Source organism: Schistocerca americana, chromosome X, assembly GCF_021461395.2.
Source record: "Schistocerca americana isolate TAMUIC-IGC-003095 chromosome X, iqSchAmer2.1, whole genome shotgun sequence".
In the NCBI taxonomy this organism is placed as follows: domain Eukaryota; kingdom Metazoa; phylum Arthropoda; class Insecta; order Orthoptera; family Acrididae; genus Schistocerca; species Schistocerca americana.
In genome coordinates, this window is record NC_060130.1 from 900803822 (window position 1) to 900925717 (window position 121896).

At 39.4% G+C, this 121896-nt stretch overlaps 1 protein-coding gene across 3 annotated transcripts; it reads right to left on the reverse strand.

Annotated features, from left to right (window-relative positions):
* Positions 1–9909: 9909 nt before the first annotated feature.
* LOC124555190 (phosphatidylinositol 5-phosphate 4-kinase type-2 alpha) lies at positions 9910–117325 on the reverse strand. Of its 3 annotated transcripts, none has more exons than XM_047129033.1 (9): positions 116852–117325; positions 116583–116680; positions 85602–85712; positions 73414–73552; positions 62447–62577; positions 40114–40282; positions 15137–15437; positions 14785–14997; positions 9910–9942 (listed from the first exon to the last, which is right to left on the reverse strand). In XM_047129033.1, the coding sequence occupies exons 1-8, from the start codon at positions 116984–116986 to the stop codon at positions 14810–14812; spliced, it is 1272 nt and encodes a 423-aa protein (XP_046984989.1). In that variant the 5' UTR covers positions 116987–117325; the 3' UTR covers positions 9910–9942; positions 14785–14809. The 3 variants fall into 3 exon arrangements, with proteins under 3 accessions (XP_046984989.1, XP_046984988.1, XP_046984990.1); XM_047129032.1 differs by having other exon boundaries at positions 9910–9945; XM_047129034.1 differs by lacking the exon at positions 116583–116680 and having other exon boundaries at positions 9910–9945; positions 116852–116968.
* Between the last annotated feature and the right edge of the window lie 4571 nt (positions 117326–121896).

Genomic DNA, 121896 nt, shown 5'->3' on the forward strand with positions numbered 1-121896 from the left:
TTTCTGGCTGAGTACCTTTACTAAGAAGCAACGTGTGTTCAGAGTATGAAACATAGGATATTCCCTTAGGAGAACTAGCAAGCCCCATCTTAGGAAGAACTGGCTTGAGCTTTCAGGACAGATCAGATACAGCAAATGAGCAGAGTAGTTCTTTTTAGTGTACAGCAGGAGAGAAGCAAGAAAGAAGAAGAAGTCACCATCCTGCGTTGCATAGCTACGAGACCGCAGCCCGCAACAGTAAACGAGAGGAGACATCTTCCCTAGCAGTTATGACAATCGAGATCGGGGCCACTGCCGATACTTGATCGGTGGCACGAGTGTGCTGACTGCACTGAATTCCAATGTTATACTTGCATCAGACAACTCCACAGTGCTGCCGCCTGATCGAAAAATGCAGTGAGTGAATCACAACATAGTATGGAAACAAGGTCTACAACTTTAAGAAAGGATGAAAAAGCATCTAACATGTATCTGGAAGGCACTGAAGTCGCCGCTGAGCAGCCTTCTCTGAGACATTTAAGTTATTTCCAAGACCTTTTGATGGAAATAAAGATGGTTATGAGAAATTGTAGACAATTGTGACACAGCATTTGAACTAATGCCAAGCCATAGTCATAGCACGGTATTAAATTCTGTTAAAACAAGGATTGTGGGTGTCGCCCAAAGTAACCTACTTGTATGCAATTTGACAGTAACTTGAGCAGAGGCGAAGATAATTTTACTGGAGTGCTATGTGTCAAAACAGACTTTGAATTGCCCTGTGTGTTATTCTCTAGCAGGCAGAACAGGGCCAAAAGTATACCTGAATGGGTGAGTCTATTTGTCACATTGCAGGACCAATTTCAAGAAGCCGTCCACGGAGTGATGACGGAATCAGGAAGTCTAGCTCTAATTGGAAAGCTGGTGCGAGCAGTGCTCATATAAGTAATTGAAAATGAGAGGATTAAAACAATGGTGAGAGCAAGAGGAGAGGATTTAACATTAACCCAAGCACTGGATCTAGCATTAACAGTAGAAGCCTCTTGTAAAGAAATATTCGGTGAATCCAGTCGCCCAAGAGATAACTGTTTTAGACTAAGAGAGTAGGCCATCATGCAAGGAACTGCACTATGGAGAGAGATGTCAGGAAAATAGACTCCATGCCAAGTTGTAGTGGAGCAGAAAAACAGACACCTGATTGCCCAGCACCACTGAGAAGGATAGAGGGAACACTATGCATCCATCATCACAGGGAAATTGGAAGCACATGACAAACACTGTGTCGTCGGAGCATTGAAGAATATTCCAACAAATTAATTAAACTTACAGGGATCACTAAATAATCAACAGAGACGAGTGAAGCTGCAATGTTAATGCTGAGAATAGACGGTGACGCGTGTGTGGAACACAAGTTTCATAGAGTGGAGGACAAGTTAGATGTCCTGTATGAAAGAATCTTAGGTAGAAACCGCTGCAAGTTTAAAATTAATCATAGATTATGCAACAAAGACAATATGGGTCCAGGCCAGACCAGTATGGTTACAGACGGAACAGGAGTCGAACTGCCAAATCTGTGGACTGGGAGAGACCCACAAAGAGAGGAGTAATGTCCCATGGAATGGACATGGACATGGAATGGACATTAAGCGGACGAGAAATATGGGTTGTGAGACCAAAAATATCAGTACAAATCCAGGTAAGACCAGACAGAGTTGAGAGAGAAGGAGACATTCAGAACGAGGAACAAAAACAAATAAGAAGTGATTTGGCACTGCGTCTAATGGAAGCTAAGAACAAAGGTGAGCAGCAGACAGAAGGGAGAGAGATCCTGTGTGATGCTATATGAATAGGTCCATGAGAAGAAAAGATTTTTACGGACTACAGTGCAGAACACAGATCTGACTGAAGGAATAGTGGGGAAGCAGCAGTTGCATTGGTGACCATCCAGAGAGGCATAGCACGAGTATTTTGAAAACCAAGGAGAAGAAAGTTATACTGGGATGTTCTGAGGTGAAGATAGACACAGTACTGGTCATAGGAGAAGGTGGAGAAGGTGAGGAATGCCGCATATGTTGTATAGTTTCAGTGAACCAAGAGACAAGGTCATGAATTAGCAGATTACAGGAAGTGGTTCGAGTGTATCAAAAAAAGATTAGCAAGGCGACTGGCAAGCAGTGATTAATGAAGAGGAGAAATGAGCCATTCTGAAGCAACTTTATGATTTGCCAATAGATGAGCACCAAGGAATCAGCTGCACGTATGACAGTATTAAAAGGTATAGATCATTGAGACGTATGAAGAAAGACATAGAAGAGTACATTCAAAGTTGCGAGAATTATCAGAACAACAAGATTGCTCAGAATAAGGTGAAGGTGCTCTTAGTGCTGACTGAAATACCTAACCATGTATTTGCTCATTGTGATATCGACATAGTTTGACTGCTTCAGATAACAGAGAAAGGTAACAGGTACATCCTAATATTTTCAGGATGCCCTCACAAAATCCATTATACCAAAGCCTATTCCACAACGGGATGTTGACACAATGGCGCAAGTCTTAGTACAGAGAATAATTTACAATTATCGAGTACCATAAGTATTACTGAGCGACCGAAGAGCAAACTTCCTTAGTGACATCCTAAAGAGCGTTCGTCATTTACTGAAGATTGACAGATTAAATCTTGTGCATACTATCTGCAAATTAATAGAGCACTTGAAACACTGCATCAAATGCTAACAAAATGTCTACACCATTATGTGGGAATGAAACAGCAAAACTGGGATGAGTGGGTGCAGTTTGTCACTTTTGTATAAGATATCACACTGCATTCATTATCTGGGTTCACTCCATTCGAGTTAGGTATTATTAATTGACTAAAGTGTGAGAAGAGGGTGGTCAAGGACACTAACAATTCCATGGAGAGGACCTTTTCATGATGTAAAGACTCATGAACCAAATGTAGTACATCAATTAATGAATAACAGGTTCAAAACAGTACATGAAAACAGATTAAAGGAGTTTATTTAAATTTAGATGTGAGGTTGTGGTAAAATCGAGTTCATTTGGTCTGACATACAAAGGAGAAAAAGATCAGCTAAAGACTATTTTAGAACTGATTAGAGAGGGTCTTACACATGGGGATCAGTCCTCAGAGAGAGGTCGACTGCATGTCACTTTGGCTCTATTAGCTTAACACTGCAGCAGCAGCAGCAGCAAGAAAGGACGAGAGGACCAAAATGGAATATGTTAGTTAGAAGTTCAGACATCTCAGATGCAGCATCTAGTGCAGGAAGTGGAAAAAAGAGAAGTATTACAACCATGTGCGTGCGAATTGTGATTCAGCTCCTCAGAAAGTCTTGCAAGAAGAGCATTCCCCCTAAGTGAAATTGTTCCTAGCTCCAATATTTCATCACAGGATAGCAGATGAAGTATGGAGAAGATGTAATTGCTTATTTCATGTATTTGTGTTACAGACATTAATTACTTCTGTGGGAAAATCTATATATGTATGTTTATACATTACAAGACAAGAGAAAACCATGTATTTCTGTACATACATGTACACACCTATGTAACTTTCATAAGAAAGAAGCGTACAATTAAACGTCCAAGATTTGAGAGCAAATCTTCCTCCAGTAGTGGAGATGTAATGACCAAATCACGAAGGGTTGCCAGGAAAAAGTAAAATAATCTAACAGGAGAATGGTCCAATAAGACATGTCGAAACCTACCCTGAAATTTTTTACACAGGAAGAAGACAACGAAAGAAATGCATTGCCAAAACTTTAGCTGCTAAGAGGCACTGCAAGCATTTTGTAAAAAATGGTGAAGCTACACATTTTTTCCACACAAAGAACAGCTTATAACAGCAGTTTCTACAGCCCTGCCTGCCTAACACGCCTCGGTGAATCACTCACGCAGTGCCACATAGCAGAATTACCCAGAGTTCATAGAGACCGATTTTAAGAACCTAAAACCTGGTTTACTATGGAGCAAATGGAAGCAAACATGTGTGAATGATCATTTGCAGAAAATTCACTACCATTCCCTTGTATCTGGGTGGAATCATTTAAGAGGGAAAGGAAGAGAACACGAGGTAGCAAACATTGCTAATGAGCACTGTTTTATTACTTTTTAGCTTTTGGAGCTAATATTTGGCATACAGGGTACAACTCTATCTTATTAGAGCCACAACATGAAACTTCTCTTTTCATTGAGGATTGTGTTGCATGGCGGGCGCACTGTTCTTGACAGAGTATGGAAAATGGCAGAGGGAAGGAAGAATTTAAATGTCTCAATTTGTATGGAAGCTTGACATGCGTGGAGATCATGTACTCACACGGAATTTCATCTCCATCTCTCCTTAGCACTGGTCCAAAATTTTGCTTGTATGTCGGCTACCATTTTTCCCAGGTGACACAGCTAGCATTTCCACTACGCGTGTAGGGTCTAAAGGTCATATTCTTTTTTTCCCCCCTAAAATAACAATGGCCTAGTGGCAAAATCGGCACTTCGCGATCCAAAGTGCACGGAATCATATCCCGTTCAGACCACACATTTTTCACTACGATTTTTAACCAAGCATTCATTTCTCACAGTTGTTGGAGTGACCACGAAAGGCATGTGGTTCGGATTCCACGATAAACTGCAGGTCTCCATTTTCCAATTAGGTAATGGGGCAAGTTTAGGGACACGTAAGCAGCTGCAGTGGCACCCAGTTGAAAGACCTGCAAGAGGCCTACCAAGTACAACAGATAGAATTCTCTTCTGCTCGTGCTTGTTTGCTCCGGTGAAAACCTGGCTTAAACTATATAAACATTTTTTTTAATAACTTCATAATGACAGTTCACTTCTTGCACATGCAATTCTGATAAAAGTGACTAGCAGAGAAAATAAAATCATGGCAGTGTTTGATGTACTGGCATTATCGTATACGAATGTGTCATTGCATTCATTGACTGGACAACTGACATTCTCTTTTTTTCACACCGAAATGATAAAGTGTGGGTGTGCACACAGTTCTTTCACAAAACCTGAGTGATCAGCATTATATACAGCAGTTGCGGGGATAACAGCAAGTTTCGTCCTTACGTCAGCTGTGAATTTCTCTATAGCATTGTCTATCACCGGCAGCTGCTCTACACGTTTACGTGATGTAAACTTGGTAATTTTGCAACTTCCTATTCTGTATGATTTCTTGAACCTGCGTAGCCCAGTCGACAAAGCCTGGAAATAAGCAATGTTCATGTCAGATGCCATTCGGTGGGCCCAGTCACATAGATCTCCATCGGTAACCATGCATAGCCTCTCACGAGCAGTTCTAAACCTTTAAACAGTTTTTCATACAGGTGGTTTTGGGTTTCCGTTTGGCACATATTTCTTACTTCATGTATTTCTTCTTCCACTTGTACAGTTCACGCTCTGATTTTACGAAATGAAAATGCCTTTGCACACTACATAACTTCAAGTGTTTTTTCCCCTCCTTCATTTAATCAATATTTCACTGTCTTTTCTTTGTCATTGAAAGCTGTTGCAGTACGTGTTTTCCTTAGGCTTGGAAGGTATAATTCGTCAGAACTGATACTGGCACAACTGACGTAGTTCTAACTACAATTCATGGAATTGTCACAGTTAAGCTTCTAAGTAGGTATGTTATGACACATGTTGAGTTATGTCAACATTACAGAGAGAACTAACTACCACCATACGTGAGCATTGCGAAAGAGCAGTAACCGGGAAATTTCATTATGTAAGTAAATGTTTTGATGGGTAAGAACAGTGTACTTTTGGACATATTTAAAATGGAAGCAGCCAATGTTCCTAGTCCCACTTTTGAAAACAAAGCACTTTTGTAGCAATGTTCACTATACTAGACATCTCCAATGTTTCAAGTCAGGTTCAGGAGAGTGAATACAAGCTGCACCATTCAAGTTAATTATACAATAACTATGGTTTGTACCATTGGAAGCATATTTTCAGTAACAAGGAAATAACTAGACATAAATCTGTGGACCTCTAAAATAGGAGAGAAATTATCAACATTGTAAATGTACCTTATTGGAAGCAATGGTTAAAAATTATAATACTGTGTGGTTCTGACAAAAAACAGTGCAAAAATTACACAAATAATGAAATAAAAGGTTCATACATAAGATCCAAGAAGGGACTGTATGAAATTGATTACTTTCTTCCACATGAACCTTTCCCATGACAACCATTAAAAATAAAAACATGATGTATTTATGAAACAATTCATGGCTGTTGTCTCCCATATACTAGATTTGCCAGACTTAGCACCTTGTTGTTCAATGAGAAGTTGGTTTAATCACAATTCGAATTCTAGCAAAATATATTGATACAATATAAAACTTGACAAAGGATGAATTCTTCAGAAGCTATGCCATTTTGCCACATCCTTGTATCAGAATTGTGTAAGAACTTATTAAAGAGCAAGTGCCTGTATTATGTTTCCAAACTTCAGTTTCATTTCTACAATTTCACTTGAGATCCACATGATCAAACTTGGTACAAGACATTTAGTATATCAACAGTTGCATACAAGGATTATGCACCTATCCATTCTGTCTTCACAGAATGGACATGAACTTTGTGAAAACAGAATTTTTACAAGCATAACATTAGTACAAAAAATTAATTAACAAGAAAAAATAAAATTGCTTAAATGATTATAAATATGGGGTAAAGAAATAAATATCTTTGAATTCATTATAGCATTGCTTCTAAAGACACAGAAATATAATTCTTCCTAAGACATTAGAGTTCCTTTCTTTAATGATAGTGTAAAGGAAATACTTGAAATCAGAGTGGTGAAAAATTCTTCCACTATTAATTTATTGAACAGTGTTCTCAGTCTGTTGTTCATTAAGTACTTTCCATTGAAGACATACTAAAATTTCTCCAACTGTTCACATTTCGTTGGCAAATAACATACAAAATACTATTACAGTGATTGACAAAAAATCAGTATACAAACTTTGTAAAACAAATAACTAACAACAAATGTCAATATTTATTAAACGACAAACAGGTTTGAATTATGTAATTACAGATAATTACAAAACACAGAGGCAATGACCTCACGAGGATCACAAAAAGCATCTGTAATTACACAATGCGTTACACAAATTATGTACCATGAGACAGAAGTAGTTGTGACATTGGCATTTACAATTTTCTGTGTTCAATATCAACATACTGCATGTCTACATGTGTTGCAGACTTACATGGAAACAAATTCAGTGAGCCTACTATCTGTGAAATGTCATTACTGCTGAGTCAAATTGTTTGAATTTTGGTCACCAAGTTTCTCGATTTCTTAACTATTTGAAAAAAACTAAAGAAAAAGACAAAATATTGACAATATACTCAAACTTTAGGAATTATGGATTCTTCTTCAAAATTCCCAACATTCCATCAACTTCTGTTAAACAAAAGAAATATGGACATCGATCTATATACTTGAAAAGTACAAGCTCTGCATAAAAATAAAAGAAACCATAAAAATAAAAAAATTGCACTGTGGGTCTTGATTGTCATAAGTAACTCACAAAGTAATATAAGTCACATGCTTTTTCACTTATAGAACTTATAAAATGTGTAATAAGAAATATTTAGACTAGACAACAAAAAACAAAGTACACTTTGTCAATTTTCCACTTTGTAAAAGGCTCCTCCTTGAACCTTCTTACTTGTGCTCCAACCGTCTCCTTGCATCCTACCTCCTTCCCCTCCCTCCCCCCTACCTCAGTTCCATTTCCCTCTGATATTACCCCTTGATCCTCTCTTCTCGATGGCTTCCCCCACCCCTCTCTCTCTCCCTCTCTCTCCCCACACACACACACACACACACACACACACACACACACACACACACACAAAATGCCAGTGCTGGAACCCAGAAGAACAGCATCATCAATTTAAATGACAACAAATATGAATCACATTCCATTTCTTTCTGAAAATACTCTCGTTCATTTTTTAACTTTCTTGCTGTGCTGATATTACAGAAGGTCTAACCAATATGTTATAAAGAAGCAGGAAAAGTACATCTTATTTTTGAGGAAGGTGGACCTGTCATTGTTATCAGCAGCAGAAAATGTAGCTACAGCAACCCCCTTCAAACATCTAATGTAAAATTGTAGGATACTCAAGTCAGTCAGGAGTTTGTAACATGATTTTGCCAAATAAAGAAAGGCACTAGCAAATTATGAATTTGCTTTGAAAAAATTCTACGAGAATGTCACTGAAATACATAGAAAGAACTTTTTCATTGTGTACCTGTGTGATTTTAATTGTTGAATGACATCAGCTTTCTGTCTGGGCCATCTAAGATGAAATGAAGCAACAGGCACTAGTTCTGGGCTCTACACTGTAGTCTCTTATCTGATCAATTACTTATCTCACATCAAAGAACTAAAAACTGAGAGCATGTCTCCCATTTATTTTTTTAGGGTTTTGAAATTCTTCTGTATAAGAAGGAAGATTAGAGTAGAAGGTCCCATCAACAATGATGTCCTTAGAGACTGAGCACATGCTTGGACTGCGGAACAATGAGGAAGGAAATAAGACATGGTCCTCTTCATACGAATAAAGACTTTAGGAAAGGACAAAAAATGTAAATCTGGAGGCCCATCAGGAATTTGAACTGCCCTCCTCCTCAATCCAAGTCCAGTGGCTAAACCATTGTCCCTCCTCATTCAATCCAATAAAAGAGCGATCCTTACTTGCCACACTACAACTCTCACTTTTTTCAGTCTGCTGGAATGCACAAACACTTGCAAGAAACTTTAAATTCCTTTACTGTCCCATGTATCATTACTGGTGTAAATTCCAAAATGGACATAACTAAAAATATTGCAACATTAAATAACAATATGAAAACCATAACATTTAGTGAAAATACCTTGATCCACTCTTCAAAATAAATAAATTATTTTCCCATGTATAGAGGGGGAGGGGGTGGGGAGGAGGTAGTAGCACAAGTTAAATTACTTCCACTCAAAATCTCCATCAGAAACAAGTATAAAACACAATATCACTTGGCTACTATAGTTATAAACGAGCTATCACCAGTTCTAACAGGACTTTCAACTTTTATGGCATGCAGGAACCATCCTGCCAACTTTTACACTTCTATGCTTCCTTCACATAGAATGTTTCCATTTAACAGAATACAAGTTACTAAAAGGATGGATAACAAATAGAATACTGAGTTCAGTCCACTAACACACATTTAAAATTCAAATGAAATCTGGGAAAATCATCACAAAATTATTTCTTGAACACTTGGAATTTCACACCTTCCTCCTCTGTTAAGAATACAAGAAATAATGAAAGAAAACAATTATGCTTCACACATCACTGTGATTTGAACATGAAGATGATGATGATAGTATGATGATGATGATGATGATTAAATGGATACATATTACAGTGTATATCAAGATGCAGAAAAATATGGCCCTTTAATGTAGAAACTTTGTCCTGTTTGTGCATGATGTGATATGCAAAGATGTTAAAATCTGTTCACTGTCCATTAGCTACTGCATAAAAATGTGACATATTGTGCCAAGATTATAAATGTTATTCTAAAAGCATCACGGATGTCAAATAACAGCTTTTTAAAAATAAAAAGCTTAGTTATAAAACTGTCACTAAAAACAAAACAAAAACAAACATAATGCATTTTCACTTGAAAATATTTCTGGTACTTTAAAGACAGCCAAATTCAAGAGCAAAGACAATCTCCTCAGCTGTCAATCTATCTTCACTAATCTTTGGAAGTGCGTGCAGCACACAAGTCACTGGAAACACTATTAGCTAAGATATATGAAACTGTTCTTGCGTGATAGCTTCTAATGCACATCATAAGGCGATGTTTCAGATCTGTTGAACTATTTTTTTTTTTTCTTAATTTTCTTTTTGAAGGCTCCCACAGGAAAACTGCTGAAAGCATAAAAATTGCAATTAGTGCTGTATTAAACTACCATTTCATTCTCATAGAGAAAGATCAGAACACAATGACATAATCATTAGACACTTACAGTAAATTTAAATACACAAGAGGTAAAACACATTTCTTATACTGCTGCAAAAGTTACAATGCTCTTAATTTAATTGAACTCTGTAAAAATCAATATTTTATCTCAACCAGAAGAAAAGTCTAGCAATGACAGCAATGCTGTAAAATGTCGTATTTTTGAGAAAAATGAAATAATATGTATACCATTTTATTGCCTGACTTGCTGCACAAGTCGGTGGCTCAGTGGTAAAATGTCATGGGATTTTTATCTGTCACTTATCACTTCTTTCTCCACTGGCAATTTTTGTTAATGCGAAAAATGCTGGGTTGTACACTAGTTTAGAATCCATGTTAAACTTAGGTCCTCCTGTAACTGGTTGGTTAAGTCAATTCAGAGGTCAGGGGAAGCAATGACCCAACAGCTCTAATAGGTCCATGCTTAGTAAAGCACTGTGGTGTGCAAATCAACCTTCAGGTTTATGTCAGCTTTACTTTTCTTTTCTTTTTTATCCTGATCGATACTCCTCTCCAGAAATACAGAACAGGTGGAAATACTGATGCCCTGTGGTCCCGTGTGTGTGTGTGTGTGTGTGTGTGTGTGTGCGTGTGTGTGTGTGTGTGTGTGTGTGTGTGTGTGTGTGTGCGTGTGTGTGCGGGGGGGGGGGGGGGGGGGGAGGACGTACGTGCACTATACTCCAAGTATTTCTGAACATACTGTCATTATGTCTGGCACACAATTCTCTTGGGTGGGGTAGCAAATAACGAAGGTAACAGAAAGGACAGACAAAATTGTTTATATGAAAATACGCTGACATGCAGCCTGGCATTGCTTTCAGAAAACAATAAACAAAGTTTGCATGTTAGTTATAACCAACCCAACACAACAGGGTATTTCAAAGAGGTAACTTTCTCACTTCAAATCAGCTTTTCACTCACTGAAGACAACTGTCACCTCTCTTCTCCTATACAGGTGAACCAAAATTCATGCACTTAGATGAAACATCACAGTACCTTACATACAAACAGCACAAATACACCTATAAGAAAATTTCATCCTGCACACATTTTCGGTAGGAAATGGAGGCCAAAGAATGGCAGTTTGGCAACACTACACTTACACATATGACAACTCTCTTCATTCAATACTGTGTAGCTGTGCAGCTCAGTTAGTACAGTGAACAGAGTTTTGCATTAGAGGACTCAAGGTTTGGATTTTGGGACTATGTCCAATTTTTATAAATTTTTTGTTTTCTAATTTTGATCTGCCCAATAATGCTGTAATATACATTGTTTCTCAAGCAATATATATCCTACAACTAGTTTTTCTAACAGCAAACGCAACAATTGTTGCTCAGAAATTTTCATGAGGGATAATAGTCATTCTGAAATAAATTACTAGTCATAAGACAGTAATAACTACAAAACGTATCAATGTGGAGAAGTTAAACATACATACTACATTCTGTAAGAACAGCCTGTTGTAATACTTTAAATACGCTATCAGCGATAGCACATCTCTCGCAAAATGTATTTAGTCTTCAGAGTAGAGGCTCAAAGCAACATTCTTGTGATTCACTCGATCATGCTTCTCAGAACTCTTCACAACACAGTTGCATCCACAGTTACAAGATCAACATGGAAGTGTGCTACCACTTCCTGGGAGCGGCCCCTCATGAATACCGCTACATATTTCTTCTGAAGCGTGCAGGTGCACCACTGTATTTGAAATACAAGCTCTGTTGAACATGAAGTGGAATGTATTCTACTGCTTTGAGCAAATTGTTTGTGAGAAATGCACGATATCTTCACTCAGTGCTCAGGAAACATGTAGGGATATAAGATACTATCTCCCAATATTCAGGCCCATATGTTGATGCTAAAACAGACCTATTATTGATGGCTGCTGGTGTCATGGGGATTGTAGGGTTTGATCATACAGAAGATACCATGTTGTGTAAATGCAGATTCATCAGACCATATTACAATTGGTATGAAGTTACTGTTGCCTTCCTGCAGTTGTTAGAGCTATTCACAAAACTGTGAACTTCAGGATACCGGTTTTGCATTAAGAAAAAATTATGGGGCAGGGGGGAGGGGGAGGGGGGAAGCCCTGCAACACATCAACAACCATGTACTCTAAGACATGCAGTTGCCTTGCTGCTTCATACATACACTACTGGCCATTAAAATTGCTACACCAAGAAGAAATGCAGATGATAAACGGGTATTCATTGGACAAATATATTATACTAGAACTGACATGTGATTACATTTTCACGCAATTTGGGTGCATAGATCCTGAGAAATCAGTACCCAGAACAACCACCTCTGGCCATAATAACGGCCTTGATATGCCTGGGCATTGAGTCAAACAGAGCTTGGATGGCGTGTACAGGTACAGCTGCCTATGCAGCTGCAACATGATACCACAGTTCATCGAGAGTAGTAACTGGCGTATTGTGACAATCCAGCTGCTCAGCCACCATTGACCAGACGTTTTCAATTGGTGGGAGATCTGGAGAATGTGCTGGCCAGGGCAGCAGTCGAACATTTTCTGCATCCAGAAAGGCCTGTAAAGGACCTGCAACATGCAGTCGTGCATTATCCTGCTGAAATGTAGGGTTTTGCAGGAATCGAATGAAGGGTAGAGCCACGGGTCGTAACATATCTGAAATGTAATGTCCACTGTGCCGTCAATGCGAACAAGAGGTGACCAAGACGTGTAACCAATGGCAGCTCATACCATCACGCCGGTGATATGCCAGTATGATGATGACGAATACACACTTCCAAAGTGCGTTCACCGCGATGTCGCCAAACACGGATGCGACCATCATGATGCTGTAAACAGAACCTGGATTCATCCGAAAAAACGACATTTTGCCATTCGTGCACCCAGGTTCATCGTTGAGTATACCATCGCAGGCGCTCCTGTCTGTGATGCAGCGTCAAGGGTAACTGCAGCCATGGTCTCCGAGCTGATAGTCCATGCTGCTGCAAACATCGTCGAACTGTTCGCGCAGATGGCTGTTGTCTCACAAACGTCCCATCTGCTGACTCAGGGATTGAGACATGGCTGCACGATCCGTTACAGGCATGCGGATAAGATGCCTGTCATCTCTACTGCTAGTGATACGAGGCTGTTTGGATCCATCACGGTATTTTGTATTACTCTCCTGAACCCACTGATCCTATATTCTGCTAACAGTCACTGGATCTTGGCCAACGCGAGCAGCGATGTCGCGATATGATAAACCGCAATTGCGATAGGCTACAATCCAATCTTCAACAAAGTCAGAAAAGTGATGGTATGCATTTCTCCTCCTTACACAAGGCATCACAACAACGTTTCACCAGGCAACGCCTGTCAACTGCTGTTAGTGTATGAGAAATCGGTTGGAAACTTTCCTCATGTCAGTACGTTGTAGGTGTCGCCACAAGTGCCAACCTTGTGTGAATGCTCTGAAAAGCTAATCATTTGCATATCACAGCATCTTCTTCCTGTCGGTTAAATTTTGCGTCTGTAGCATGTCATCTTCATGGTGCAGCAATTTTAATGGCCAGTAGTGTAGTTTGTTGAGGCTTTCGGTGTATAGCTTCTGTAACAGATTCTTCATCAGACAGACATAGACAACCTCTATTTAACGATGGTGGAAGGAGTGAACCTGTCTCTCAACAGCGAATCTACTGACAATGAAACAAATTTTTGGCTGGATGACACTGATCAGGATACTTAGCAGCATTTTCACAGGCAGTAACCCCAGCCTTGTTATCAGATGCGCCGGGGGTCAAAAGAATGTTGATGGATTTGACATCTATGCATGCTATACTATCACCCATGTTGTTTTACAAAAAATGGCTGATGTTCTCAGCCATGTCAACAAGTGGTCAGCTGTATGTGAGAGTCACAGCTTGTGGAAACACTGCTTTTGTTCAACATTATTAAACCCATCAATGTCATTCATGAAAGGATTGATTCTAATTGTTTATTTACACTGGGAAAACAGCACAAGATTTTTCCAAATATCCACTGATGTAGCCAATAATAATAATAATAATAATAATAATAATAGAATGGAAGAAATAATTTTCACTTGTTGATGATGATGATGATGATATGATTATTATGAACTGAGTTTCATCATTTCCTGTGAAGCAGGTTGCTAGCCCCAATAGAGATGTTATGAAACAAAGAAATTTAATGGACATGAAAGTGGTGAGCATGACAGTTGGTACTACTACTTTGCGAGAATGGGTATGACTGAAGCAAAAGAAAGCACTGCTGAAAATGGACCAGAAAGTATAGGGGAGTGTAGTGCACGTAAGAAAACAGAGTAAACATTTAAAGGCAAAACATGTCTTTAAAAGTGGAATAATAAAAATGATTGTACATCATTCGTCTCTGTCACAGACCTGAGCTGCCACAAGCTGCCCAATTCTCATTCCATACATGCCTCTCTTCAGCCTTTGATAGGAGGGTTCTCAACATTGCTGCTTTGCCTATGTAAGAATAACAAACTGCCAGTAATGGCAGTTAGTAGTGTCATCCTTAAAGATGGTGGCACAGAAAGCTCAAGCCTTTCATTCAAACTCATGCAATCTGAATGCCAATGGTATTTTACTTATTTTTCTGGCTGAAGTCCAGTAGCACTTTAAAAAAAAAAGTTGCCTGGAAGAGGACCAAAGGAATTCTAAACATGTTAAAAACAGAAGTGACAAAGAAAACTTCACTGAAATCAGTTGTGAAAACCATGAAAACTTACCGATGAAGGCTTGGTTTCTTGGCATTTACTCAATAGCTTTGCTCATGAAATCAATAAACCTCTTCCCATATTGCTCTGGATCACATGTTGATATGCCATCAACATTTGCTCCATATTTCACAGTTTTTGCAGCCTTAGCTGCCTGTTTCCTGACACCATAATGTGTTAACACATCAATCAGAGCCAGGAAATAAATTTCTTTAATGGGAGCACCTGTGAAGTAGAAATAAAGTTGCACATCATGAGCTCAATTAAAATGTAGGGTTTCACAAGCAGAGAAGTCTTAAACCCATATACAAATGACAAGAGAACTATTAAAAAGAGTACATACAAGGTAGGGAAGAACAGTTACCTTCTGAACTTGGTATGGCATATATATCCAACTCTGGTACAATTCCACCTTCATACTGAATACTTGACTCTCGCATAAGTGCCGCATGAGGCGAATCAGGCGGAGATGATAAAGGTCCCCATGCTCTGTCTACAGCACCTTTCTCCACCGCTGATCCACTTTCGGAATCTTCATCCTCTTCCATGCCATTATTTTCTTCTTCTTCCAGATCTGTTCGTTCTCGATTTTCTTGTTCAGCCCTTGCACAGTCATGGATCCCAAGGAGTAGCGAATAGTCCATCAGATGCAGTTTTGTGAGAAACTGGAATCAGTAATAGGTATTTTACTTCCAAGTTAACAACATATCATCACAGCCAATAATTGTTTTTTACGAACTTTTGCACGGTCACTCCATATCACTAATTTCATACACTTAAAATGTAAGAGAAATGCTGAAACATTCATTTGCATAAGTAAAGCCTAAGAAAACTTTCTCACATTCGTAACTGCCAATTTTTCAATGACAATGAAGAACGTTTTTACTTGTTTGTTTTTATATGACTTTTTTGTTTGAAAGGCACGATAATATTTGTCAAAGAGTCACTCTTCTTTTATTTAAACCGGTAAATTGTAAAACAATACGTTAAAGGATCTGGAGACAAATTCATATGTACTAAGACTTTAATTAGTCATTCTTATACAAATTTACAACAACCGTTGTCGCTTTTTCTAAATACATCATAATATTTAGAGTATATGTTAATATTTTATGTTTATATGTTATGTGGTAGAACAATATATCACTGTAACTATTATGAGTAAATGCATGGTATCGCCAGCTGTAAAATGTCGCTTTCTACATAAGTTAGACCTCAACTGTTGTGTTTATGTATGTATATGAAGTGACTTGCTTTTGTTATCATGTGCTGATGTATCATCCGGAAGAGTTACATTTTTAATTATTTTAGATTCAAAAATGCAATAAAGAATTCCTTTCTCCTTTTTCTAAGTTTCACCCCACTCTGCAGACGCATTTGCTGCTTTGGCACACAGTTTGTACTGGCCTTGTATGTTACAATTTCAACTTCCTACTACACCTGTTAATGTATAAAGGGCAGTCAAATGAAAACAAGACAGATGGGAAAAATATGAGTAAACTGTTTATTATTATTTCAAAAGTAAACACCATAACAGTTAACATATTTATCCCACTGTGAGACAAGAAGGTCACTGTCTTCATGGATAAATGTTTGCTATCCCGGAGAGTGCCCCTTCATCTGAGGCAAACTGACAGTGTTTAATGTCTTTCTTCAGGAAAGTCAAGTGCCCATCAAGTGACAGTTGATGTCTACCACTGACAGTGAGTACAGTGACTTACAACATGGTGTTAGTTTCGACAATGACTATTAAATTGTGAGAGATCACTCTTGGAACTGTTATGTCTGTTGTTTAATAATCTGATAATATGGCAATACTTTGGCACCTGTAAATACAAAATTTTTTAGGCTGTCATTTGTAAAAATATTTTTTATATGTCAGTAAGCCAAATATGAACTTGCTGTATCTTTGTTCTGTTTTTAGTAGGCTGCAGCTGAAAGCAGCGTGGAAGGCCAAAACCGTCCAACTGTGAAAGTTTTAATAAAGTGAATGAGCAACAGCCGAGGAGGAAACATTAAAGGTGCCTTTCAACAAATATAAGGCTGTGGTCCTCCACATCAAGAGTATGATTTTTATTTAGTAATAATCCTCATGAATAGAATTAGGACAAGTTTCTCACCATGAAACTCTCATGGCTAGTTTCAGTTAGTCAAATTGAATTTTTTTTGAGAAAAAAGGTATTAGTAAAGCAACTGATTACAAACAATTCTGAATGAAAAAGGAAGCTGTGAGACATGTATTTACACACCATGAAGATATCAAAGACTTAAGTAGGTCAGGAATATATGGCTGTTATAATATTTTGTTACAAATGTAATCTTCAGGTATAAGACTGACTAATTCAGCAAAAATGGCAGTTTGCAAAGAAGACTGAGTAATACAAGATGGAGATACGAATGTATATGTTCATATCTGCAATCAATATAATTAACACACCACCTTTGTAGAGGTTAACTAACTTTTCAGGTCACTAAAATTTTAGTGTTTTTCTCATCAAAAAGGTAATCAATATCTACAAAGCAAATCTCAATGTTGGCTTAATGATTATTCATCTGGCATAGTGGCTTATAGGTGTATTACTTTTGGGATTCTGAAAAACACACACTGAATATAGAAAAGGTGAAAACCTAAAGAAGTACTCTACAGCAGAGTGCATTGGTCCCTTACTCAGCTTCCATTTATCATAAATCTCTTGCCCAGCAAAAAGTCCCAAGCAACTGGAAAAATGCAGGTGACAATTATATATAATGAGTATAAAATAAAACACCCGCAACATTGCAGACCACTAACAGTTACAACTGTTTGCTGCAGAATTCTTGAACGTATTCTAAGTCTGAATACAATAAATTTCCTTTACATCGAAAAGCTTCTGCCCACAAGCAGCAAAGATTTAGGAAGCATCGTTTGTGTGGGAGTCAGCTTGCACAATGCAGACTGTTAATGACAGTCCAAGCATACGGATTACGTTCCCAGATATGCAAGTGGCTCAAAGAGTTTTTAGGTAATAGAACCCAGTATGTTGCTCTAAATGTAGAAGAATGTAAGTTAATGCAGATGAGTAGGAAAAACCAACCAACAATGCTCAAATATAGCATTAGCAGTGTGCTGCTCGACACGGTCAAATCGATTAAATATATGGGCATAACATTGCAAGGTAGTCTGAAATGGAATGAGCACATAACGACTGCAGTAGGGATGGTGAATGGCCAACTTTGGTTTATTTGTAGTTCCACTACCATCTGTCTGCATCCATAGCCACGTGGTCAATGTAACAGACCCTTATGCGTGGGAGCTGGGTTTGATTTGTGGTACTGTCACGGATTTTTCCATGGAGGGAGGACTGACCTGGGGAGCATTCAGCCTTGTGATGCCAATTACACGATTAAGAGCTAGCAGTTTCAAGGTCAAAACACTGACAATGGCAGGGACTGCGATGTGCTGACCTCACGCCCCTCCGTACCGCATCTGATGATGAATGACTGAGGATGACATGGTGTTCAGTTGACTATCGCGCAGTCTTCAGAGCCTGATCATGTAGTTTCCTTTCGTTTGCCACTACTATTTTATGGACAAATTTGTGGGAATGTGGTGGTGAAATACCGCAGCAACCACTGGCTGCCAGTGAATGCAGGGTGTTGGCATGCCCATTACAGTAACAGAGTTGTTGATTTATTGTGAGACAGGTCACGCATCTCTTGATAAAACTTGCCAGTGGAGGATTAAGGCACGGTTATTGTAGTACAAGCAAAGGGGTTTCTCCACTGACGGGTTTTAGTGGTACGGATGAAAAAGTGACTAGGAGCAGCACACTGGTACAACAGGGTGTCCTGGTATCCTGTGTGAACAGTTTTCATTTTAGAAGCAGATATTTTTGTAGTACTACCAAGATGTGGCGGGTGCACCAGATAAGGGACAACACGGGCAGCGTGGAACAGCTAGCCACAGTCACAAGCTCGGACCTCCATCACTACCACTGCCTGGTGTTAGTATAGTGCAGATGTGTGAGTAAAAATGAAGTATTTCATTTGATAGCCGAGTCTCTCTGGACCACAATGTGCCTGCAGCCCCACGTCAAGCCTCCATTGTATGCCATCCTGCACCATAGCCACTCCACCACCCCCAGGGTCTGTTACATCCGGAAGAATTTTAGGGAAGGGTAACTGATATAAAAGAATCCACGTACACAACACTAATGCGACACCTTCTCACGTACTGCTTGAGTGCCTCGGATTCCCACCACGTTGGATTAAAGGAAGATGTCGAAGTCATTCGGTATGTTCAATCAACATGCAAGTATCATGGAGATGCTTCATGAACTCAAATAGGAATCCCTAAAGGGAAGATGACATACTGTTTGCAAAACACTACTGAGAAAATTTAGAGAATTGGCATTGGAAGCTGACTCCAGAACATTTCTACTGCTGTCAATGTACATTTTGCGTAAGGAAAATGAAGTTAAGATAAGATAAGAAAAAATATGGGTCGTACTGAGGCATATAGACAGCTATTTTCCCCTCACTCTATTTGCGAGTGGAACAAAAAGGCATTGACTAGTAGTGGTAGAAGGTACCCTCTGTCATGGTGGACTGGAAAGTACAAGGTCTGTTCAAAGAATTCCGGAACTTGGTCCACAAAATTTTTCTATGCTTACTTTTTACTCATTTAGGGTGTATATGAGGACAAGGAAAAAAAGTTTCCCTATTTTTCCTGGAATTCCCGGTTAAAAATAAAAAATACACTTTCTCTCGGATGAAAACACACTTTTTCCGTGTTACGTGACAGCATAAATCCCCTTATCAATCCTTTGAATGGTTATGCTTTTATACACGGGCGTAAAATTTCCCAGCTCTTTAGAAAACGAAACTCAGGGAAAAAGACACGTTTTGGAAATATCTTTGACATGCAGCAACATGTAAGCTGCATATTTTTGTATCACGAAAATATACATTGGAATTCCACCAAACACCGCATGTTACTTTCCGAATCATTGAAATCGAGATTGCGATGTGCTTTTGTAAGTCAGTCATAGCTCATGTCACGTGATCTCGCCAACCGATATTCAGAGTATAGGACACGTTATGTAGCCAGCTAACAGCAACATCACTGAAATAGCATGAACACACAAATAGGGAATGTTAATACTTTAAATTAATATACATAGTATTGCTACAAGGAAAGCAGAAGCTTTCACATATATTACTGGTCTCTAAGGTTAATAAGCTGCAAGGGAAGCTAAGCTTTCGCATGTAATGTTGACCTTTTTGCACGTGCTACATTTTAAGATATACCACACAAATGTGCCAGAAAAATTTTTAATAATGACATAAATGACTGATCTTCATGGTTCAAAATTCTTCTAAATGGCTCATCATCAAAGAGTTGATTTTTAAATGAGAGTCAAAATGCTCTGTGATTTAATAAATTCATGGTACAGTCTTAGACATAAAAACTGACCGCTGGCTGGCCACCACAGAGACTAAGTCCGAGTCGTTCACTTAAGGTGGCCAATAAAACTGACCGCCCCTGACAACTCTAAGTCCAGCCATCGGCACAATCTGGCAACACTGTAAGATGTGGAAGTGTTAGGAGGAAGTGTTGTCTACTTCCGAATTGGCATGGATGGAGTGAGCCCATGGTCTCGCGGTAATCGTCGTGCATTCTAAACTTAGAGTCGCATGTTCGCGTCCTACTGTGGTTTTTTTTTTTTTCTGCCACATTTCCGTCTAAAGTTATGAGTCTGATTGAACATCGAAGACAATTCGCTTAACATTCTACCCACCCACAATAACAAGTATTCCAGAAACAATTCCGCAGAACAGCTCCTGGCTGTGTCGTGATCAGAACAGCTTATGCTCGAGCGTTTCCTCGTGCTGCAGTGGCTACTGGCCACCGGTCAGACGCCACCCGCCGCCTGAAATCCGGCGCCGCCCATGTGAAGGCGGCGCCACGCTGTCAGTGTATGTATCAATGCCATTTTCGAATTTGAAGTTCTAGTTATCATCTTGCAGTTAAGCATTGGATTTTGCATACTTGAAAATCGTGAACTACAGTTAAGCATTGTAAAATTTGTCGCAAGTGGTAAAAGGTGTAACGTCTGCAACACAACATTTACTTTGGTATAACAGAGGGGTGAATGTATAGGAGGCAACTAGAAAGATTTGAACTGTGCGTGGAGCGAGTGCTTTTGGGAAAAATACGCCAGAAAAAGTTATTCTTGTTTCAACAAAGATCGTTCTGGCATGAACGATTTTCCACATTAAGGAAGTCTCGAATACTGATATATGTGACGGATTACCATTTTACCATCATGCGACATTTGCATTCAACAAGTTCAGAAGTCTGGTGTAGGAGCAGTGCATGCTCTAATTCGAAACAACAGAAATCAACGGAGTGACTATTATTGAACGTCATCAGGTCGCTCATTGAGCATTCCTATGCAGTACTGTTACTGGTGACGTGTTATGATGCCGTTATCGTTAACTTCCTAAGAAGAAATGAAAGGCTGGGCCAAACTAAAAGACGTAGACTAGAGTAAAGAGTAGTGTGAACATAATATTTTACATCTGATAGCCCCAAAAGTGAGTTTTGGGCTAGAATTCTGCCCCAAGGGGTGTGTGCAACAAAGCTGGAATTTGTTGTCAACAACTGTGACACCTTTCGGTCACAGTGTAAGAAAATCGAGCAACAAAACTACATCACCTATGCTACTGCATGATAACGCACTCTCTTGATCTGAGAAACAAAACTACGCAGGAGATTGATAGGAAAGTCGTCTCTCAGGCACTTGAATTGATGGGGAAGTCCTCTCTCAAGCACTTGTCCCTCTCATCATATATTCGTAAAATTTTACCTTTCCTGCTCTTGATCGATCAACTGTTAAGGGCAATTCATTTCTAGATGAAAATACTCTTAAAACTACACTGGCTTAATGACATCGTTGGAACCAGTGGGGTTCTACAGGCGTAGAATTTGCAAACAACTTTAGCATAGTCAGATTGTTGTAGATATCGTGAAAGAAAATTCAGCTGCTGATTAATTTCTCTTTGATGATTAATGTTGCAATTAGCAAACTAATAGAAAATGCAATTAAAATATTCACTGCACTAATACAAATTAAATTCAGCTTAATACAGAAACATCACGACAGCAATCTATCTTAATAAAGCATTGTGTGTCTGTAAGACAATTGAGCCTATTTTAACACGAATTAGTAGAATATTACCGACTTTTGACTTCGAAAAGATCTGTATTTACTTCATTTCCTGTATCATTCGCAAGTATTATGAAAATGTGGCATTTCATAGATAAAATTATGTATTCACAACAACCAAAAATATTTCGGCAGAAAACAAAAGTGGCATTATGAAATTGGCAGTACCGTAAGGTTTTCGCTCTGACACTAAGGGCTACTAAAAGTACCAAGACGTATTTTGCTCGAGCGCTGTCTTATGATTCCCTTATTGAGTTTGTATCTGCCTGCTTGTAGATCTACGACAAAAGAATAAAAAATCTGGCTTTCAGCGAGTCTAGAAAGGCGAACGAAAGCAGCTTGCACCTGGTAGCCAAGCATGTTACCTGAGAAATGGTATTTTCCTAAAGTGGGAAGACATCCTTTTGTGGTTGAATTGTTGGCAAATATCAGTCAGACGTGTGCTGTTGCTCTAAGTGTTTCGGTGTGTTGAATTTGTACCAATGATTTTTCTACAGGTTTTTTCTGTCCCAAATAGAGAGTTGAAGTCTCCCTTTGGTATTTTCACGTCATCTAGGTGAATTTTGCTCATAGTATTTTTGAGTGTGTTCATAAGTCGATTGTTGATGGGTGTGATTTCTTTGACAGAACTGATGATAGATCTGTGTTCGAGAAATGCCATGCCGAAGATTGGTACGCCTTTCGCTACCTTTTGTTGCATTTTGCTCTCGAAGATGCAATGGTTTCCGTATTGCAAGGTTTCATTGTCAGTTAGTCCTGGTTCTTGAAGAGCAATGATGCGAATTTTTTTGTCGGTCGATTTACTATGCGAAATGATTTAGTTTTTGTATTTGCATCAATGTATCGATGTTTTGTTACAAAAAAAAAGTTCTTATGTGTGTGAAATCTTATGAGACTTAACTGCTAAGGTCATCAGTCCCTAAGCTTTCACACTACTTAACCCAAATTATCCTAAGGACACACACACACACACACACACACACACACACACACACACACACACGAGGGAGGACTCGAACCTCCGCCAGGACCAGCCGAACAGTCCATGACTGCTGCGCCTCGTACCGCTCGGCTAATCTCGCGCGGGGTGTAGCTTTTAAATGCATATTTTCTGCTTGTAGGGAAATTTACAAGAGATGTTCAATATTCTCTGCCGTGATAACCTGGCCTCCCCAGAATCCGAAATTCCAACTGCCGCCTGTCAACAGTTTGCACAGTTCATGTTTGCTCGTGTTTCATTGGTTTGGCCTGGGTGATACCAGGACCAGACTGGACCAGAGGGTGTTGAAGCCTTTGGAAGTAAATATTTTCAGCCGAGCTCAAGGAGCTAACAGACGGTGACCAGAGTAGCGGTGGTTTTCACTCAGACGTGAGTGGAATTTGAGTTCAATGGATTGAGTAGTCGTTGAGGATTGTGTTAGTATTTGGTTCACCCCAAGTATTTGATTTCCTCAGTACCATCCCTATGGGGGAGGGTTTCCCCTATTGGCCCCACGGGATTTTAATTATTATTATTATTATTGTCATTATGTCATCAGCAAATCCGATATGGTGCGTCTTCCCACCAGTGAAATAGATGTGCATAGTTCGATTCGGTATTTCCATCACATAAATATGGCTTATAATTACGTTACATTGCTGCTAGTAGACATATTTCTCACTTTTTCTTAGGCAGTTGCTACCTGTTACTCCATCATAGGAATTTATGTGCGCAACATTGTTGCAATACAGACGTTTGATTTATCCGATTTCTGTAATTTCATTTTGATACCAGATCGTTCTAATCGGAGTAGGCCAGTCACGCTTAATGTGGATATCCGAATACGGCTCTCATCATTTGATAGACTGGGTAAACCACATTCTTAATCAGACGGTTAAATCTAGATCAATTATTTATGACAGGGCCTGAATTCTTAAACACTGTGGAAAAGAATAATACAATGTGCTTATTACTAATATGTTATTTAAATATAAATATATGGACGAACGAGATAACAGTTTATTTACAGGAGCAGAGCCCCATCCATCATAGCAGAGCAGTGCGAGATTGGTTTCAGGGCCAAGAGAGGATAAAGCTGTTGTCGTTTGTTCCACGATCACCGAACATCAACCAGACACAGAATATGTGGGCAGAGGTAGCAAGGTCATTGCCATGTGGACCTACAAATGCAAGCGACCTTTGGACGAATATAGAAAACGTATGGTGGGAAGTAAACCATCACGCTACAGTGTCGACGACTTAATGAAATCAATGCCCCTACGCCTTCGAGAAATGTTACGTAATGATCGTGGTGTGTTGGTTACTAAAAGTATACTCGTCCACAAAACCCATGTGGACAATTATCTGATAGTCGGTCAAGCTTTGCTTTGTCGCAGCACTTTAGATACAAGTCTATTTACTTTCAGTCTCCTCCTTACAATTCTTGCAATGCAAGGTAATTGAAAAATCTCATCCACTCGACGCCAACTGAGGAATTGACTGGTGCATGTGTTGTTCAACACACAGTAATTGTCACCCTCACTGGAATCAATGACTGTCTGGCTCTGTGTGTGTGTGTGTGTGTGTGTGTGTGTGTGTGTTTTCGTGTTCACGCACAATCTGAATCAATACTATTAACATTAGAGAGACAACCACCAATAAATATTGCATCAAATATGACTGTAAAGTATTTTAATGTGATGGGAAGTTACAAACTGAATTTTTACCCAACCCACGACCTGCATATTACGTCATGTTAAGTAAGATGTATTAACTCCATAGTATCGTTAGCAGAGACAGTGCGCTCTTGTTGTCGAGGCTCGCGACAAGTGCAGCGATTAGCAGTGCCCAATGCCGCCACGATTTGTTTATGTTGGCTGAGCGTGGACACTGCAGCAGACGCTTCGCCATAAACAGAAAGAAATCACCTTGGCTCTGACTGCAGTGAGCGGAAATCACTGCCTGCGTGTTCTTATAGTAACCAACGTGAGACTCTACTCACAGGTGCCATGGAGCAATTGCAACGGGTATCATGTCATTAGTCATCAGAATATTAACCAGTGATGAAATGTCCGCTCTATTTGAATCCCAAGAAAATAGGAACCTTCTCACAAAGGAATGTGAGGTGATATCAAAATTTATGCAACATACAAAAATTAACTGCAGGGCTTTCATGTATGCAGTAGTAGCACACAAGGAAATATTATGTCTTGGAAGCGTGTATTTCATTTCTTCTTCTCATATCAACGCTCTTGTTTTAGTATGAAGTGAGAAAAAAAACACGAAAACTAAAGTTCCTGAGAAGCATATCAGTCATTTCCTCTTCTCATATCATAACTTTTATTTTAGTATGAAGTAAAAAAACAAACAGTTTAAGGTTGTGAAGCATAATATAACACCAGATTCTTATCGTAGGCGCTATCGGAAACGCAAAACGCAGGGAGCTGTCCATTCTTTTGTCCAACAGTCTGTCTCCTTTCATGCATCACTCGCGCTAGGAGATTCTTATTTAAGGACTTGTGGGCATCAAGTTCTTCAGCAGAACAAGCCTTAAGTTATTGTGTTAATTACAGTATGGAAAAAATGCAACAAAGACAATTTCCCCTAAAGCAGTGGGGATATTTGCAAATGTCTGTATTCAGCAATGACTGCCATCTGCCACAACACTTCACAGAATCCATGCGGCAGGCAACACAAATGTGCGTGCACTTCAGACTTCATTTAGTAAAACATCAGGAGATGGATGGAAACATCATATTAACGTTGCTTTCCAAGTCGTATTGAATCCAGAATGAGGTGTTATTAAGGTAGTTGAGTGTTCTAGCAATTACACTTTTATAATTCCCATACGATTGTTCCGATAGCCAAAAGAACCCGTTAGTGTGAAACTATTGGGAACTGCATTAATATCAAACTGCAAGAACTTGAGACAATACGTGGACACTTCCTTTCGCTGGGTGACCTATGCCGGCCGGTGTGGCTGAGCGGTTCTGGGCGCTTCAGTCTGGAACCGTGCGACCACTACGGTTGTAGGTTTGAATCCTGCCTTGGGCATGGATGTGTGTGATGTCCTTAGGTTAGTTAGGTTTAAGTAGTTTTAAGTTCTAGGGGACTGATGACCTCAGAAGTTAAGTCCCATAGTGCTCAGAGCCATTTGGGTGACCTATTACTGTTATTTAGGATTCTCTCCGTCCTAGGCGTAATGAAAATGGAACTTCAGAGGCGCTTTCCGCTATTCTTGACAAACATCAGCAACTTGTAATCACTGCGAATTACAACTGCGTGATGATATGGCTCAGGTTGTCAGTAGTTGTGGTGGTGTTATGCTGTCAAATTGTTTACTGTAACGTTAATGGTGGCACACATAATTTTGCGCTGACTACCTACTTAAGTAAAGATAGTGTTGTGGCATCATCGGTTATCTTTATTTGGCCTCAGCTTGAGTAATCCGATTTAACGAACATAGTACTACATTTGCGGGCTGCTAATTATACAGTATGACTACAGAGATAATCATGCTCGTATTACATTAATTCTGCAATGAATTGCTTCACAAATATTACCCTCAGCTATGCAGCTGGAATGACTCGTTACACAGGTACTCTATGTTGCACTTGGTTAAGGGATCAGTTCGTAAATACTTGTATACTTCATAAATGGTTCAAATGGCTCTGAGCACTATGGGACTTAACTTCTGAGGTCATCAGTCCACTATAACTTAGAACTACTTAAACCTAACTAACCTAATGACATCAGACACATCCATGCCCGAGACAGGATTCGAACCTGCAACCGTAGCGGTCGCGCGGTTCCAGACTGTAGCGCCTAGAACCTCTCGGCCACCCCATCCGGCATATTTGTATACTGACCATTCGTTATTTTGACTAAATATGAACTACAATCTGATTCGCATATATATGACATGGGTTAGCGCCGGCACAAAGCAATGACTAAGGGTTGGATGCCGTTGAAGTCCCGTTACACTGATGGCAAGACAAATGTTCACAAATCACCTCTATTGCCTCAAAAAACAATTGCATCTTAAATATCGAAGAACCGACGTCCACACTGTCACAGCGCATTGAAATACAGCTGAGACGGCAGATGAATATTTGTGACTGACTGGACTTCGAACCTGGACCTCCTGCTTACTAGACGGACATGCTGATCACTGCATTATTATTTTTTTTAAAAAGTTTGAGAAGACTTTCAGCACCAGGTAGGCGGAGGCAAAGAGGTCAGGGGTCGAAGATCTGAGGCCTGGCCTCAATGCCTCCCCCATACCTGTCACTGAGCAGCTGCATTATTCCCATGTATTCCATGTTTGCACTCATATATACCTTTAAATTGTGGAACAAAACTGAAGTAGTAATTAAGGTAAAATAAATTACAGATTGCCGCCTCCACCTGCGTGCGTTCATTGTAGAACATAACTTTAACAGTGAAAAGGGTGACGGAAAAATACATAACAAACATTCATTCAGAAATATATTCACAATTTAAGTTATATTGCACTGGATGCGTATGAGGTCTGTAAGGAAGCCATATATTTTTCCACAAATGAAAAAAATTTCGGAGCCGGAGGGGTTTTGCCAAATTAGAACAGTTCTGATTTTAGAACCAACGTAAAAAAATATTCCAGGAATAAAAAAAAAGTGAAAGAATAGTATTCGGCTTCTAATAAAAAAAACTGTCCACCTCTTCGTAGCCCACATAAAGCAATAGATAAAAAAATTTGAAACCATTCCTTATATTTGTTATGCTTCTTCAGCGTAAAATGTTCTTGTGCAATATAAAACATGTACTCTTATAAGTTCTGTTTGTTACGACATAAAACACAAACTGTCATAAAACACAAACTGTCCCAGAAGCCACGAATAACTGTTATTCTTTGCAGATGGGTAACATTTCCAGTTGGGTTGTAAAGCTTCAGTTATCGGTATATGACTTTCTGTGGTTCTGTTGTTAGTGCTAATTTCTTCCTAGTCCAGTTCCAAATTCTAATTCTATTTTCACATAAGAAGATGTGCGCTACAGTTTCTACAAACCGACATTTGTCGCAGTATGGAGTTGGTCTCAATTTGATTTTCCATAATCGTTCCGCTGAGAGTATGGTTTCGTTTACAACGTCGCACCATACGTCACTGACTCTAGTTAGTAGAATTTTATTGTTGTTATTTTTCCAGATGTTCCTCCAGTTTTTTGTAGGTTAATTTACTGGAATTGGTTTGTGAAGATGATGTGAGGTAATATAATCATAGACGGTTCTAGTGTTGGTTTGTGCTGGTGGAAGTCTTATACAGCTCCAATCACCATAGTGCTTTCGGACGTAATCTAGGCTGGCATGCTACATTAACAGGAGCGTTCCTATCCCCAGGACCTAACGAGAGGAACAGAAGTTTTGTGATGCCTGTCTTAGTGGCATGTATTAGTTTAAAGGCACGTCTTTAATTTCAAGTCCTCCGTTTTGCCTCTGCAAAGTCGCCGTGTGGAGGGATACTTTGAAGATATTTTGTTTCCACACATACCAAGAGGCTACAGCTAATATTTGATGTGCAGTGACCTGCAGTATCGGTAAGACTGCTGCGACATGATATATTTTGCTAAGTATGTACGTATTTATAAAGTGAACTTCCTGCAGTCGGTCTAACAATCGCATGTCATGGTCCTTCAACAAGATTCCGATGACATTAAGTTTCCACTCCCAATTGTTCGTGGCCATGCGCTTGGGATTCGCCCTTAACCTCAAGCCGAGTTGGAGTCTCTCTTCAGTTACATCTAACCAGTGCGCACCTGTTGCATTATTGTAAGAACCGAGATGAAGGTTCATTTGGCTACAAGAATGCGTATGTTCCTCCAGGTGACACATTATCCAAACCTAACATTTCCCGGCAGGTGGATCATTAGATGTGGGCACTTTTCTTGGCCTTCAAGGTCCTCGGACCTTATCTCTTTGGATTTTTGCCTGCAGGGATGGTTAAAGGCGAAGTCTACAAATAAAAAGTAAACCCAAGAGCCGATTTGATCGTTTGGGTTATGAATAGTGCAGCCCTCATAAAAGAACACAAAGACGACCTCAGTAAGGCTACACGTGGTGTTATCAAGAGAAGTCAAATGTGCATTGAAGTTGGTTGGTGAATTTTTGAAAATCAACTTTGAATGTCCTCATTTGCCTTTGCTTTGAGTTTGTTAGCGTTACGTACTATCAGCTGTATCTCTGTACTCAATAAAAAGTGGACGCATTTATGTGGAATTTCTTTCGTCTGTACTACCACCTGCTAAAATATGTACTATTCCTCCTGAAACACCCTGTATATGGATATATGTGTGGTGTCTGTTCTTTCGGACATGTCAAAGAAAATGCTTCATGGCATTCTCCAACGACCTTCGATCTCGTTGCAGGGGCTGATAGAGATTTCAGAGCTGCTTGGCTGTCTGAATAAAAGTAGATGCTACGATTTTTGTAGGTTCTTCTCTAATTTTCCTCCGTGCACACGCTGACAGAAAAAAAACGTGTAATACTGTGGCCATCTTCCCTAAAGAGATTCTAGGCAGTACACCAGACCTGGTACTTTAATCTGTTTTTGACCTGTCAGTAAACCACTATATTATGTCTCCTGCACGGTGTTGTGGTTCGTTTTTCCACTGTTCCCTGCTTCCAACTGTTACATGACAAAGTATACTGAAACAGCTAGAAGTTATTGTGTGGTTAGTCGGCATTTCCCCAGCCATCGCCTTACTGGTTTGGGATTCCGTATATTCTAACTATATCCAGTTATTTCCAATTTTTAGCCTTTATGTCCCTGCCGCTGTATTTACTTCATTTCCTGTATCATTCACAAGTATTACGAAAATGTGGCAGTTCATAGATAAAATTATGTATTCACAACAACAAAAATATGTCGGCAGAAAACAAAAACGTGGCATTATGAATTTAGCAGTACCTCAAGGGTTACTAAAAGCAGCAAGACGAATTTTGCTAGAGCGTTGTCTTACAATTCCCTCAATGAATTAGTATCTGCCTGCTTGTAGCTCTGCTACAAAACAATTAAAAATCTAGCTTCCGGCGAGGCTCGAAAGGCGAACACAGGCAGCATGCACCTGACAGACAAGCATGTTACCTACGAGCTAGCGAATAGGCGCGGTGTTTTCCATTTCCTTACTGACTCGGTAAGCGCTATGGCAGATAAACCGCAACATAAGAGGCGACAGTAGTTGTATTTCCCATTTGTAACGACTTTCGTGGACTCAAAAGGACTAACTGATATCCTTATGTCACATCTCAAGCGAAAATCACTCAGTATTAAATTGAAATGACACGATAATATCAAGTGAATTTAGCAGGATAGTTCTGTGCCCTCAAGGAAGTAACTCGTCGGTCACAGAGTTGCCAAACATATTCTGCGCTGTGGCCAAGTTTCAGTTATACCGTTAGAAAGGATACCAGCTGATGCGTTCTGTGAGTGACCTCGGAAGTGACTGTAGCTTTGTTTCAAAGTTGCGGATGGCAAGGGCCGCAAGATCCTCATTATATGTCAATGAGTCTTATTCGCATTTCTGTAACTAGGTTTAGGGGCTAGAGTGCAATTACTTGTAATACATCGATGCACTGAATGCAAACAAAATGTCATAAATTAATAACTGTGGCAATTATTTGTGTTTTACGGACTTAATTGGACCAAAACCTTGAAAGCGTATTCACCAGATGCGATTCACAGTTTTGGAATTTCTGTAGTGGTTGAGTTGGCAATGTATATTTGCTGTGCAATATTGTTATTGAGATCACTGTAATTAGCACATCCACCAGAAGACAGGCATGGCCTGGCTTATTGTTGTCAGCTTTCCTGATGGATAGTCTGCCTTTGTTCGAAACGTGAAGACTTAGGGTGAATTCGAGCATTCCATATGACGAAAACTTGATGTTTCTATTCTTCCAGCTCTAACACTCAAATAACAGTTACAATAAGCGGCAGAAAAGCGCCTGTGAATCAACAGTTATTAATGCAATCATAATTAGTGGACAAATTCCATCTGTCATCTGATAAGTGTGAAAAACTACTTTTTTCATCTTCACAGCACCACAGTATGAACTCAAGTGTTTCATAGGATACCTATACTTAATTTCGTTGTGATCGTTTTCAATGACAGTACGGGAGGAGCAAAACCATCTGACCTGAAACATACTTTTCCAGCGAGATTTGAATCTTTGGCTGCAGTTGCAGTAGCACGTCCAGTGAGGTATCAAGAATGTTATCAATCGCTCATTGCTCATTTCCGAAAGAACAGACACTACGAATCGAAATAGACAGCCCTGTTAATCAATTAAAGATTGAAGGACAGATGTCCAGGCGGTCATGTGAATTAAAATAGAACAACGGCGTCAGATGAAAATTTGTGCCTGACCAGGTTCGAACCCGGATTCGTAGTGTCTTTTCTTTCGGACATTCCCGAAAGAACAGACACCACACATATATCCATATACAGGGAGTTATATGGCATTTTTTCTGCAATTTGTCTATACCACCACCTCCTACAATATTTACTATTCCTACTCAAACATCAAACCCACATGGGTCTCGACGGGTCATCGAAAATTTTCAGTGCTAAACGCACAGCATCGACCGAGCCCTAGCGAGAAAACAGTGTGGCCGCGAGCGAGTGGAATAATAGCGGAATAGCGCCTCTGAAGTTCCATTGGCATTACGTCTAGGACGGAGAGAATCCTACATAACAGTAATAGGTCACCCAGCGAATAGAAGAGTCCACGTATTGTCTCAGTTTTTGCAGTTTGATATTAATGCAGTTCCCAATAGTTTCACACTAACGGGTTCTTTTGGCTATCGGAACAATCGTATGGGAATTATAAAAGTGTAATTGCTAGAACACTCAACTACCTTAATAACACCTCATTCTGGATTCAATACGACTTGGAAAGCGACGTTAATATGATGTTTCCATCCATCTCCTGATGTTTTACTAAATGAAGTCTGAAGTGCACGCACAGTTGTGTTGCCTCCCGCATGGATTCTGTGAAGTGTTGTGGCAGATGGCAGTCATTGCTGAATACAGACATTTGCAAATATCCCCACTGCTTTAGGGGAAATCGTCTTTGTTGCATTTTTTCCATACTGTAATTAGCACAATAACTTAAGGCTTGTTCTGCTGAAGAACTTGATGCCCACAAGTCCTTAAATAAGAATCTCCTAGCGCGAGTGATGCATGAAAGGAGACAGACTGTTGGACAAAAGAATGGACAGCTCCCTGCGTTTTGCGTTTCCGATAGCGCCCACGATAAGAATCTGGTGTTATATTATGCTTCACAACCTTAAACTGTTTGTTTTTTTTACTTCATACTAAAATAAAAGTTATGATATGAGAAGAGGAAATGACTGATATGCTTCTCAGGAACTTTAGTTTTCGTGTTTTTTTTCTCACTTCATACTAAAACAAGAGCGTTGATATGAGAAGAGGAAATGAAATACACGCTTCCAAGACATAATATTTCCTTGTGTGTTACTACTGCATACATGAAAGCCCTGCAGTTAATTTTTGTATGTTGCATAAATTTTGATATCACCTCACATTCCTTTGTGAGAAGGTTCCTATTTTCTTGGGATTCAAATAGAGCGGACATTTCATCACTGGTTAATATTCTGATGACTAATGACATGATACCCGTTGCAATTGCTCCATGGCACCTGTGAGTAGAGTCTCACGTTGGTTACTATAAGAACACGCAGGCAGTGATTTCCGCTCACTGCAGTCAGAGCCAAGGTGATTTCTTTCTGTTTATGGCGAAGCGTCTGCTGCAGTGTCCACGCTCAGCCAACATAAACAAATCGTGGCGGCATTGGGCACTGCTAATCGCTGCACTTGTCGCGAGCCTCGACAACAAGAGCGCACTGTCTCTGCTAACGATACTATGGAGTTAATACATCTTACTTAACATGACGTAATATGCAGGTCGTGGGTTGGGTAAAAATTCAGTTTGTAACTTCCCATCACATTAAAATACTTTACAGTCATATTTGATGCAATATTTATTGTTGGTTGTCTCTCTAATGTTAATAGTATTGATTCAGATTGTGCGTGAACACGAAAACACACACACACACACACACACACACACACACACACACACACACACACACACACAGACAGACAGTCATTGATTCCAGTGAGGGTGACAATTACTGTGTGTTGAACAACACATGCACCAGTCAATTCCTCAGTTGGCGTCGAGTGGATGAGATTTTTCAATTACCTTGCATTGCGAGAATTGTAAGGAGGAGACTGAAAGTAAATAGACTTGTATCTAAAGTGCTGCGACAAAGCAAAGCTTGACCGACTATCAGATAATTGTCCACATGGGTTTTGTGGACGAGTATACTTTTAGTAACCAACCCACCACGATCATTACGTAACATTTCTCGAAGGCGTAGGGGCATTGATTTCATTAAGTCGTCGACACTGTAGCGTGATGGTTTACTTCCCACCATACGTTTTCTATATTCGTCCAAAGGTCGCTTGCATTTGTAGGTCCACATGCCAATGACCTTGCTACCTCTGCCCACATATTCTATGTCTGGTTGATGTTCGGTGATCGTGGAACAAACGACAACAGCTTTATCCTCTCTTGGGCCTGAAACCAATCTCGCACTGCTCTGCTATGATGGATGGGGCTCTGCTCCTGTAAATAAACTGTTATCTCGTTCGTCCATATATTTATATTTAAATAACATATTAGTAATAAGCACATTGTATTATTCTTTTCCACAGTGTTTAAGAATTCAGGCCCTGTCATAAATAAGTGATCTAGATTCAACCGTCTGATTAAGAATGTGGTTTACCCAGTCTATCAAATGATGAGAGCCGTATTCGGATATCCACATTAAGCGTGACTGGCCTACTCCGATTAGAACGATCTGGTATCAAAATGAAATTACAGAAATCAGATAAATCAAACGTCTGTATTGCAACAATGTTGCGCACATAAATTCCTATGATGGAGTAACAGGTAGCAACTGCCTAAGAAAAAGTGAGAAATATGTCTACTAGCAGCAATGTAACGTAATTATAAGCCATATTTATGTGATGGAAATACCGAATCGAACTATGCACATCTATTTCACTGGTGGGAAGACGCACCATATCGGATTTGCTGATGACATAATGACAATAATAATAATAATAATTAAAATCCCGTGGGGCCAATAGGGGAAACCCTCCCCCATAGGGATGGTACTGAGGAAATCAAATACTTGGGGTGAACCAAATACTAACACAATCCTCAACGACTACTCAATCCATTGAACTCAAATTCCACGCACGTCTGAGTGAAAACCACCGCTACTCTGGTCACCGTCTGTTAGCTCCTTGAGCTCGGCTGAAAATATTTACTTCCAAAGGCTTCAACACCCTCTGGTCCAGTCTGTTCCTGGTATCACCCAGGCCAAACCAATGAAACACAAGCAAACATGAACTGTGCAAACTGTCGACAGGCGGCAGTTGGAATTTCGGATTCTGGGGAGGCCAGGTTATCACGGCAGAGAATATTGAACATCACTTGTAAATTTCCCTACAAGCAGAAAATATGCATTTAAAAGCTACACCCCGCGCGAGATTAGCCGAGCGGTATGAGGCGCAGCAGTCATGGACTGTTCGGCTGGTCCTGGCGGAGGTTCGAGTCCTCCCTCGGGCGTGTGTGTCTGTGTCTGTGTGTGTGTGTGTGTGTGTGTGTGTGTGTGTGTGTGTGTGTGAGTGTGGGTGTGCGCGTGTGTGTTTGTCCTTAGGATAATTTAGGTTAAGTAGTGTGAAAGCTTAGGGACTGATGACCTTAGCAGTTAAGTCTCATAAGATTTCACACACATAAGGACTTTTTTTTTGTAACAAAACATCGATACATTGATGCAAATACAAAAACTAAATCATTTCGCATAGTAAATCGACCGACAAAAAAATTCGCATCATTGCTCTTCAAGAACCAGGACTAACTGACAATGAAACCTTGCAATACGGAAACCATTGCATCTTCGAGAGCAAAATGCAACAAAAGGTAGCGAAAGGCGTACCAATCTTCGGCATGGCATTTCTCGAACACAGATCTATCATCAGTTCTGTCAAAGAAATCACACCCATCAACAATCGACTTATGAACACACTCAAAAATACTATGAGCAAAATTCACCAAGATGACGTGAAAATACCAAAGGGAGACTTCAACTCTCTATTTGGGACAGAAAAAACCTGTAGAAAAATCATTGGTACAAATTCAACACACCGAAACACTTAGAGCAACAGCACACGCCTGACTGATATTTGCCAACAATTCAACCACAAAAGGATGTCTTCCCACTTTAGGAAAATACCATTTCTCAGGTAACATGCTTGGCTACCAGGTGCAAGCTGCTTTCGTTCGCCTTTCTAGACTCGCTGAAAGCCAGATTTTTTATTCTTTTGTCGTAGATCTACAAGCAGGCAGATACAAACTCAATAAGGGAATCGTAAGACAGCGCTCGAGCAAAATACGTCTTGGTACTTTCAGTAGCCCTTAGTGTCAGAGTGAAAACCTTACGGTACTGCCAATTTCATAATGCCACTTTTGTTTTGTGCCGAAATATTTTTGGTTGTTGTGAATACATAATTTTATCTATGAAATGCCACATTTTCATAATACTTGCGAATGATACAGGAAATGAAGTAAATACAGATCTTTTCGAAGTCAAAAGTCGGTAATATTCTACTAATTCATGTTAAAATAGGCTCAATTGTCTTACAGACACATAATGCTTTATTAAGATAGATTGCCGCCGTGATGTTTCTGTAGTAAGCTGAATTTAATTTGTATTAGTACAGTGAATGTTTTAATTGCATTTTCCATTAGTTTACTAATCGCAACATTAATCATCAAAGAGAAATTAATCAGCAGCTGAATTTTCTTTCACGATATCTGCAACAATCTGACTATGCTTAAGTTGTTTGCAAATTCTACGCCTGTAGAAACCCACTGGTTCCAACGATGTCATTAAATCAGGGTAGTTTTAAGAGTATTTTTGTCTAGAAATGAATTGCCCTTAACCTTTGATCAATCAAGAGCAGGAAAGGTAAAATTTTACGAATATATGACGAGAGGGACAAGTGCTTGAGGGAGGACTTCCCCATCAGTTCAAGTGCCTGAGAAACGACTTTCCTATCAATCTCCTGGATAGTTTTGTTTCTCAAATCAACAGAGTGCGTTATCATGCAGTAGCATAGGTGATGTAGTTTTGTTGCTCGATTTTCTTACACTGTGACCGAAAGGTGTCACAGTTGTTGACAACAAATTCCAGCTTTGTTGCACACACCCCTTGGGGCAGAATTCGTAGCCCAAAACTCACTTTTGGGGCTATCAGATGTAAAATATTATGTTCACACTACTCTTTACTCTAGTCTACGTCTTTTGGTGGGGCCCAGCCTTTCATTTCTTCTTAGGAAGTTAACAATAATGGCATCATAACACGTCACCAGTAACAGTACTGCATAGGAATGCTCAATGAGCGACCTGATGACGTTCAATAATAGTCACTCCGTTGATTTCTGTTGTTTCGAATTGGAGCATGCACTACTCCTAAATCAGACTTCTGACCTTGTTGAATGCAAATGTCGCATGATGGTAAAATGGTAATCCGTCACATATATCAGTATTCGAGACTTCCTTAATGTGGAAAATTGTTCATGCCAGAACGATCTTTGTTGAAACAAGAATAACTTTTTCTGGCGTATTTTTCCCAAAAGCACTCGCTCCACGCACAGTTCAAATCTTTCTAGTTGCCTCCTATACATTCACCCCTCTGTTATACCAAAGTAAACGTTGTGTTGCAGATGTTACACCTTTTTCCACTTGCGACAAATTTTACAATGCTTAACTGTAGTTCACGATTTTCAAGTATGCAAAATCCAATGCTTAACTGCAAGATGATAACTAGAACTTCAAATTCGAAAATGGCATTGATACATACACTGACAGCGTGGCGCCGCCTTCACATGGGCGGCGCCGGATTTCAGGCGGCGGGTGGCGTCTGGCCGGTGGCCGGTAGCCGCTGCAGCGCGAGGAAACGCTCGAGCATAAGCTGTTCTGATCGCGACACAGCCAGGAGCTGTTCTGCGGAATTGTTTCTGGAATACTTGTTATTGCGAGTGGGTAGAATGTTAAGCGAATTGTCTTCGATGTTCAACCAGACTCATAACTTTAGACGGAAATGTGGGAGAAAAAAAAACCACAGTTGGACGCGAACATGCGACTCTAAGTTTAGAATGCACGACGATTACCGCGAGACCATGGGCTCACTCCATCCATGCCAACTCGGAAGTAGACAACACTTCCTCCTAACACTTCCGCATCTTACAGTGTTGCCAGATTGTGCCGATGGCTGGACTTAAGAGTTGTCAGGGGCGGTCAGTTTTATTGGCCACCTTAAGTGAACGACTCGGACTTAGTCTCTGTGGCGGCCGGCCAGTGGTCAGTTTTTATGTCTAAGACTGTACATTCTCGCACATAGTTCAACCTGTTATTACTGTCAGTTGTTCATTTCCATTCTGGTAGTCTGAATCTATGGATTTTGCTAGTAATTATAACAACGCTGCTCATTTGCAAACCCAATCAAGCACATAATCAGACAGCGATTGGTATTCATCCGTTCGGCTTTACTCCGCTCAGCTCGTATAGCCCCGTCCCCTTTTGTCTGCAGAAAGTTTATTTCTAGATGCGATGAGGATTTTCCTGACAGAGACATCATGTACACTATGCACACATTCAAATATCAACTTATGATTAATTCAGAAATTAACTTAAAATGTGTTCAAAACCCAACAGGGAAGCGTTTCAAAATCATATGAATAATCAATAGACAAACGTGCGCTGGGCACTAGGCGCTTTGTGAAACAAGTCTTTTTCCTCAAGAATATGAATTTGGCGCCCCCTTTTCCTGGTAGCATCTAGCTGCTTGCTGTGACTGCTCGCACAGGCAACAGCCACATTTCTGTAGCCAGAAGTGGCAGAATCTACTTCTCAAACGCGACTCAACTGAGCACGCGCATGAGCCTGCTCGTAAATGCTAAAACAAATCTAAAGTAAATAGTTGTGACTTCACGCTCCTCGGAGGCAATTTGTTGTTGTGATGCATTGCATAGTTTCCCTAAAGCCTTTGACAGCTTTTGCTGTTGGCACACGCTTGCATGAGCACTGTGTGTCATTTTTGTATATGGCACATTTCTCTTGCAATTTAAGTCTTTTCATTCTTTTTCTCTCGTTTATGTTTTACCGTTTAAGTATTATTCTGCATTAGCGGTAATCAGTCATATCCTTTGTTAGGATATCAGTTCTTACCAGTCAAAATAAAAAAAAAATTAACTGAAAACTAAAACAATGAATAATTCCTGGAATTCTAAAAAATTCCTGGGTTTTTCCAGGTTTTCTCACGGATGAAAAAATTCCCAGGTTATTCCTGGTTGTCCTGGGTTGTATACACCCTATTATTGTGCACGGTCTCCTTCAAAGTATTCTCCTCCACAATCAATACACTGCTCCCAACACAGTTTACACTTCTTGAAGCAGTCTTGGTACATCTCTTGCTGGATAGTGTGAAGCGCTGTCTGGGAATTTTCTTTTATCTCGTCTATTGTTACAAATCTTTGTCCTTTCAATGGGGTTTTCAACTTCAGTAATAAGAAAAGATTTCACAGGTGCCAGGTCTGCAGAGTGAGGAGGATGAGGCAGAACCGTGATTTCGTGTTTTGTGCCACAGTCACACACCAATAGGGATGAGTGTGCAGGTATGCTATTACGATGCACAAGAGCCATAAATTGTCTCACCACATTTCAGGCCATTTCCTTCTCACAATTATTTGCAGGCATTGCAACATGTCCCAATAGTACCATCGATTAACAGTTTGTCCCTGGGGCATGAATTCATGATGAACTAATCCTTAAATGTCAAAGCAAACTATCAGCATGGCTTTGACATTTGACCTGACTGATGAGCTTTTTTTGGTCTTGGAGAACCTTCCTTGACCCACTGTGAAGACTGAAAGGGAGGAATGTGTGGGTGCATTATCGTGATGCAAGAGCCACGAATTGTCTCGCCACATTTCACATTTACTAGCAGGCATTGCAGCATGTCCCACACTGCTATCGATTAACAGCTTGTCCCTGTGGCACGAATTCATGACAAACTAATCCTTCAAAGTCACAGAAAACTATCAGCATGGCTTTGACATTTGAGCTAACCCGATGACCTTTTCTTGGTCTTGGAGAACCTTTCCTGAGCCATAGTGAAGATTGAACCTTGGTCTCAGTATCATAACTGTAGACCCACATCTCATCACCAGTTATGATTCTCTTAAGGAACATCTAGTTGTCATCTGCACGGGAAGCTCTTCACAGATTGTGAGGCGAATGTCTTTCTTATCTCGACTATGAGCCGTGGGACGAACCTGGCGTCAACATGATGCATTCCAAGATGCTGTCTCAGGATTTCATGATATGATCCAACAGAGATGTTACATTCTGCTCCTCTAACTCTGCCATCTTGAAATTCACAAATTGTGCAACACAACATTCTATTCAATACAGTACTGAACAATAACTAAAAGACATACAACGATGAAACTTACGGCAGGCACACATTAAATACAGGTGTGTGCAGTGATGCCACCCACATTTTGCTCCAACACAGAATTGGTGTAAAATTACGAATGTTCGGGAATTTTCTGAAAAGACTTCTTATGTACAATACATATGTAGTTGTAGTGGGAGAGGGGATGTAGATGTAGATCTAGTAGTAAGATTAAAATGGAGAAAAAAAGGGAAGACAAAATGCATTTTCCGCACTACAACACAAGATGCAAAATACTATTGCCAATCTGACAACTGTTACATTCCAGTGCTGAAATTAGCAGAGTGAGCAATACGTACTGCAGGCTCCTTTCATGGGTATTGCTTTTCAATATTAAGGCACTGAAACCTAAAAGATAAGCAGATTCCCCAATGAATCTGTTAATTTCAGCCTCAAAATTAAACATCGGGGAAAAAATCTCTCATAATTTTAGTAGTAAATGCAAGAACCAAATGTTCTGATAAATACATGGTAAAGTAGTAATGTCAAAGAAAAGTACCTCAACATCTGCAGTTAGTGTTTCCAGCAATTTCTCTTTCGCATCATCACCAATGTAAATTTTCATCCCTTCTTTGACAAAATCATTATCTTTAAGTGTCGGCAAATCCTTTTCCCTTTCTTTGTCAGAGGCTTCTCGATCCACTGTGGAACCTTTCAAATCAAATTTCCTGGAAAAACAGGCACATATAACAGAAATCTATTTAAATTCACAAATCATCATCTGTGAGTATGTGATAACCATGACAACAACTACATTTACATTTTATGAAAGAATACATTAATTAGAAATATAAGATGACTGTCCACTCCATCCTATCTTTTTCAGTTTTTTTTTTTTTTTTTTTTTTTTTTTTTTTGTATGAAAGAAGCAATTATTGTAGTAGGGAATGTAGGCAAAATCTGTTAAATAAGTCAGTTTTTACAATCATAATACGGGCACACATATTTATTTAAAGCAAAGATTCAAAGATGAGGGTATGAAACATGAAAAGGGTAACTAGAGTGGGAGGGCAGTGGGGGCTTGGGAGATGGAAGAGGGGCGAGGGAAGGCTGTAGATGGTTGGGAAGTGGAGAAGTGGGAGGGAAGGAGGGAGGGAGGAAGGGAGGGAGGGGAGGGGAGGGCTTTACAGGACAGGAAGGTGAAGGAGGGAGGACCGTATAGGGTTGGGAAGAGAAAGAGGGAGGGAGTTATGTACAAGGTAGGGCGGGGGCAGACGGATTGAAGAATAAGTAGGAGAGAGGGGGAGCAGGAGGAAGGGGAAAGTGGGAGGGAGGGGGGAGTACGAGGCTGGGGAAAGTGGGAGGGAGGGGGGAGTACGAGGCTGGGGGAAGTGGGAGGGAGGGGGAGGGGGAGTGCGAGGCTGGGGGAAGTGGGAGGGAGGGGGAGGGGGAGTGCGAGGCTGGGGGAAGTGGGAGGGAGGGGGAGGGGGGAGTGCGAGGCTGGGGGAAGTGGGAGGGAGGGGGGAGTGCGAGGCTGGGGGAAGTGGGAGGGACGGGGGAGTGCGAGGTTGGGGGAAGTGGGAGGGAGGGGGGAGTGCGAGATTGGGGGAAGTGGGAGGGAGGGGGGAGTGTGAGGTTGGGGAAGTGGGAGGGAGGGGGCGAGTACAAGGCTGGGGGAAGTGGAAGGGAGGGGGCGAGTACGAGGCAGGGGGAAGAGGGAGAGAGTGGGCGAGTACGAGACTGGGGGAAGTGGGAGGGAGTGTGCGAGTACGAGGCTGGGGGAAGTGGGAGGGAGTGTGCGAGTACGAGGCTGGGGGAAGTGGGAGGGAGTGGGCGAGTACGAGGCTGGGGGAAGTGGGAGGGATGGGGCGAGTACAAGGCTGGGGGAAGTGGGAGGGTAGGGGAAGTAGGACAGCGGGGAAGTGGAAGGGAAGGGAAAGGAGGATGGGGAGTAAGTGGCACGGAGGGCCAAGTGGGACGGGAGGGCAAGTGGGACGACAAATAAGAGGGAGAGAGAGGGAAGTAGGGGAGAAGGGAAACTGAGAGGGAGGTGGAAGTGGGAGAGAAGAAATGGGAAGTAGGAGGGAGGAGTAAGTAGGAGGGAGGAGGAAGAGGGGAGTGGGAGAGAGGGGAAGCACGACGGAGGGGGGGGGGGTGACAGAGGCAGGGAGAAGTATAATTTTGTTACTTAACTAATATTTACATCCATGGTGTGCACTAAATTTCTCTGGTGGCAGTAAATATTAGTCCTCAAGCTCATATTGGTGAGCAGGCATTTGATTTTCAAATAACTCCTTCCATCTCTGGTAGGGTTTGTTAGTGTGAAAAAAATTGAGTTGCACTGCAGCTCGGAGTTGATGTACACTGGTATGATCCCCTCCAACTGGCTGGGCAAGTAAATTGGAAGAAGGAAGGCAGTTGCGTACCTTTTCCAACAGTCATGTCTAGTAAAGCACTGTGGTGTTCAAAACACCTTCAGATTGATGACAGCTTTGCCTTATTTTAACAGACACTAAGAGATACTCAAGATAAAAATTGTTTGTGTCTAGCTTTATTTAACTGAATCCACCCCCCCCCCCCCCCTCTCTCTCTCTCTCTCTCTCTCTCTCTCTCTCTCTCTCTCTGTCTCTGTCTCTGTCTCTGTCTCTGTCTCTATTTATCAACTAAAATTATTTTCACATGTTGTTTGGTAGTGATATGTTACAAATCCCTAACATATTAAAAGAGTGTACCACACTTAGATTCAGATCCAGGCTCTTGCCTTTCACGGGCAGTACTGTTAACAACTGAGCTATCAAGATATGACACTCAACATGTCTCACAACTTCAACCTGTGTATCAGAAACTTTACAGAGACCCTGCCATATTCTTCACTGGATTGGCAGTCCTGGAAAAAAGTTCATGTTGACAAATGTGTTACCCACACAACTGTCCATGAAAGAAGAGATGGACCCAGATCTGAGTCCCAGTTTAACAATGAGTTACAATCTAAAAGGAAATACAATAACATCATACATTCTACTGCAAAGTTAAAGATTCGTACTACAAACATCTATTATAGCTAGTTAATTACATGTTTCATTGATCAACCTCACAGTGACAATTATGATGTGCAATGTGTCATGTGCATACGAAATGCACACACGAATCACGGATCCTTAAAAAAAATTTTTTTGTCACCTACTCTATTCCCTTAAATGGCACAAAATGCATATATTATATCTATATATCTATTTATTCCTATTCAAAAATTCATCTATGGTATAGAAGGAGTTGTCAAGGAGATAAGATTTCAATTTATTTTTGAAACTATTACTGCTGTCTGTCAGAAATTTTATTTCATCTAGTAATTTATCGAAAAGTTTCACAGCAGCATATTTTACCCCTTTCTGTGCCAAAGATAGGTTAAGTAGAGGATAGCGTAAGTCTGTTTTTCTTTTGGTATTATAATCATGAATGTCACGCTGGTCCATGTTGTTGAGAGCAAATTTCATTACTGAGTAAATGTACTTTGAGGCTGCTGTAAGAATTCCTAACCTTTTAAACATATGCCTACAAGATATGCAACTATGAGCCCCACACATTACTCTAACCACTTTCTTTTGAGCAGTGAACAGTTTTTGTCTATACAAAACATCTCATGGAGCACACATGTATGGGAAAAGGATCTGTATTAATATTAACTGAGTGATTGGAGTAAAGCAAGAGTTATGATTGCCAGGTCCCACAGCTGTTGACAAGGAAGACAATGAAAACCAGGATGACAGAATGTCATGATCTTTCAAATTTATAAGTAGTCACTCCAGAATTTTTTTATGGAGTCATAGTGTGTGATGAAATCTGGATATTTTATTTCAATTTTGAGAGAGAAAACGATCTGATGAATTGCAGGCTTTCTTTCAGGATCTCTGCACTGAAAGAAGCACCAACATGTTGAATAATAGGTGGGGAAAGAGGGGCTGCAGGGGGGGGGGGGGGGATTTTCATATACTTTCTTGAACATGAAACAAATGTTACCAAGATACAATGCTGTTAATTGTTGGTCAAGCTGCAGTGTACCTTTTGACCACATGAAGCACCGATGACCTTAGAAATTGGTCAACTGGTATGGTCAGTTGTATCATAACAACAAGCAGCCCTGGTGTAATAATTTACCCCAAACCTTTGCAAAATTGTATTGGTATCATTGAAACAAAAATAGGTGATTGGTGGAGTGCAATGAATCAAATGGATCACACTTTAAGACACATCGCCAAAGAACTATTGTTTTCACATAAAAAATTACTTCTGTAGTGATTTACAGTTGCCTAGCTATACTGTCCAGTGGGATACATTTTGATTGGCCATGGTATTTTTGATTATTTTCTTCATAGGCAGACTGTTAACTGGCTACAGATCTAAGATTAAATCTAAATGCTCTCCCACATGCTCAATATCCTTTGTCATCATTTATGAATTAAAACTGTTGTATACAGATACATCACGAGTTGTAACACCGTCACAGTGGCTTTGTTACAACAAATGTATACACAATATTTACATTCACTGAAATGAGACCAGATAACTTGGGACACAATTGTGTGAACTTACAGTTTGGACAGTATATGGTAGAAAGCGACACAGAGAAGGAACACTGCATTTCCAAAATTAACCCAAAATCTAACATTTCTCTATCAGTTGTGGACATGTTTTCAATTAGGACCGTTACTATGCCAGTCAGTTAGTGCCCAGTAGTCAAAAATGTATAAATCTATGTTAGTTCTGAGTCTGTAACTGGGCATCAATGAGTGAATATCCTTTGTTCAGTATTTTCAGGTTTGGTGCCACGTAGTTGAAATGGGCACATCTTATGTCCAGTACTTTCTCATTACAGTACATCATGTATTATACAAACATCTATGTTAACCATCACAACTTGTGAACTTTGTAAAACTTCTATTAGTCAGTGTAGCTTACTGAGCTGTGCTCTGTGTTACAATATTGATGTTCATATATACAGAGTGAGATATCTTGGCGGTGATGGTGATGGTGATGGTGGTGGTGTAGGGAGGGAGGGGGGGAGGGGGGGGGGATGGATGCCCCAGGTGCAAAATTGCAAGGACTTGCATATAGTCCATATAATAACTGATCTTCTATTTTCACTGCTTTTTTAACAATTATTAATCGACATGTTCAGTCACCGGAGTGGGGGTCGCTCCATCCTCAAAAAGGCAGGTCATGAGATCTCCGATTTGTTGGAGTGGCCCACTTTTACTTTGAGTGCATGCGCAAAACAAGTACTCTTGTTTGCTTCATGACTCCATTATTACGTTTCAGTTAGGAAATAAAGGTTCTCCCTAGTAGCCTACACCAGGACTGAAAGACATAAAAAAAAGCCTCTGGATATAATGCACATGTAAATAATATTTCTATTTTATAGAATGGTGCATAAGAAAGTTTAGTTAGTAATAAATTCATTTTTTAATTGTTTGCAATAAGAGCGCTGCTGTTCCCAGAGTACAGGTGGACAAGAAGTTCTTTGTTACTAACAGAATCACCAAGGTTTGATGCTCTGTAGAGGCAGTACCACTTTACACAAACAGATGGTGCTGACTGTATGAACTTTATGCTAGTCTGTATTACTCGATTAATCATAGTGATCACATTCCCACATTTGCAGGTGGCAAGTGATGTTGTGGTGGTCCATTCTTCTACGTAGACCATTTTCATAAATTTAACACACCTATACTTAGTAAGTTAATGAAAAATCTGTCATTCAGTACTTTTTTTACATATTCTTATGTTCTCACCTGATGACACTGAAAAATTATTAATGTTATCTCTAAATTTTAGTTACAGAGAGAAAAATATAGTCTTGTAAAAGTTTAATTTGCTTCAATTTAATACATTTGCACAGTGCTTATTTAAATTAATTTTTATCTTTGGACACTGCTCTGTGGTTATCTATTTTTTTCCCCCCCCCTAGGTGTGTCATTAAAATGGGCCCAAAACATGCACACATTCATTCTCAGATTTAAGGCCTCCATGTCACTGGAATGTCTAACACTAAAATTGCTTAAAAGTTGTGTGTTGATCCAAAAACTGTTAGAGTTTGGGTTAATGGAGCTGATGGCATTGTTTGTGACAGTAAGGGAGTTGGACACCAACAAAACTCACAGCAAGCACTAAAAATAACTCAGACCTATGGTAAAGGTTAAAACTGTCATCTGTCCTCTGGCAGCTACCAAAGTCTGCATTTCTCTTATGACTATGAGCAAAGACAGAAGACCATCAGTAGTATAAATGTAAAAGACTGTTCATAGATAATCCTGGGGAAAACATGCTTATGTCCAATGAAAAAGATCCTATGCTGCCAGAAAAAAATGTTGTTGATCATCAGGCACTTTGTAAAAGAATAATGTCTGATGTTTCCTGTGATGCCAACCCTGAAGGAATAAGGAAAAGTATACACATTCTGTTTACAGAAGAGAGTACAGTAGAGCTTTATCCATAGACCAATACACAAAATTCCTGAATCCATACAAACGAACCACAGAAAATTTATCCAGTTCATAGACAAAAGCAAGGCTTGGAGACACCGGTTGCCGACGGCATCTGTGGCTATGGAAAAACTGAACTGTGCGTGGTTGATGCAGAAAGGACCACCAATGCTGATTATTACTAGGGAGCACAAGCAGTCCAGAATGATATTTTCACAAATCTAGACAATTCCGTTCTTATGTATGATGGAGTGACAATTCACACAACCAAACAAACAATGACACTTATGGAAAGAACATTCCCTACTGTTTGCAAAGAGCTGCCTGGAACAGGTCAGACCTAAACCTACAGAACACCTGTGCACGAGACTACAGGATATAGTCTTCAAAGAACCTTGTTCACACAACAGAAACCAGCTTATTTCAAGTGTTCATGAGGAATGGAACTTGGTCACCCCCTGAGGAGACAGCAGAGCTCATGGAGAGTTTTGGCAGATGAACTGAAGAATGATCCCGTAATCAGTGGTGCCATACAAAATACTGGAAAAGTGAACAAATCACTGCACAAATCATTCACTCAAGTGCAGCAAGGTGTTTTTTTGAAGAAAAAAAATATGAAAAGAAAAGAAAGAAAGAAAGAAAGAAAGAGAGAGAGAGAGAGAGAGAGAGAGGAGAAGAGAAGAAACCTGTAAAACTGTGTAATAAAAATATTCTTAAAAAGCTTCAGGGAGAAACTGTCCATACATCCTGCAGTTTTAGTGAGTTTCCCACAAGAAGCAGTAGATATTGAGATTGGTCTTCACCATTACGTACCCGAGAAGGATATCTGAGTAACCCCAAGCAAGTGTTTTCTTCATAATTATTTTAGTTTTTGCAAACAATGGAATGTATTTTTTGTATTTGACCACTTAAATGTCTGTTAAGACACTTTTTTGTATTTAATGTAGCCTATAAAACTTCATAATCTAAATAAATAGGCTGGGGCAGCATGAATATCCCACTCAGTATTTCTCGTAACAGTGGTTTCTGGCTAGCTACAGCACATTCTGTCCCTTTTGTCATTCCCTTTCTAACTGGTACAGATGTACCACCACCTACTGCAGCCCTGGTTCCCTTCTAGCCTTCAGTAGTGCCACTATGACGACTAAAAATTTTCAACACTAGTTACCAACTAGTTGTGTTTATTCATTGGTTGTTTACATGCATTTTTTTCAACAGATAATACTGGCAGATCATTTTTTAAGGATTCATTTTATATGAAGTTAGAAAATGGCAATTGAGTTTTAAGGACAGGGTTGTCGTATTCTCCTGTGAAATATGCTATATATTGCTTTTCTTGCGTGGTTTAAAAAAATAAAGGGAGCAGTTCTTTTGTAGAGCCACGTGGTTTTAAAACATGGAAAAAGCTAACCCCAGGGTATTAGATCTTGAAAAAAGTTGTCACTGTGTTGAAACATTTGAAAACTAGAGAGCACTTAAAATGAGACTACAAAAAATATGTCACTTACAACTGGAAGGCTGTATTAACAAGAATTCTTACTGTATTTGGCCAGATAATCTTTACCCTTGCGTGGACACCCACAAGATCTTTGTGGAAGTAATAACTGGATTTTTCCTCAAAACTTTCAAGCAACTTGAATTTGAGCCAACTGTGAATCATCTTCACAAATTTCAGCAGGCCGACAGCTATGGTGTGTCTCATCTTTCTCCATGGAGTCAAAGCGAATTCATCAAACTACTTTGAGATCAAGGCAGAATAGAGATGTTAAAGAAAATTTCTAAAGCTACATATTTCTCTATCATATTTGATAGTACACCAGATATATCGCATACCAAAAAAATTTTTCCAGTAATTCGTTATGTACACACTTTGACTTAAAACCCAGCTGGTAACTGCCTGCCACGAAGTCTAAGTCTGCACTGATCACAACATGGAACAAATAACATGACAACAGTGATAATTCTCTATATCCACCTATCTGCACAATCTGGCACACAGTAGGCTGTGGCAGTTCCAGAAGGAAGTCTTGTTTTCTGCTTGAGTTATTATACTACATCTACACCCATGGTCTAGCAGTACACAACATGTTGCCTGAATGCGTCTTGCAATTGAACCGGCCTGTTGCCTAAATTTTTATAGTGCCTTTCGTCTGAATACAGAAATCCTAACCGTTATGGTGGTACAGTTTGTTTTTCACTTTCTGACACACCAGTAATAACTCTTCCATACAATAACATTTTTGTGACAAATTTCTTGGCAGATTGTCTGCCTTTGAACGCTGCATGCGTTAGACCTCTCCAGGACCCATTTGCTGGCTCTAGCAGTGGTTGCTGCAGTGGAGCTGCCCTCCTTCACCTTGTGTAGAAAGCATCAGCTACCACTTGAAAAGTATAAAATGGTTTATTGCTGTTGAGTGACACTCCACAAAAAGTCTATGATTTTCGTTTCACACTTGATAGCAACAGAGGCAGATGAACTATTTTTACATGATGAGTACTGTATTATAGTAATATGCAAGACGTGAGTATGGCTCAAAATTAATTTTATAGTTTTTGATCCAATTAGAATACCTCACTATGTTGTTTAATGTTATTACTAATGCTTTATATCTCGTTTCTTTTTCTTTTAGAAGCGATTCATCAATCAATTTTTTTGCATGTGTGGAACCACTGAGCTAACGTCTCATCCATTTTATTACTTATGTGAAGTACAGCGCTCCTGGAGAGAAGAAAATTAAATTTTCTGTCTCTGTGTCTCATCTTACATGAGGATTATATCTGGAGGATTATATCATCAAACTGAAATGAATTTAATGGAACAATTCAGAAGTAAGCACACTATCACAGGGTTGCCAAATATTTGCAACAATGTTACCAAGCCTTAGGTGTGTCTAGGACAGCTATGTAGCAAAATGCTTGTCGTGCTCATCTTATATGGCTCTCAGAGGGAAAGTGTAAGTGCATTTGGTATGTATGCAGTATTCTCTCCTGATGCTTTTGAATGTCATCTATCACGCTATCTGTATTTAAGGAATTCAATAATATTTAATCTAGAATTCCTCATTTTTTGAAGCTTTCCAGCATGGAAAGGTGATATTAATGCCAGTGTTATATAATTTCAATGCAGGGATAGCAAAGCTAATGATACCAGTCTCCGCTTGAGCATCATAAGGCATGTGAAATATTTAGGTATATGATTTTCCATCACTATTACAATTCCCCCAAAATATAAATGGCTAAAACTCTTACTTTGACAGTTTGGAACAAAAACTTATTTCAGTGGAATAAAAAATAATTGGAAATCAATCTTCCCTCACACACCATCAAACAGTAAGATATGAAACACTTTGCGCCTCAAAATCAAATGTGTCTATGTGCAGTCTTGCGCCAAATACATACAGAATTTCATGACTACCACAAAAATGCAGAAGTATGTTGGTGGTGAAGGAAAGCAAGAAGAAACACAGTTAACTAATTGTTTGATACCACACATTAATCAATTCATTTGAGGATTCAAAAGAGGAGAAACTGAAAATTATGTTCATCAATACAGAAACTAAACTGTAAATATTGGAAATGTGCAATTCTGCACCTTCATATTTTTTTCACATTGAGAACTATACACGTAATGCAAATACGTATCCTGTTCATTGCTTTCATAATGTCCCCTTCTTGTTTTGTCCCTCAATGATGAAAAAATCCATATCATGCCACTGATGGTTCCTTCGAATATTTCCAGTGACTTTTTGACTTGTTTGTGTGTTGTTGCTTGTTACTCGTAAAGCAGATCACTATACTTGCTCCCACGAGGGATCTGATCAAGGCTGACAGAAATCTTACAAATTGTATAATTTATTCATTGGCATGGCTCATTCGAACAGCAATGTTATCAAACACAGTCTTCTATTTAGTTGTAACACTATAACCAGCAGCTGAGCCAGCAGTAAACGTTGGTCATGATCACAAATTCGTAGCTATCTGCAGCAGTAGCGGAGCCCATACAACATATTCGATTGTTGCATAATATACTATAACATAACGGTGTGTCGCCATGGTGTTAAATCAACAGAAATTGTTGCGGAGTTCTGCATGTGTCATTGGCCTCTTGTTGTCATCTTTAATTACTGGGCTTTTCCTATTGCCCTAGAAATGAAATGAGATGCTAAGGTAAATGTGCGCATCCTGTGTGGCAAAACAACCTACATTCCGTTCTTCCAAATTCAATGGCATTGTGAACCGGGACCAAATAGCAGTAGGAAAGCCCTTGCAAGTGAATAAATAATAATAATAATAATAATAATAATAATAATAATAATAATAATTATTATTATTATTATTATTATTATTATAATATTTCTTTACTTTCTCAGACGTTAAGTCTGGTTAAAAATGGGACGTGACGCGGACCTTGATCAAGCGTCACTTCCTTTTAACTGTACGGTATATGTTATATTGCATTTGGGAACTTTCGGGTAATTGAACACGTATCAATAATTACGGATTTCTGTAATTGTATATATAAGTTTGGATGTAGCTGTATTGTATTGATGTAATGGTGGATATTGTGTGGTATGACTCCTGTAGTTGATAGTATGATTGGTATGATGTCAACTTTATTCTGATGCCACATGTCCTTGACTTCCTCAGCCAGTTGGATGTATTTTTCAATTTTTTCTCCTGTTTTCTTTTGTATATTTGTTGTATTGGGTATGGATATTTCGATTAGTTGTGTTAATTTCTTCTTTTTATTGGTGAGTATGATGTCAGGTTTGTTATGTGGTGTTGTTTTATCTGTTATAATGGTTCTGTTCCAGTATAATTTGTATTCATCATTCACCAGTACATTTTGTGGTGCATACTTGTATGTGGGAACATGTTGTTTTATTAGTTCATGTTGTATGGCAAGTTGTTGATGTATTATTTTTGCTACATTGTCATGTCTTCTGGGGTATTCTGTATTTGCTAGTATTGTACATCCGCTTGTTATGTGATCTACTGTTTCTATTTGTTGTTTGCAAAGTCTGCATTTATCTGTTGTGGTATTGGGATCTTTAATAATATGCTTGCTGTAATATCTGGTGTTTATTGTTTGATCCTGTATTGCAATCATGAATCCTTCCGTCTCACTGTATATATTGCCTTTTCTTAGCCATGTGTTGGATGTGTCTTGATCGATGTGTGGCTGTGTTAGATGATACGGGTGCTTGCCATGTAGTGTTTTCTTTTTCCAATTTACTTTCTTCGTATCTGCTGATGTTACATGATCTAAAGGGTTGTAAAGGTGGTTATGAAATTGCAGTGGTGTAGCCGATGTATTTATATGAGTGATTGCTTTGTGTATTTTGCTAGTTTCTGCTCGTTCTAGAAAGAATTTTCTTAAATTGTCTACCCGTCCATAATGTAGGTTTTTTATGTCGATGAATCCCCTTCCTCCTTCCTTTCTGCTTAATGTGAATCTTTCTGTTGCTGAATGTATGTGATGTATTCTATATTTGTGGCATTGTGAACATGTAAGTGTATTGAGTGCTTCTAGGTCTGTGTTACTCCATTTCACTACTCCAAATGAGTAGGTCAATATTGGTATAGCATAAGTATTTATAGCTTTTGTCTTGTTTCTTGCTGTCAATTCTGTTTTCAGTATTTTTGTTAGCCTTTGTCTATATTTTTCTTTTAGTTCTTCTTTAATATTTGTATTATCTATTCCTATTTTTTGTCTGTATCCTAGATATTTATAGGCTTCTGTTTTTTCCATCGCTTCTATGGAGTCACTGTGGTTATTCAATATGTAATCTTCTTGTTTAGTGTGTTTTCCCTTGACTATGCAATTTTTCTTACATTTGTCTGTTCCAAAAGCCATATTTATATCATTGCTGAATACTTCTGTTATCTTTAGTAATTGGTTGAGTTGTTGATTGGTTGCTGCCAGTAGTTTTAGATCATCCATATATAGCAAATGTGTGATTTTGTGTAGGTATGTTCCAGTAATATTATATCCATAATTTGTATTATTTAGCATGTTGGATAGTGGGTTCAGAGTAAGACAGAACCAGAAAGGACTTAATGAGTCTCCTTGGTATATTCCACGCTTAATCTGTATTGGCTGTGATGTGATGTTATCTGAATTTGTTTGAATATTAAGTGTAGTTTTCCAGTTTTTCATTACTATGTTTAGAAACTGTATCAATTTAGGATCTACTTTGTATATTTCCAATATCTGTAGTAACCATGAGTGGGGTACACTATCAAAGGCTTTTTGGTAATCAATGTATGCGTAGTGTAGCGACCTTTGTTTAGTTTTAGCTTGATATGTCACCTCTGCATCTATTATCAGTTGCTCTTTACATCCTCGTGCTCCTTTGCAGCAGCCTTTTTGTTCTTCATTTATAATTTTGTTCTGTGTTGTATGTGTCATTAATTTCTGTTTAATGACTGAAGTTAATATTTTGTAGATTGTTGGTAGGCATGTTATGGGGCGATATTTAGCTGGGTTTGCTGTGTCTGCTTGATCTTTAGGTTTCAGATAGGTTATTCCATGTGCAAGTGTATCAGGGAATGTGTATGGGTCTGCAATGTAACTGTTAAATAATTTACTTAGATGTGAATGTGTTGAGGTGAACTTCTTTAGCCAGTAATTTGCTATTTTATCATTTCCAGGGGATTTCCAATTGTGTGTAGAATTAATTGCTCGGGTGACTTCATGTTGCAAAATTATCACTTCAGGCATTTGTGGTATCATCTTGTATGTGTCTGTTTCTGCTTGAATCCACCGTGCATGCCTGTTATGTTGTACCGGGTTTGACCATATGTTGCTCCAGAAGTGTTCCATGTCTGTTATGTTTGGTGGACTGTCTGTTTTAATGTGTGTGTTATCTATTGTTTGGTAAAATCTCTTTTGGTTTGTGTTGAATGTTTGGTTTTGTTTCCTTCTATTTTCACTTTTTTTGTATCTTCTAAGTCGTTTGGCCAATGCTTGTAATTTCTGCTTCTTTTCATCTAATTGCTCTATTGCTTCTTGTTGTGAGATTTTACCTAACCTTTTTCGTTTCTTGTCTGATATTTCATTTCTTATAAATTGTGTTAGCTGTCCGATGTCTTTTCTCAGTTTTTCTATTCTGATCTGTAGCCTGTGTTGCCATGCTGGTTTTGTGGGTTTCTTCTGTGTATTGGTTTGTTCTGATCTCTGCCTAGTGTGTATATTTAGTGTAGTGAGTGCTCCTATATAAACCAGTAGTTGTAACTCTTCCATAGTTGTATTTTCATTTATTTTGTTGTGTATGATTGTGTTGATAGTTTTTATTGTTGTTTCGACTTGTGGGTTATTTGGCGGTCTATGCAAGAATGGTCTGATGTCTGTATTTGTGTCTTTGTATTCTATATATGTCAGCAGAAATTTCTCTTCTATATCTAACACGTGTGTCTCTTCGTGTTCTATTTGTGCTTGTTCTGGTGGCTGTCTTAAGATTTCGTTTTCCTCTGATTGTTTAATTGATGCGTGTTGGTCTTTGTTTGTTTGCTCTGGGATGTTCGAGTCCATTACTGTATTTTCTTCTTCTTCTGATTGCACATTATTTTGTTCCAGTATTTCTTGTACTTGTTGTTTGATGTTTTCTAATTCTGACTGGGGTATCCTGTTATTTTTTATTATTACACGGATCTGATCAGCTAGTTGTTGTTCTGTTAAAAATTTTAATTCCGGGTATCTGGTAATAAATGTTGTGTATACTTGTGATCTGTATCCAGTTGTGTTGGTTCCTAGGTTCGTTGCTTGGTAATAACAGAACATGAGGTGTCGATTAACTTCATCTGACCATCTCATCCTCTGTCTTTGTTTTCCTTCTAGGGTGGTTGCAGGAAGCATATCCTGCAAAACACCTCTATTTGGATTTAAATCATTTTCCAGTTGGCTAGCAGTGTTGTTACCATTGTGGGCGGGCATAGGGTTCAAGCGTCGTCCCCGACCATGACGGCGCTTGTCCGAGGCTTCTTTAGTTCTGTCCTGAACCAAGTAATCACACTAAAAGGGGGGTTAGCCCTATTAGTGGTTTGTTCTTTTCGTCGCCTTTTACGACTGGCAGAACATACCGGAGGCCTATTCTTTTCCCGGGCCTCCACAAATTCGTAGCTATCTGCAGCAGTAGCGGAGCCCATACAACATATTCGATTGTTGCATAATATACTATAACATAACGGTGTGTCGCCATGGTGTTAAATCAACAGAAATTGTTGCGGAGTTCTGCATGTGTCATTATTATTATTATTATTATTATTATTATTGTTGTTGTTGTTGTTGTTGTTGTTGTAATAGTAATACTAACAAACTAATAATGAATGAAATTTACTGCATCACAGAAGAAGGTTGTTGATTAAAAATAAAAATAAATAAAAATAGGTTGATCATTCTGTTGAAGCAATGCAAAGTTTTCTCAGCATTTTGTTACTGAATACTGTTCTGGCTATTTGCTGAGTGAAAAGGAAAAACTGAGATGATGCACATTGGTAGTCCAATGAGATCTGAATTAGCAGCTAACCCTTGTCTCAGATCATGGTAAGAGCATGGCACCCTGGAGCAAACATGACATCGCTTCATTTAACTCTCTTCCAATGCTCTGGCGGTAGGTAACACAGCCAGTTCACAACATGAAACACAAACCAACTGAAATATAAGTGTGAAATTACCCTCCTAGGGCCAAAAAATCAAATTTACAACCTTGATGTCATACAAACGTGATGACTGTTCAGATTACATTTTTAGTATGAAAAGAGAATATTATGAGAATTTAGCAGGATCACTCAGCACCAATCCCGAAAGTGAGTGAACAATTATGAGGTGCCAAACATCGTCAGCAATATTGACAAGTATCAAATGCACTAGCAATACGAAGAACTTCACGGACAACCCACAATGTCCTCACTGCTATATACAGCCTGCTCCAGCCAGCCCTCAGTACAGCAATGGTACCAGATACAGATCTAAGAAAAGGCTTCACACTGACAGCAAATTACACCCTTGAAAAATACAAATGAGTTGCACAGCTTGTTTTAACAAAACTTAAACTTGTGTAAAATGACCTTGCCCAAACTGTCAAGAAACTGTAATATACTACGCACTGCTAGCCTCAAACAGACTATCAACATCGATACTCTGTAAATCTCTTAAGTGCCTGGCAGAGGGTTCGCCAAACCACCTTCACAATTCTTTATTATTACAATCTCGAATAGCACGCGGAAAGGATGAACACCTATATCTTTCCATACGAGCTCTAATTTCCGTTCTTTTATTTTATTTTTATTTTATGATGGTGATCGTTTCTCCCTATGTAGGTCAGCATCAACAAAATATTTTCACATTAGGATGAGAAAGCTGGTGATTGGAATTTCATGAGAAGATTCCTCCACAGCAAAAAATGCCTTCGTTTTAATGATGTCCATCCCAAATCCTGTATCATTTCAGTGACACTCTCTCCCCTATTTCGCAATAATACAAAATGTGCTACCCTTCGTTGAACTTTTTCAATTTACTCTGTCAATCCTATCTGGTAAGGATCCCACACTGTGTCTGGTCTTGTGTCACACACAACTGTAATATGAAGAATACCACCAAACTGTTGAGATATTATGAATAATAGACTTAATGCATTGATGTCACAGAGAAATAAACCTAGTTGTGAATTTACAGGAAGAAACTGAATATCTGACTACTGAAGCAGAAACAAAATAGAAAAAATAGGCAGCAAATTTGCAGTTGTGCACTTTCATGCATTTTTCACCTCAATATCTACCACAGGTAATGCATACTAACAAGCTCATTTATTGCTTCCGTGATTTACTCCATCTTGTTCAATACTGAATTGATGAACAAAATACAGATTCTTGTCATTGACAGTTGCTTTGAATCTGTTCAGAGACTTTCTCTTGCTTTGTTGATGATGTAAGTTGGTTTTCACGAAGCAGATAACTATGACTACTCCTGAAAGATTCCCAGGAGACAACTAGCATGGAGGGTTAAGATTCGTCAGTTACTTCAAACATTTAAAAGCTCTATTATATTGTAGTGAAAGGATGTGATAAGATACAGCTTTTGCAACAAAATTGTAACTTACTTCAAAAGCAACTACAGTTTTCCAGTGAGTACTTTACAACCTTGTGGACAAGGCATTGCTGCAGTAAACATTCTTTCACTGCCACAAGCATAGCAGAGGTAAATACCTCACAACATGAAACGTGAGAATAGTGGTAACTCATGCACGAAACAACCTTTTTTGGAATCAAGAAATACTACTTTATTAACCCAATCTGGTTTCTTAAGTGGAAATTATTCAGAATATCTCATTGACATGACAAGAAAAAGTCAAGTGAATTTAGCAGGATCAATCGGCCCCACACCCACAAATCTGTTATGACAACAGAGTTGCCAAAACAATGCCTATGACGTTACAAAAGTCTTGACTACGTTACTGGCGAGAAGTATGCATTTCTGTAGTGGGAATCATGCATGATCGGATCTGGACATCTGATGTAGCACACTGTCTCTTGCTAGATTGGGTGAACAGGATAGTTAGTATGCATTAGATGTATAGAGCTCAAAGTGAAAAACATATAAAGGCGCAGAATTGCACATTGTCAAAATTTACAACGTAGTTTCTTTGTTAATGAACATAATTCTTAGTTTCTTCTCTTGTGAATCCTTAAATGCATTGATTACTGTGTGGCATCAAAAAAATTAGTTCACTGTGTTTCTTCTTGCTTCCATTCCCACAAAAATACCTCTACATTCTCATGATAGTCATGAAATTATATTTGTATGTGGCACACAAGAATATACAGACACAGTCAATACTGAGGTGCAAAAGTGTTTGATATCTTATCGTTTCATGACATGGGGGAGGTGGGGGGGGGGGGAGAGACGGTTGATTTTCAATTACTTTTTATTCTACTGAAATAAGTTTTTGTTCCAAACTGTCAAAGTAACTGTTTTATTCATTTCTATTTTGGGGAAATTTTATCGTAATGGACAATTATATACTTAAATATTTCACATACTGTATGCTGCCTAAGCGGAACTAATATCACTAGCTTTGCTATCCCTGTGCCGAAATTATATAACACTGGCATTAACAGCCCCCTTCCATACCAGAAAACTTCAAAAAATGAGGAATTCTAGATTAAATCTAATTCAATGCCTTAAATATAGATAGCCTGAAAGGTGACGTTAAAAAGCATCGGGAGATAATGCTGCATAAATACCAAACACATTCGCGTCTTCCCTCCGTGGGTCCATATAAAATGAGCACAGCAAGCATTTTGCCGCATAGTTGCCTCTACCACAGCTAAGAATTGGCAACATCACAGCAAATATTTGGCAACCCTGAGATAGTGCATTTACTTCTGCATGTGGTCCTGAATTATCCTCTAAAATCACTTGGCATTCCCTTTCCACTTTGATCACTTACACTACATAATCGTCATGTGAAACGAGACACAGAGACAGAAAATACAATTTTTGGACTCCAGAAATGCTGCACTTCAAATAAGTAACAACTATTCTTACCTTTAACGTAGCACTATGAGGCTCAGCAACCAATACTGGACAAGAGAGTTCATCTCCTATCACCGTCTCATTAATTCAGTGGTTCCGCACACGTCTAGTGATGTAAGTGCAGTGCGAGTTGTCAGTTCTAATCGCGGTGCAGACCAGTGCATTCCAGGCTGTTATTTCCATTTTATTTAATGTAGCTGCAAATTGTTAAAAGAAATTCTTTAACAAACTCTGAAGAAAACCTTTACACATTAAGCCATCTCACAAGGTACAGTCAGTAAGCTGTGTTAATGGTCATAGATGTCTGCTTTGTGAATAAAACTTTTTCACTATACAAACATCTCTGAAGAACTTCAACTCAACTGTCAATGACACAAATTAGAGTTCAGAATGTCAGGGGAAGAGTTATGAAGTGAATATAGTTCCTCTGTGCTAAATCCATGTAACAGTAATGAGGCACCCCTGCAGATGTTTGCTAACACTGGCATTGGTGACTCCCTTCCACTTGGTAGCTTAAAAAATGAGCAATTTTGTTGCTTTAAACCTAATTCAATACCTTAAATATCACTTTTGAACAGTGTTAAGTTCTCCATGAATCCATACATGGGCCTCAAAATGTGAATGTGCCTACATTGCTATAGAGCCTGCACTGCAATGTATTCACATTGTTTATCGCATACATTCACTAAAAGAAATCAAAATACCAAGTTAAACCCATTAGACCACAGTTACTCACTGTGGCTTCACAAAAACATACAAATTCCTGACAAAAAGTTGTATGAAGAATCACTTCTAAAAGGAAAAGAAATGAGATGTAAAGCACTAATAATAACTTTAAACAACACAGTGAGGTATTCTGACTGGCTCGCAGAGTGTAACATTAATTTTGGACCATAATCATGTCTTGCATATTAGTATAATACAATACTCACCATATAAAAATGGGTCTTCTGGCTACACTGTTACTGAGCGTGAAACACAAATCACACACATTTTTAGTTGAGCATCACTCAACAATAGTAAAACATCTTACACTCTCCAAAGTGATAAGCAACTGACACCTTCTACACAGAGCGAAGGAGCGCAACTCTGACACAGCAGCTGCTGCTGGGTGCCAGCAAGTTCGTGCTGGATAGGTCTTATGCATGCAGCATACAAAGCCAGAGAGTCTGCCAAGAAATTTGTCACAAAAATGTTATCAAACTGAACTGTTACTACTGGTATGCCAAAGAGAAAAACATTGTAGCTGTGCTACCATTACACTCACAGTCTCAGCATTCATACAAAAGGCACTATAAAAATTTAGGCATAGAGTGGTTTTGACAGCAAGAGGCTGCATTCAGGTGACACATTGGTTGCTGCTATACCATGGGCACAGATATAGCACAATAACTTGAACAGAAGAAAAGACTTCCTGCAGGAACTGCCACAACCTACTGTGTTGCCAGATTGTGCAGATACCTGGACTTAAAGATTATCAGCGTGGCCATGTTATTTGCCCCATGTCACGATCTGCGTGGACTTAAAGACTACAAAGGTCAGCCATCAGCCAGGCTTTATGTGAAGTCAAAGAGCATATAGAGTGAAGGTTCAGAAGTCACAGTAGAGTAATTCTTTATTTACTTCATTCTATTATTTGGAAAATCAGCTAATGAAATTGCAGAACAAATTTCTCACACGTTGCAAGGAGATGGTCAAAAACTAAAGTACTGCTATGGACATGGAGATGAGAAATGCTGCAACCACAGCTTGAAACACTGATGGCATTCAGAGATGTATTTTGGATATAAACCCCAAAGGACTGTTTGTGCCATGTAACAATCACTCACATTCAATCTTGATGGAGTACGTGCAGCTACTGTTAGAAAAAAAAATGGAGAGTTATTTGGCACTGTGCAGAATATGTTCACAATTTTCTCAGGCTCGACACATATGTGGAATGTTCTTAAACAAAATGTTCCAATTAATATGAAGTGATCCTCTAAACATGATGGAGTTCAAAGCAAGAATCTGTATATGTGCTCAATGAGCAAGGGGTGGATCAGACAAAGCCCAGAAACCAAAGGATACGCAGGCAATTTGTTGGTTTGCATCGGGACCTATCCTTCCTTTGTATTCCTTTATTTTTTGAGCCCAGTGCTTACTGAAGTGACTGATGTTCAGATATACCTATAACAAAGAGGACTTTTACTTCATCAATGTGTTCAAAAACTGAAAGCACTGAATCCATTTTGTGAGGAAAAAATGTGATTCTCTAGTCAAAATGCAGCTAAAGAGGCATGACATACACAATATATTTGGTATTTCAACAGGAAGAAGAATCTGAAGGCGAAAAAAAGTGTCTGGTGAGAAAAGGATCAACACTGTTTGAAATTTCATTCAGGAAACTCAACAGGAGCAGCTTGAGGCAGTATAAAAGCTAACATCATAATCAAAAAACATCAAACTTAAAAAACATATATTACAAATGAATACACCTCATGAGCTATTTGCTTTCCTTCAAATTCAAATGCTTTTTAATGCAGAAAAACATGAATTCAGCGTTCAAAACTTTCAGCATTTCTGTGAAAAATATTCTGAACTGAGTGCTCCAGCTATGATTGTTCAAGTAAACCACCAAGTAGACACATACAAAGAAGTTCACACGGAAGACAACATTTTTTGTATGGATAACTCCAGAATCATCAAGCTGGATAGTTGAGTGGAAGATGCAAGAGAGTTTATTTAACATTACTGTGACAATAAGAATTTTTTGAACAATCACTGTGTCAAGTGCTACTCCGAAAGAAGTTTTTCCAAATTAAAGCTAATTAAGCCCCATCGGAGATTGATTATGAGCCAAGGTAGGTTAAGTAACGTAGCAACTTTATCAATTGAAAGAAAAATATATGTAAATTTTAAGCATGTGATTAAACGATTTGCAAGAATAAAATCCAAAGATTTTAAATAAATGCAATTTCCATACTGAAATGTCTAATATGTATTGTTTTCTGTTCACTATTTCGTTATACTTGTACTGTTACCTGCAAACTGTTACAGTTTCGAACTAAACATTAATTACTTTAGAGAAGTAATATCACTTTACAATTATAATTGCACATGAAAGAAATAAATAGTTTTAAAACTTGAATTTGTAACAGCTCATGAGGGAGCGCAATATTTAAACTGTTCCAGGTGCTCAAAGCACACGGTACACCACTGTATGTACAAGAAAGCTGAATTTAATGTTAATAAAAATGAAGAGAATGAAAAGCAACTTCACATCCAGAAATTGTAGGATGGTTATTGAAGAAATTTCACGAAGGTCAGTAACACTTCAACGCCTTCATTCACAGTTTTGTTTTGTGAATTATTTATCTGTCACCTCCTTTATCACCGTATTTCATATCATTCTCATGAATCTTACTGTATTAAACGACACAGTAGTATGGTCACTCAACTCTCATTTGATTTGAGTGGACTTCAAATCTGTGGAAGACCAATGCAATTTAGGTTTCACACTGTCTTCTTATATCATTTAAGGTAAATTTTTGGGTAGATCGGTTGAAAGGGCCTTTACCAACTTACTGCCTTTTCAATCACCAATTTTAAGCTTGTAATCTATCTCTAATGAAATTGTCATCAACTGGACATTAACCTTTAAATCTCAATCTACATCCCTTACTTCTTGTCACACATCATTTTCATCATTTTTTATTGATCTGATCACCTGCCCTTGCCCCCCCCCACCCCCCCCCCCACCCCCCCACCCCACCCCAAACTCTCTCTGGCACTTTGAATCACAACCTTCCATTTAAGAAAGACTATATTCTACACACTGACCACATCAAGACTGAGGTAACTGTAACAGTAGACAAAATTTTTGCCAGAAAATTATGCACATAACCAAATAAATCTCAAATGTGTCACTAAGAAAGTAAATATCAGCTGTGGAAGAATAGACTGTAAATTCACCTTCTAGTACTTCTGAAAAACAGCAAACCAATGGAGAACCTAAAATTAAAAAAAAAAAATATTCTTAAAACTTCTAATAGTTTACTACACTATATTTGTGTCAGGGTTTTACATCCTGCACACCCTCCAGTCACAATTACCATAGAGCTGTAGAAGAGTACCCTTTTAGTATGTTGGTATGCAAAAACACCCATTCAAAGAAATGCAGTGTAGTGCAACTGAAAAACTGACTAGCATTGCAAAGTGGCTATTTTTATCTTCCTGTAATTGGAGACCTGGATGAAGTAGCTCTTAATGTGAATTACACTCATATTTAGTCGAAGCCAGTCCTCTTCAGACACAATTTCTATTTACTTATAGACCAATTCTCACTGCAAGCTGATACACTGTGAACCAGAGGAAGTTTATTAGCAGTCCAACTTGACAGATAGGATTCAATTTGTAGCTGTAGTTATGTTATTTTGGGATGCCATCTCTGGTAGTATACACAAACCACAACATAGTTCTGCCTGGTTTCACAAATGCTATGAGATATTTCAAGTATGTCTTAGTTCACAATTTTTTTTTAATTATTCAAATAAGAACTACATGTCTGTTATGGTTTCAGAAATATTTGGATGTCATGAAATGGAACAATAAATTAAACAGTGGCATGTACAGCTTTTCTACACACAATACATTAAGATAAAGGGCATGTAATTTGGCCTTCCTTTCTATCAACCGATAAAAAATTGAGAAAAGACCCCTTTTCATCACTTATAAAAATTTAATCTACTGTAACCAGTTCACAATATCTTAATTAAAATTTGTGAACTACTTGGTAGCATACTGGTAGGTACTGCTCTCACAATGTTTAAAATTAACATTCCCAGTATTAATTTATAATGGTTTGCATTATAAGTTTAAAGCATTTGAGATTCTACCTGTGTATTTGGAGATGGTTGCTAAACACGTTTCTCATGACAACAAGGTAATGCTCCACTCCATCAACTGTCAGTCTGTACATTCCCAAATACTGAGGTAACAGAGTTTTCCCGTGTCGTTCCACAATGTACTGAAAAAAGAAATCAAAATCATTTTATGGTAGATATAATCATAGTTTTCACCAGAAGCTGCACCTGGTAAAATACACTGACAATTTATGAAATTTTGTCTTCCCTTACCCTGAAGTGTGATTTATTTCTACCTCAAATAATTTAAGTGAGAGAAGTCTATTTATTCTTTATCTTTTGCTCTCTTTTCTTCTGGGACTTTACATCCTAAAACATAGAAATGTAAACAATTCCCATCATGGTGCAAGGGCAAATGAAAAAGAAAATGAATGTATACGAAACTTACATAAAACAGCCAGAGACAATGTCACTCTGTGTTCCTGCAGTAGATGTAACTCCATCTGACATGTATATGGAGCACTCAAATGAAAATCAGACAGATGGAAAAAATTAAGTAAACTGTTTATTATTCCAAAGTAATCACTGTAACTGTTAAATATATGCATCCCAACATGAGACAAAATGATTAATGCCCTCATGAAAGAATGTTTGCAGTTGCCTACAGAACCATGATTGTACCTGGTGGGCACCTCTTCATCCAAATCAAAACAACAGCCACAAATGTCTTTCTTCAGAGTTCCAAAAATGCAGGAATTCCATGGGGAGAGATCAGGATTTTATGAAAGATGTGTAAGGGCTTCCCAGTGAAACTTCTGCAGCTCACTCTAAACAACCTTGGCAACACTTGGGTGGGCCCACATGATGCCAAAGTTATTTCCCCTACAGAACAAAAGTGTGCACACACAGTGACTTATAATGTGACATTAGTTTCAAGGATGATTATTACTGCACATAGTAAATTCTGCTTTTAATTTTGTTCCTTGCATGTTATGTGACTGCTCTCAGAACTGTTACATGCACTGTTTAGTAATCGGACAATACTGCAAGATGACACCTGTAAGAACAAAAATTTTTATGCTGTAATTAGTACAATATTTTTTGTGTGTCAGTAACCAAAATATAAACTTGCCTTTTTTTTAATTTTTGTAAACTGCACTTGAAAAATTCCTGAAAGGGCAAAATTGGCCAATTTAATAACCTGTCCACGTGTTGCCAAGGTTGTTTTGAGCAGGCTGCAGAAGTTTCACTAGGAAGCCCTTACACATTCTCCATGCAGTCCTGATCTCTTATCACGCAATTTCCATATTTTTCAAGCCATGGAGAAAGACATTTGTAGCTGTCGATTTACTTTGGAAGAAGGGCTCTCCTCCATACAATTGTGGTTCCATAGACAACCGCAAATATTTTACCACAAAGGCATTTACCATCTTGTCTCTCGGTGGGATAAATGTATTAATAGTTATTGTAATTACTTTTGAGATGATAAGCAGTTTACTCACTTCTTTCCATCTCCCTCACTTTTATTTGAGCACCCCTCACAAGAACACTCAGAGTAAGAATTACACAAACTTACATTTGGAGTGCTATTAGGGTACTTCAAAGAGAACCAATATGATGTATCAGTCTCTTCAGTTGAGAACCATGATAACAGATGGTATAACGGCACAATCGTTATCATGATGGACAACAGCACATTAAAAAAATATAGGCTAATTCCTAAGATGTGGTTCTGTCATGTGTGGTACTGGACTTGCACAATGTGCCTATACCAAATCCCACTGATATCTTTAGTGAAACCCTATTTGCAAACACACATTTAGGAATATTATCACCACACTCTATACGTCAAAATGCACAGCTCAAAAAAACATTTTGAAGTTTCATGCCTAAGCAACATTTTCTCAGAGTATATTTGTTTTATTAAAGTAGAAATTTCTTGGTGTGTGTGTGTGTGTGTGTGTGTGTGTGTGTGTGTGTGTGTGTGTGTGTGTTTGTGTGTTTTCAACTGGGTAACTGGAATACTGTGCCATCATCAAATTCTTTATGATGTTCCAATATACTGATGGAAGATAGGGCCAGCAACTTGGGTATTAAATATTTTTATTGCGATAATAGTCATTTCTACGTGGTGACTAGTTTCAGACCATCATGTCTATTTTCAAACCACAGTCATAGACTTACGTGTAACCATACAGTATACCAATGCACATGTGAGCAACCAAATGTTAATTACTTGCCACTAGAAATCACTACATGAATACAAAACATTAAACTTTGTATGAGTATACAATGCAATTTCTTTCCCATCAAACACAGCATAATGACTTCTAGTGACAAGTAATGAAGGTCTGGTTACTTACATGTACATTGGTGGACTGTATGATTATACTTACGTCTAAAGCTATGGTTTGAAAATGGACACGATGGTCCAAAACTTGTCACCACAAAGAAATGACAATTATCACAACTGTGATAGATATTGGAAGAAAATAAAAATATCTTTTTTTTTAAGCATTTATCACCAGTGGTGGCTTATAGGAAGTTTGTTCCCCTCATTTTCAACAGTTAAGAAATGGTCAACTAAATCAAAAAAGATCATCCATCTCGAGGGTGATCACCTAAATCTACATCTACATATATACCCTGCTAGCCACCAAGCAGTCTGTGGCGGAGGGCACTATTCCCGCCAAAGTCATATCCCCCCCCCCCCTCCCTCTCTGTTCCACTCACGGATCGCGCGACGGAAAAATGAATGTCTGAACGCCTCAGTACGAGCTCTAATTTCCCTTATCTTCCATGTGAAGGATGTCTCAAAATTAAAAACACAAATTTAAACCCTGAGAAAGAAGTGCAAAACATGGCACTGAATTATTAGGCATTAAAGACGTATAAAACAACCGATGGCATTATCTTACCCAAACAGAAGTGTACCGTACATTTTACTTGAAAAATAAGGAAGATCTGTGCAAAACAGACCAAAATTAATAATTCAGAAAGGATCAGACAGTTTTAAATTAATCCAAGTGATTTGGTAGGCTAATATGACACGAGTGCAGCATTTCATTCCAGAAATGAAATGATAGGACAGTGGGGCTGGAAGCTAATAAACCTGGATCAGAAGAAAATGTACTTCAATTTAAGTGCCAGGGTTTTGTCCAGTGTTTCATGTGAAGTGAAAAGGCCCCTTCTGATTTATAACCTGACAAAGGATAAAATAATAACTGGTAACTACTGCACTAGTCTTCTTGGTAAACTAGATGAAAAAGTGTATGTGAAGAAATCTAGATTGCAAATAAGGACCAGTAGATTCCATGCCTGAACTAAGATACTGCAAGATCTTCAAAATAACCATCTGTAGCTACATTATTTTTTTCCACACACATATTCCTTTAGGTTTGCCAATAGACGAAACTCACAGATTGCCAAATTTGGTGATTAGAGTGTATCTTGCAACAATCTGTACTGAACCTCTTAATTTCTCTATTAATAAACTATTCTCTCTGAGTTAGTTCTGTATTCAACAGCCTCCAGCCCTTTTTCATCTACGTCTACCTATTTATTCTGTAATTCACACTGAGGTATTTCACAGGATTCACAGAACCACTTTCAGACTATTTCTCATCTGCTCCAGTCTCTGACTGCACGTGGATAAATAAATGAACACCTTATTTTTTGTGTGTGTTTCCGTGTGAGCTCTGATTTCTCTTATTTTACCTTGATGGTCTTTTCTCACTATGTAGGTGGGAGTCAGCAAAATATTTAGGCATTCAGTTTTAATTATGGCCATCACAACTCACCATATCACACACACACACACACACACACACACACACACACACACACACACACACAACCTATTTTACACCAATACCAAAAGAGCTGCCCTTCTTTAACTTTTTCAATGACATCCCTCAATCCTGCGCAGAAATACTCCCTAAGAGGATGGACAACAATGGTGCAGGAAGTCTCTACAGCAGATTTCTTGCATCCTCTAAGTGTTTTGAGAGTAAAACATTGTCTTTGGTTCATCTTTCCCACACCATTTCCTATGTGATAGTTCCAATCTAATTTGTTCATAACTGCAATCCCCAGGTATTTAGCTGAATCGATAACCTTCAAGTCTGTGTAACAGAAACTTGAGAGAATTTTTAGGCAATCATGTGGAGGAGCTCCCACTTTTTATTGTTCATGTGGAGGAGCTCCCACTTTTTATTGTTCATGGTCGACTGTCACTTTTCCACATCATACAGATATCTTGTCTATATAATTTTGTTATTAATTTTGATCTCGAGAGGACTTTACTAGATGATAAACAACACAGCATTGTCTGCAGAAAACTACTTAGTAAGAGGGCTGCTCAGATTATCTCCTAAATATTTTGGTCTCTAACATTTCCTTGGGGAATGCCAAGTAAAACATCAAGTTTCACTAGATGACTCCCAATGAATTACTATGAGTTGTGATCATTCTGACAGGAAATCACGAATGCAACTGAACTGCCACGACAATATTCCACAGGCACACAACTGGATTACAAGCTGCTAGTGAGGAGTGGTATCAAAAGCCTTCTGGAAGTCTAGAAATATGAAATCAACTTTATATCACCTGTTGGTAGCACTCATTACTTTGTTTGAACAAAGAGCCAGTTCTGTTTCACAAGAAAAAATTCTTCTGAATGCGTGCCGTTTATGGGTCAATAGAACATTTTCTTCGAGATATTTCACAATGTTGGAACATAGTATACATTCCAAAAACCTACTGCAGATCAATGTCAGTGATATAGGTCTATAATTTAGTTGATAATTTTATTTCCTATCTTGTGTACTGGGCAACTTTCCAGTCTTTACATATGGGTCTTTCCTCAAATGAGTAATTGTATATAATTGCTAAAAACTGAGCTATTTAATTAGCAAACTCCTAAAGGAACCTAATTTGTTTATAGTCTGGACTGAAAGACTTGTCTTTATTAAGTAACTAAGGTGCTTCACTACACTATTTCCAAATTACTCACGATGGCAGTTATCCGTGATTTGAATTCTGGAATATTTACTGCATCATCTTTAGTGAAAGAATAACATAAAACTGTGCTTAGTAGCACTGAAGTCCATGCTAAGTTTCAATCACCTATAAAATGTCACCAATCTTGGAGATTTTGCATTCTTTTAAATTTGGCATACTTTTCTTGTCGCTTCTGCATCTGTGATCTGACTGGTTTTCTGTACCATGGGTGGTCTATTCTGTCTCTTATTAATTTACTTAGTACAAAACCCTCAATTACTGTCATCCCTTCGCTCCTCACCTGTCATCACTAAATCCACTAGCGCACTCTCTTTAGTACAAATTAATTGTCTTCTGATCCTATGAACCTTCATGTACACTGGTCTCTTGAATATACTCTCTCTTAATTCAAATCCTACAACTTTTTTCTCTGATGTTGCAGACAATTCACTGGATGGCATGGACTTGGTTCAAGAAATTTTGACATTCCAGTAAAGAATATTTGAAATGAGCTTCTCAGTTAAAAGTGGGTTCAGTACAAAATTCTATAGAAGTCTGATTTCCAAATATGACTTTTTGCATCAACTCAGATAAGGAGAGCACCTATCAAGGCACTTCAGGAAGAAGCAGCAACGTTAATGCTCTGGATATTGCACCAGAACCATGGAAAAGGTGAGAATTTTGCACCGTATAGACTCTGAGGGAGGCTGGGTGACCACTGAACATCTATAGCTACAGCTATAGCTCTCCAAAATCTACCATACGTTGTGTGGCAGAGGGTCCTTTGCCCCTTTCCTGTTCCAGTCATAAATGGTGTGTGAGAAAAATGATTGCTGGTAAGCCTCCGTGTTAGCTTGAATCTACCCAATTTTTCCTTCATAGTCTTTTCATGAAGTATATAGAGAAGAAACAAATTATTGAATGACTGTTCCAGGAATGAATTCTCTCAGCATTTTAAAAGTAAATGTATGCCAGATACTACTGTATTTTGAAAAAGCACCATGCTCTGAAAAATCAGTGCCAACCTATCACTTCATCTCATCTTTCTTATCTATTTTTAAAAAAATACAATTTCACATAAAAGGACTCAGAAAATAAGCTCAATTTTATTCCAACTTTTCTTCAAATACAAAATTTGGCAACAATTTGAATCTATTATAAGTGAAGCACTGGCAGAAGTGCCCTCTCTTCGCAGTGTATAATATTTTGAATAATACTCAATCTGTTTCACAGGTATTCTGCCAGAGAGAACTGCTGCAGACAAAACTTATTACATTTAAAACAGAAAAGAATAGGACACTAATGGTCTTAGATACAGCAATGTTTTTGAAGACTTTGTTTTGGTCTCTGTAAAGGGCTGACTCAGTAATGCTGCATGTTTGGCTATTAAGTGCCGCTTTGCTTTGAACAGTGTATATTAATCCAAGCCTGTTCTGTAAACATATCTCTCTAGCATATACAAACCTGCAGACACCCACACGCACATGCATGTACATGTACACCATCAGCACTTTGTACAGCATTTGAAAATTATTAATCTGAAAATTTGAGAGTAACTTGTTGTGATGCAATTAATTTAAGAACTATAATAGTAAAAAACTCTCACAACAATGATGAGATAATAGTTATGCAATATAAAATCAAAGTGCGCACTGATCATTAATAGTATTTCACTTAGCACTACGACTGACAGAGGCCTGAAGACTACGGTTATGCAAGTGTGCAGATGATGGAATCCACTTCTTTTATTCATTTCCACTTATATTCAGGAAGTCTGTGTTTCTGTTACCCTTCTTCCTTAGTAGAGGGTTTTTGTTTTGCCTTACTCAACTTCCTGTGGTTGGTTTGTCGGTACTACATGTGAACTTATAAACTGTGTCAGATTTGTTGTTGAGACAAATATGGTCAGCCTTTGAATGTGTGTCTTTACCTGGCAGGAATGTCACTGATCATGCTCGCACGCAACCAACTGAAAGGCCTTTATAGCAAAGTGTTCAATCTAACACCATTTCACAAACTCTGTCCAGTGTCCAGTAGTTGTTACAGGAGTTCTTGACATTTATTAAGTGCTGACAATAACTATATTCCCTATAGTTGGTTGGTTAAGGACTTTTACATAATATATTTCTCCACTGGGTTTGAACTTACATCTTTTGCTTTGAATAACACTGCACTTTCCTGTCAATATGTCCACGATGAATATTGATTCTGTGAGATCCAGTAAAATGGATGATCAATTTCTAAATGTGAATTGCAATGAAACTATGCCTGTACAAAGTAAAAGCCAACAGCACTCCATCATTATCCTCTTAGCCAGTACCAGCACAGGCTGAGAAATTAGCATTGCTTAAGAAGAGTTTTTGCTACTGATGAATTATATATGTATCCTCCACATACAGGCTTATCACCGAGAAACCAATACAATCAGTACTATGGACAAGAGTTTCAGCCACTGATTGTGTACTGTACTGAAATGCATAGAATAATCAACATATACAACATCTCAAAAGAAATATGGAGAAACAAAGTTGCTTCTGGGCCAACTCCCTTTATAATGGTAGACAAAATAAACATGGAACAACACTGCAGAAACTAAAAACTACTAGAACAAAGAGAGACATGAAGAAAAGTATCCAGATGGTCAATATTCAGTGACACTAGAGGAACAATCATTTAAAGCAAAAAGTATAGTAAACTTGGGCTCTAAAATGCATACCTTCAGAGTTATGAGCACTACTACATGTTCGACACTGTGAGACAAATCTCTTCTACTACAAGCTCTTCACGTTCCATATTTTGAGAGATGGTAGTACAGATCAAACAAGAAAAAAATGTCCAATAAACATGAGCTCTAAAGTGCATACCTGAAGACAATAGTTCTCAACATGTGTACCACTGAACAATACTGTACTGCGACATTAGCTAGGTGTGCCACGATACTTCTGAGGGTTTGTGAGGCGGCTAATAAAAGTAACTGAAGTAATTTCACTGAATATTTATTTTTAGAAAATAACAACAGAATATATAGTAATATTCCAGAACTTAAACTTATTTACAATTTATTTATTAAACTTCCTGGCAGATTAAAACTGTGTGCCGGACCGAGACTCGAACTCGGGACCTTTGCGTGAGTCGTGCTTGGGTAGCTCAGTTGGTAGAACACTTGCCCGCGAAAGGCAAAGGTCCCTAGTTTGAGTCTCGGTCCGGCACACAGTTTTAATCTGTCAGGAAGTTTCATATCAGCGCACACTCCGCTGCAGAGTGAAAATCTCATTCTGAAATTATTTATTGGTTTGCTCCTTTCAAGTCTGAGTTATCAAGGAGAAACTTCGGCCAGCGGTTTCTTACACAGAAGTTCAGTTAATGGTGGAATTGAAGACATTAATTTCCTATTAACTGAGAGAAGCCTCTCTTGATTCTTGTTTTTTATGTTGGTTAGTGTCAAAAATCCCAGCTCCCACAAACTGGTGGTGGAAAATGCAACAGGGTATTAACTGCTTTCACTGCTGTTTCTGGGTACTCTTTCTTTGCTAACATCCAAAGCTTGACAAGTGGTAGTTCACCATATTTAAGTTGAAGTGTTCCGTCTATCTAAAGTTCTATGAGCTGCTCTTTTTCCTCCAAAGAAAGGTCGGTGGTGGATTCTGGAGACACAGCATATAGATTCCGCACCCAGTCATATTTGTCGACACTGATAGAGGGGAAAATATTGTGCCATGTTATTCTCAAGAACTGTGAGGTGATTTCAAATGAATTTGTACATTACATCAGCATGTGGATCTACCTCAAAAGTAAGAGGAAACATCTTAAGATTTTTTTCTTTATCACAAGTGATTTTCATATTCTAAGTCTTTTAAGAAACCGGTGGGTTTATCACTTGATGTCAACTTTTTTTTTTTCCTTGGGCACTCTTGTTCAAGTAACAAAATGGTGAAAAATATCAACCAAATAGGCTACCTTTGCATACCACTCCTAGTGATTTAACTGAGCTGCAAAGTCTGGCTTTTTGATGCTAAATATATTTAAAAGCTCTTTATTCAATTCAAAAAATCTTTCCAGGGTTCTAATTTTTGACACTCAGCAGAACTCAGTGTGCAGAACCAAAGTGTCACATCGTGATACCACTTCATGGCACAACTGTTTAAGTCTTGTCTTAAAAGTCATAGGACTAACGAAATTTACCATTTTAATGACAAAGTGTAAAACACTTGGAACAATCTTCACCACCAGAGCTTCAGAATGTATGAATCAACATGCTGAATCTACGGTTGGGAACCACCTTGTTTCAGTCTTGCAACAGATCCTTTGAACCTCAGAATCTTTCAGTCATTGCTCATGCACCATCTGTGTAAACAAAAAGACAACTTTTCCAGGACAGGTGCTGGATAGATAATTACAGACGTCTGAACCAGCTGACATTGATGGCAGTTCAGTACTCAAAATGAACTGCTCGGTAATCTAATTATCATCAACAAATCTTATGCAACTCAGCAATTGATGGTTCAAATGGCTCTGAGCACTATGGGACTTAACTACTGTGGTCATCAGTCCCCTAGAACTTAAAACTACTTAAACCTAACTAACCTAAGAACATCACACACATCCATGCCCGAGGCAGGATTCGAACCTGCGACCGTAGCAGTCGTGCGGTTCTGGACTGCGCGCCTAAAATCAGCAATTGATGTTTCTTACCTATAAACCCCAGTTGACTCATTGACTTTTAGGGAAAATAAGTGACCAATGGTTAGCTTTTCATGGACATTGGGCTGGATATCTAAAGACATATAATTTTAGAGGAAATAGTATTGCTTGACATCGAAACCAAAGATATTTTCTTCTCAGTGCTATCACTATTCACTATTTCCTTACACGCACGAAAACTTGTGTTGTCTGCAACAGTATAGCACTGCATATTTTTGCTACTATTTTGGCAGCTTTATAACTGGCCACTAGCGCTTTTTCAGACAGAAGTGCTCTCCATACCATAACTTTGGCTTGCTTCTCTACTGATAAAATCAATCAGCTAAAATAGTTCTTATATTTTCCAGATAACTGAATAGGTTCACTATTCAAAGGTCTTTTCAGAGACCACAAATTTATTGTTTAATTTTATTTGCACATGAACATTCCGGTAACAGACAATTTTTGAGTTCATTGATTGCAAATCCAAAGTTTACTTTTTTCCTTTTACTCAAAAATTTATCCATACTGAAAATTTAACACATTAACTGGACAATGCCTATATGTAACTAAAAATCAACCTCTAAATATGGCACAACAAAGACTGCTCTAGGACTATGAGTCTACAAACAACTGAGTGGTGAAGACATGCAGTGCATGCACTTGACTGAGGCTGTCGTATCATTGTTGACTTGTACGTTAGCCTCCTCTCGCTGTTGCTAACTTTTACTTCAGTGTGCCATTGGACATTACTACAGTGTATAGCATGCCATGAACAGAAGAAGGTTGAGAACCATTGCCTTAACAGTTATGAGCACTTATTCAACTTCGCTACTGTGGAACACATCTCTTCTACTTAACAAGAGCTCACAGATCTTCGGGTACGCATTTTAGAGCCCATGGGTACTTGGCAAATTTGTTCATGTTTTGGTCCATATTACCTCCTCCCAAAATATGGAAAGCAAAGAGTTTGCATTAATTTGTTCCACAGTATCAAAGATAAAGTGCTCATAGCTCTTAAGGTATGCACTTTAAGCCTGTGTTTACTAGACTTTTCTGCTTGGAGTGATTGTTTTCCTGTCATATCCCAACAAGAGAAATTAGAAGAGGTCAGCTTTAGAAACCATGACATATGATAATATTGAAGCAAATCACAGAATGATATGAGAAAGAGGACGGAGGGGTGTGTGTGTGTGTGTGTGTGTGTGTGTGTGTGTGTGTGTGTGTGTTGTCATTAATTTTTGTTGGTTTCTCCTGCACGTATGTGAAGAACAAATAATTTCACTAATGTCTACATATTAAGACAAACTGATACTTACAGGATGATAGTGCTTCAAGAATGAATGCATGCGTTCCACTTCCTCGCTTGTTAATGATTTTATTATAAACAAACGATCATATGACTGGTAGAACTTTGCTCCACTTTTTCCAGGAGAATCAATTGCAACAGGCTGAGATCTGAAACAAAGGAGACTAATATGTAATTGGGTTAACATATAATTTGTAAACTGGAAACTACACTTACTACATTGACAGAGTATTTCTATTTACTTAAAAACACAATTGCGCTGCTTCCTCAGTGATGATTAACAATTTTTAAATCAACATTAGCAAGAGGAAGTAAACACAGAAATTAAGAAGGTTTCTTTTTAGCAACTGCACATGCATTTATTATATCATGCATATTTCATATTATCTACTTCTTAAAGTTTGAAAGCATTCTTCAGTGAAATACAAAACATACCAAGGCAACTTACTTCATCTTCAATCTTCCAATGAAGTCCAAGATACAAGCCATTTTAAGTGCATTAAAAGAATGGTCGTGTGTAGAAATAGTAAAATAATTTGCTTTAAACTGAAATACATCTCCTAAAGTTAAAAGTTATCTGCAATCCTAATGCCGGACACAAACAAAAATATGCATTCAATTAATGATTTAACCACTCTGCACAGCACAGAAGAATAAATGTTGGCATATTTTCAATGAAGCTGTTGTGGAACAGGCAGGTGAGAGGGAAGGAGGATTACTTCTCTGCTATTACATATTAGAGGGTACAGATCAAAGAATCGGAAGTCTTCTTTGTAGCGTTTTGCCCATACAATGAACAGTTGCTTGCCCATACAATGAGCAGAGGGTTTAAATTCCCAACTTGGACAGAGTCATTAGCCATCGAGCACAAGCTCTGATAGGGCAAGCATAATTAAAGAAACTGGCTCGTGTTTTTTTAAGGGAATAATTCCAGTATTCATCTAAAATGATTTAGGGTAATTACAGAAAACTTATGTCTGGATGAACTGCTGGGGATATGAGCCTCACTCCTCCTGAACACAAGTATAGTGTTTTGTGCTAACTCATTCATTCATCACATTTAGTGATTCTGTGAAGAATGCCATTGTCCCTAAAATACTATGTTGTATGTATCAGTTTAAATCATGTTCAGTGTCGAAAATTTTCTTAACTAAAAAAATTACATACCATGATGCCACACTCAAATATTAAACTAATGTTCATGAAAATTAAACACCCATAAGAAGCACTACTTTCAACCTGAAAATTACTGCATGGTACCAGCATCTTCAAGAGTCCATGTCAGAGTAAAAGTGTCAACTTACCTGTTACCAAAACTGAACAACTGGAACAAAGCAAGGCCCCTCCTAACTTTATAAACACTACTGACTCCTCAGCTTTCATAAGTAAAAGAGAAGTGACAGAAAAAAGAAATAATGTAAATGTGCCTATACTTAGGAAAATGCAAAGTTGTTCCAAACGTCTGCCAGGAAGGATAAGGAAGTACATTAACATGACCATATTTACTTGCAGAAAGAATTTTTTCCATTTTTGGTGTACAATGTGGAAGCACTTTGGAAGAAAATGTGCTGAAAAGTATATGCTCAGTGATGACTATCTTGACTAAACAAAGTGTTTCTTAATTGCACAGCCTCCTGCTAGCAACACAGAGCAATTATAAATGACTGGCAGATTGTGAATCTTTGATTAAGGGGTTGTGAAGACTTACATTATCTTGTGCAGATTTGTGTGTGTATCATATGAAGAATGAAAATGTGGCAGCAATGGACATGCAAAGGACATATGCCATATGTGACAAATGATCACCTCAAGTTCCTGCCAATTACATCACACATAAAGAAATACAGCTTGTTAGTAAACTAGGGATTTCTACAAATGGCCACAGTAAGTCCATTGACTGATACAATGTCAAATGGGAACAATGGGATGTGTGCTGAACACAGTTGGGATTAATTTCAGCCTGTATGTGTCCTACTGCAATGGGAATTTAAACATACAAGAAGACAGATGGCTGACAATCATGTACCTTGTTTCCTGTTGAAAAGACTTTCATGTTTAGTGATTTTTGTAGCTAACAGTATCTTGAATATTTATTTGACATACCCACTTTACACAAAGTTCTACTGATACTTGGAGTGTCACTGGGTGATGTTCATGACCCTGCACAATTGAGTTTGAATGAATAGCCAATAGCCTACAACCAGGTATTGAACCTTCCTGCAAATCTTTCCTGGTATAGGATCGAAACAGCATAGCCATTCAGATCATTTGAATGTTACACTTCCTTCCTTGGTCTGCACTGTGACAGTATTTCTCTGATTCAAAAATATGAAGAACCCTCATCGCGGAGTTAGGCTGCAACATTAGTTACAACCAGTACACTTTCAAAGGTATGAGCACCTTGTAAATGTTTTGTTATAGGTAACCCATAAATCCTCTATTCAATTATGTGACATGAGAAGACTATAAAGCTTTGAAAATGTAGTAAGTGTCCTTTATCCATGGTATTCTGTACACTAAAGTTCATTCTCCTAACACCCGCACTTCTGGGTGTTGGCAATTCATCAACTAGTAGCACATGCTGCAATCTCTATATGCTACTGTTATTTAGAGAACTTCTGGGAGTAACGTAATACTACTGCTCAGTAAGTATGAACTAAATAAGACATAATATTCTAATGGAGTATCATGTGTGGATGAAAAAAAAAGGGAATCACTCACCATATAAAGAGATGCTGAGCAGAGCAGTGGGTATGCACAAAAACACAACAATAAGCTCATCATTGTACTTCAACTTTCAAAAACTCTCTCTCTCTCTCTCTCTCTCTCTCTCTCTCTCTCTCTCTCACTCTCACTCTGTGTGTGTGTGTGTGTGTGTGTGTGTGTGTGTGTGTGTGTGTGTGTATGAGAGAGAGAGAGAGAGAGAGAGAGAGAGAGAGAGAGAGAGAGAGAGAGATCCACAAATACTGGACACAAGGCGCCAACCCATTACATGTTATTCAATCAGGCTGTGCTAGCACACAGTAGCTAGGAGGCAGCACTTTCAGGCAGCCCTAACACCTGGGCATCAAGGGCAGTGTGTGCAGCCACTGCCCACTGCCAACACATGGAAACGGCACAAGTCATTCTATTTAACCCAGGAGTGGAGTGATTTCTATCCCATTGTGTAGTAGTTTATGCTCTTGTTGACATCACTTCTTTCACAGACCACTTTATGTTTAACTGGTACCGTCTCAGTTATGTATGAGGATGATGTATTCCATGTATTTATGGTTTTGGCATTAAAGTGATTGTATTTTTACTGGTAAATCAACAATGGAAGGGAAACACAAATTACTGCTTACCATAAAGATGATGGGTTAAGTTGCAGACTGGTACAATTAAAAGACACTTACATACTAGCTTTCGAGCACAGCCTTCATCAGAAAAAGAAACAGAAACACACACCACACATTCACACAAGCAAGCACACTTCACGAACACATGACTGTCAAGTCTCGCAGCTCGAACCACAATGCAGCTGTAAAATGGAATGGAAGCAGAAATCTGCAGGGGGCAGTGAAGGGGAAAGGATAGCAGTGTCTGGCTAGGAGGAGAGAGGATCACTGTTCGGTGGAATGTACAGAGACTAGACTGTCAACAGTCGCAGCATCAGGAGGTTGCAGGGCAGACAGGTAGGGAAAACAGAGCAAAAAAGGAAAGAAGCGGGCAAAGACAGACGGGTGTGTTGGCTGAGGGCAGCACACAAAGAGGGTGTGAGACGAGAATAGGAAGGAGGTGATAAGACAGAAAGGGTGGAAATCATTGGGTAGAGGGTGTGGGGACAGTATGTTACTGTAGGTTGACACAGGGATAATTTTGGGATTGGAGAATGTGTTGTAAGAATAACTCCCATCTGCACAGTTCAGAAAAGCTGGTGGTGGATGGTGGGATGGTCAAGATGGTTTGGGCAGTGAAACAGCCATTGAAATCAAGCATGTTATGTTCATACTGCACATTGCGCCACAGGGTGGGGTACTTTGCTCTTGGGCACAGTTTGGCAATGGCCGTTCACCCTTGTATTTTTACTGGCGTTCTTAGCTGTGGGTGTTACTACAAAGGTGCCACCAAGTAAGGTTCATTCCTCGTGTGTTTCCTGCAAAAATGTGGCGATGCCAACAGATCCATTCTTGGAGGTTGTTCTGTAGAGTTTACTACAGCCACAATTGGAAAACCTGTGGCACTTAGAAATGAAACAACAGCAACACATGACCATGCAAGGCAGGGGATTGAAGGGTCTGTTAATGCGGCCTCCACCTTTGCCGGCCTACCAATATCCATTCCCAGCCTATAACGAAGCTGCCAAAGACTGGGAATCATATGAAAAAGGCCTACAGCAACACTTCGCAATGTTGTCTGCTGAATGCCTATTACTGGAAGCTGTCAGGTGATTGCTGCGAGAGTGGAGTTTTATCAATGCAGAAAGCAACCTTATCAATCCTATTGCACTTGGGCTGCAGAATTGCAGAGATAAAGTCGCAATTACCATTTCATTACCGCTAAATCTCAGGAACTTGTGCCAGTACTATGGTTAGAGATGCTATCATACGGACAGCCCCAATAAGAAAGTTCCCCAAAGAGCATTCCAGTTTGAAGCTCCCTCTTTAAAATTTGTGCTCAAGCTAGTACTAGCATTTAAAGTTTCTCATCCCGCTGGCTGTCAATTAGATTCTTGGGCTTATTTTGTTCCAATACGACTGACTGGCTTGTCCTTATTGTTGGGCATCGAACCATCTGTTTCATAAGAAAGGTCACATTGCATCTGTGTGCAACGATTGGTCAGCTTTTGCTGTCTCTCTCACATCGCAGCCGATGGCAATTAATGTGGTCAGTCATGAGTGTGAAGATATTACAAGTGTTTCTAACAAACTGTTCATCAATGTGCATATTAATGGGACCCCCTTATGCCTCCAGATGGATGCAGGTGCAGCTGCCTCGCTACCGAATTCTAATACTTATCTCCACTGTTGGCTAATTTTTGCAGTCTTGTCAGTTACAACAGACAGCAGTTTCCAATCCTCTGTCAATTTACCACAGAAACAACATACAAGGCAGTGGTTCGGCCAGACATTTCTAGTAGTGGACAGTGCATTTACAGAAAATCTGTTTGGCTTGGATGCTATCTGAGCTTTCAAATTTACAGTCTCCAATTCTATTCACTACATATCAGATCTTGTGCCTTATCAAGAGTTGGAAGATTTGTGCAAGGAATATTCTGCTCTTTTATCGCTCGGATTCAGGAAGGCTACTAACTACGTAGCACACTTCACTCTAAAATCTATGGCGTGACCCTGTTTTTTCTGTGCCAGGCCTGTACTGCTCATGCTTTGTGCACAAGGAAAAATTAGACAGGTTGACAACTTAAGGCATCATGGAAACCATTTTGTCCCTTCACTGTGTTACACAGTTAGTCATTATCAAGGAGCTGACAGGCAAACTCTGTCTCTGTGATGATTTTAAGGCAACTGTTAACTCACAGTCCATGGACACTACATACCCCATTCCTTGCCCAGATGAACATATGACGGAGCTGCTGGGTGGACAACATTTTTCAAAACTTGATTTGTCAGAAGCATATTTATAGCTGACACTTGATGAAGAATCACGTCGGCTCCTTACTGTTAATATGCCTTAAGGCCTCTAGACACAATCAACTGGTTTTTGGAGTTGTAAGGCTGTTTGGAGCAACTTATCCATTTGAATTCCTTGTATCAATCACCTCACTGACACTGTTGTTATTGGTCACACTACAGAGGGTCATCTTCACAAACTTCGTCTTTTGTTTCAGACATTGCATGACAAGTTTTCAATGCAATTTGGAAAAGTCACATTTCTTCCAACCCTCTATAGAATACGTGGGGCATGTTATTTCTTGTCGGGGGATTCAACCAGCCAACAGTCACATAGCGGCTACTGTAGCTCTTCCACAGCCAACGAATGTGAAAGAATTCCAGGGTTTCTTAGGCAATGTCACATATTACCACAAGTTCTTCCTGTAGGCAGCTTTGATTTCCTATCCTCTAAATCAACTGCTTAAGAAAGGCATGGCATTTTAGTGCATCCCTGCCTGTGACCACACATTCAAGATGCTGAAGGATGGTCTGCATACTGCCTTGTGCTTGGCAACCTATCAGCCGGGACTCAGGGCTCCACCTTGTGGTTGCAATGGACACATTACAGTATGGTGTGGGAGCTGTGTTGTCACTCTGTCATGCAGACGGTTCAGAACTGCTCGTTGCTTTTCCATCAAACACGTTTCATGATGAGCAGAAGAATTACTCTCAAATATAGGAAATGGCTCCCAGTATCAAGGAGTTTCATATGTTTCCCAATGATGTTAAGTTTGATATGGCGAATGATCACAAGCCATTAATCTCTCTCTTTAACCTCGTGGCACACTTGCTGGCCAAGACAGCCCATAGACTTCAAAGGTGGGCCATCTTCCTTAGTAAATATTATTATGAGATTCATTTCTGTCCTACGGCTCAGCACTTAAACACAGATGCTCTTTCACTTTTAGCAATTGAACCTGATCCTGGTTTTGATCAGGATGAAGTTCTTCATTTTTTACCTCAAAGTTGGCAGACATTGGATGGATTCCCTAATAACAGTTCTTGCATTGCTCAAGCCATCGCTGTCAACCTCCTCCTGTCAGGTGCAACAATATGTTCAGCAAAGGTGGCCTCTGAGATTTTGGATCATGCATCGGATCAAATCTGCAATTATTTTCTGTTAAGGCACAGACTCACATTCATTAAAGATGTTATTTTTTTGTACACAGAAAACACTGTTCCAAGAGTGGTCCTACTGATATCTCTCTAGCGTGACGTTCTTCACCTTTTGCATCAGGATCACTGGGGCAAAGATGCTTGCTCAGCACCATGTCTACTGGCCTGGAAGTGATCATGAGATTGAATATTTGATCACTGCTTTTTCTAAATTTGCATGTCATCAGGCTGCTCCCCAGCAATGTTCTTCACTGTGGATTGAACCGTCACAGCCTCGGTTGGTGGCCATCAACCCAGATTCTTGATTTCCACATTTTGTCAACTGCTCTCCAACACAGCAGAGGCAATGGCGTGGGCTACCTCTTGGATCTTCTCTATCAAAGGCTTGCACTGCACCCTGATAACTGGCAATAGTCCGCAATTCATCTCTCAGACATTTCACAATTTTTGTGCACACCATGGTGTTCACCGTATTTGTGTACCCATCTCATTCCACCCTCAGTCAAACAGGGAGGTGAATGCCTCATTCACACTTTCACAAGCAAATAATGAAATATATTTGGGACGTGCACCCATGGACAAGGCTCTCACACACTTTCTTAGTGCCTATAGGTCCACACCCATCAGTGAGAAGAGACCAGCGGAGCTATTGCATGACCACCAGCCAAAAACAGTGCTGAATCTACTGCTCCCTATACCATAGCCTCTCAGTGCCTCTTCAACGGTGCACTACAAGCCTGGGACTCTGGTCAGGTCTCACACATTTGGTTGCCATGGGTGTTGGATTCTGGCAGTCATCTGCAGCCAGCATGACTGGAACATCTTCACATTGCAGAAGGAACACTGGTTGGTGACCTGCCAACCCAATCACCTCTGCCTCAGCTGCCACCAACTCCTCATACACGTAAGAGATTGTCCCCTTCCCCTGCATCTGGTCCTCCTGCATCACCTCCGCCATCAATGGCCCTTCTGCTGATTCTGCTCCCATATGATACTAGGCCTTGATCATCCTCCTGTGTTCTTGCTGTCAGCCCTCTGCAAGTTTGTCAAGGCCTGGGTGGAGATGGCTCCACACAGCAGCAGGAGGAGGACAGCTCCTCCGGAGCAATTTCCCACCCCAAGCACCTCCACAGATCTGGTTCCCATGTCAGTGCCACCAGACATTCACTTGCAGTGGTGCCATGACTGTCTAGGTCACTTTTGACCCTATTCTCCAACACGAACCAACACAGAGCTAATTGCAGCACACATAGAGCATCTACCAGTGGCACCACAGAAGACATGGACATCACCTTCTTGAGCACCGAGCACTATCCCATGCTGCGATGGAGGGATGTTGGAGTGGTACCAGCTTACAGATGCCTCAACAAAAGAAGTGGAATGTGGTAACTTGCAGTTACTATCTCAATCGCGCTAGCACCTCACCATGCACCAAAGTTCAGCTTGATGAGAGGCATCGCCCGTCGTGCGTTGGTGCATGGCGGCTAAGCTCAATTACTAGGAGGCACACTTTCAGACATCGTTGACAGCCATTCATCAAGAGCAGTACAACCAATTGTGGCCCAGCACCACCACACAGGAACATCACGTCATTCTATTTAAGCCCAGAGAAGAGTGGCTTCTGCCTCATTTTTTAACTGTTTATGCTCTTACTAACTACACTCCACTCATTGATCCTTGTATGTCAATCCCCTCCCCTTGCTCTTTCTCTATTGTGTGTGTGTGTGTGTGTGTGTGTGTGTGTGTGTGTGAAAAATGCAAGTTGAGCTATAATGTTCAAGGTTTAGGTGCATACTCACTGCTCATCACCATCCCTATAGCCTATTTAGACAATTTCATTGTCTAAAGCATTCATATGATATGACTGGATATCTAAGTTAACATTCATAGTAACCTCCCAAGGTCAACTTTCAGTACGAGTACACATAGAATGTCGTACTCTTTGTTTTCCTGACATTACAAAACTTCTTTCCATGAGTTATTACTGAAGTGTGGGATTCTGCCTGAGAATATAATATTGCTCTATATTCCAGCAGCTGTAGATATAAATTCAGAATTTCATCATATGCAGGAAAGCACAAATATTTTTAATTTCTCATTTGGTAACCCTTATAATGTGACGTCTACAAGAGGTCCCTATATGTGAGATAAAATTCGCAAAATCTCATTAACTTACATTTGGCAGGTACTTTTTCTAGCATTTAATCCCTTAGACTACACTTCTAATACTGATTTTCGATCGAAATGCAAATACCATTAAAGTAAAATGGTATATAATCGCTCATTCCAATGACAGCCAAAAAATGAGCGTGTATCCTGTATCTGAACTAAGTGCAAAAGCAACCAAGTCCTGCTAGGACTTCATTCGATCTACTTCTCAGAGTGACAATGTCAAATGAAAAATGAACTTTTATGATTTATAAAGAAATTGAACCCCTTAATTGTGTGCTTCTCACAAAATATAACTGTAATGGCAAGTGATTGATCTGTACAGCCTCACCTGTGGCTAAGACTACTTTAAGCTTTCCACATAAAACAATACGACATCAAAATTTCACATTAGTTGTCTCCAATGTATGATGTGTAATGGTAGAAATGTTACGAAGCACGACAGAATTTCTATATTCTTACTAAAATACAGTCTAACATTGTTTCCATTACCAGTAACAACAAATAAAACAAATCTGGAGTTATTTACGATATTCATATGCTGAAGAGACTAATGTATTATATTGTATACACTAATTTCTGCCTACTTCACAGTAATAATATTCCCATTTTCAAAAATAATTGATGCTCATTCTTCAAATATACTTCTTGCATTAGTTAAACCATAATTAGGGCAAGTGGTGACAGACACATTACAAGGAAACACAATGTTATAGATAATAATTAAGGCTGCACTCAGGTGTGCTTCTCTTTTTCAGCAGCACATCCTCTAGTAACTTCAACACTACTGAACAGGCTGTGGACACTTTTTTCCTTGTATTATAATGTACACAGTCATGTCAATGCCACTGACTACAGACTGGTTGACTTTTTTCCCAATGCTTACTTTAATATAGTTCTCAGGTGAAAGTGAACCCTCGTTGTGCTGCATCCCAAGTTCTGATCACGCAAGATGTGCATCGCATCAAACCTGCTTCATACTTTTCCTGCAACAGGATCTGAAATGGATTTTTTTGGTAAATCTACCACACTTAACAATGAATGCTTGCCAGTGCAATGCAATGAATGAGAAAAGAAAGATATCTTGCCTGTAAGCCGTTGTCTTAAAAGCGTGAGTAATAAGTCTGTCTATAATTGCAACTACTATGATACAGTTGGAGGACAAAAAGTATAATAGAATTTAACAATGCATTAATTAAAGGAATAAAGATCAACACTTTTGATTTAACTGGAGCATATCAGATAATTACACTGAAGAAATGCAAATGAAGTTTTACTAAGACTGGAATGGAAGCTTCTGACACTGTGTAAGATTCTTGTCTAATGTCACACGTATTTTTAAAATTATAATTCCAAAACAATCTTCAGACAATGTTCCCTGTATTTTGTACCATGTAATGTCTTATGCCACACTTGCCACAAAATAAAATAAGCTGTTCATCCACAAATAGGTGGCCACATCACTGCCTGTTTCGAAGTTTTCAATAAATATTTACCAAGCATAGCTTGTAACCAACTATGTTAATTCTGAGACACTCTAACCTGAATATTTCAATATTCATATGAGTAAATCTCTATGTCATCTTATTTACTAATATACACGCATAGCGACAAGGATTTAAGCAAGACAATTCAAACAGTTCTCACAGTGGAGAACCTCAAATCTGTCCCACTCCCGTTAAGGTAAGACTTAAGAACACATTCTACTGGAGCTATTTCTTTCAAATTATATTGTACTGTGAGCATAGCACTTGCATTCTATGTTAATGCAGACCTCAAGGTTTTTCCCAGTTGTCATAACTGAGAACTCTCTCTAACAACTTGGATGTTCCACAGAAACCACACTAAGTTGAAACCAACACCCTGAAATGTTTAAATGACTGCATTCCAGCAATTGTCAGTTTTACTTTATTTGTTGCACTACTGTACTATTTATGTCGTAGGCCATTTTCAAGTATCTGGACTCTTTAGTGCACAAAAGATTTGGAAACAATCACAATTCATTATCAGATTAGTGACATTTATGCAAAAATTTGCTGTGAGTGATGGAATGGTAAGAAGATGAGTTAGAATGTTTAGAGGTAGCCTTAATAATGTTCATGAAGAAGTTCAAACCGGACAATGATCTGTCATTACTGAGGGCTTCGTGCAGAAGGTTGATGCAAAAGTTCAAGAAAACAGACGCTTTACAATGTCATTCTTATCTAATGCATTTCCTCATATTTCCCCATTTACGTGGTCAGCACCATGACAATGACAATGTCATCAAAAGTAGTGGATGGCAAATTAGGCAGCAGATTTTTATGATCATGGAATTCACATGTTTGTTGTTTGTTGTTAGGAAAAGTGCCTTCATATTGACAGAAATTATGTTAAGAAGTAAATTATTGACTTTGCTTTCATGTAATAATAAAATTGTTTTTAAGTTCACATGCCTTTTTTGCTTAGTATAAAAATGGAATTAGCTTAAAAAACATACCTCATAGCTGTTACCACTATTTTCAAAGCCTCCATAAGATGAGAAAAAAAGTAGCAATTCAAAATGTACGACTTACATCGGAATTTTCTATACACTATATTATTTCAGTTTATTTTTCACATCTTTTATTTAACAATACAAAATTACTTTAAATTTGGAGAAGTTCCTTTTAACTAGTCTTTTACTCATTATTATTGTTTTTTGAAGACCATCTGATTATGAATACTGATAATAGTTCTTTGATAGTCACATGGTCATGAGAGTTTTTAATTTTAATTGGACAGAAGCAGGATATAAACAGATTCATTTAAGTACATTTACCTCACAATATTAAACAGCGAGTACGTTACAATATTATACGTGAAAGGATACATTGACGAAGCTCCTCCATAATTACTCTTGACAAAAGACAGCTCAAAGAACATCTTACTTACTTCTTGAACTCTATTAATAGTAAGTTCAAAGACTGTTACAAAAATTATGAAAAAATAGTGATTTTAGTGAAAAACTGTTTTCGTGTGAGAATGTCACTTGAAATATGTTAAATCTATGAACATACACGTGCATTTTATTTTAGAGTAATATATACCTGAACAATTTGAAGAATAAGTGGAAACATCTCCAAAAAGCAAATCTTACACAACTGGCTCCTGCAATGAGTCTGCTGACAATCATATGCACAACAGAAGCTACACTATGACATCTGCTCTTCCACACACCTTCAGAATCAAGATATAAGACAAAAAATGTTAATAAGAAACCTTCAAGTGCATATCTGCATACCGTGTCATTGATTCCTTGTAGTCGACATCATCGATGCCAAACCTTTCCCTGAGATTCCGAAAAACTAATGGACAGTATTCCTTCACTTTAAAATGGCTGGGCATACTTTCCCTGCAAAAAAAAAAAAAAAAAAAAAAAAAAAAAGGCAATTGTGGTTTAATATAAATTACAAAGAACACTGTGGGATCACAGAACATAATGACATACATGACTGTTCTTGTACTGAGCTGAAAATCATTATGAAAAATGTTACTGTAGGACTCTCATTAGAATAAAATGAAAATACGAGGACAATATACTGGCTAGGGTGTCATCTGTTCAAAATTAATAAAAATAAAATTACTGCTACACAACACTGAGTGGGGAAAATCCATAATGTAAATGAATTAGAAGGAATTTTCATTGCCAGCATCATTAAGTACAACTGACTCTTGTAACTTGAAAAAAGAAGACATGACTGCTGAGAAGCTGCAAATGACTTAATTTATTTAACAACTAGTTTCGTCAACACAATGCAACCAAGTTGACTGTTCTTGCTATCTTCTTCAACAATAAACATTTTTTATTTATTTACAAAGATGGGCTGCAAACCGGATACAAACTGTGTTGAGGAAGCTCATGGAGACTTAGCAACAACACTTGAGACTATTCATTAATAGGCAAAGGCATTACAAAGGTACTATGAACACTGCAGATTTTGGACATGCCAGATGCACAAAATAGTTTTCTTCGAACAAAATGGTCGAAAACAAAAACACTCTAAGAAGGACATCCCAAAGTCACATTTGAAAAATTGGAAATATAATCCAAAGTATTGTTATGTGACTGTAGGCACAACACAAATCCAGAATTATAGCAATCAGACACATCAACAGTCAACTGATGAAAGTGAAAATGCATTTACAAAATCATTCTTTTTTAGAAAACTCATTCTGACTGTTTTGAAACTCACAAGGTGTTGATGTGACTGATTACCTTTTCATGAATAAACACTGGCTTTTCCCAAAATTATGAGACTGCCTGTACTTTTTTTTGAAGCACAAACAACAGATATTATTAAAGCATACAAAAAACATTTTTGCACCTGCTTGCACGTTGGCTGGCAATAGTATAAGACCTGGGTTTTGAACTAGTTCTCATCCAAGTCCCCAAATTTGGAGCCATCTTATGTTTTGCTGTGCTGCTGTCCAAGTCCAAAATATGAATTCAAGAGGTAAGATCTCTGATGAGTCAATATGTTATCTGTAACGTATTACACTAAGGCATACACCAATTTCTCTTCTAAATGTATAAAATAATTGGAATCACATCCCACCAAATGCAGTAAGCTCAATGGAGATTTGGTTACCTAATAAAACTTTACTCGAAATACTGCATACAGCTACCACAAATTTTCTGAACAATGTTGCCTGTACAGTCTGTCATTGGTTGGATTAAAATATTCCACTGCTTCACATTCATACTGTATACTTCAAACGTGATATAGGTCATAACACAGTTAAAATATAAAATACAAAACAATCATTGGTTGTTTAGTCAAAGGAGTAAACAGAAGACATAGAAAGTATAACCCAGTAAGTAATACTTGGGTTACAGTCAAGGTATTCATTAAGTCACACAATGATTAGCTGATGATACAATAAAATTTAGCATAAGTTATTTAGAATTAAAAATGGTAGGCATACAATAAATGAGAACATCATATGACAAAACATTTTCCCACATTACCAGATTTTACAATTACAAGCATAACACCTAGTGTTTCTTGAATAGCAGTGAAGTAGCACACCACTTTTGAGTGTAAGAGCATACTGAACTATGTACAACATCTTGTGGACCACTGGTAGGATATAAACCTAAGAGGTACAATACACTCTGCGTATCACTCTAATACATTACAACAATTTTTGTTGACCTCCAAAGATGACATAGTGCAATATATGAAGGTAGGAACAGAAACAAACATCAGTGTTTCCTTCTTCTGTACATACAGTTTAGAGAGAAGCGATGAAAGAACCTCTGGATAAAAATATACGATGACTCAGTCACTTTAATAATTGTGTATAATATATTTAAAAATCAATATATAATGACGTTAGGCCTATAATGTAATGAAACACACACACACACACACACACACACACACACACACACACACACACACACACAAAATCGCTCTCCTTAACAGCAGCATCAAAGTAAAAAATTCAGATACCCAATTAAAGGTAAACAAAAATACACAGAGTTATCAAAATTAATGGTGGCAACGCATACAGATGAAAGTACATGATACTCTAAGCAAAAAAGTCCCAGTAAACATAGATCTGCAAATGAACCATTTGCGATATAGCTGTGAATTTGCGGTTAGTAGCCACTACTGACAAGATTCTATGTCAACACCACACACCAGACCGTTGTGTGGTTTTCTTTTTCATTCTCAACACACAAGAGTGGCAAACAAAGTGGATATGACTGTACAATACACAGAGCGCCACTCCTGTCAGTTGTTTGCAAAAATGTTCAGTTGTGTTGTGGAAGTGTTGGTGAACATTACAGTAACGAGTATGCAGATATGCATTTCATGCATGTTGGGACTAATGGCAATGCACAGGAGGGTGCATGCTGCATGCTTGTGCCAAGAAGCATACCCTGCCCGAAGGCACCCCGAGAGTCGAATGTTTATGAGGGTCCATCAGTGCCTCAGAGAGACTGAACTGGGGTCTTTGCACATACTGCAAGCATGCAGGCCTGCACGAATACTCTCCAGGAATCTCGACAAGGAGACTTGACACTCACTCCTGGGATGAGTCACAGTAGTGTTTGGAGAATAACGCAATGTACCTGTATAACCTACAATGAGTTTAGCATCATACAAGGGAAACACACCATCACACCCCACTCAGATTTAGTGGTAAGTTGGCCCATTGGATAGCCCATCAAAAACTAAAAACAGATCAAGCATGAAAACAGGAAGAAGGCATACTGAACTGTGGAAAAAAGAAGAGAAACAGAAGCAGTGAATGGTCCAAATTTAATATCTGCAATGATGAGCAACGTTAATGATCGGTGTGCCATGGTTGTGTGATCACAGTGTTGTACTGTGAAGCGGGAGATCTGGGTTCAAATTTCACTTGATCCAATCCCCCCCCCCCACACACACACACACACACACACACACACACACACACACAAAATTATGAACTTTCCATCTGGTCATTGATGTGTCTGCTGGCTCTGTTCAAATTTGTATATGTGTCTTGGCATAATGACAGTTTGCAACAGCGACATGTAACAAACAAACCTCCAGAAGTACGTACCTCCTACTTGTTCTACACATGCACTACATGTTATACTCTTGCATTCCATTTTGGAAGTTTAGACTCTTGAATTCCTTCATTGTAACATAATTCACACCTGTTTATTTTTTGTTTTCATCTCTGTGAGAGGTCTATGCATCATCTCGCTTGCTGTCACTATTCATCACTTTTACTTGCGATGGTAATATATCCGTACCACATGACTGATATTCTGTGATACAGACAGACATTACACCACGACACACAGACAAATTTGAATACAGCCAACAGACACGTCAATGACTGGACGGAAAGTTCGTAATTTTATGAAAAAATAAACATATTGGACTGAGTGAGATTTGAACCTGGATCTTCCGCTTCGCAACCCAACACTGTGAGCACACAACAATTGCTCAATATTGCAGATATTAAATTTGGACCATTAACTGTTCCAGTTTTTTTTTCCCCCTCCACAGTTCAGTAGACCTTCTTCCTATTTTCATGCTCGATCTGTGTTCAGTTTTTGATGGGCTATCCAATGGACCAACTTACCACTAAATCTGAGGGGGGTACAATGGGGAGCTTCCCTTGTTAGTGACTTTCACTTTAATCCTAGACTAACATTTTGTCAGTAGATGCAACAGCTGCAGGTTCAAATGGTTCAAATGGCTCTGAGCACTATGGGACTCAACATCTGTGGTCATCAGTCCCCTAGAACTTAGAACTACTTAAACCTAACTAACCTAAGGACATCACACACATCCATGCCCGAGGCAAGATTCGAACCTGCAACCGTAGCGGTCACGTGGTTCCAGACTGACGCGCCTAGAACCACACGGCCACACTGGCCGGCAACAACAGCTGCAGGCAACCCTATGTTTGATAATTACATTTTATTTACAGATGAAGCAAGGTACTCATGATGGTATGTTTAGTAACCACAATTCTCATTTTTTGAATCATCTAGGCTTCAACCTACATGTTGTGCACTAGTCTCTACATCAGTGATGTTACTCACTGTAATTGTGGTTAGGGGTATTATAATCTGTTCATCGTAAGAATAAACCTGATGTAAACAAACACAAACGTGATGATTGGTCAGCAGTCATAACCCTCATACACTGGTGGTGTTCCGCTCTTGGAAGCAGGTCCAAGATATGTATTAGATATCTTATTACTATGTCACTGTAAATGAAACTTTAAGACATTCTAATGTATAAACAGCCATCAATGTTTTTATTAATCATACTTTAGCTACATAATTTTTATTTCTAAAATCGTGTACAGTCACAGTCTCAGTAAGCGCTACTTGTGCTCCAGTCGTCTCGCTGTTCAAATGTACTGCAAAAATGGATGAGACTGCTTCCTACTTCGCAGTGAAATACGCGCACGGAACACTGTTAATTGCTAGAAACAAGTTGTTGTTAATGTTTTTCACAAGATTACAGAGAAAAAAAAAAAAAACCAGCTCTGACTGCTTTCAAGAATATGTAACAAATATAAGGAGGAGTATTTTAATTATCTTCATGGCACAAGTGCAAGCGTGGCAGATTTACAAACGAGTGTGCTGGTGGGTGTCGGTTTGAGACCTGTTGTGTGGGGTTTTTTTTTTTTTTTTTTTTTTTTTTTTTTGTATACCTAAATCATTTAAATATGAAATTTATCAAACGTATGGTAATTAACTCCTACTTAACCATCTTTTTTTTTCAAGAAAACTGCAGGTCTTGTAGTTTCTAATTACATATCACACGCAAAATTCTGTTTTTCATTCCAAATACACATTCTTAATTACTGATACTTTATAAAAGATCGTTAAAGATTTTGAAGTTTAGAAAAATTACACAATTGAATTTTTTTGAGAAAAATGAAAAATCAGATACTCTTTGTTAGAATATGCCCACTGGTTTCTAGGACAGCTGTGGTCTCACACGAGCCACAGTGAAAAGCATCACAGAAACATGGAAAACAATAATTTTCACAGTGTCGAGTACACTATATAAATGCTGCGTTTTACAGTTGTCTCCTTAACACTGCAATCTGAACCCAACAAAATTGATCTGGAGCCAAGTTAAAGGATTTGTCATGAGAAATAATAAGACATCTAAGCTGCCAAATGTACAGGAACTAATGCACGAAGCTTTGTGAAAATGCAGAACAACACATCATAAAAGAGGAGGAGGAAATGTGAACTCCTAGGTGGCTTGGGATTCTGTTGCTGATTGCCCTGTTACCAACGTGGTAGTATTGTAATATATTCCTCAGAGCCTGATATGGAAGCAGTTCAAAGATTACCAGACGACCGCCTGTAATACCTTCAGTGGCTTCAATGTTTAACTAGATGGAAAAATCACAGCAGTGCATTTTTATGCCACATATAGCCGATACAGAAAAATTACCCTTCTTATAATCAGGAATTTTCATAACTCTTTCTTTTTAATTACAATAACATGTTAGCTAAGATCGAGAGCATGTTATGTTTTCCGTCTGGTCACCAGAGAAGCATATAATCTGAGTTTTACCATGTATTTTTTCCTTCTATTTAAAAATTAAATGATATTCAAAGCTATATTATTCTCTGCTCATTACCTTTTAAGTATTTACTACAACTGTTCACATCATTGCAGATTAGTTGGGTCACTTGCCTGGCTGGTGGTGTCCAAGTTAAATGCGCCGGTAAAGCTGTTGCCCCATACTATCGCTGAGTCTATGTACGCATAACGCACAGCATAAAACGTATCCTCATTACCGTACTTGACGGTATTCGCTACAGCTTGGCTTTCACTCCACGTGAAACAAAATCCAATGAGGTTACAGCAAATGTGGAAGAATACATAGTGTAATGTTTACATGAGGTTTATTCTTATGATGAACGGAGTACAGGTGATTGTCTTATTGATCTGTACATGTTACCAAACAAACCCAATGGACAGAATTACCTTCGGCTTCTGTGGAATCATCTTGCAAGATTACTTGATGATGTTCCCTTAGATCAACGGCAGAGGATGTGGCACACACGATGGAGCACCGGCACATTTTGCTGCTATGACGAGATGACATCTAACACGCCAATATGACAAAAGATGATTTGGGGGAGGAGGACCTGTACCGTGGCTTACACACAAGGTCAGCTGAGCTGAACCCCATGATTTCTGCATTTAGGGCCACCTTAAAATTGTAGTGTACATCAATCATTCCAGTCAAAATGGTTGAAGAATTGGAGAAGACTTGTCAATGATTTTCAAGAACTTCAAACTGGTCTCGGCATGTTTGAAAGGATTCGAAACTTATTGTAGTGACTGGTACAGCCCTGCATTCTGGTACATGAATGACACTTTGAAAACCTCCCTTAACTATGAGTACAGTCATGTAACTGTTGTCCTGTTTGTTCAAAACACTTGCACTTCTATCAAAGTATCTCTAATAATTTTTGACTTTTTGCTTCTAGTATCATGTACTTTCAACTGCATGTGTTCATACCATTATTTATGATACACACCGTGTGTGTGTGTGTGTGTGTGTGTGTGTGTGTGTGTGTGTGTGCGTGCGTGTGTGTGTGTGTGCGTGCGTGTGTGCGTGTGTCCATAATTTAATGAAAATTTTAGCAATAGATGGTGCTTAAGCCCCTTAACGTAAAATGGAATCAGCTAGATGTGAGAGATGAATCGCAATACAATGGCTATGGTTCAAGTTGCTCATAATATATTCATACTGTTCAGTGTGCATGACTGCACAAGTTCATCAGTCAACAGTCATGGCACAGTTAGTTAGGTAAGTTCATCTACCAAGACAAGGTCGCACCACATTAAATAGGAAAAATCGATTTTTTAATTTTCCTGATGCCAAAAAAACCATGTAAAAACCAAAATAATATCAGTATTTAACTGTCTTGGCACCAAAAACTGCAATAAAACAAAATGACACTGGTTTCTAATTGTCATGGCACTGGTGCAAGACATGTTCAATATGCTGTCCATGATTTTCTGCCACAAGCTGAAATCGAGAAACAGCATGTTCCACAACAGAACAGAGTGTCTCTGGGGTCATGTATAGAATGCGTTGCACAATGCGTACCTTCAGTTCAGCTACGTTCGTAACTGGAGAGCTGATCACAACATCTTTCACATAACGCCACATCCAGAAGTCACACGGATCAAGATCAGATGATCTGGATGGCCAGGCTGTAGGGAAATGATGGCTGATAATTCTAGCATTTCCAAAATTCCTCTTCAGCAGCCACTTCACTGGCTGTACAATGTTTGGAAGAGTGCCATTGTACAGAAAAACAATCCTACCTACAGAACCAATCTGTTGAATGATTTGAATGTTGTCAGTGTGCAAAGACTCTCATAGCGTTTACTCATTATGGTACAGGTAACAGGACCCACAGGACTCATCTCCTAGAAAGGGGCATTATTTGTCCACAGCATGTTCCATGGCCATTCACTGTCCGCTTCCATGTGAGCAAAAAATTCCAGAGCAAATGTTTGTCTTGCTGACAGGTCAGCAAAAAGCAGCTCCTGAACATGAATGATTCTGTATGGATAGCAATACAGGATTTTTCACACGATTTTATGCGGCGTGCTCCCAGGCATCTCCAACATTCTTGACATTCATTTTGACATTCAGGCAAACCACGTAAACCACACTGCTGCTCAACTTCTCCTGCAACAGTGTGACCACATCTTTAACTGATTTCAGATCAATTCTTTTCTCCTTCTGCAACATTGCACTTCAAAAGAACTTGCCTTTTCGAATTCTGTAATTATTTTCGCCAGACCCTTAGCAGACATCGAACCAAAGCCTCTTTTTTTTTTTTTTTTTTTTTTTTTTTTCCCCCGTGATGTTTCCCCGGGCGTGAATACGACGCTGTTCGAACTTGACATCATTTTGAGCAGTGGTTCTCTTTATACAGCATTTTGAAACTGGAACTTTACACACACACACACACACACACACACACACACACACACACACACACACACACCCCTTACAAGTCAGGCATATGTTCCCTGGAGCTTTGGCAGATATTTGCAATAATGTTTTTGTAATTTGTAGCTCGATTCAGCCCCAAAAATGAATACTACTCATCACATCTTTCATACAATGTTCAGTGTCGAGGGAAAGCATCAGTTTGTTTCCCATTATGAACAAATTTATTTTTAAAGTGGAATTCTATGTGCCCATTCGATAGAGCAGTCTCAAATTAGCATAGCACAATACTGTTTTATCAATATTTATTAATAGGGACAATGAAACAGGAAGAATAAATAGTACTCCAGCAGCAACTGAGCAGCACTACTGCTTGGCGGTAGCAGTCAGCGTGGGCCAGGGTGGGACGTAACACTTTGCTGGAGTACTGGATATTATTTGTGTTTTACTGTCCCTGTTAATATATATCAATGAAAGAAATATCACACTACACTAATTTGGGATTTCTCTATCAAACAGATAAAATTCTGCTTTACTTATAATTTTGTTCATAATGGGTAAAAGAACTGACACTTTCTGTTGACACAGGGCGTCACATGAAAGACTTTATGAACAATAACTGGCTGGGCTGACTCCAACTACACACCACAAAAACCAAACTGAAAAATCTACTGAAACACCAGAGAAAATATGTCTGACGACTTTTATGAGACACATCCAGTAGAATGGCAGGGGCTAGTTCTCTATCATGAATCAGGCACCTGTTAAGTTGTGCAGAATTATGTGAGAGCTTTAAATACTGTATTCTCAAGGTACAAGACTTTTCTCTACGTGACATGCCATACAGCTTTCAATGGAGTCCTCCGACTGATTCCTCATGTCACTCTTTGCCTTGCCACATGTGATACATAGCAGAGTTTGAGTACAATTTAAGTACTACTGGGTTCATGTTTTATCTAAATGTTCTTTCAATGCCAAAGCTGTTAAGGATGAAGATAGGACAATGTATGTGGACTTATCTTTCATCTATTTTAGCAAAGTGTGATGAAAAAAAAATAGTCAAGAAAATATTGTCAGATTTAACTATTATTGATTACTGTTATATCCAGACGTCCCGTCATTGCTGTTGCTGTGGAGGAAGAAGACATGAAACTGTGCACAGGCTTATCTTGTACTATTGTAGTATAATGTGCAAAACAAAATTGTCACAAAAATATTATCACATTTAATATTTTATTTTAACATTTAGTAATTATAATACTGTGTTATTTCTATGTTAAGAGAAATGTAGGTGTGACCTCCCTACGAACCCTAACTGCAGGGGCTGGAGAAGCTAATTCTCTCTTCCGTCCCTGCTATTCATACACTGCCCTGTCGCCTTCATATGTTAACAAATACTTTTGTAACATTTTCTGAGTAACACAGAGTATATATTGCTGCTTCAATTTATTTCTCGCCGCAAGTTGTCCACTCTACGTCCAATACACACTCTTAAAGTCCCATGTGTTACATAGCACCACTGCTGCTCAACACTTGGTCTCATGTTTTTAATTGTAAAGTCTGGTAATATGGTAAACATTTTAATATTTGATTTTCTCCTTTACCTTATGCCTACTATTTTTAATTCTATTAAATTTATACTTAATTTTTATTTGATGTTAGGCCAATCCCTTACATTTGTAACCTTTGTCTGACACGATGAAAGCCTACACTGTAGCTCAAGAACGCCCATTTCATGGGTTATACCATGCCAGTCTCCTTTTTGTTCTTTCAACCAAACATCAACAGTTGTTTTGCATGTCGCATTTTTACCATGTTATACTTGAAATGTATTTCATTCACTTGAAAATATCTCCACAGCTGAAATTGCATCGTGCAGAAAATAATAATAATAATAATAATAATAATATACAGAGACACACACTCTCTCTCTCTCTCTAATCCAACCACTCACACAGCCAGAGAGGGAGACTGTTGTGATGTAGAAAAAATACATTTCTGTTCTGACACCAGAAATACTCAAATCCACCCGAGTATCATATGTTTTCAATGCCTATCATGTAACTGCAAGAGCAGAATGGAAACCTGTATGCAACTCTTCCTCTTTTTCTGTATTACTACGATAAGAGATCTGGGAGTTACAAAACAAGTAGTTTCAGTATCTTATGGTAGGTATCATGATTTAGAGGAGTAGGACCACCCTGAATGCAACAGAATGAGGTAATGGCCAAGGATGGAGTATGTGGTAAGGTCTTCTACACAGGATGACCAACAAGCTATAGTTTGTTTTTGTGAGTGAAAGCACATAGTCTTAACGGAATTTGGACTGAAATGCTTCGAACATGGAAGGTGCCTAAGATCATACCAACATCTCCACGTTGTACATGTCTTTAGGTGTTGTTGGCTGGTTGGTTTAAAAGAAGGGGGAAGGGACCAAACTACAAGGTCATCATTCCCTCGCTCCTAAGAAAACAATGCCACAAGTGTGAGAATAAAACAGACGAGACATATAACACAAAACGGAAAGAAAGGCAAAATCACAAGAATGAAGGAAATGCAACGAACACAAAACGGACCAAAAGAGGACAAGAAAACAACACAGAGATGCTAGAAACAGAAAAGAGTAAAACAAGAAACCAGATTACAGTGGCTGGCTGACCACAAGAATAAAAAGGAAAAGCCAGCCACTCTGCAACACATTAAAACCTCCATCCTAAAAGCACTAGGGTGGAGGACACAGAGGGACAAAGGACATCCACTAAAACTTAAATCAAATGATAAAATCCACCCTCACGAATAAAACGTAAAACTAAATCAGCCAATGAGGCGCTGTCAGATAAAATGAGTGGCAACTAGTCCGGTAACCCAAGATTTCGTTGCTGGGCAGTCAAAGTGGGACAGTGCACTAGAATCAGGCCACTGCCAACCAGGCACCGCGCTGACACTGAGCCAGGCCTTCACAGCGCAAGAGGTAACCATGGGTCACCCAAGTGTGGCCAATGTGGAGCCGGCAGAGGACAACTGATTCCTTCCGAGAGGCCCGCATGGAAGACTTCCACACATTCGCAGTCTCCTTAATGACACGCAGTCTGTTGTGCGTACTGTTATGCCATTCCGTCCCCCAAAGCCAGAAAACTCTGCGGCATAAGTCAGAATGCAGGTCAGGTTCAGAGATGCCCATCTCCAGAAGTGGTTTCCGCATAGCCTGTTTGGCCAGCCTGTCGGCACAGGTGTTGGAAGTGTCAGGCTTTTTGTTGAGCATCATTTTGTATCACTAGTAAATACGGTGATACTGACAGATGTCTGAGATGTGATGCAGGTAGACCAATACCACGGGAACATTTACAGAGAGATTCCATAATCTCTATGCTAAAGTGTAAAATAAAGGACATGGTTAACTGAATTTTGCACGAGTCAGTGTCAATTGCAGGCCAAAGAACCTGATAAACAACTACAAGCACTGGAGAGCAATGACATTTCTTGGCTACATAAACAATGACATGGTAGTAGGTCACACTTTTCTGGAATGGATAGTAATTTGTGATGAATGCTGAACATGCCCCTATACAACTTCCCAATGCTGAAAAATATCTAGCACTCTCACCATATGATGTCTAACGTTTTTAACAAGGGCCAAAACATGGAGGCCGCAAATGTCTGTTTCCTGCATGCCAATGTGTGACACAATATTGTGACTTCCTTTCAGATCAATAATTTACCATTCAGCTTGTAGGTGGTCCAGCACCCTCCATGGAATGCAGAGTATCAGTGTATAAATTTTTGTTTTGTCCGACAATTTAAATGTTTTGTGAACTAAGTAGTGCATGTTACTTTCCCAAAGATTTTTACAGACACAGTTTTGTAAGATAATGATTACACAAACCTATTTTTGCAGCTGCATTGCTCCTCTGGTCCTTTTCCATGCCACTATCCCTTCTAATGTGTCTGTTATGATGCAGTCTCTTCTCAGCCAGTGTCCTGGCCAATTTTTGTTTTTCCTCATCTCTCAACTTAAACAAATGTAACACCAATAAGCGAGAAGACGCATTACTGTCTGATAACACAGCTGTCAAATAACCACTACAGACAGTCGTATGAATTAAATACCTGGGAGTATGTGTGTAGAGCAAGATATAGTGGAACAGCCAAATAAAACCAAACATAGGAAAGGCAGATTCCAAAAAAGAGATTAACTGGAAGAATTCTCAGGAAGTGTGGTCCACCCACGAAGGAGATAACTTATAAAACCCTCATTCAACATATACCTGAGTACTGCTTGGCAGTCTGGGACCCTTACCAGATCGGACTAATAGACAAAACACAGCAGAACAAAACAAGAAGAATATGTGAACATGTTTGAGCACATGTTCATTTAATAAACACAAAAGCATCACAGAAAGGAGCATTCAATTCCAGTGGCAGAAACTACAAGACATATGCTGTACATGACAGTGTGGTTTACAAAACGGGACGGAACATCCATTTTCTCTCGTAACACTCACGGTTAACATGAAAGGGGATACATGAGACTGTTACATAAAATACCATCTGCTACACACCATAAGATGGCTTGTGGAGTATATATGTAGATTTATTTCTGGATAATTTTGTTTCTACTGGGTACATTTGGCATACAGCTTATATGGCACTAAGGGAATCAAAGCAGGTAACAAACTAGTTGCTTTGATGTTTCGTCATCTACTCTATTGCCTTCCCAATTGCATGCAGCTGTGCAGTAAATACAGTGTTCTCATTGGAAAGGTGAATTCTGAAGATGTGGTTGGGGAAAACAACTCACCAGGAATTGGAGATCATGAGCTTCAAACTGTAGGTCCAAACTCCACTAAAATTTTAAAAGTTAAATCTGAAATGTATTCCTTTTGAAAATTTGTCAACTATAAAATAATTCAACACCTCTTAAGAAGACCTATTCCTATTTCAGTGTAAAACTTTTAAATCAGCCGCACCCATTAGAGACAAACATAGGCAGGTTTCAGCCTATCTGATCCTTGTTTTGCAATATGGTCAGTATGGTACATAGGCCAGACAAGCTGGCTTGCACAACTGCAAGGCTAAGTGCAGCCCACTGAGTCAGCCCAACTGCATTGACACCCCTTGCCAGCTTGTTGCTAACGAGCCTGCAAAGCAATGTACTGAAGTTATTCATTGGGCCAGCCTGTGGCTTTTTCAGCATTATGCCCTGCATGAATGTGAATCTTTGTTATTTCAATTAATTATGCAGGGGCAAGTGGAATATTTGAGTGTGCATGCTTCACTTCATTGCCAGTTCACCCATCTTTTTTACTGCCAGCCAGTTACAGTAACAACAACATATATTTTACAATTACAGGACATGGATGGAATGTAAGTCACTGCATTCTTGGTGGGTGGAATCACTGATAATCATAATGTAAGAATCCACTGACACATAATAGAAGTCAAGTAGAATATACTGTCAAAACTGTATTTCCTCCCCACACATTTCAGAACATTGCAAACAGAAGCAATGCACATCACAGCACAAGCAGAAAGCTGGAGCAGTAAATCTGGAAGCAGAGTATGTAGTGCAGTGGGCTGGTGAACTGACAGTCTGATGGGCTAGCCAGCTAGCTCACCCCATACAGTGCATGCACATGGCACAGGTTGGGCAGACTGAAACCTGCATTGTGCATGACTCTAGCACCCATCTCTAAAAGACATTTTGTCACACAGGTCCCAAAAGACCTCAATGGCTGCAATCAACTGCTGAAGACGCATTCCATTAGTGGTTAAGGATATTATGCCTCCAAGAACGAGAAAACGCAGAAAAGTAATGCCTCCGAATTTTTTGTGCGACACACTAACTTTTTAAACAAAACATATGTTATTAACATACTACGTATTTATTCTTCATGTCTACACATTTGCAGCCCTCTGCCTCTACAGGGCTCCAAATTGTATGTAGCTCTAAATTGTAATGTGTAACATGGCAGTGTGTAATGTAATTGTGTCACTGTGTGGGGAACAGCACGCTTTGAGTGCACTGTCATCGATCATCATCCATACAGTCCTGACTTGGCCCCATTTGACTCTCAACTGTTTCCAAAACTTAAAGAACACCTTTGAAGACTTAATTTTGATAGTGATGAAGCGGTGCAAGCAGAGGTGAGGTTGCGACTCCATCAACGAAGTCAAACCTTTTACACTGACATTATCGACAATGTGAGGGCAACACTACAGTACTAGTCATGCATGTGCAGTCCTTCCCAACTATTAAGAGGGATGATTAAAACAGCTTCCTTCCAAGATTTGCAGAACTATCCTGTCAACCAGATAAAATTACAGTACACACTCACTGACATAGCAACTTATTGTAGACTAATCGCAAGGGAGAGAAGTGAGAAATCATGTACACTGTTTACAAAAATACAGCACTCTGTGCAATGGTCAAACAACAGTATGTTTGTACAATTCCCCTGCATGAACAGTTTCTTAAACATGGAATTTAAAACTTCTGGCAAACCAGACTGGTCAGTGAGTGACTGGATGGAAGCCTTAGACCCGCTTACAGATTTTACATAGGATCAGAATTTTTTTGTCCCCTCAGCCAGATCTTTGGCCAAGGTATTAAGGCGGTAGCTGTTGTATGCTTCGTGCATTGAATCTTTTCTAACCTCTACTAACCTCTGCCTGTCATCATTTGCATGTCCTCTTTTGAAACATAAGTGAGCTGATGGAAAACGTAGATGCTGAGGGAAACAGTGAGACACTAGACTATAAACATGTTAAGTGGATTGACTCAAAATATTTAAGTGTTTGTTTTAATGCAATTACTGCATCCTACATAAGTAATACTTAAAAAATTTGTATGTAATTTACTTGTTTATTGTGTTTCTTTGGTAAGTTGATGACAGGAAACAAATTTGTACAACAGTATGATATACAGAAAGTAAGTTTTGAAATAATTTGATATTTTTCCTGGTCTTTTTTAAATATACAGAATGGTCTTTTGATTTATGGATGAATCAATCACTATTTAAAAACCAATACATTACATGTGAAGTTCACAAAATTTTCATCCAAATACAAACTCCTAAACAGTCTTTTGCGTTTGCTGTAAAATTACAATTTTGCAGAAAGCAAGTTTCGAAAAAATAGTACTCAATTACGAGTTAGAGAAATTTATAGAACGATATTGGCCACAGTACACTCGTATATACATAGATGTCTCTAAAACAGATGAGGGTGTGGGATACGCTTTCTTCAGCCTTGCCATTGGCATCTAGAAAAGTAAATATTGAAGCTCGTATTGATATTCACAGGCTCCTAAAGTGTTATGAACAATTTGACAGGGGCAGACTAACAAATGTTATGTATTTTGGATATATTGGATACCATCACAGAAGCAAGGAAAATGAGATAGATGTCCACTTGCTATAGATAAAAGGTCATCAGGGCATTTAACATAACGAAATAGTTGACTACCTAGCAAAGAGGAGCATTACTGAATGACAGTTCCACTGAACACCTATCATTCTCACAGATTTCAAACTTTCAATCAAGAAAGCTGCTTACCACGATTGGAACCGTGAATGGCACATGTCTCCGCAACATAAGGGGAGACACCTAGCAGCCACACAGCCAAGTATCTTCCCTTGACTGTGTGAAGCTAAGTAAACATCACATGATGTCCAGTATTTGTATGAGGCTGGTGCATGGATGTTACCCCGCACATTTAAATCAAATAAAAATTCTAGTTTTTGGACATTGTATCGACGATTACACTGACATGGCAGATATGAATCATGTAACATTGACATGCATTACATACAAGGAAGTACAAGAAGTACTGCACAGGAAACTGGTTGCAAGGGGTTTTCCCCTACCTACAAGTGCGACCACCTTACTCTACCGATTCATTATAAGTTAGTACAAACTGATGCAGAATATTTAAATGAAGCTGAGATACATATTCAAACTTGGTACTAAAAGCCCAAGAGGTCAAATATTATTATGGAGACAGTCTCCTCTGCATATTGGTTATCCCCACAGCTAAGCTTACTCTGTACATTTAACTTGAAAGTTGCTTTAACTCTGTACTGTTACACCTATAGCTGGTTGTGTCTTCAATGTAACCTTCAGCCAATATAGATGATGGTGATGATGATGATAGTGATAGTAATAGTAACAATAATAATAATAATAATAATAATAATAATAATAGACAGTGTTAAAGCTATAAAACATATTGTCCGTAGTGAATAAAATCCACTGTAGTTGTAATATCAGAGTTCCTTTACTTGGATAAAGGGATGTATACCATCTGTGTTTCAGGACAAAAAAGGCTCTGAGCACTATGGGACTTAACTGCTGAAGTCATCAGTCCCCTAGAACTTAGAACTACTTAAACCTAACTAACCTAAGGACATCACACACATCCACACTCAGGGCAGGATTCGAACCTGCGACTGTAGCGGTCGCGCGGTTCCAGACTGTAGCACCTAGAACTGCTCGGCCACTCCGGGCGGCATTTCAGGACACTAATCCCATCTTCAGGTTGGCTGGTTGGTTTAAAAGAGGGAGGAAGGCAAAAAACTGCTAGGTCATTAGTCCCTCATTGTGAATAAAACAATGCAACAAGGGTAAGAAGAAAACAAGTGAGACTGACAACACAAAACAGAGAGAAAGGAAAAACTACGAGAACGACAGAAGGGCAACAATCACTTAAGTGGACAAAAGGAAAGAAGAAAACCACAGAAACGCAAGTAACAGGTAGAAGAGACTAAAACAACGAACCAGATAACCATGGCTGGCTGACCATGAGTATAAAAAGGAGGAGCCAGCCACTCCGCAATATATTAAAACCTCCACCCTAGTGCTCCTCCACCCTAAGAGCACTAGGGTGGAGGACACAGAGGGACAAAGGACATGCGCTAAAACCTAGATCAATTGATAAAACCCACCCTCACAAATAAAGCGTAAAACTACGAGGATAATCGCAAAAGTAAGGTCTTCTATTTTTTTAATAAGCATAATCACCATTTCTGTCGATGCATTTTTGTAGACCCTGTGGCAGTTTTTGTATGTCCATGTCATACCAGCTTGCCGCCATGCTGTTCAGAAAGTTATGAACCTCTTCTTTCACCTAGTCGTCGGAGCTGAATCGCTGGGACCACAATTAATGCTGACAGGTACTGTGAGGCTCTGAAAAAACTCAAATGGGCAATTCAGAACCGGAGAAGAGGAATGTTGAGCAAGGGCGTACACATTCTCCATGACAATGCTCGCCCACACATCGCTCAGCAAACCGTTGCTCTCCTGCAACAGTTTCAGTGGAACATAATCACCCACCCACCCTATAGTCCTGACTTGGCGTCCAGTGACTATCACCTGTTCCCTAGGTTAAAAGAACATTTGACCGGAAAGCAATTCAGCTCCGACGACGAGGTGAAAGAAGAGGTTCGTGGTTTTCTGAACAGCATGGCGGTGAGCTGGTATGACATGGGCATACAAAAACTGCCACAGCGTCTACAAAAATGCATCGACACAAATGGTGATTATGTCGAAAAATAGATACATATTCAAGATGTAAACCGATGTAAACCACTGTAGAAATAAACAGGTCTATGTACTTATAAAAAAATAGGAGACCTACTTTTGGGATCACCCTTGTAAATCAGCCGATGAGGCACTATCAGATAAAATTAGCAGCAACGAGTCCGGTAACTGAAGATTTCATCACAGGGCATTCAAAGTGGGACAGTGCACCAGAATATGGGGCACTGTCAACCGAGCGCCGCATCAACACTGAGGCAGGTCTTCATGGCGCAAGAGGTAGCTGTGCATCACCCAAGCGTGGCCCATGTGGAGCTGGCAGAGAACCACAGAGCCCCTGCAAGAGGCCAGCATGGAGGACTGTCACACATTCATAGACTCCTTAATGGCACGCAGTTTGTTGTGCCTACTGAGACTAAGCCATTCCGTCTTCAAAAGCCGAAAAACCTGGCGGCGTAAAAACGAACGCAGGTAACTCACTGGAATGCCAATCTCCATAAGCAGTTTCCATGTAGCCTCTTGGGCCAGCCTGTCAGCAATTTCGTTGCCTGGAATTCCAACGTGTCCTGGGGTCCACACAAACACCACTAAACAACTGGACCGTTCCAGGGCATAGATAGATTCCTGGATGGTCGCCACCAAAGGATGTCGAGGGTACCACTGGTCGACAGCTTGTAGGCTGCTTAAGGATTCAGCACACAGAAGAAATGACTGTCCAGCGCATGAATGAATGTGCTCAAGAGCACGAGATATAGCCACTAGCTCTGCAGTAAAAACACTGCAGCCCTCTGGCAAAGAATGCTGTTCAATATGTCCTCCATGGACATACACAATGCCTACATGACCATCAGCCATCGGTGTAAACCACTTCATGGCCTGGGTACATGCCAAGAATCGAGATGAAGTGGCAACAGAGAGCCACAGGGTGAACTGAGTCCTTTGGGCCATGTGAAAGGTCCAGGGAAAGCCGCAGCCTAGATGTACACCATGGAGGTGTACACGAATGGTCCTCGAGTATAGGTGGTAAAGGCGAGGGCTCCAGTTCAGATAGAAGGGATTGGACATGAACTGCAAGTGTAAGCCCTGACCTGGGCCGCCAATACGGGAGATGAACTGCCGTGGGTGGGATAAGGAGACAATAATTCAGATGCGCAGGAGAACTACGAATGCGTGATGTAACTGGTGAGCAGTTGTGCACACCTGACCTGCAATGGGGGGGGCTCAGCCTCCGCCAGGGGCACCAACTTGGGCACAGACAGTACGAAGTGACAGGAAATTCTGGATAAAAATCGGGAGTGGGCCTTGGAGACCCCACTCGTATACTGTAACAAGGATACGATGTTGCTTTTTGTAAATCAAAAAAGACGGCAACAAGGTGTTGGCATCTGGAAAAGGCTTTTTGGATGGCAGACTCGAGGGACACAAGATTATCTGTGGTAGAGCAACCCAGGCGGAAACCGCCCTGGCACGAAGCCAGTAGGCCATGTGACTCCAGCACCCAAGCCAACCGACACATCATATGTTCCAGCAGCTTACAAAGAATGTTGGTGAGGCTGATGGGCCGATAGCTATCCACATCAAGTGAGTTTTTGCCAGGTTTCAGCACTGGTATGATGGTGCTCTCCCATCAGTGCGATGGAAAGACGCCACCGCACCAGATCCGGTTGAAGATCACGAAGAGATGTCACTTTTAGTCAGATGAAAGATGTTTAATCATCTGACTGTGGATCCAATCTGGCCCAGGAGCTGTGTCGGGGCGATGTGAAAGTGCACTGAGGAGCTCCCAATCTGTAAATGGGGCATTATAGGGTTCACTGAGACATGTAGTGAACGAGAGGATTTTCCCTTCCATCTGCTGTTTGAGAATGCGAAAGGCTGCGGGGTAATTCTCCGACACAGAGGCGCGAACATAGTGCTCAGCAAAGTGCTCGACAATCATGTTTGCTTCAATAGATAACACACCATTTATGTTAACACCAGAACACCTGTTGGGGTCTGGTACCCAAAAACTCGTTTGATCTTTGCTTAGACTTGGGAAGGTGATGTAGGGCACCCAATGGTCGAGATGTGTCTCTCCCAATACTCCTGTTTCCATCTTTTGATAAGCTGGCATATGCAGACACAGAGCCGCTTAAAGGCTATGAGGTGCTTCAGAAAGGGTGCCGCTTATGTTGCTGGAGAGCTCGCCAATGCTCCTTAATTGCCTCAGCGACTTCCGGCGACCACCAAGGGACTGTCTTTCCCTGGGGGCACCGTAAAGATCGAGGGATCGGGTTTTCCACCGCAGAAACAACTGTTGTAGTTACCCGCTCAATCACCATATTGATGTTACCATGTGGGGAAGATGCAACGGTGACAGCAGAGGTGAAGGTTTCCCAGTCTACCTTGTTTAAATCCCATCTGGGCAGGCGTCCATGAGCCTGACGCTGGGGCAGTGACAGGAAGATGGGGAAGTGGTCACTACCACACATGTCATCACGTGCTCTCCAGTGAATAGATGGAAGAAGGCCAGGGCTGCAAACCGAGAGATCAATGGCCAAATATGTGCCATGTGTCACACTAAAATGTGTGGGGGCACATGTATTTAAGAGGAAGAGGTCGAGTTGTGATAGTAAATTTTCGACATCACTGCCTCGGCCAGTAAGCAGGGTGCCACCCCACAAGGGGTTATGAGCATTAAAATCTCCCAAAAGAAGGAAAGGTTTATGGGCGTTGATCAATCAGTGCAGCCAATGCATTCAGGGGTACTGCACCATCTGGAGGAAGATATACTTTGCAGGCAGTTATTTCCCACATCATCCTCATTCTGAGAGCCACAGCTTCAAGAGGGGTTTGAAGGAGCACAGGTTCACTGCATACTGAGTTCAAGACATGGACACAAACTTCATCTGACACACTATTATAGTCACTTCAGTTCTTGTAAAATCCCCTATAGCCGTGGAGTGGAGGGGTCCGCATTTTTGGGAACCGGGTTTCCTCAAGAGCAATGCAGAAAGTAGGCTTAAGAGTTGCTGTAGCTCAGCTAGGTGGTGGAAAAAGCCTCCACAATTCCACTGGAGAATGACATTATCGCGAGGCTGGGAAAGCATGAAGCGTGCAAGGAGGCAGGTTACGCCTCAGGGTCACCTGCTGCGACCAACTGAGTATTTGTAGCCATTTCTATGGTGGATGAGGCATCAGTGAGATCCAGGTCCACAGACCGGCGCAAATGTCTGTACATGCAAAAGATCGCTGCAAATGTGATGTATTCACACGACACAAACCCCAATCTACTACTCACCCGCCATCTGTCGGTGTAGAAAAGAAATATCAGTGGCAAGCGACTACGCTCCCCGTAAACGTCAAAAATTTAATTCAGTTATTTTGAAATATAGAAATGGAGGAAGTTCTGTTGTGGTCTGTTTTCGCAACTTGTGTTGCAATAAACATTCAGACCAACCGCAGGAAACAGAGAAAGCGGTGAAAATGGTGTAGACAGTGGCTGCTAAAGCGAAAGCAGTTTTCTCACGTACATTTACTGCGAGAGTTGCAGGGTGAACCTGTTTTGTTTTACATTACCTCGTGTTCCATTTCCTGGCACATTGACACTCCAATTTCATATTCAATTGTACTCCTGCTTGGTCTTAGCGTTTCTTGATCACTAAGAAAGCCAAGGAGATCAAAATACCATAACATTGGCTGGTATACTTGATCTACTCTTACACCAGATCTTCTAGATTTCTGAACTTTGGATAACTCTTTTCGGTAAACAGTTCGCTGACAGACTTAATTTACTTGACTTGCCTTCATGAACTCATCCTTCAGGACAGCGTAAATAGCTTCACATGTGTTGGGTATTATTTTATTCAACGCTTGTTTCGATATTGCAGTTGAAAATTCCAAATCCTTGTAGCTCCTTCCTGTTGCTAGGAATCTTAATGTTACCGCTAGCCGTACATGAGGAGAAATTGCCTTTCTCATATAAGTATATTTTCTCATAATATGAGGGGTTACAAGCTTTAAGAGATAATTATAAGTTTCGACATCTATCCGCAAATAATTTCGCCAGTTCGCAATGAATTTATTTTTTTAACTACAGTTTCTCTGTTTTCCTAGGCGTCAACTGCTCGCAATTTTTCAGAGCATTGTATGCTGCTGTCTTTTTGTCTCGGTCACTATATTCTTTACTTTTAATCTTCCACATACATGGGTGGTTTTTTATATATTTCAATGAATTCACTTACAAACTCTCGAGAACACTGACGAGTATCAGCCATTTTAATGCCCTGTGCGCACAAATACAAACACTAGATGGAGCAAACAGCTGTTTCAGGCCAGATTTGCGGCGATCTCCTGTCCACACGCTCCAACTTGTCTGCGCAGATGTGGTTTGAACCCACAGATTTGAGAAGTTTCGCTCAAACATCCAACTCCAACTTCCAGGTTTGCACACACCTCAGGTTGGTGCAAATCTTCTGTCCACACGCAACGATCTGTCTGCGCAGATGTGATGTGCACAGACATTTGCACAGACAGATCTTTGCGTATGGACGGGCCTTAAGATCTCCACTGCATCCTCAGATGCAGAATTGATAGGGAGTGGTGGTGATGTGGCCACCAGAGGGTCCTGTTTCTTAGCAGCCTTCTTCTTAGTTGGCTTGCTCTCTCACTTCTTGTCCGCAGTCTCGACATGTGGCGCTGGAAGTGCAGCGGGAGGACATGTGCACAAACCTCCAGCACCTAAAGCACCACATATGGGGAGGGACGTGTATGGTTTAATATCACAGTGGTAAACCATCACCTTAACCTTTCCAGACAACGAATCACCCTCAAAAGCCAAGTTGAAGGCACCGGTAGCAACCCTGTTGTCTTTGGGTCCCCTGTAAATGCCCCATATGAAATGAGCACTCCACTGTTCTAAATTGGCACGGAGCTCATCCTCAAACTGCAAGAGATCGTGATGGAAAATGATCCCCTGAACCATGTTGAGGCTTTTCTGGGGAGTGACAGAAACAGAAATATCACCCAGCTTGTCACAGGTGAGTAACACTCAGGATTTGGCTGGGGATGTTGTCTGAACAAGCCTGTGCCGTTCCGCATCTTGGACAACACTGTCACTTCTCCAAACTTATCCTCAAGGTTTTCAATGAAAATCTGAGGCTTCATAGGTAGAAAGGAGTCCCCATCAGTTCTGCTACAGACTAAAAACTGAGGCAAATATGGCTCTCTCCCTTCTGTAGCCCTACGTTCCTCCCATGGTATAGCGAGGGAGGGCAACGATTTAGGGTCGTGCCTGTCAGCATTGTATTTGATCTTGCCCTTCTTAGAGACTGCTGGTGCTGTACAGTCGCCAGCAAGAGATGACTTAGTCCACTTCATTGTGGGTCATCCGCCCTGATGCCACCCACTCCGATCAGGGGCTCTCCCCATGGGCGCCACCCAGTCGCAGCAAAAGCCAACTACCGTGACGGCCGTTGCCGGGAGTCCTGATGCCCCAGGAAGACAGGCATCTATTCCTTGGCATACGTGGGGAGTTTACAGCTCAGGCATCATCAGCAGTGTGATCCCCGAGTTGCAGGGGGCTACCACAAAATGGGTACATGACAGCCGCACCACAACGGGCTGGCTACCGTGCTGGATATTGGGCGCAGAGTAATCCAATATTGTCATGGGGGCGAAAGAGGACAGGAGACACTGGAAGAAGATGACATACCCCACAAAGCGTCCTCGCCCAAATAGTTGAATCACAAGTGGAGATGCAAAGCCATGACAAGAGACTCAGGACATCTAATCTAAGGGCACTATGGATAACTCGTGCACCACGTAAGGTGTCCTTCCCCTTATGGCCAACACTTCTGTAGAATTTTGAAAGTGGCAGATCAAACCATAGAATGGGACCTGAACTCATAGGGCCGAAAAGTGAGAGACTCCTTTTAGTTGCCTCTGACGAAAGGCAGGAATACCTTGGGCCTATTCTAACCCACGAACCCACAGGGGGACCATCTTCATGTGGTGTCGTAAGAACTAAAGATGATTGAGTAGGATACTACACTAAATTAATTAACATTAGAAGAGCTGTTAAGGCTGTACATCATCAGTAGAACATACCTCCATTGAGCATGACAAAACCGCACAAGTCACATTGAAAAATTAATGAATTTATCCAACCTGTGTGGGTGGGGATGTAAGATATGGGGTCAAGCAGTATGATAAGTTAAAAAGGGCCTGACCAGACACAGAATTAAATTCACAAATATGTACTCATACATGGAAAACTGTCACCTCACGATCTACTATGAACAGCCAGAGATGTGACACGGGCTTGACGAAGCCAACATCATAGCATAAATGACATTACAAAAAACTGAAATGCCCTCTGCCAAATTGCAAAAAGTAACTTACCATATAACCACTGGCAGCTGCATGTCGAATACTACCAGCATGATCCATATAGGAAGGCAAAGAATACCTAGGGAATTCAGCTGCTGATATCCATGTCTCACGCCCCGTACTGTCTCACAAAGTAACTCAATACAGATAACGCCAAAACAGCATTACTAAATGAACAGCATACGGCTGTAAGACATATGAAGTGCAATGCACCCGACAGTCTTCATGCCTCACCCACGCGGACACTCAGACAACTGGATAAATTTGTTAATTTTTCTACGTGAATTGTACTGGTTTTTTTTTTTCTTCATTTGCAGTTAAGGTGTGTTCGCCTGATGGTTTACAGACTTAATGGTCTTTTAACGTTGATTAATTTTTTTAATGTATGTAGACTGAAGGGATGGATGAAAATTTATACCAAGCTCGGAATTCGAACCCAGATCTCCAGCTCACTAGGCAGATGCGCTACACACTACACTGCCCTCGCACAGTGGCTTTGCACAACAGCACGGACTACCCTGGCATGCATCCCTCAGCCCACTTGATATTCTCCCTAAACTCAAACAGCATAGCAGAGGCTCACCATCTGTATTGGAATAGCAGCTCAGCATCGAACAAAGTTGGGGAATCCTACTTGAAACCCAGACACAGGTGCTTTAATCAAATGAAACTTTATGATTCAGAGACATTTTCAAGTCTCAAACATCTATGATGTACATATGCAGACACAAGTGACAAATGAAACTTTGTACCAAGATTTGAAACTGTCTCCTGCTCACTAGGCTGGTGAGCTAACCACTACACCACTCTGGCAGTGCCTTGGCACAACTGCACTGACTACCCTAGATGGCTCCCTCCTCAATCCAGTAGCCACTATGCCAGAGTGGCATAGGGGTTAGTGCATCTGCTTAGTGAGCAGGAGATCTGGATTCGAAAACCAGCCTTGGACAGTCACCAAGAAATGTACCATTTAAACATAATACACAGAGCTGCCACCGTAACTTCACAGCAGGAGCGTCGAGCGGACACACAGGTGAGCAATGGAATGAGGCTTGCATACAATATTACACAATACTATATTAGCTGTTTTTCATTAGGCCTCTGTGGATTCATCTGACTTGAAACATGCTTCAATCTTAAACAGAGCCCCTTTATAGTTTTTATAACATATGTCATATGCACCATATTTACTCTACTGTACAGACAGTAACTTCATGCGCGCGTGCGTGCGCCCACACACACACACACACACACACACACACACACAGAGAGAGAGAGAGAGAGAGAGAGAGAGAGAGAGAGAGAGAGAGAGAGAGAGAGAGAGTAAAAACCACCAATGTTTGTAAGTCCCGTTTCTTCCATTTTGTGGATATTAAATATTACCTGCTAATAAATACAACCGTTTAAACTTACTTTCTATCCCTGATAAAGGCAAATTTATGTCAACATAAATAACAGAAAATCTAAAACATTGATAACTCTTATCAATAATAAATATTTAACAACTTGAGAAAATGTATTTTAACGATTATCATAATGTTTACTAAACTATCTCCAGCAACAGACTTAAGAGAACAAAAGTTACATGCTTGGCAAGCATGTTGGACATAATGAGTGTGCACACTGCAGTCAGTGCTCTCTCCCACTGTTCACGATGAAATGACACTTTTGTAATGCACTTTACATCATATCCAGCAATGATGGAACAATCAGCACAATGAAGTAATAGTAATTTCAATGAGCTGAGTGGCACAGTTTAAGGGATCTTCGAACCTTTTTCTGGCAGTTATCACTGTGCAAATAAACAGTACTTCTATGAACATGACAATTGTTCAATTCTATGCTCTGCAAGAGATAGTGAAGAGAAAGAGACATAAATTCTTATATGCCACTTACAATTTACTGAAATTCTTCACAATTAATGCAATTACTATCTTGATGATGTGGTGAAAAGTTCAAAGACCAAGCATTAGACCACATTATGTCATAGCTCCTCCTGAAGCCAAGCTATGAAAAGTGCAATTCAGTTCCAGAACTCAAACAATACAACCCAAATATGATCTGGATTTGCACAGTACTAGAGAAATATCAGCAACATACTCCAGGTGTATTTCATCACTTGTAAGAAAACATATCAGGTTGGCAAGTACTACATTTCAAGTCCCCCCCTCTCCCCAATTATATACTTCACACTGTAAAATTAAATGTATTAGCTGCAGGAAGCAATTTCATGTACTTTATGTACAGTTTAATGAAGGTTACCCTGCCTAAAATATTCAAGGGGTAAAATAGCCTCCTTTTCAGATCTCCAGGTGGGGTCTACTACGAAGAATGTTGTCGAGAGAGAGAGAGAGAGAGAGAGAGAGAGAGAGAGAGAGAGAGAGAGAGAGAGAGGAGAAAACCTGAGAGACAGGAAATTAATTATTTTCAACTTATCCATATACCACTTCTTTAAAGTAGAGGGAAAAAAATATAAAAAATGGTAAGGTTTACCAATGGCATTCTAATTCTAACAGATGTCTTGAAAAGAGGTTACACGATGAACATAAAAAAACGTAAAACAAGAATAAAGTAGTGGGGTCAAATGAAATCAGGCAATGCTGAAGTACTTGGATTAGGAAATGAGACATAAAATAATAGTAGATGAGTTAATTATTAGGACAGCAAAGTAACTGATGGTTGGCAAATTAGAGGGGATATAAAATACAGAATGGCAATAGCAAGGAAAAAAATCTTTAAAAAAGAGAAATCTGTTAACATTAAACATAAATTTAAGTGTTACAGAATTATTTGTATGGCATGTAGCTTTATATGGAACTGAAAAACTGACACCACGCAGCACTGACAAGAAGAGAGGTACATTGATTAACAAACAAAGACGTAGGTTATTGAAATGGGGAGGAAAAAGCTTTCTGACACAATTTGACTATGACTGAAAACCACAATAACAACTACTTAACTTTCAAATTAGATGCAACAGTGAAAGTAATGAAGAATTCACGAACAGTTAAATAGTGTAAGCTACTTCTTTGCAACATCACAATATGGCTACAGTTAGCAAAAACATGTTTTGTGTTTGTTACATGGTGTTATCAGGGCTAAAAAGGTCGTCATTTGTAGACTGTGTCATTGTATTTCAAAATGCACTCTATGGAAAAAAGGAACACCACACCACGAAGGAGTTATGCAAATTTGTCACAAATCGTGCAAATTTGTCACAAATCGATACTCCTCCAGATATCGAAGGTAAATGCAAAATTATAAACTTTGGCAGCTAATGGGTGCATGTGTGATACTGCAGCACAATTTCACTCCGCAACTGGCAAGGATGTAAACAGGGGACATGTCGGTACCAGGGCATAAAGTTTTTGCGAATTCCACACCGGAAACTCAGATGGACAGTGGATATGCCTCACAGGCAGGCAGTTGAACAATGTGACATATGTCAGCACTTAAGAGAGGATGTGTAGTTGGGATAAAAGTAGCCGGTTGGACTAATCAGCAAATCACCCTACATTTGAATAGGAGCAATGCCACTATTCAACAAAGGTGACAGGAAGGTGTGAATCATGGCCAAACACATAATCAAGAAGAATGCAGTCAACTTAGAGATATGACAGAACATGAGGACCAAGCAATAATCAGAGAGGCACTCAAAACCATAAATTGACCATTATCATTGATCCAATGTGCAACTGGTACTTCAGTGACCACAAGGACCATTAATAGGTAGCTCACAGAAAAGGGGCTGAGCTCACAGCACCCCTTGCACCATCTACCATTGACCTATGTACACCAAAAAGAGCATTTGCAGTGGCATCATGCACTTTCAGCCTGCAATCTCATAGACTGGAGTAGAATTACTGTCTTCAGTGACTCTGAATTGAGGCTGATGAATCCCACTTTGCCCTGATGACCAGCAAAGACAAGTCTGGAGACAAACCAGGCAGAAGTGGCATACCTGCCTGTCCACTGCCTGCCATACAATTACGAGTGATAGTCTGGGATGCCATTTTGTTTCATAGCATGATCCACTTGGTTGAAATATGCGGCACCCTTATGGCACAGTAGTACGTCCACAATATTCTACACCCCATTTTGTTGTCCTTCATCCAGGACTTACATTTCAGCAAGATAATGCTCCTGCTTGTCTTTGTATTTGTCAAACCCTACCTTGGCCAGTAAAAGAACTAGATCTCTTCCCAATTGAGAACATTTGGAGCATTATGAGCAGGGCTCTCCAACCAGTGATGAATTTTGACGATCTAATGCACCAATTGTACAGAATGTGGCACAATATCTTTCAATCACTAGGACATCTAACAACCCTATCAACCTATGGCAAGCCGAATAACTGCTTGCATAAGGGCCAGAGGTAGATCAACACATTATTGACTCACTCAACTTGTGAAGCTCTTTCTCTTGAATGAAACAATCATCCATTTTTTCTGAAGGTGTAAACATTTGTTTGCCTGTACATGTAAACCTCATCAATTGATTTCCGTCCCATTCAGATAATTCCTTTGTGGTGTGTCCTTTTTTCTCTCGGGGTATATAATTACAGACAATTTAGAATACCTAAAACAGAGCAAGAGACAAATGGGTTCACTGTAAGCTGTTACAACAGCCTTCATTCAAACATAACTACTAGATCCAATTTATAAGACCTCTCAAATTTCAAACTGAAGTTGTGTCCATGAGCTGTTGTTATGTCTTTACTCAAATAACAATCATAATATGTGTTTGTGGAGGAATGGCTTATTTCATAAGGAGGTCATATTTATACCCCACACCCATCCACCCTTACTGCCTGTAATCTAAATGTATCTTTCTGTTACACACCCTCGGAAACAAATAATGAAAAGGGTCACATTACTTTGAGCAGTTTTCGTGAATACTTATTATTTATTGCTTATAGTTCTTCTCAAGCCAACAATACTTAACCATCATTACCACAGTTTTAGATTCCAATAATTTTTTTAAATACACTTTCTGAGACCATCAATTATGTTGTGAAGCAATTTCTTTAAATATGAATAATGGTAATGGAATATCAAATACATTTAGCACTGTCACAAACTGTTCCCAGTAATTAATGGTCTACTCTTCAGTAATCTGACTGCTCCCTACACATCTACACAGCAATTTCTCCAGTTCTTCCCCCACTACTACTCCAGGTGGCACACCATCAAATTCACAAACATTCTTCATATTACATATTGTGTAACTGAATGTTGGACTTGGCTACTGGGTGCTCCACTTGATATGGTTTTTAATTATACAGCCCCTTATATTTGTTCACTAATATCTACATAATATACTATGACAAAATAGCTTCGTCACTGACATTCCAAAGAGTTGAGTGGTAGAGGGTGGCAACCAATCATAGTTGTTTCTTAAGTGCTACATTCTTGCAGTGTTACATATTCCGTAGATACATGCTCAGCCTTGTCAAACACATCTGGCTGCATGCAAGCAACATTGCTCCCTGTCCCCACCCCTTGCCACTACCATGTTGTAATCACAATGTCTACATCTACACACCACAACCCATGTTACAGTGAGTGACACATAGCACATCTAATAACACCATCATTTTCCACCTTCACAGTTCCATTAACGAATTTTGCCTTTCGATAAACTCAGTTGGTTGTAATGACAGAAAACCCTGCAAATTAGTCCAAGGTTTAAATTAGGTTGCAATGTGATAATTTGACTGAGAGTTGAGTCAGGCACAATACGAACATAAAATACATGTTGTGACAACCCACTGATCTTTATTACAGCTTGATAATTATGTCTGTAATTAAGACACTTTACGTTGTAGAAACTATAACAGAAAGATACATTCACAGCATGTGATAAGAGACAATTTTCATGAATTTTGTTGGGTGTACATGTATCACAACAGACCATGAAAAATGCAAGAAAAGGAGGTGCCACTAGATAACTCTTACCCTAAGTTATTATGTTGGAGCTACACTCAGTGTGAACCGATGACACCAAATTCAGCTTTAAAAATACATGGAGATTTCCATCCGTTATAGCAAGACACAGTATAAAATGTAAATTCTATTTGATTTGATAATTAATGCCACATGTTTTAATTTTTTTTAACATTACTGCATTCGTGCACATTTCAATTCTCATGTTCAAACATTGTACATGAGAAGTCCGACTTGACTGTCAGTTGTCTCAAAGCAGAAAGCATGTTCTTTGTGATATCTGTCACTTAAGAGTTTATTTAAACACACTGACACAATATGTCAAGTAACTAATACCCACAATATACTTCAACTTAATTTTTTAAATAAAATATTTTACATACCAGTGTTACATACAGTCCTATGCGACACACATATTAACAAGCAGCTAATCTCTCAAATGTTAACTGTGCATGAAATGATTATTATAGCTTAACAATCTGCCAAGTAAAAGCGATCATGATATCACTGCCAATGAGAATAACAAAAAATTACTTATTTTCAGTTTTAGGACTGGTATTGTGTAAGAACCTAGTGCTATCTGGCAAGAGAAGAACATTGAACAGTCAATGTAGTATTCAAAATTTGGTCAAAACCTTCATATATTTATAAAGACTGTGTTTCAAAAGTGGTCCACATCAAGGGACCGACTCTGTACTATAAAAACAATTCATGAGACAGCCCGCAAACTCCGAGTGAAATATATGCTGCAAAACTGCACAGTTATTGCTGGTAATGCAGTAACCATCACCGACACAGTCATCAAGACAAAAATATTCCATGTGAGAGTGCATTACAGGTAGCAAGAGTTCTGTTGGCATGGTAATTACTAATAGAACTCTACCACCAAGTACAGTTGGGAAACTTACTTGTTGAACAAGTGGTTGTCCACTTTCAACTTGGAATAGGCTCGGAAATCATCTGGCAGTAGCATTACCGGGATCGTAACATGACTTAGTTCGTTAATCTGAAAGCATACACACTGTCAATAGCAACAGTAAAAGTATAAATGAAGGGTGGGAAGTTGCTTAACACAATATACACACGTCAACAAAAGACCACATCACGTTTAGTATTAGAGATGACAACAAACTGACGTAAAACATTTTGTACTATCTGAATATAAAATAATACTTACAGTATGATTCACACCCCACATAAATACTGACAACAACGGTTCATTGGCCCTAAAGAGCTTGACTTTTTGATGTTTAACTCTAAAGTGTTTTTTCTTTAGTTTGCTCAAACCTCCTTGAACTTGAGTGACGCTCATTATTATATTCACTATTCGCACTACAACAAAAGTGATTGCACACTAAAGTTCTCTCACAGAAAACTATAAATAATGCATTTCGTATTTATGTGTGAAACCTCCATCCACAACGCGAAACAACTGCATACACCGCACTATGTCATTTGTTTGGGAACCAAACGCACACATCTAATCACATCTCATTGTTTTATTTTGGTTGCTAACTGCGTCAATCCCAGATAACTAAGAAACTAATCAAAGATATCCAGTATCAACATTTTCGTGGAGTTCAACAACCAAGAGATTTTGCAGTCACATCACAGTGAAAATCAATTTCGCTTTTTCAAAGATTTTCATTAAAGCGTAAATATTCATATCACTAGAGGAGCTTTCTTTATGCAGTCCTTTTCTATTATTGTAATTTTCAAACCACAAACTTTGCGTAAGTTAATAGCAGCGGTAATAAATATTGTTTTTCGAATACACAAAAAAGACTCGCTTTCAATTTAAATTCTAAACTAAACGAAAGGAACTAACATCTTTAATTTCTATACAAAAATGGACCAATTGCGCTCGAAGTTACACGAATTGTCATTGCCCTCTAAAACTCAATGGCGTTCTATCTTAACAATATTTGCTGTTGGATGGCCACCAATTTCAAAAATTAGTGACATAAATATCCCTTAGCGAGCAGCAGATAATAAATTCAATCTGTGCATGATTTTCGTTCTGTCAGTACTATCATTATCGCAGTCGAAGAACAGGTAAAATATGAAAAGGATCAGTGGAGGTGTTGACTTTCACATTTTTAATGAATGTTCCAGCTTGCATAGGGGAATATACATATGTACGTAGGCACTGCAGTTACATACATAAATCACGACAGACAATGTGGATTTAAAACGTTGTACTCTAGATTATATGGTCAGTGTTCAGTAGCTTTCCTAAATGATATGATCAAGAGTGATTTATGATAACAATTACACAATAAAAAAACTTCTGATTGAATATTCCCAGGTAAATTATATACTGAAATTTTCAATACAGACTCACTGGAGCCGAAATATTCGATAAGACTGCCGTTCGGAGTCCAACCTAGAACAAAGAAGCAACAAATAAGACTGAAACATTTAAATATTTTCGTAATTAATGCTTAGGTTATACAGCACAAGCGTTGGACATGTACTTACAAATCTTACATTTTCGACAGAAAACAAAGGGTGTCAATACTAAAGAGACGTGTACTAAGCTATCAGGCATCATCCAACTTGGATGATAACCAATAACATGTGGTGTCCCTCAAGATTCCATCTCAGGGCCTTGACTTTTTCTTGTATGTATGAGTGACCTTCCATCATTAACATTTCCAGATGCCAAGTATGTATCGTTTGCAGATGATACAAACATTGCAATAAATAGTAAATCAAGTACAGCTTTCGAAAGATCTACTTATGAAATTTTCATCGACATTAACAAATGGTTATTAGCCAATTCGCTCTCACTAAACCTTGAAAAAACATACGATATGCTATTCAGAACTTGTAAAACGTTTCCTGCCAGTATATGACTATAATTTGATGACAAGCAGATAGAAGAATTTCACAGTGTTAAACTCTTGGAATTACAGCTTGATAATAAATGTAACTGGGATGAGCATACCATAGAACTGCTGAAGCATCTAAACAAATCTCTATTTGCTACGCAAATGTTGTCAGACATAGATGATATAAAAATAAAAAAGCTAGCATACTTTTTTTACTTGCATTGCATAATGTTATACAGGATTATTTGTGGGGTAACTCATCAAGCCAAGCTCAAAACTATACCAATGATGCATGTATGTTATTGATAATATGACATAATACTAATATTTCTTACCTGATTTCTGTACAAATTTTGTGCAGTAACACAATCATTGTAAATAAGGGCTGTCATTTTTTTTTTTGTATTTGATGATATGTGGCCTATGAACTATCATGTGCTCCTAAGTGTATTGAACATTTAATATCTGGTGACAGGTTTTGTGTCCTTTTAAATTTAATAGGGTTAAGAATTAATTTTTTGGCCAATTCCACATCCACAAGGGCAATTTCATTTGTGATCTGTGCATGGTACATTAGCATTTCTGTACTTATTTTGTCAATACATATTTTATATTCTCTGCACTATGCATCTACTGCAACGAAAGGTACATCTAAGCTAATCTAATCTAACAACTACTTCGTTTTGCCAGTAATCGATAGAATAATATACCACATTTGGAAATTGAGCTACGGGCGCAAAAATATGCCTGCCGATTTTATTGCGCTGACACGTTAAGCATGCGCGTGCCCAGTCGTGGCAGTCTTTCTGTATCCCTGGCCACACTACTTTGGCGGATACTAGTCTTGCTGTTGCTCGGATTCCAGGGTGAGAAAGATCGTGTAAGGCCTTGAAGATCTCTCGGCGGTATTCTTTTGGAATGTAAGGTCTTTGTCTTCCTTTCTTCACATCACACCAAATTCCTTCTGGCGCATTCAGAATCGAAATGCGTTTAAGCTGTAATGCCGTTGACTGGCCCTATAGGAGACGGCACAGGAAAGGATCATGTTGTTGTGCTGTTGTTATATCTGACCATTGTACGGCGTTCAAACTAGCACAGTTCCACGATAAGCAGTCTGCTACCAGGTCGTTCTTCCCCGCTATGTGACGTATATCCGATGTGAAATGCGTGATGTATTCTGTCTACATTGCCGTGGTGAAGCAGGGTCTGTGTCACACTCTAAGATGGCCACTAGCGGTTTATGGTCTGTGAAAATTGTGAAATTTTGCCCTTCTATCGATGAACGGAAGAACTTGACTGCAAGGTACATGGCTAACAGTTCACAGTCGATAGCGCTCCATTTTTTGTGCCTTTGGTCCAAGGTTTTTGAAAAAAAAAGGCGAGTGGCTGTCATTACCACTAAGTTCCTGTTGCAGTAACACTTCTACTGCTGTCTGACTTGCATCGACCATAATCACCAAGGACGAATGTACTCTTAGGTGAGCCAGTAAGGTCACTTGTGACAAATGTTCCTTTAATCTATGGAGCGCTGATTCAGCCTCTGATGTCCATGGTATTACACGGTTTCCTGTAGTATTTTTTCCTATGAGTAGAGCCGTGAGTGGTTCTTGGGCTGTCGCTAGTTGAGGTAAATGGCGGTGGCAGGAGATGAACATGCCGAGGAATCAGCGAAGTCCTTTGTATGTTATTGGGAGGGGCATCCGTTGAACTGCCTCCACACTTTCAGGCAGCAGTGACAGACCTGCTGCCGAGACCACATATCCGAGAAATTTGACTGCCTGTTTCCCAAATGCACAGTTTGCCTCGTTAACTAAGACGCCATAGCGTTCAAAACGCTGTAAAAGCAGCTGCAGGAGTTTTTTGTGTTCTTCTGTCGATGAGGAGAAAACTAAAACATCGTCAATGTAGCAAAAAACGAGTGGCAGCTCTCGTAGCACTTCATGCATAAACTGTTGCCAAGTTTGGGCCGCGTTTCTAAGATCAAATGGCATAAAGTTGTATTCAGACAGGCCAAACGGTGTGATCATTGCAGTTTTTGAACATTTGCTGGTGCCATTGGAATTTATAAGTACGCTCTCGCACTATCACACTAAAGATGGTAACATTGCCGATATTAAAATTGAAATCCATCACATTGGGAACAGTATACCGATCCGGAATTGTTCGAGAATTGAGTGCCCTATAATCATCACATATCCTCCAAGAATTGTCTTTTTGCGAACCATGTGGATGGATGAAGCCCACGCACTGTCTGACCTAGTTACTATACCTGTCACCAAAAGTCGATCAAACTCCGTTTGCGTCGGACGGAGACAGACGTCTTGGACGGAATGCAACTGGTTGGCTGGGCTTCTTGCGGATGTGATACTGTGTCTTGTGAAAGCACTTCCTGGTGGCGTTCGCCGGGCTAGTAATTGCTGAAAAGCGTTGAAGTATGCTGCGAAAAGATGTGTCCTTCTATGATGTTGTCATATTACCTACAACAAACGAATCGTTGCATTTGAGAAACTTCTTCTTGCGTGGCTCAGACATGTGTGTGTCCCGCATTGTTGTAAGCACGAATTAGTAGCGACGCGTTCTGGCACGGAGAAAGTGTTAGAATGACTGGGCACTTCGCACTGCATTTGCCCCGATGCGGGAGTGATGATTGATAGACAGGTTGTGGCGCACAAAATTCTTCCATCGGTCATCGTTCGCCTTGTAGTATGAGAAACGTTCCGATATCCAGGAGTAGATAACTGCAGACGGTGAGCTCGCTCTTTCGCGCAGGGCTTGCTCGATGAGCTCCGTGTAGGTGAACGGCGGCTTCCGAGGTCCTGTCGGAGTGTTCAGGGAAGCCACGGCCGGTGGTGGACCCGGCTTGCAAGCTTCCACAGGTCGCCTACTATTAGCTGGACGATTGCATTGGCCATTAATGGAGCCATTTGTATTGAACAGCGAATTCACATTGAAATTCAGATGCCACGACAAATCACTGTCTGTATCGCCAGGCTGAGGACTTCTGTCGGCAGGGCAGCCGGCGCTGTGCTTCCTAAATCAGTTGAGCTATTGATATATGTTTCGATGATTTCTTCTTCTTTCTGAACCTGACTAGTTTCAGAAATTGTTACTACATTATCACTATCTATCCAGAAACAATTTTTTTCCGCTTGCAAATATTGCAAATCTATCTCTTGCATATCAGATGCAATCGATACTGTATTGATGGCTTCCCATGTTCCATCGATCACAATTAAATCTAAACGAGTTTTTTGATCATTATTTTTGGCGATGCCTACACAGTTGGAAGATAATGCAGTGCGTTTTGCTCCAATGTTTGGCATATCATTCACTCTCAGAACGTGAATGTCTTCTATAAGTTTTCTTTCATTTCTCGAACCTAAATGCT

Coding starts and splice junctions, on each gene's coding strand:
- LOC124555190 (XM_047129033.1), bottom strand. CDS start 116,986: ATGAGCGTCACTCAAGTTCAAGGAGGTTTGAGCAAACTAAAGAAAAAA. Junction 40,283..62,446: donor AACCATCTCCAAATACACAG/GTAGAATCTCAA, acceptor CTGTTTTTCCAG/GAAATTTGATTTGAAAGGTT. Junction 14,998..15,136: donor TGCCATACCAAGTTCAGAAG/GTAACTGTTCTT, acceptor TCTACTTCACAG/GTGCTCCCATTAAAGAAATT.